This window comes from Cervus elaphus, chromosome 2 (assembly GCF_910594005.1).
Source record: "Cervus elaphus chromosome 2, mCerEla1.1, whole genome shotgun sequence".
NCBI lineage: Eukaryota > Metazoa > Chordata > Mammalia > Artiodactyla > Cervidae > Cervus > Cervus elaphus.
Genome location: NC_057816.1, coordinates 13941 through 150088, shown reverse-complemented (window position 1 = coordinate 150088; position 136148 = coordinate 13941). Strand labels below are relative to the sequence as shown.

Genomic DNA, 136148 nt, shown 5'->3' with positions numbered 1-136148 from the left:
GAGTCTGAGCAGGACAGTGGCCGGTGAGATCCTCCCCTCTTGGCACCTTTGTCTGCGTCCTCACACAGAGTCAGCCTCCCCAGGAGCCCCAGGGCTCACCCTCCCTTCCTCTCAGGGCCCTTCACCGGCCACTCACCCCCCAGGGGTCAGTGTCCTTTCAGCACCTCTCTTGTTTCTGGACCAGACTCGAGTTCTGAAGCTGAGTATGAAGGATGTGCCTTCCCTGATGAGGCTGGGAAGGAGGCCGTCTTGGGGAGCGAGAGACACAGACTCCCACCTCCACCCCATGTGCACCCAGGCAACCTCACCATGAGTCTCACTGGGAATGATCCCCCAAGCCACACTCACACACACACACCACACACACACGCAAAGAACATGCACATAGACCTTTACACACAGAGGCTCCCCAGTGCATGCGCCATCCGGGCAGGGTCCCCTCCAGGCTCCCAGACACTTCCTTGGAGACGCCCCCAGGTGCCCACCCACCTTCACAGAGTAGGCGAATGCCACGAAGCCCAGGCAGCACGAGTTCATGAAGATGGTGTTGAACAGGGACCACACGATGTGGTCGGGAACAGAGGTCTCGCTGGGGATGCTGATCACCGTGGTTGTCACAGGCGCCTGGCTCTGGGGTGCCCCCAGCATGGCCACCTCGTGCTCCTCCTTGATCATGGCTTGTGCAGGGGGATCGATGTGCTGATGGTAAAGGGAAAGTTTGAGAAATGAATTTCCTGTTATATAGTCTGAGATTCCAGTGGATTTTTAGTGGGCGGTCCCATTCTGGGGTAGTTTCTATTTCTCAGTACTTTCTATTTCCTGTTATTGCTGAATTGGTTGGTTGTCTGGGACCTTGTTGGGTGCCTGAGGCCTCAATGTGATTTTATGGTCCCAATTCTCCCCGGGTGGCACTGCTAGTCCCAAGGTCCTGCCAGCAGCCCTTCCGGCTAAACAGAGGCCTGGTTTCCAACCTGGGAAGAACACTTGAGCTAATCATTAATCAGATTATTGACACGAGACTTCGCCTTTTTGTTAATTGTGGTAAAACACACATCAAATTACCGTCTTAGCCATGTCTAAGAGCGCAGCTCACGGGCATTAAGCATATTCACACTGTGGTGCAACCACCAGCACCATCCAACTCCAGGACTTGCTCGCCCTCCCAAAAGGACACTCCATCCCCGGAAACACTCACTCCCCTCCCCTGACCTCCTGCAGCCCCTGCCCCACCGTCTACTTCCTGTGTCAGTGAATCTGACCCCTCCAGGGTCCTTGTGTGAGTGGAGTCAGACAGGATATGCTGTTTGGTGACTGGCTTATTCCACTGAGCATCATGTCCTCAAAGTCCAGCCACACTGTAGCATGAATTCCCTTCTTTCCGTAGGGTGAATACTACTCATTTATCTTATTTTAAAGATCCCTGTAGGTAAGTTTGGTAACAGTTGATTTTTACACTGTTCCTTCTCATTCCGAATAAACAGTATTTTAGGCAGCTTTTGGTGTTTAATATGTTTTATAGCTATTACTCCAATTTCATTTGATGTGAAGAATTCTTTAGTCTGAATGTCAGCCCAAGGGTGTGTGGCCAAAGAGGGAAGCTACATTTTGCCATAACTAAAGACTCACTTTCATCTTTCTGGCAGGGATGAAGCAAGAAAAAACATACTGCACACCATAATTCCATGTTTACAGTACTCTTTACAGACAGTGTTTTCCAGTTTTGTGTAGGTGCAGTTAATACATTACTTCACGGTTACATCCAGAATGAGATGGCATCGCTATGCCTAGAACCATTAGAGAAAATGTGGCAGAACAGTAAAACTTTCTTGTAGGACTTCAGAAAAGAGATTCTGACTGTATCTAGATATTCTGTTATTTTCCGTCTCTTTGATACGATTTCATTGTCATTTTACTGTCTCCCATCTGTCTTTCAGTAGAGTTGACAAGTGTGCCAATTCCAATGCTGGATAGGATTAGTTTGTGTTTGGAACATGAATATGATACATGGGAATAGGTTTAAATGTTTTGGGTCATATAGTTAGCCATCAAAGCCAAAGTCTCAGTCACTCAGTCACGTCCGACTCTTTGTGACACCATGGGCTGTAGCCCGCCAGGCTTCTCTGTCCATGGAATTCTCCAGGCAAGAATACTGCAGTGGGTTGCCATTATCTTCTTCAGGCGATCTTCCTGACCCAGGGATCGAACCCGGGTCTCCTTGAGCCATCTTGAGCCACCAGGGAAGCCCTATAATTAACCATGTTGTGTATGGAAAATCCGATCCCTTTTGATAAGGTAGAGTTTTCAAAACAAATTTCAGATTTGCTACCATTCTGGGGCTTCCTCTGTGGCTTGGTGGTAAAGAATCTGCCTGCCAATGCAGGAGACGCGAGTTTGATCCTGGTCGGGAAGACTCCCTGGAGGATGAAATGGCAACCCACTTCAGTTGGTTGAGCCACTGAGCATAAAAGCCTTTCTCTCCTTGGCTGCTCTGCCAGCCCTCTGCACAGCTGAGGTTCCCAAGGGTGGAGCATTTGGCCAGCAGGATCCTGGGGGAAGGAGCCTCCTGTCTGCTCTAGGTAAAAAGAGAGCATTCCCAGGTGGTGCTAGGTCCATAGGGTTGCACAGAGTCAGACACAACTAAAGTGACTTAGCACGCGTGTTGAATTCAATTGTTGACAGGTATTTTTGTTTAGTTCCTAAGTCATGTCCACCTCTCTGGGACCCCATGAACTGCAGCATGCCAGACTTCCCTGTCCTTCACTATCTCCCTCAAACTCATGGCTATTGAGTCAGTGATGCCATCCAACCATCTCATCCTCTATTGCCCCCTTCTCCTCCTGCGCTCTATCTTTCACAGCATCTGGGTCTTTTTCAATGAATTGGCTCTTCACATTAGGTGGCCAAAGTATTAGAGCTTCAGCTTCAGCATCAGTCCTTCCAACGAATATTCAGGTATAAACTGATTTTTAAAAGGGTGGGGACAGGGGCAGGGCCATAGCCCCAGGTGCAGGACCAGCAGTGGACAAGGGAGCTCGTGGGGTGCCCACCATGGGCAATAGCCTCTGCTATCCTGCATAAACTATAAAGTCATCTGGTGGCGGTCAGGTCTGCACACACAAGAACAATCAGCCCGATGGTCAGAAGGAGGCCCAGGCCCAGGCCCAGATGTCCAGGCTTGGCAGTGGAGTGTGGCCCTGGCCCCATTGGTGCTGCCCACCGTCTTCCAGTCCCTGGACTAAGGGAGAAGAGGTGGTGAGGGTCCAGGTGACATCCAGGGCCTGTGACTCAAGGGCCCCCCTGCTAGACCCCAGTGCCCATCCTTCCTGATGGTGACCCACCCCTGCCCATTCCCTGGGGCGTGAGCAGGCCAGTGCCTGGTTGGCCTCCCTGTCCTGGGGCCTCCCAGACTCTTCCTCCCAGACTCTCAGCCTCCCCAGGAGCCCCGGGGCTCACCCTCCCTCAGCTCTGGCCCCTTCGCTGGCCACTCACCCACCAGGGGGCAGTGTCCTTCCAGCACCTTTCTCTTTTCTGGACCAGACTCGAGATCTGAATTTATCTGAGTGTGAAGGATGTACCTTTTCTAATGAGGCTGGGAAGGAGGATGTATTGGGACAATGGAGACATAGACCCCCCCATGCCCACCCCTTGGGCACCCACAGCCTTGCCTTGATCTCTCACTGGGAGGGTCCCTCAAGCCACAGTTTTCACAGTTCCCTATTTTGGATGTAAAACCCCAGTCCCCCAAATCTGTCTCAGCACCTATGTGGGAACTGTGAGTTCCCAATGCGCAGTTTCCGGTCGGTGTGGAGCCCCCGGCTGCACTCTTCATGTGTGGAGTTCTGCTGGTCCAATCCTCTCCCAGCCCTCAGACTCCACGTTAGGAACTGTTGGTGTTTACCATCCGGAGTCGGGCTGGGTCTCATTTAAAAACTGAACTGGATCTCAAAATGAGCTACTTCCAGTTTAAGCTGGATTGGGTCTAGTGCAAATCCTACTGGGAATGCAGAACTTGCAAGTTAGAAAAACAAGCAGCAAAAACTGGTAGTGCAGATTAAGCATTTAAGAGCTGTTACACCACTTGCCTCCTGACCTAAGGACTCACATGTTAAGATAGGTTGATCATGGAATTGGTTGTATTGACTCCAGATCGCTCATCAAACCCAAGAAAATTGAGCAGCAAGGTACACCACGAATCACGCACAATCTGCATCGCAGAGGCAAGTCCCTTTGAGGTATTAGTTTGTCTCAGAGAGAACCCAAGGGTTAGATATAAGAAAGGAGCTCGCCACCTGCTGGCACAACTGTTCATTTTATATCTAAGAACTGCTGTCCCAGAAGCTGTATATATCACAAAAATGGCAAAGTCTTACTAAAACAACCTAGAATAGAATGGCCATTTATGAGGGATATTCCAAATAGATAAGATCACACAAGAGGTGGACCTGAAAGCAAAATTTCCTGAATCAAAGAAGTTGAATGGAACATGTGCTTTCTGCTCTAACAGGACCACTCTGGCTGCTCTAGAGAGAATGCAGAGGGGCTGCACTAATCCAGGAGAAGGAAGTTTGACTTGGTCTCAGTGGTGCTGAGAGTCTGCCCATTCTGGAATTGGGACCAAGTGGATTCGGTGTGAGGGGCAGAAGGGGCATGGGAATGGGTGGAGCTGGATGGGTGGAGTGGCCAGTGGCCACCTCCTGTGCCGGGGGCGGGGACTGAGCAGAGGGTACAGTGGACTGAATGCTTGTGTTCCCCCAAATTCCTACTGAAATCCTAAAGTGATGGTATTAGGAGGTTAGTAGGTCATGAGGGTGGATCCCTACCCCAGCTCCTTCCACCAGTGAGGAGCAGGGAGAAATAGGCTGTCTTCAACAAGGGCCCGTCCATGCTGGCACCCTCATCTTGGACCTTCAAGCCTTTAGAGAAGTGAGAGATACATTTCTATTATTTATGAGTCACTGGTCTGAGCACTAGCTATAGCAGTCCTAACTCAGACAGGAGGTTTGGGAGCCTGAGGTCTCCCTTAGAGGAGCAGGCTGGAGAGCCCAGGAGCCCTCTTCCACGGAGCGGGCACTCGGTTATTCGAATCTCAGTCAGTCAGTTTAGTCGCTCAGCCGTGTCCGACTCTGTGACCCCATGGACTGCATCACGCCAGGCTTTCCTGTCCATCATCAACTCCTGGAGCTTGCTCAAACTCACGTCCATCGAGTTGGTGATGCCATCCACCATCTCATCCTCTGTCGCCCCCTTCTCCTCCTGCCTTCAATCTTTCCCAGCATCGGGGTCTTTTCCAATGAGTCAGTTCCTCGCATCAGGTGGCCAAAGTATTGGAGTTTCAGCTTCAGCATCAGTCCTTCCAATGAATATTCAGGGATGATTTCCTTTAGGATGGACTGGCTGGATCTCCTTGCAGTGCAAGGGACTCGCAAGAGTCTTCTCCAACATCACAGTTCAAAAGTATCAATTCGCTGGTACTCAGCTTTCTTTATAGTCCAACTTTCACATCCAATCTGGCTCTTGACATACATGTGCTTCGCCGGCACACAGATGCTGCTGCGCCCTCTGGAGGGAGATGAGACCAGGCTTAAGACATAAAAAGCTCGGCCCCACAAACAGCTCTGGACTGGGGAGGAAGAAGCAGCCCGCCTGAGCGGCAGCTGCCATCCATGAGGGAGGAGGGCTCACTGCAGCCTCCAACAGCAGGGCCCGGTCACAGCCAGTCCCCCACCGTGCACACCCCGCTTTCTCTCTCCACACTGCGTTTTCTCCTTAGCACCCTCAAGTTCCACCTGGACGTGGCCTGCTTCCTCCCCCTGGCACTCACGGGAACTGTCATACCCCTAAGGCTGGACACGGGTGATCAGACGGTGATCTGGGCAGTGCTGAGGGCAGCAGAAGCCAAGGCAGCCACCCAGCCACAGCGGCCCTGACCCGGCGCCTCCACCTCCTTTGTCCGCGGGGGAAGGGGCTCTGGAGGGCAGACCGCAGCCACCGCGTGCCTCGGCCAGCCGCCTTGGATGGGGGCTTCCTAGCTGGACCCCAGGATAGGGGGGGCCCTGGCTGCTCCCCACCGCCCGCCAGCCTGTGGGGTAGCGTTTCCCGGTGAGGGGGTAGCTCTCTGAGGGGCGGGGCTCCCTGCGGGGCGGGCGGTGGGCTCGCGCGGGGGAGGCGGGCGGGGCGGCGGCGCTCGGCGGGCTGTCATTTGTCGTTATATTTAGCGGCGGGCCGGTCAGCCGGGCGGCGGCGGGGGCTATTAAGCGGCGGGGCGCCCACCCTTGAAGCAGGAGTCCGAGCGAGGAGACGGCGCTGGAACCCATGGACACGTCGTACCCCCGCGAGGACCCCCGGGCCCCGACGCCCCGCAAGGCCGACGGCAACACCCACACGGCCCTGACGCTGGGGGCGCCCCGACCCCCACCTCGAGACCACTTGATCTGGTCTGTGTTCAGCACCCTCTACCTGAACCTGTGCTGCCTCGGCTTCCTGGCGCTGGCCTACTCCATCAAGGTGGGCCTGGGGAGCTTCGTGGGGCCCAGGAGCATCTCATGGGGGCTGCTTATCAAGAGGGGGGTTGCAGGAGGACTCTGCTGGGTGCCCTCCAGCCTGACAGTGCAGGGGGGAAGTGGGGGCGGGGGCGGGGGGGCCTGCCTCCCAGAGGGCGTCTGAGTCTGTCTGCTGTTCATAAAAATGAAGGGGGGTGTCTAATCTTTCCCAAAGGACCCAGGGTAGATGGGGCCTTACCCAAGAAGCTCTCTTCTTTCAAATGGGGCTTTTCACACGCGGGGGCTCCTGTTAGCACAGCTCCCTAGCTTCAGCTCCTGTGGTGACGGCCTCCCAGCACCAATGAGGACTCCCTACCCTCGGGGGTCCTGGAAGGTAGATGCTGGCTTGGGATAGCCACTGGGTCCATTAACTGGAGTGTTAGGGTGCAGAGGCTGCCTTCAGCCCCACCTTAGGCTGAACCTTTTACCACCCAAGACCCCCCAGGGAAGGTCAAGCCCATGTGTCCAGCTGGGGACAGTGAAGGGAGTGAGTCCAGCTCAGACAGTATCCCCTCAGGCCTCACCCCTCCATCCAGGGTTTGGGTCCAGCATGGGTCCCCCAAGGTGTGGACCCAGTGGCTGCCTGGGGTGGGAGTGGCAGGGCCCCCAGTCCCTGTGAACGTGTAGCGACCTGGCCCTGCTGCTGGTCCACAGGCCCGAGACCAGAAGGTGGCTGGAGATCTGGAGGCAGCCCGGCGTCTCGGCTCCAAAGCCAAGTGCTACAACATCCTGGCCACGGTGTGGGCGCTGGTGCCGCCACTGCTGCTGCTGGCGCTGGTGGTGACCGGCGCCCTGCACCTGTCTCGGCTGGCCAAGGGCTCCGCCGCCTTCTTCAGCACCAAGTTCGATGACTCCGACTATGACTGACAGGCTGGGCCCTGTCCCTGTCCTGATCAGGGATCCCAACCCCAGGGCTCTACCCCAGCCCCCTGGAACCCTGACCATCTACAGGCTGAGGCCCACCCCCACCCTAGCCCGGGCACCTAACACTGACTCTGAAGGTCTTCTGCTCGGGCCTCAGGGGCTTCCCCTCAGCTCGATGCCCCCAGTTCCCTAACCCCCGGCCCTCAGGCCAGCTCCTCCCTTCCCACTCACCAGGCTCAGCTAGTCAATTAAAAGGACCTGGTTCCAGAAAGTGCCTTCTGGGACTGTTCCTGGCTGGGGCTGGGGAGGGTGTCTTCCTGAGGGGCGCTCCCCTGGGGACCACCACAGCCAAGTCCCCCTGGACTCCCCCAGCATCTGTGGTGGGCTGCCCTGGCCCGCTGGCTTGGCCCTGCCCTGACTGTCCCCTTTGCTCAGGCACCAGGCAGCCTGCGGCTTCTGGGCGGAGGCGCCTGAGTATTTTAGAATGAAGTTGGGGAACTTGGGCTTTTGATCTCTGCCATGCTGTGGTTTAGTGGCCTCTCTTCCAGAACATGTGTGGTGAGTCCCGAGTCCACGTGTGTGCCCATCCCCGAGTCAGCGCGTGCGCACGCGTGTTAAATGAGATCTCACTGGCCAGTGAGATCCGTCCTTGTCCTGCACATTCCTGTCTGTGGCTGGGCCTTTGCTGACCTCCTTCTTTGTGTCACTCTGTCCTCCTGACCTCACAGTCCTTTAATTCTGATTGATCGTCGTCCCAGCAGTGGGTTCCCTCCCTCCTGGATCAAGGGGGCTGGACACACAAGCAGACAGGCACGGTCACACCACCATCTCTGCACATGCCCATCACACACATGCACAGGAGCACCCCCCCACACACACACGATTGTACAGAGAGGAAGACACTTGGGGTGAGGACATTTCTAAGTGTCTTTGGCACATGTGCATGTTCTTGTATCATTTTACCTCCCCATGCAGCCCCCTACCAGACCCAGAGAAGGGGGCTGCTAAACACACATGCACACTCTGCGGCTGGGGCGAGGCCCTGGGGGCTGTGCTGTGGCCAGGCCAATGACAGGGCGGGCTAATTGCAGGGGCCTTAACCACAGGGTGGCTCAGGGCTTTGAGCACCCCACCCACGGTCCCCTCCCACCCGTCCTGGGCTGGGGGTGGAGGTCTCTGTGGAGCCGCTGGAGTGGCCGCCCTCCTGTGACAGCCGACAGTTGGCCGAGCTGTCTCCACCACGTGCCATCAGGGATGAGTCCCAGCTGCAGGCCGGCGGTGCCCCAGGCCCGTGCCGAGTGTGTGTTGCTCTGAGCCAGCCCGAGACAGAGGCTGTGCTGGAGGGTCCTGGGGTGGAGGCGGAGTTCTGCCCCTTCTTGGGCGCTGGTCCTACACTGGACCAAGAACAAGGCCAGTGCTCAGACTAGCACGGAGGCAGTGTTTCAACACTAAGCTCCAGGTCTGGCCCAGCAAGGGAACAGCCCATGCTGGACACAGGCTGGGAGCTGGGGTTACCCTATGTGTGGTCGAATACATGTCTCTAAGCAGGGGGTGGTCTGCTGGTCCCATTTGGTGAGGGGAGCAGAGTGTCCAGCCCATACCCAGGTGTGAGGACAGAGAATGTGCAGTCAAGCCAGGCACAGATGAAGGTCACCAGCAATGCTTCCTGCCCCAGGAAGGGACCTGGTCAAGTTTAGACAGTGGGCTGCCACAGACTGGATCAGCCAGGCAGCATACACGTGTTGCCACCCTGTTAAGGCCCCTCAAAGGGTTGCCCCTTCCCCTGCACAGGTGGGTGTGCATGCGCGCACACACACGTATGGCACACACGCCTGGGGAAATGTCAGGTTATGTCAGTCCTGTGGACAAAGGGCCACCTACTACCCCCACCTAATGCCTGTGCCCACATCTGGGTCCAGGGCTGCAAAGGAAAGTGTCTGCTTCATGGGGACCATCTGTGGCCTAAATCCTTGGCTTCAGCAGACCTCCTGGGCCTTTGCTGCACTGCTAGCAGCTGGATGAGAGCCTGTGGGCACCCGGGGGAGCCCCATCAAGCGCTGACTCCATTCTGAGGCCACGTGCACTCAGGAAGCTGCTCTGTAGCTCGGCCACGTTCCCTGCAGCCGCACGCAGGCAGGCCCTGGTGACCCCAGCTCCTCTGCCCACCCCCGTCCTCTCTTCCTCAGGAGCTTCAGTCTATCACAGTTTACCTGCTGGTATCTGCTTTTGGGAGAACTCAGGCTAATTCTCCACTGAGAACGGAGAGCAGTAGTTTGCCAGACGAAGGTGGCGGGGGGTGGGGGGGGTGGGGGGGAGTGGGGAGGGAGGCAGGTGCAGACGTGATGGGACCCACTTATTTGCTCCACATGAGCAAGGGAAGGGAAACCTGACCGTTGACGAGAGCCTCCCTTTCAGGAGGGTGCCCGTCGGCTCCTCAGCACAGACACAGCTTGCCCAGCACCAAGCTTTACTTCCCCAGCAGACACCGTCCCACCCTGGAAGACCCTAGAGCCCAAGTCAGCTGTGCCAGCTAGGGGGCTCAGGCCCAGAGCAGACAGTGGGCGGGGCCTTGGCCAAGGCTCTGTGCCCAGGCTGGGCAGGCCCAGCGCCACGGCCCCATCCTTCCAGCTGGTTGCGGGGAGAGGGCCCTGCTCCACACCCCACACCCCTTCCTTCCTCGAGGAAGGCATGTGACAGAGACCATCAGATGTGACCAAAGTGGCCCAGCAGCAAGAGAAGCCAAGGACTGAGGGTGCTGGGCCCTCCAGAGAGTCCAGGAGCACCTGGGCCCGCAGCACCTGGGCTCAGGTGTGTGACACACAGCTCTTTGTGGTGAAGCTGCGACCCAGGTCCTAAGTCCTCCCCATGCCCTGCACCCCGTGGTCCTCCCCAGCGAGGCCCACACCTGCCTCAGTCTTCTCTGCAGAACTGGCCCCTCGGGAAGGGCATGAAGGGGCTGAGCAGCAGGGAAGCAGCCTGTCCACAGGGGTCACTGGGGGCTCGGCTGGAGGCAGAGGCTTGAACTCAGGCCAGAGGGAGCCTGGCTGCCACATGGAAGCGGATGGGGGTCCAGGAGGGCATTGAGAAGGGACGGGTACAGCCACTCGGGGGCACCCACGGAGGGGCGTGGCTGGGGGGCAGCCCTGGCTGTCTTCGGGGAGGGGGCCTGGGGAGGGGCTCATGGAGCTTCAGGGCCCAAGGGTGTCCCACAGCAGGGCCTGTGGGCTCGGGGCAGCTGTTCAACATCTTCAGAAAGCCTCCCAGGAAGCTTGTGGGGCAGCGCTTGCGGCCTGTGCGGCCTACAGGCCTGACCTTTGTATCCGGCCCGCTGAGCAGGGAAAGCAGACTCTGTGTCCTGCAGAGAGAGGAGCATCGTGGGGCGAGGCACACACTGGGGCCACCTTGGGGGGGTCTGGGGGGGCCTACCTGGAGGCAGGGGCAGCCGAGTCCGCGACGGCCACAACTCGGCTTCCAGAGAGGGGGCCCAGCGTCCCGCCCGGGCCTTGACCTCGACTGTCACGAAGCCCGCAGAGAGGGAGAAGTTAAGCCTGCTCCCCTGGTAGGAGATGCCAGAGACACACACTCCAGAGACCCCCACCGGACACGTGGGGTCGAAGGTCAGACCAGCCGAGGTGATCCTTGGGGAAGGGAAGGCTCTGTGAGGAGGGCAGGGGGCAGCAGGTGATCACCCTCTGCTGCTGCTGCACTCACCTGAACCCTGTGACCCCAAACAGCACTGCCTGCAGGAAGCCCCCCATGCCTGTCAGGAAGTTCACAGCACCTGATCCGTCTGCATTCTCCGTCCACACCTGCAGGGGGCAAGGTGGTCAGGGCAGGGCTGGGCGTGGTGAACATGGAGGTCCAGGCTGGGGCCAGGCTGACCTTGAAGGGCTCTGTGACGTTGGCGAAGCTCTTCTCCAGGAGGGCCCATGCCCGCCCTGGGTCCTTCAGCTCCATCCAGCCCACCGCAAACATGCTCTGGGATTAGAGGACATGCTGGCATGAGGCCCACAGCAGGGGGAGGGGACACTGAGGCCAGTGGGACAGTGCCAAGGTGCTGTGAGGACCACCACCCCACGCCCCGCAGTCTCCTTACCCAGGTCATGGCGGGACCGTGGGGGGATGTCACAGCTTCATAAATCTCCAGGTTTTGCCTGCGAACATGGGGACTCAGGGGGAAGGGGACAGGGTACCCCAGGAGCACAACATCTGCCTGCTTCACTTCCTCTCCTGGAGGGGAGAGCGAGGTGCTGCTGAAGGGGTGGGGGCGGGGTGGGGACTGCTTTGTTGGGAAGGGGGCATCCAGGGTGGACACAAGTTCCTGCGGGAGGAGAGAAGGGCCTTGAAGGAGCTGCAAGTCCACTCACCAGGTTTGTACCCATCAAACTCAGGGTGAAAGTTCAGTTTCGAGTCAAAGGGCACCTTGATCTTATCAGCCACCACCAACCACTGGTTGGGGACAGGATGCCCCAGGTCCTGGGCCAGGGCAGCAGCAAAGCGCAGGCTAGGAGCAGAGGTGGCAGGGCAGGGGTGAGGCGGGGGAGGGGGCAGGGGAAAGTGGGTGGAGGGGTGGGGTGAGGCGGGGGAGGGGGCAGGGGTGGGGGAGGGAGCAGGGGGAGGCTCGGGGGAGGGGGCAGGGGGAAGTGGGCTGCAGCCGCCACACTCCTTCCCCTTCGCGGTGGAGGCGGGGTGGGGTCTGACCTGTTCTGGACCAAGACGTTGGTGTACACAGAGTTGTTGACCCCTGGGTGGTACTCATCGGGTGGCATGACTCCTGGGCACAGAAGGGCAAGACGGTACTTCATGGACGGGCTTAGGGACCTGCCCCGGCCCAGTCACCACTGTGGGGCTGGCAGTCACACGCGTCTGCCTGCCCCTCCACTCATGACCACCCATGCTCCACGTCCCTTCCCCGTCACCCACACTCCTTCTGCAACGGCCATGCTCTCACCCTTCAGGTGGTACTTCTCCTCCTCAGGGCTCCACTCTACACGGCTGCACCAAAACTCAGCCACGGCCCTGACCACGTCCCAGCCACCAGCCTCTCGGAAGAGCTCCAAGTCCTGAGGGGCAGGAGGGGGTATGTCAGAGGCCACGGCACCTGTGATTCTAGCTCCCACTGGTCACTGCATTTCTCGTCAAGGCCCACCCTTCTGAGCGCCCAGCAATGAAGGCTGGGCTCCGAGATGCTCCACAGGACTGGCCCAGACAGGCAGTCATGCGGTGAGGAGGGTCGCCCCGGTGGGCACAGGGACACCTCACCTGGGTGGTGTGGTAGTACTGCTGGAAGGCCAGCACCACGGCCCCGTTGACGTGGATCTCCTGGGTCCCGTAGATGGCTTCAGGGCAGACCTCCAGGCCAGAGCCCGCGCTCTCCCAGGCAAACTTGGCTCCCTGGGGGTTGGGGGATGGAGCAGATGACTCTGCTCCTGGGGGCCAGGGGGAGCCCGTCCCTTTCCCCTCGCTGCCAGCCTTCAGCCATGGAGGGCAGACAGAGGCAGGGGCCGTCGTGGGGCCCTGCTGGCTCTCAGTGCCCACTGGGTCCCTGCCGTGGGCCAGCTTGCTTCCGTCCGGCATCTACTGTGTCCCTGCCCTGGGGCAGGGCAGCGAGGGGAGCCCTGCCGGGCCCATCGGGCTGTTGTTCCCACTTGCGCAGTACAGGCTGGGGGAGGAATCCAGGACGGCCGGGTCCCACCCACAGCGGGGGCCTGGGGTGAGGGGTGAAGGCCTGAGAGGGGTGTGGGGACTCAGGCCCTTTGGGGGCCCCTTACCTGGTAGCCCAGGCTCCGGGCGTTGTCCAGGGCCCCGCTGAGCGTCCGGATGCGGTACTGCAGGAGAGCCTTGGCGGCCTCCGGGTGGAGCAGCAGGAGACCGGGGAGCACCCAGAGGTCCTGGAGCGCAGCCACGGGAGAGCCCCTGGTCTCTCCCTGAAGCCACATCCAGCTTCCTCCTACAGCGTGCCCTCGGGTCTGTCCCCGATGATGCTCTGCCCGCCAACCCCAAGGCCCCATCCCCCAAACCGAGACACTTCTCAGACCCGGTGGGCACTGCGTCTTCTGGGCTCAGGCTAGAGTCTGGGTGTGGCGAGTGGGTGGACGGCCCCACAGTCACCCGGTCCTGGCTGCCTCACCTTCCTCCACCCTCCCTCCCCTCAGCAGCCCCAGGGGTCTTTCCAGAGCACACTGCTGGCCATGTCCTTCCCCAGGTAGAGTCTCTGTGGCCTCCTCGGGCCTCTACAGTGACTCCTTCCCCAGAGGGGAGGGCAACCTTCGCCCCAGCCAGGAGTCCTGCAGTTGCATAGTTCTGGGCCTCTGCACCTTCTGGTCTGATCCCTCCTCCTTCAGCTGCAACTCTGCTGCTCCCAGTAGGCCTCCCCGGCTGCGTCCCTGTGCCTCCCCAGCCGCAGACCCACCCCGGGCAGAGCAGAGGCCCACAGAGGCCTGCAGAGCTCGAGGACTGGGGATGGCACTCACCTGGTCCCAGAAGACATGGCCCCAGTAGCATTCCCCACGGCTTCCATTGGAGAGGCCCCCGGGGCTGAGGCCATGGCAGACGTATCCTGGGGCCCCGGGCTGGGGCAGGGCGCTGAGCAAGTAGTAGAGGGCACCACGCAGGGCCTGGCGCAGGGCCAGCGGCCCTTCCACATCCAGGCCACAGTCCGCCCAGAGCTGGGCCCAGGCCTGGGCGTGGGCCGTGTAGAGAGCGTTCCTGGCCTGCAGCTGCAGGGCCTCTGCGAGGCAGACCTGGGCCTCAGCCTGGCTGCCACCCACCACCGTCAGGAACTCCCATGTCGCATCCTCCTGCCCTTCTCCAAGGGTCAAGGCAGGGGGCACTGGGGTCCACAGCACATGCACCTCCTGCTGTGCGCCCCCAGGCTGCTCAGGGGTGAGTGTGCGCCCATACAGGTACCTGCAAGAGGGCAGCTGTGTCTCAGGGACCAGCCTCTCCTCCGGCCCACCCAGCTGGCCACCTGCCCCTCCTCACCGGGCTCCCTGGAAGTCAGGACCCAGATGCAGGTCCAGGTCCGGACTTTCTGGGGAGAAGGCTGACTGCAGCCGCACTGTGATGGGCCAGCTCCCCTTGGCCAGGCGGGTGATGGACACACTGAAGGCCAGGACATGAGGCAGTGTGCGGTGGGCATAGATGCGCTGGGAGGCACGGAAGCTGGGGCCCTCCAGGGTGTGCAGGAAGGAGCCTGAGAAAGGGTGGAGAGGAAGATGGGGCAATTCTCATACCCGCCCTGGGGCCGCCCAGGACAGTTCCAAACCGCCGGCCTTTCTGGGCTGGGAATGAAGACCCCTCTCCCCTCAGTGAGGGAGCTACCTCCAAGCCCCAGCTGTCCTGTTAGGGAAGCAACAGCTACATGGGGGCCGCCGGGCTCCTGCTCGTTCAGGAGGCCCGGCTGGCTGAAGCCTCACAAAGCAGCCTCTCAGAGCCTCCTTTTGCCAGGCGCCGGCATCCTGAGTGAGGAGGTGCCAGGATGGGACCTCTGTCTTGTCTTCTGCTTGCTTGGAACAATGGCAGGGGGGTGGGGGCTGGGGTAAGGGGTGGGCGGAGGGCAGGCAGTGGCTACCTGTGTTAGTGTCCAGAACATAGGTCTTGGTTAACTGCTCTCCTGTCCCTGCAGGGGCCTCCAGCTGGACATTGAGGGGACTGGGCAGAATGGCCCGGTGGGTATCCCCCAAAGCCCCATTGTACACACCGCTCACATGCAGTGTCTCATGATACACGCGTGTGCCCAAGTATGCATTGGTCACGGTGGCCAAGAGCCGGGGGTCACTGGGCAGAGAATGGGCAGTGAATCTGGTGGCGTCCTTGCCAGCATCCTCCATGGAAAGGGTGACTCCGCGGAGGGGCCTGCAAAAGCGGGGGTCAGAGGTCCCACAATTGGCTGGGCCTCTGTTTTCTGTAACTCCCAAAGCTCTCCTTGGAACTTGACTGATGCCCCCAGAGGTGGAAGGAGGGGCCTGTGCCCACCTGGGTGGCCCCGATTTTCTCAGGACGTCCCAGGAAACACCCTCCGCCTGAAGATGCTCACCCCCACCCCCCACTATTGATCCAGGGACCCAACGGAGGCTCCAGCTCCCACCTCAGGGCCGTACCCCCACAAACCGGTCCTGTTGGCAGGAAGGGCGGAGTCTCAGCCCGCGGGCCTCAGCCTCCTGGAGGCCAGTCGGTACAGGGCGGGGTGCGGCCAGCAGCTGGGGAAGGGGACGGGCAGGCGGGCCAGAGGCCCCGTCTTTGGGTCCGCAGCCCTGCCGTCTTCCTCGGCTCCGGTGGGCGCTGCCCCTCAGGGGCCGGAGGAGAAACAGCCAGCGGCAACCCTGCCGCCGGAAGGCCCCGCGGTCCCCGCCCCAGGGCCGCGCGGGGCGGGCCGGACGCGCGTCCCCACCCCCGGGCGTGCGCGAGGAGGGGGCGAAGGACGGGCCGGGCCGCGTCCAGCTGCCCAGCCTGTGAGGCCGAGCGGAGAGAAGCCCAGCTCCAACTTTGCCCTGAGGCTTCTCCAGGGTGGATCTGCTGGGCTTTCGGCTTTCACCGGTCCCCTCTCCGGCCGGTTCCTTCCTCTCTCCCTGACCGCCCTCCCCCAGGAGAGGTGGGTCGGGGTCGGGGTTCTCCTCTGGAGCCCCGCCCTCCTTTGTCCCCGCCCCACTTGCTGGCTCTGCACCCCCTCCTCAGTCTCCATCTTCCGCTCCCCTGCCCACGGAAGCTCTGGGCCCTGGGCCTGTCTAGACCTTGTCTCTCTAACCCTGGCCTCACCCAAATGACTGTGCTGGGATCACTGGCCCAACCAGACACTCAGATTTAGCCTGTGCCTGAAACTTGGCCTTCCTACCTCTCCCCAGCACAAGCAATGGTGACCTCACTATCCCCCACCCAGGCCCCTCCATCCCCGCTCCCAGGGCCCCACCAGGCCTGCTCTGGCCTCACAGCTCTTGTGAACAGAGCCACAGCCACCCTGAGAGTGGTTAGGGTCTGCTCAAAGCCTGCAGCAGTGCCCACCTTACTGGCAGGAGGAGACACCCAGGCTCCTCCCCACTCAGCCCCACCCCCCAGCTGCTACCTGACTTCCCTGCTGCTTCTGCACCATCCCAAGCACGCTCCCTATTATGGACTCAGTGTGTCCCCCCCACATGCATCGGTTGACTTCTGATCCCCACTGTGATGGTGTTTGTAGGTGGGGCCTTTGGTACATAGTAAGGTCAAGAGCAGTCAAGAGTAAGATTAGTTCCTTTACAAAGAAGAGATTTTGAGTAAACTCCGGAAGTTGGCAATGGACAGGGAGGCCTGGCGTGTTGCAGTCCATGGGGTCTCAAAGAGTTGAACACAACTGAGCGCCTGCACTGAACTGAACTGAAGAAGAGGCCTTAGAGCTCACTCCTTTTACCCTGGAGGACACTGCTGGAAGACAGCCATCTGCACCAAGAAGGTCCTCATCAGACACCGAATTGACTGGCACCTTGACCTTGGACATCCCAGCCTCCAGAACTGTGAGAAATACACTTCTGTTGTAGATCAGCTAAAGGCTCTACAGTATTTTGTTAATAGCAGGCCGAGCCGCTGTGTGGCCTTTACACTTTCTGTCCCACTGCCTTTTCCTCAAGACATCCTTAGGTTGACCCCTCACTTCCTTCCATTTTCAAGTGCCGTGTCTTCCCTAGATTGTCCTAGACTCCTTACAGGTAAGAGAAAACCCTTGGCTCCATCCCCCCACCCACTTCTTTTCCTTCCTCCTCAGCATTTATCAGTTGCTTAGAATGCCAGCTCCAGGAGGGCAGGGATATTTTGTCTGCTTTGTGGAATGAATAACTGGATTTGAAAATGGGTTATAGAAGGAAGTTTGGGGGACATGAAGGGACCCAGAAGGCCCTTCTGACTAGGGCCACAGAAGCTGGCGGAGTCCAGCTGTGTTGAGCAGAGAAGACGGAAGGATTCGGGTTGTCTGCTGCTGGCCCTGCCCGTCAAGGTCAAGCCTCCCATCAGAACTTCCTGAATCCAGCTGTTCCCCCGAGCTCACTCAGGAAATGGGGGCTGCAGCTCTGCCCTGTTCAGATGGGCTGGGGAGCAAAGGCAAGGGCATGAGCACCCGTGAGGATGCCTGGCTGTGCAGCAGAGAATGACAGACCTGAATCCCAAGGAGAATTTATTATCAGCACACGGGGCTCACACCACCTGTGCCATCACAGCCCTGCTCAGAGCTCCACCTCCACTCCCCTTGGTCACTTAAGTCCTCAGAGAGCAACTGGACACCTCTGGGCGCCTTGGCCCCTGCTTGGTCCCCTGTGGCCAGAGCAGAGTGGTTGGGCTCTGGGTGCCTGTACTGAGTGGGGCAGGGTCCACAAATGGGTCATCTCACGCTGAGCTCAGCAGGTAGAAGCAACACATGGTCGGTGCTCAGTTCCTGGCGCTCTCAGCTTCACCCTGCAGTGGGAGGGCTGGAGGGTCCCAGGAGAGAAACCTGGGTAGGGCAGCGGTGAGGGTTAGGGGAGGGGGCCCTCTTCCCTGTAGGGAGGACAGAGACATAAGCTGTCCCCAGGGTGTGGGGGAAGGGACATGTCCTGGGCCTGCCCCCGGGGCAGGCGAGGGCCGTGTCTGTCTGAGTCTCCCACCTGCCTGTCCCGGGCCCCTCAGGCTCAAGGGTTGCCCAGAGCAGAGAGCACCATCCTCTCGTCCTTGAAATGGGGAGGTCTACTCTGTAGGGCTGACCAAATTCCTCCCTAGTTCTGGCCTTCAGGACCTCAAAGGGCACTAATGAACACTTTGGGGGGCTTGGGATGGACGTCCAGCGCTGAGTGTGTGATGAGTAGTCTCGGGTTTGCTGTCTCCACATCTTGAAGCTCCTGCAGGGACTGCTCGCTCAGTTCCACAGAGGTCAGCCTGTAGCCGTGTGCAGAGAATGGCAGTGGGCTTGGTGAGGGAGGGGGCCTGAGGGTGCAGTGACCGGGGAGCAGTGGCGGGGCGGTGCTGGGGCTGCTGACCTGGGTTGTGCCAAAGGCACACGGTGACAGGAGGTGGCCAGTCGGGGATTGTCAGAGGGTGGGGAATGGGGCAGGGACTAGGGTCCAGAGCCTTCAGGGGACTAAAGGGGATTTGGGGTCACTGGTCCATATTCTGGGCATGGGCACCTGACAACGGACAATTGGTCTAGCGGATGGTCCAGGCCCAGGGCCGGGGCCAGGGATTTAGAGGGTGGGGCTCCAGGGCCCGAGTTACAGCGGGGTTGCCTCAGGAGGGCCCTGGGAGAGATTCCTCTTTAAGGTTCGGGGGAAGCCCCGGCACCCACCCCAGCCCAGGGCTGAGAGGCTGCGTTCCCAGCACCCTTCCCAGCCCTGTCTCCACCTGAGGGTTTGCAGGCGGCATCCTGGGCACTTTAGGGTGGTGCACAAGCAGGTCACCGTAGGTCCTGACAGCTGGCAGCCGCTGAGATCCAGGGTGGTCAGTGCTGGGATCTGCTGGAGCTTGCCAACCATGTACTGGAGTGCTTCCTGCAGGCCTGGCTGCTGAACCCTAGGGGAGGGCTGACCTCAGGAGCTGCTGTGGGAGCCCCAGTCCCTCCCTTGGTCCCTCCCAGGCTGCTCCTCACCTGAGTGTCTGCACCCGGCACTGGGGCGAGGCCAGGCCCTCGCTCAGCACACGCAGGCCGGCCTCGCTGAGCCCGTTGTGGAAGAGGCCCAGCTCTGCCAGGGCCAGGGCCTCCCTCAGGGCCTCAGAGAGATCTCTGCAGACCGAGTCGGGGAGTTTGCAGTGGGACAACCTGTGGTCAAGAAGCACACGAGTCCCCAGTGTGTGAGCTGCCTGCTTCCGGGGGGCTGAGGTTCAGTCTGCAGACTTGTTGGCTCCACGCCTGCCTCCCTGGGCCCCACGGAGCTTCTGCTGCATGTCACCACCTGTGTCCACACCTCGTGTGCACCCACTGGACTACACTCCCCTTGTCTCTTAGGACATTCTCCACGAGCTTACTCTCAATGTGCCTAACTCCATATAACTATCCACCAAGTATAGGAGGACTGAGCTCATTTAGTTAGCTAGTCCTAACAGTTGGGCAATGCGTCACTTCTGCTTTTTTGCCATTATAAATAATGCTGTGATGAACATCTTTATGCAGTTAGTTTGGCAGCAGAATTGATGGGCTCCTGATGTTTATGCCCAGTTAAGTTACCATGTCAGCATTGACACATGACTGTGTCTAATTCACCATACCTAATCAGTACTCATTCCTATAATGTTTCTTACTCTCTGCTTACTTGGTGGTAGTGAAGAGTAATTGGAAAAGATTACATACTAAGTACTGCCTCAGTAATTCTCACATCAACCTTCTGAGGTAGAAGCTACAGGCTCCATTCCCCGGGAGAAGACTGAAGCTGAGACAGACTGGCCTGCCAAGGGCAAAGAGGCAGGCAGACTGGCCTCAGAGCCTGCGCCCTGAACACCTTCCACAACTACTTCTGAGACTCCAGAAGGACCACCCTTGGCTACAGCAGTGCCCAGTAGCCCTTGGCAGCCTTCCTGGGGAAGGGAAATGACAGTCTGGCCTTTATCCCTCTTCCAGAAGCTCAGCTGTACTCTGCTGCCCGCTCACACAGGGGCCAAAGCCTCTGTTCTAAGTAGCACCCAAGTGCTTCCCTCCTCTGTCCTGTGTGGGCAGAGCTGTTGATCCTGCCAAGGGACACCAGGGCCATAGGTTCTCAGCCTGTCTCAGCGGCCCCTCGGTCAGCCATCCCGACAGGGTTACACCTCTGCCCCTGCCCAGGGCATTCTGCTATGTCCTTTCCAGGGGAAGGGCTGGGATTTGTTCACTCACGTCAGGCTGTTCAGACCACACTGTTTGTCGGTCATGGCCTCACAGAGTGGGCGCAGGGGGGAGCCTGGGGGTTTTCTCGTGGTGGCTCGAGAGCTACGAAGAGAGAAAGGAAGGTGAAGGTCCCTGCCCTTTCCAGTCCCTCACTCCTGAGAAGGACTCCTTCCTACGGTTCCGAGACATTGGAGCTGCTTCTGCCCTTACCCTCAAGCTGGGCCAGGACCCTCTCCCTCTTCATCCCAAACCCAGAGTGAAACCACTTATCTGTGACCTCATCCATGCCCCACTGAAGCTGTCTGTGTGAGTCCCATGGGACAGGTGGGCCTGTCTTGCACGTGCACTGGGTGTCCCCAGCCCCAGCCCGTCAGCACCCTGACACTCGTTCTCCCAACAGATGCTGAGCAGCTGAGTCAGGTGCTGGGTTGGAATCAAGTGCACAGAAACAACTGCACGACCTTTGCCCAGGAGATGAAAGTCTGGTGGAGGAGATGGGTATGGGTAGATGTCATGGCCTACAGTAGTCAGTGGGGCACTTCTGAGGCCAAGATGGCTTCAGACTAGAGAGGAGAGTTTGGAGGGGCTTTGAGGACAGGCAGTGTTCTGGGCGGAAGGAGCAGCAGGAGCAAAGGCTCAGAGCACAGTGTGCATGGTTATTCCAGAAATCATTATGAGAAAGCCTCGTGTTGGTGGTGAGAAAGGGAGGTTTGCCTTGGACGTGGATGCTAGGGTGGGGAACATGGTGAAGGCACCTGGGGAAGATGGACATTGGGAGCTGCCTTGAGGAGGTAAGAAAGACCAGCCATGAAGTCGTGCCTCTCCTCTGGGGAGCAGGTGTCAGGTCTGGACACGCTCCCCAGGCCCAGATGGACATAAGATGCTCTGGCACACATGCCTACACAGAGGGCCCACAGAAGAGGGCAGCCCTGCCCTGGAGACTCACGAGCTGCCACCCAGGCTGCCCTGTAGACGCTTCATCAGGCTCTTCTTTTTCTTCTCCTGTGCAGTGGCCAGTCTGCAGCTGACCAGCCGCAGCGCCTGCCCTTCTGGGCAGCACCGCACACAGTAGCTCAGGACGGCCAGGTCCATTCTGCTGAAGTGCACGCGCTCTAGCACCAGCTCAGGGAGGCCACGGAGGGCCTGGTGCACAAATGTGTCCTCCTGTGTCTCGTACAGGCAGTAGAGCAGCTCCAGCGGGTAGTTGAGCTCCTCGCCCTCCTCCTCCTCTGAGTCCTCAGTGCCCTGGGGCACCAGGATCTCCTCTGTCCCCTCTGGCGCCACCCTAGGGCGGCCCTGTCCCTGGTCCTGCACCCACCTCAGGACATGCTGCTTCACGCGCTCTGAAACAGTGCAGCCGAAGTGGCGCTCGATCTCGCACATCCTCTCTGCGTTCAGTAGTCCAAAGAGGAAGCGTGTAGTGAGCTTGAGGTGGCTGCGCAGCTCCAGGTCCCCCTGCAGAAGTGCCTCTACACCGCCAGCAGGTGCCCTGGGAGCCCCTTCGTCCTCCAGCAGGTAGGACAAAGCAGCTAAGAATTCCTGGAAGCTCTGGTCGATGAACTGGTAGGTGACCTCTGTTTCCATCACGCCTGGCATCTCCTTCTTGCTGAGAAACTGCGTCTGGACCTTGGAGCCGCAGAGCTGCAGCCGTTCCAGGTCCTCCTCTGAGAACCGCGCCCTGCCCCCAAGGACGCCGTCACAGGCCAGGCGGCACAGCTTGCGCAGCTCTCTCTGCAGCTGGGCCCCATCGGCCGCGGGCGCCGATCTCAGGACGCTGGCCACGAAGAGCAAGTACACGGACGTGGTGGTCTTGGAAGTGCGCCACAGGTCCTGGCCGCGCTGGAGCTGCTGGCGCAGAACGGTGCACACGATCCAGCACACGGCAGGCACGAAGCACAGGGAGAAGAGCATCTCGTTCTCCTTCACAGAGCGGTAGGCGTGCTCCGCCTTCCACTCGTCCTGGAAAAACTTGTAGAAGTACTTCTTCCTGTCCTTGTCTGAGAAGCCACACACCTCGGCGCATTGCGGTGAGCACAGGCGGGCCTGCAGCCTCCCGGGGGCGGCGGATCGCCTGGTCACTAGCAGGCGTGCTGTGGGCAGCAGCTCCTTGCTCAGCAGGCTCCCCAGCACCCGCGCACCGCTGGTGGCCTCGTGGGGGTCTGTGCAGGGCATGGCCTCGGCCGGCTCTGGCGCCAGCATTTCGTCCACGCCGTCCAGGATGAACAGCAGCCTCTCGGACTGCTCCAGCATCTGCTGCAAGGGCGCCTTGCGGTCGGGGCACTGGTCTAGGATCAGGTCGGCTAGGCTGCACATGCCCGGTCGCTCCAGCAGCTCGCGGCAAGACAGGAAGAAGGCAAAGTCCACCTGACTGTGGTACAGCTTGCCCGCTGCCCAGTCATACAGGATTTTCCTGGCCGCCATGGTCTTGCCGATGCCCGCCGGGCCCTGCAGCGCCACGGTCAGCCGTCTCTCGCCGTCCTCGTCGCGGCCGAACAGGCGGTTGAAGGTGTGGGTGTCTGAGCGCCGGGCGCGCTCGGCCTCCGGCTCCTCGGCGATGAGCAGCTTGGTGAAGCGCTTGTTGATCTTCACTGAGCGAGCGTCCCGCTCCTTCACCTTAGCGTGCTGCCGCAGCACGTGCTCCCGGTACTTCTTCTTGTACTCTGCGGGTCAGGGGGGCGCCGGACAGAGGGCAGGGGAACAGGGTTCGAGGAGCGCTATGTCAGTGCCGCTCTGGGGCCCGTTGCCCTCCCCGGGGGGGCTCCGGCCTCAGTTTCCCCTATTGCCTCACAACCCCCTCTCTGCGCTCCTCCCCAGGGCCAGCTGTGCGGAACTTCTGAGTGACTCTGAGGACACCCGAAGTGTCCGGACAGCTCGGAGCCTGCGCTTCCCGCCGAGAGAGACCTACCTGAGACGGAGAGCAGCGCCGGGGAGCTGGGGCCGAGACCTGGAAGGGAGAGCTGCGCTGGGTCCCGCGGACTGGGCGGGGTGCGGAAGGGCGCGTCCGGGGTCGGGCCCCGGGGCGGGCGGGCGCTCTTTCGGGGAAGCCAAAGGAGGGAGGCCCGTGGCCAGGAACCTGCCCAGGCGGGAGAGGCCGAGGGGGGACCCAGGCGAAGCCCCACCTGGCACTCACTCTGCAGCCGACGCTCCTTGAGCTGCGCCGCCACGTCGCGCACGTCTGCCCTCTTCAGGGTTTTCTGGGCCACGTCCAGCGCGCGTTCTGGCCCGTAGAAATGGACCAGCAGCTTCACGAGGTCCAAGGTGTCCGCGCCCTCCAGCCGCCCCCACGGGATGCTGCGACCGTCCACCCGCTCGTCTCGCAGTTTGTGGCGGAAGCGCTTCAGCTGCTCTTGGCTCAGGTCTTCCAGTACGCCCAGGAGCAGCTCCCGGGCAGCGGTAGCGCGGGGCTCCATGCTGGGGGCGGGGACGCGGTCAGCAGGGTGCCGCGCCCCCCGTGACCCCGGCCTCTCGCCGCTGTGTCAACCCCAGCCCTCGGCTCCCACGAGCAGCAGGGGTTTTGACGCGCCCCCATCTATCCAGGTGACTCCAGGCCAACACTTGAAAGAGCGCTTTACTGGGAGGGTCGTCCTCTCCTCCCAGGACCGCGACAGGGGACTTTCCTCCAAGGCTTTCACGCCGCCGACTGCATGGCGGTCTGGTGGCGAAATGGAGTTACTCCCAGGCCGGCACTGGCCACCGCTGATCCCAGCGTTAGGGGGCACCTTCCTACCCCGCAACACCGCCCCCCGCCCCCCGTTCTGCTCGTTCCTTTTAGGCATCCATGTCAGATGTCCCAGCTAAGATGTGTCTGTGATGGCCTGTGTTCTCCCCTTCCTTGCTTCCCTCCCATTCTCTTCCCCAGGAGCCTGGAGCTGACTCACCACCTGGCCCTCATTGTGCTCCTGCATTCCCCAGGACACCCGTGGTCACTGCACCCTGTAGTGGGGACTAGCCTGAGAGCCTTGCACCAGTCGCTGAGACTGAGCTCCTGGTGGGGGACAGACCCTACAGGTACCCTCTGAGGGGATGGAGCCCCCAGCACCTGGAGCCTGGGGTGCAGTGGGGGAAGGATGTGTCTGCAGGGTGCCAGGCGGAGGACCCAGAGAGCTGAGGCCTAGTGACCTCTCAGAAAGCCGGCACTCACCTGGAGCAGGAGGCCTCTAGCTGGTCTGCAGAGTCGACCCCTAGGTCTAGCACTCAGGCGCAGAGATGGGGATCCGGGAGCCTATCTAGGGTCAAGTCCTAGGGGGATTTCCAGCCCTGTCCATACCCCAGACCAAAGTGTTCTGGCTCAGCCAACTCTTCGATGTCCGTCCAACAGTCACCAAGCTCCCAAACTCAGGGACTGTGGCACATACTTACAATCAGCCTTTAAGAGCTCTGCTTGGTGACCTTTGATTTTCTACTGTTCAGTTCACATGCTCTGAGAACCTGCGGGGTGTGGCAGCAAGGCAGGCTATGAGCAGGAAATGGCAGAGCAAGGTGGGCTGTGTGGAGGAGGCAGCTGGCTCAGAACAAGACCTTAAACTTTAAGGCCTCAAGATAGGCTAATTTCTGAAGGTGGGGATGAGCCGAGGCTTCCTAGGCAGAGGGGACAGAAGAGGGACTTGCATGGTTTTTTGGGGGGAAAGGAAGGCTGTCACCTGGGACCTATGAGATAATGGGACTGGGAAGAGCTCTGTGGCCTCCCAGACCTGGCTTGAGGAGGTTGACAGCAAGAGGTTTGAATGAGTGTGTGACCATGCGGGACCCATGAATGTGGGTTTCTACTGACAGTGTCTGCTTGTGTGAAACATGGGCACTAGGATCTGGTATCTTCGGGGACTACTATCTAGCCCACCACAGATACATTCACACAAACACAGTATGAAGATGGTCACACAGACAGACCCAGACAAACACACACACCCATGTTTCACACAAGCAAGTGGACAGAATCTGGCCCTACATAACTGTTGGGCATCTCGGGGCCCCTGGCCACAGCCCCAGTCCTGAAGACCCTATGTGGCCCCAACTGGTCCCCTTCCTGACCCCCTCCTTGAGCCCCTTCCTGACCCCCTCCTTGATTTCCTTTAGGAAGTCCATCCTAAAGGAAATCAGTCCTGAATATTCACTGGAAGGACTGATACTGAGGCTGAAGCTTCAATACTTTGGCCACCTGATGCGAAGAACTGACTCGTTGGAAAAGACCCTGATGCTGGGAGAGATTGCAGGCAGGAGAAGTGGGCGGCCGAGGATGAGACGGCTGGATGGCATCACTGACCTGATAGATGTGAGTTTGAGTAAGTTCTGGGAGTTGGTGATGGACAGGGAGGTCTGGCGTGCTGCAGTCCATTGGGTCACAAAGAGTCGGACACGACTGAGCGACTGAGCGGACCTGGGACTGACCCCCTCCTGGGATGCCTCATGAAGCTCTGAGCTGCTGCACAGACAGACGCCACACATGGGCCACGGCTGTTTCTTCTAACTGCACAGTCACTCTTTCCTCTTCACACTATGAATTCTCGAAAGCTAGTTCTCTGCAAATGAACCATCTCCCTTTCATTGTTTTAGACAGACTACCTGGGATCAAATCCCGGCCCCACAGTCCAGTAGCTGGATGACCTTGGACAAGTTACTTAACCTCTGGGCCTCCATCTCCTCTGCAGAATGGCATGGTGATGGCACTTCAGTATCGAGGGCTGAGAGGAGCCAAGCTGTAAGGGATGTGTCTGCCACATTCTAGGCATGTTATTATCATCACTTATGTTCTCTGGATGACCTCTCACCATGAAGTTATGTTTTTTGTGGTCATCAAGAATGTCCATATCTCTAAACTCCAGTTCTGATTCCTCTTCACCTCTCCCCAGCACTTAACACCTGAATATGAACTTTTCCTCAAAATGGCCTTTTCCTCTTGTCAAAGGCACAAAGATAGCCGTGGGGCCCAGGCAGCGTCTGTCTGGTGCGTTCTGCCACAGCCAGTCTGCGGGGGGCCCTGGGGCCTGTGCTGTGAGGGTGCCAAGGTCAGCCTATCTCCTGAGAGGGACTCTCCCTCAGTGGACTCTGTGCCCCCATAAACTCTCAGCACCTGCTGATAACAGCCCTGGAAAAGTGTTTGATAACAGGAACCAAGGTTTCTGGGAATCTTTGCCAGGATGTGAGATGTGGAAGGAGGGGTATGAGGAGGAGAAGGGGAGGAGAAGGGGATGACAGAGGATGAGATGGTTGGATGGCATCACCGACTTGATGGATATGAGTTTGAGCAAGCTCTGGGAGTTGGTGATGGACAGCGAGGCCTGGCGTGCTGCAGTCCATGGGGTTGCAAAGAGTCAGACACAACTAAGTGACTGAACTGAACAGAGGGAGGTTGGGTATTGTCACCCTGCTTATGTAACTTACTTGCAGAGCACATCATGAGAAATGCCAGGCTGGATGAGTTATAAGCTGGAATCAAGTTTGCTGGGAGAAAGACCAATAACCTTAGATATGTGGATGATACCACTCTAATGGCAGAAAGTGAAGAGGAACTAAAGAACCTCTTGATGACAGTGAAGGAGGAGAGTGAAAAAGCTGGCTTAAAACTCAACATTCAAAAAACTAAGATCATGGCATCAGACCAGGCGTTGCTCATGGGGCCACTCCCAGCTGGAGGAAATATGGGCCACATTTCCAGCCTAAAGTCCCATCACCAAAGATTGTTCTCCCAAGACCTGTGGTCTGACCACAGAAGTGCCCTGACCTTGAGAGTATTCCAGGGACCAACGTGGCTCAAGTCTAGCGAATTTGCATCGAAATCCAGCAGCTGGTGGTGCTGGTGCTGTCGTTCCTGGCTCAGGAGAGGATGGTTTCAGTTCAAGGTGCAGCAGACAATTGGATTTAGGTCTGAAGTCCCTACAGATCCCAACAGAACCCTCCTGAAGCCTCACGGCTCAGGCTCACAGCCACATCCAGAATCATCAGGGTGGTGCTGGGGGCCTCCAAACACAATGTCCCTCTGGGCTTCAGCTCCTCTGAGGGCCCCATCACAGCAGGATTTTCCTTGAAAAGACCTTTGGAGCCTCTCCCTCTGCCTGAAGTCCGGTGCTCAGGGCAGTGGCTGATGGTTCTGTCCCCCCCCCCCCCCCCCCGTGTCCCCCACCCACTGTCCGCACGTATCACTCCCTCTCTCCTCCCGCCCCCTGTGGTCCCCTAGCACTGTAACAGCCATGTCATTCCAGGGGTCACAGACGGACCAGAGGTGGTAGGCCCTGCCAGCTGCGGACCCAAGACCCATGCTGCCCTTCTCCCGCAACCTCGTGATTAGTTCAGTGTTGCCCTATAAAGTCTGATTGCCTGAGACAACCATGGGACAGCGTCTCGGCCAACAAGAGGGAAGGGGAAGCTGCCTGGTGAGCAACGGGGAGCCAAGTGCTGCTGGTGTGAGAGCAGGTGAGCTGGCCCAGCCTTCGGTCTTGCCCCCTCCCTGCCCCGTGTCCTGTGTGGCCGTGGGCACAGGGCCTGGAGGTCAGGAGTGATGCTCTTGCGAGGATGGAAACAGCTCTCTGAGGGCAGAGGACCAGGAGGAGCGAAGGAGACTGGCTGGGGGATGCCCAGCTCCTAGGCTGCCTCCTGAGCCCTTGCCGGGTGGAAATCCCACCCCTGTGGGCCTCTGTCCCACGTGGCCACAGGCAGCGTTCTTGATGCTCAGAGATCCATCTCCGAGGCAGTTCCTGCTCAGACTCCTTTCTGACGCCTGTGTCCCTAGCAAGCCCTCCGCTGCTTTGTCTCCTGTAAAGAGCAGACCCAGCCCTGCACCCTGGTACAGTGCCTGGGAATGCTCTCTTCTTTTCCCCTCGAACAGATGAGAGGCTCCTTCCCCCAGGATCCTACTGGCCAAATACTTCACCCTTGGGAACCTCAGCTATGCAGAGAAGCCAAGGAGAGGGGCTTACAGGGGTCTTTAAAATAAGATAAATGAGTAGTATTCACCCTTCAGAAGGGAGGGAATTCACGGTACAGTGTGGATAGACCTTGAGGACATGATGCTCAGTGGAATAAGCCAGTCACCAAACAGCGTATCCTGTCTGACTCCACTCACACAAGGACCCTGGAGGGGTCAGATTCACTGACACATGAAGTAGACGGTGGGGCAGGGGCTGCAAGAGGTCAGGGGAGGGGAGTGAGTGTTTCTGGGGATGGAGTGTCATTTTGGGAGGGTGAGCAAGTCCTGGAGTTGGATGGTGCTGGTGGTTGCACCATGGTGTGAATATGCTTAATGCCCGTGAGCTGCGCTCTTAGACATGGCTAAGATGGTAATTTGATGTGTGTTTTACCACAATTAAGAAAAAGACGAAGTCTCATGTCAATAATCTGATTAATGATTAGCTCAAGTGTTCTCCCCAGGTTGGAAACCAGGCCTCTGTTTAGCCGGAAGGGCTGCTGGCAGGACCTTGGGACTAGCAGTGCCACCCGGGGAGCACCAGGGCCATAAAGTCTGATCAGGCTTGGGGGGCTGCTGAGTGCCCGCCCCATGACCTCCTCCCTCTGAGAACCAGGCTTGTAAGATCACTGAGATCCCCTGGTTGTCTTGCTGCAGCTGTGAGGGCCTCCCACCATCACGGAGTCCAAGTCTTTGGCCACAGCCCCACTTGTGAGGAGGGAAGGGCAGCCCCTTCTCTGACAGACCCCCAGGTTCATGCTGGTCTCTGCTTGTGGGGGCGGGTGTCTTGCTCCTCAGCCCCTCCGTAGGTGGGGCTTGGTGGAGAGTCATGGATGAAGTTCTTCTTCCAAAGGTGGTCTGGATTCATCAGGGGGATGAGGGCACCATCCGGATCCTTGGGAGGCTCAGGGAGGACCAGATGGCTGGCAAGTGCCCTGAGCCAGGGGCCACAGAGACGGGCTGCCCTCTGCACGAAGCTTTTCTTTGGGAGGGAGTTGTTGAGAGTCTCTGTCTTCTTGCAGGGCTGGGGGGCTCTCCTGGCCGCAGAGGCCATGGAGGGACGGGAACAGGGAAGCCCCCGGGGCCTTGCTGCTGCAGTGGGGAGCCCCTCGCAGGCCCCAGCTCCTCTCACAGATCAGCAAGGGGCCTTTGAACCTGAAGCCCTGCCCCTGCCCGTGGCTCATGCTCTGCTGTGGCCTGTGGGCTCAGCCCCACCCGGCATACACCCCTGTGAGTGCCTCCTCTCCCTGGGCAAGGCCCACAGCACAGCTCTTGAGTGTGCACAGAGTGGGCGCGGCGCATCCCTCACTTCCTCCATCTTCTGCTCAGACGTCCCTCCCCGGAGGCCTCCAGCCACCTGCCTAAACAGCCTCCCTCCACTCTCATCCTCCCATCCTTGACCAGGTGTCCACAGGCGGTGAAGTCTGGGGGCGGGGGGGGGGGGGGCGGCGGTGGGGTCCTGTGCACAGCTTAATTACTAGTTCTGCAACTCACTGGCCACTATGTGACCCTAGAAACGCTCTTGACATTCCTGGGGTCAAGTTCCTTCATCTGAACTTCTTGGGATTGTGAGCTTAAAGGGAGGAAATACAAGTAAAAATAGTTTAAAGCCCCTAGCTCACATCACATACAGTAACTGACTCAAAATGGACCAAACAGCTAAATTTAAGAGTTAAAATTATAGAACTCTTGGAAAAGCATAGGAGAAAATCTTCATGATCTTGAATTTGGCAATGAGTTCTTAGATAATGACAGCAAAAACATGAGCAATGAAAAAAAATTTTTTTTACTTCATCAAAATTAAAAACTTTTGTGCACCAAAGGACACTATCAAGAGAGTGAAAAGACAGCCACAGAATGGGAGAAAATATTTGCAAATCACATATCTGATAATAGATTAATACCTAGGATATATAAAGAGTTCCTATTGCTCTTTAAATGAAAAAACCCAAAAAAGTCCAATTAAAAAATGGGCAAGGATTCGAATAAACATTTCTCCAAAGAAGGTGTACTAATGATCAATAATCACATAAAAGATGCCCCAAATCATTAGTCATTAGAAAAATGCAATTGAAAACCACAATTAGATATCACTTCACATCTACTAGGATGACTTCTAGTTTAAAAAAAAAAAGAAAATGGAAAAAACCTTAAGTGTTGTTGAAGATGTGAACAAAATTGAATCCTTGTGCATTGCTGGTAAGAATTTAAAATAGCGCAGCCACTGTGGAAAATGGTTTGGTTGTTTCTCCAAAGACTCAAAAGAGTTGAAAACAAGGACTTGGATGGATACTTGTACACAAATGTTCTTAACAGCATTATTCACAATTGCCAAAAGATAGAAACAAACCAAGTGCCCACCAATAGATGAATAGATATAAGTGTGATGTGTAATACAGTGGAATCTTATTGAGCCACACAGTGGAATGAAATTCTGACACAGGCTACGACGAGGATAAACCTTGAAAACATGCTCAGTGCATTAAGCCAGACACAAGAGGACAAATACGGTATGATTCCACTTACATGAAGTAAACAGAATAGGTAAATTCATAGACACAGCAAATAGACTAGAGAAGTTACAGGGACTGGGTGGGGGGAGGGAACGGGGATGGGTGATGAGCGGGTTTTGGAACAGTGGTGGCTGTAACACAATGTCGTGAATGTAATTAATGCCACTGAATCTTACACTTCACAGTGGTTAAAATGAAACATTTTGCATTAGGTATGTTTTACCGCAATAAACAGAAGCACCTACCCCACAGCCCCTGAACATGTAGTGTGGAATGATGGGAACAAAATCTCCTGCCTGGAAGGAGCATGCACCCTTGTTGGGGAGACAGAAAATAAACAGGATAAATCAGTAAACTACACACGAATTAAACAGTGCCAAGCCAGAGGGGAGCAGAGAGAGGAGACAGGAAGTGGGTGCACAGGTGGACGTGGGGGATGTCACAGGGCAGTGCGGAGGAGTACCCTGCCCCGGGGACAGCTGTGCTGAGGTCTGGCGGGAGCCAGCCTGTTTCGGACACAGGCGGCTGTGCGGGGAGAGGAGGTCTGAGGCCTGCAGCCAGGGCTGGGGGCCAGGAAGGCAGGGGGCACTTTCTGCACAGCTGACAGAGGCGCAGGGGTAGCGCCAAGGCGAGGAGAGGGCGGAGGTGGGGAGACCCCCTTAGCCCCCAGGAGGCCTCCCCTCCAGTTCACTCCCCTGGACTTCGCCCACCAGGACTGCCGAGCCTCGAATCCCAGTCTTCCAGCGTCCCTTGTCCCTTGTGTCTCCTGGCTCATATGCCACGGCAGCCGCAGTGGTCACTACGAACACCCTGGACTTCCTCTCTCCATGGTTCTCACTTGGATAAAGTCTAACCGATCCTGTCTGTTCTGTGCCACTGAGGGCAGCTGGAGGAAGACTGGAGCAGTCACTGTGCCCCTGCCAGCCCTGATGGCCAGACACTCACTGCCTCTCAGCTCCTGAAGCCACCCCTGGCTCTGCACCCACGGACCTGAACCCCCACCCCCGCCACGGGGTCCTACAGTGCTCCAGGCCCCATGCTCTCCCTGCCTCCTTTTCCTGTTGGCCATCTGTATGTCTCCTTACACTTAAAAAGTTTTATTGGCGTGTAGTTGTTTTACAATGTTGTGTTAGCTTCTGCTGTGTGTGCTCAGTTACTCAGCCGTGTCTGACTCTGCAACCACATGGACTGTAGGTAGCCCACCAAGCTCCTCTGTCCATGGGATTCTCCAGGCAAGAATACTGGAGCAGGTTGCCATTTTCTCCTCCAGGGGATCTTCCCAACCCAGAAATAGAACCTGAGTCTCTTGCATCTCCTGCATTGGCAGGCGGATTCTTTATCACTGTGCCACCTGGGAAGCACTGTACAGCTATGCATCAGCTATGCACAATCTGTATCTCTTCTTTGGGAGAATGTTTCTTCAGATCCTCTGACCATTTTTAATTGGATTATTTGTTTTTTCACTATTGAGTTGTATGAGTTCTTCATGTATTTTGGATATTAACCCCTTATCAGATGTATGATTTACGCATATTTTCTTTCATTCAGTAGGTTGCCTTTTCATTTTGTTGATGGTTTTCTTTGCTGTGCAAAAGCCCCCACTTGTTCATTTTTGCTTTTGTTGCCTTTGCTTTTGGTGTCAAATCCAAAAAAATCATCACCAGATGTCAAGGAGCTTACCGTGGTCTGTTTTCACTTCTAGGAGTTTTATGGCTTCAAGTGTTAACGTTCATGTCTTAAATACATTCTGGGTTAATTTTTGCAAATGGTGCAAGATAGTGGTTCAGTTTCACTTTTTTGCATGCATCTGTTCCGTTTTCCCAACACCTTTCATTGGAGAGACTGTCATCTTTCTTCATTGTATATTCTTGGCTCTTTTATCATAAATTAATTGACCATTTATGTGTGGGCTTTCTATTCTCATTGAAAATAGGCTGGATTTGACACACAGGCCACAGTTTGTCAATGCCTGAGACTGTGTTGTTTTGAGCCTGAGTTCTGTCACTCAGAGCAATGCATGTGAGACACTTCCATGTGGCTGTGTGTCGTGGTAGTTTGTTCCTTTTCATTGCTGAGTAGTATCTCACGTGTGGATATTATAGGACACTTTTTAACTGAATTTGTTCATTTAGTAACCGTTATGTTTTGGACGTCTTTTCATGTTAGTGTATGTAAATACATCTCATTCTTTGTACCTTCCTCATAGTTGCCTGCGGTAGTGTAACCAGGGCCCTGTTAATAAACACTGGGTTAGTCCACTTCCCCTGCTATAGACTGCTGATGCATGACGTGCAGGTCAGGAAGTTGTGTACGTCTCTTCCACTCAGAACTCAATCCTGACAGCAGGCAAGGGTGGGAAATGCAGTCTCGCCACGTGTCAGGAGGGCAGGAGCATGGCTAGCAGTCTCAGCTGCGCTGTTCAGCCCTGAATTCTGCTGAGCTGTCTCTCTACTACCACCCACAGGGGTTACATATAGATACATACACACACACACATATATATACATTCATATGTATACACTGCATATATAAATTATGTATGCATTTTGTACAGAATTACATAAACTTATGTATATAAACACATATAACCATACACTCATGCAGTCCCCCATGGGAAACCACGTTATGACCTGGAGGACAGAGCTTACTTATTAGCAGTTTCTTTTGCCTTTATTCTTACAGACTCCACTCATTTCTGGAGTTACTTAGATCACAACTTTCCCCAGAGATTCTTTTTTAAAAAGTTGATTTATTTTTAATTGGAGAATAATTACTTTATTGTGTTGGTTTCTTCCATACATCAACATGAATCAGCCACAGGGATACATATGTCCACTTCCTTAGGACCTCCCTCCCACCTGCCACTCCTTCCCCGAGATCTTTTCATACATCTGTGTTATGGTTAGAATCTTTTGTGACATACACTGTATTAGTCCTGGAATTCCCTGACATCTCGAGTGATACTTTTAATTTGCAGACATTAATGTTCACTCTTTGTGCTGTAAAGTTCTGTGAATTTTGACTGATGCGTAATATCACGTTCACCTGTTGCCCAGATCCTGGTTTCCAATGCCATTCACCAATAAAAGGATCAAGGTTCCTTAGTTTATTCTAGGACTGGGTCAGAACATATACAAGGTGAGGGTGGAGCATTTTATAGTGCAAGTAAGTAAGAAAATGTTCAAGACAAATTAAAAAATATGAGAAAACTCCATAATGAAAATGGTTTGCCAAGGGGGCACAGGAGTCAAAAGAAAGAACTCCCGACACCAAACCTGGAAACATTCAAGCAACAAAATGAAGTACAATAGTATTGATTAAAACCCAAAGTATAAGACAAATATGCATGAGACCATACTGATATGGACTGTGCACTTGATATGGTATGATAAGAAGGGCACTTTACCTCTGTAGTCATGCTCCCAAACCTCATAACCCCAGATGATCCTGAGAACAACAGGAGACAAATTCTAATAGAGGGTTTCCCGAAGACATACCCGAACAGTTCTCAAAACCTGTCCATTTCATCAAAGACAAGGAAAGTCTGAGACTGGTCACAGCCCAGAGAAGACTACAGAGACGAGAGGACTGTCATGTCGGGTCTTGGATGGGGCCCTGGGACATCAGAGAGAAAGTGAAGAAATATGAAGAAACTATGGAATTTGCTTAATAATGGTGTATCAATACTGGGACCTTGCAGGAGGCTCGTGGGTAAAGAGTCCACCTGCAGGCAGCACACTGGGTTTGATCCCTGGGTGGGAAGATCCCCTGGAGGGCACGGCAGCCCACTCCAGTCTTCCTGCCTGGAGAGTCCCATGGACAGAGGAGCCTGGCGGGCTACAGTCTATAGGGTCACAAAGAGTTTGACGCGACTGAAACAATTGAGTACATGTCAATATTGGTTCATTGATTGCGACAAAACATAGCATACAATTGTATTGGCTGAAATTCTCCAGAGAAACAGAACTAACAGGATATAGATATTGATGATTTATTATGAGGATTGGCTCATGTGATCATAGAGGCTGAGAAGTCCCAAGACCTGTAGCTGGCGAGCTGGACTCAGGACACCTGACAGTCAGCTCCGTCCTGAGAAACGCAGGCTTGAAACCCTGCAAGAGGCAAGAGCTAATGTCTCAGCTGAGTCTGAAGGCAAGAAGAGACCATGTCCCAGATGAAGCAGTCAGGCGGGAGGAGTCCTCTCACTCGAGGTAGGGCCAACTTTTTGTTCTATTCAGTAGTCTGATTGGGCGAGGCCCACCCACATTTTGGAGGGCAAACTGCTTTACCTAGTCCCCCTCTCTGAATGTTAATCTCCCCCAGAAACACCCTTACAGATGCACCCAGAACAAAGCTGGACCGAATATTGGGCTTCATGGCCCAGCTGAACTGAAACACAAGACTAACCACGAAACCAACAGAGCTGTGTACGTGCCCCATCGCCGGGCAGCAGCATTTGTCTGTGAGCACGTCCTGTGTGAAGACGGTAGAGGCTGAGCTCCAGAGGAGGGGTGTGCAAAGTGGCGGCTGGGGGCAGAAATCGAGCAGCAGGCCTCTCACAGAATCTCTGCCAGTGACCCTCAGTTTCAGTACATTTTGCTAACCGTAAAAAATACTTAGTGGAGGTGCATATTTGTAGGTTAAGGGAGTGGGGGGTGAGTTTTGCAACCTGGGTGAGATTTTTAACCTCTCTGGAAGTGCTCATTTAGTTTTCAGTGGTTATGAAGCATAAATGGCAACCCACTCCAGTTGTTCTTTGCCTGGAGAATCCCTGGGACGGGGGAGCCTGGTGGGCTGCTGTCTATGGGGTCACACAGAGTTGGACACAACTGAAGTGACTTAGCAGCATGAAGCATAAAGCTTTCATATGACATGAACATAGCTCTCAAAGTTGATTATACATCAGAAAACCTTGGGCGGGGGCTTCTTGTAACAGATGACTGGGACCATCCGGAGTGCCTGATAGTTCTGACAAGGTCCCAGGTGACACTCCTGCTGCTGGTCTAGAGAGCATACTTTGAGAAGCTATATTTTATGTGTTGAAAACAGATTCGCAATGCAATAAAAATAAGATGCAAATGTTTGCATCCGTGTGCATTTTGTCTGGGTCCTTGATGTCTAGAATGTCTGCTACAGAGTAGGGCTGTGCCCCACGGTCAGTGCCTCTCTTCAAGAGCTTCTGTGGTTCCGAGTGTGGACACAGGGTGGTGCCACGTGTCCGCAGAGTCTGCCCCAGACCTTCCGGGTGGGCCAGACCTTCCGGGTGGCCCTTGTGAAGGACGGTGTGCATGGTGGCTGATCTCCCTGCACTGGGGGGCAGTAGGGACAGGTCTAGGGCCCAGATCCAGCTCAGACCCGGATCTACAGACATATGCTGAGGGTGAAGAAGTGGTATCTCTGTCCACAGAGCCCTGAGAGGCTTTCCTGACGCCACCCTGCCCCGGACAGGCCAGAATGGGTCTGGCTGGCCCCAACCCTCAGCCGTGCTCCCTCTCTGTGGCTCAGTTTGTCCACTGTTGCAGGGGGTCCTTATCCCCACCCTGCATCCCTCAGGACCCTTTACTTCCTTGTTCAAAGTGACTCCCCACTTGGCCGCCACTGCTTTCCCCACAGGGCACATTGTTTTCTTTCCAGAAAAGGCAGACTGCAGTGGAGAAAGGGAGTCGAGGACTTAGGGCTGCACTGTGTGTCGGGGGCGGGGGCAGCTTGACCTCGGGCGATGGAGAGAGAGGCTGTGCTGGGCTCCCCACCTCCGGCAGCCTCAGTGTGGGTGGGGGAGCAAGGATTGGCACAGTTTGGTTTGAATGACTGGTTCTGGGGGCTGAATCCCGGTTCGGGTGCAGCCTGAAGCTGAGCCCCAGAAGCTGCGTGAACAGAGAGTGAGGAGGGCCGGTTTATGCTTGGAAAAGTTGGGAAGGTCAAAGGGCTGGGGAAGGTGGACACGCAGGCCGGAGTGTCCATCCAGGTTTGAGCACAGCCTTGGAATCTCTTTCCCCTGGAGGGTGGCCTCCAGGTCCCCTGTCCCGCTCCTCAATTGGGCTCCACCCATTCACGCTGGGCTGGCCAGGGTCTTTCTTGGGAGCCTGGGGCTGATGCCCCAGAGCACAATGGGCACTCTACTGCCCCCACCCCCACCCCCCACCTACACCTCAAGCCCCTTCAAGCCAGGATGGGCAGAGAAGGAGGCCTCCCTCAGAGCCAGGCCTGCACGATGTGGGCAGGAGGTCTTATCTGTGAGAAAAGAACCACCACAGGTCGTGTGACTGACCCTCTGATCCACAGCTTTATCCCCAACTGGACCCCAAAGCTATAATTAAAGGTTCAGGCGGAAGGGATTATTCTAGAGGAGGGGCAGCGCCCCCCACAGCCTGAGGCTGGAGATAATGTTCAGAACACACTTCCTCCTCTGGCCTCCCAGGACTTGGCTCCTTCCTGGGAAACCAGGTTACAGGAGGACGGTCAAGACTGGGGCCTGGGAGGGCGGGGCTGGGAGCCCAGAAGCAAGTCCCACATTTAGAACAGGTGTAGCCTCCAGGGAAGAACAAGGTAAGCTGATGTTCCTTGTGGAATGCAGTCACATCATCAGTCACCATCGGGGTGTAATCGTTTGTGAGGATGGAGACCAATGCTAAGTCTGGGGCTTAGGACCAACGTGGTGAGACGTCCTGCTGCTGCTTGGCCCCTGGGCTCACACCTACACTGACCTGGTGGAGACAGCTGAGGAACACACTCTGGGCTGTGGCCTTGATCACTGTCACTAGTAACATTTTAGTCATTCTGATGGTGGGTTGTGACCCCGCAGTTTCCTATCATCTCGGACTCTGCACTCCTCCAGCTTAACCCTCAGCGGTGCAGAACTGAGGCTCCGCCCAGCCTCCTAGCTGCCCAGTCATCCACCCATCCCTTCCTTCCCCACCCTCCATCCATCTAACATTGACTGAAAACCTGCTCTAGGCTCCAAAGTCTCCATGGTGAACGCACCAGACCCTGCCCTTGTGGGCCTGACCACCAGCTGCGTCTGAGGAGATGTAACTTGCTCAGGGCCTGCGTGTCCTGAAGACACATGAAAAGCTGAGGGGAAGGCCCCTAGACTGAGGCACCGGAGTGGGTCAGGGTGTGGCATGCCCAGGACAGACAGGAGGCCATTGCTGGGTGCAGGGGAGCAGCGAGGGCCAGGTGGCAGCGGTCAGACCACTCAGGCCTGGGGGCCCTGCTGGAGGGTTCTGGGCAGGGCTGTGCAGAGACCTGAGTATTCTGGAAGGCTCGTCCTGGCTGCTTTGGGGAGCACCTATGGAGGCTGGATGGGGAGGGCAGGCGTGGGTTCAGCAGGTTCAGCACTCAGAGCCCCAGGACAGAACAGATGACAACTTTGGCCTCTGGCAGAAGGGGATCTGAGGGCACAGGCTAACTGGGCCCCACAGATGGCTCTCTGCTCTCTGGAGGACACCTTCGGGTCAGGCAGTGGTCTCCTCTGGCCACTTCCATTCTCTCAGGGAAATTGGCACAGGGTTTTCATTGCAGGGGGTGAGGGGTTGTTGCACAGAAGGAATGTGGAAGACTCTCAGTGTGAAAACAAGCTCACTAACCAGCGTTTGGTGTGGGAGGGAATGAACAGCTCATCACCTGCATAAGTAAGAGAAAGAGGCTCGAGCTCACAGGCGGTGACCGGCAACGCTACAGCGACCTCCCGGGGCCCGCAGGTGGTGCTGACCCAGTGCATTCAGCCCTTGGTACCAGCCCTGCATGTGGGCCTGGAGGCAGATCCTCAAAGTGTCTTGTCTGCTGAACTTCTCCTCTGCTTCTCTGCAGCCCAGCCCCCGAGGAGCAGCGGCCTCTGGGCTAGCCCCGGGCTGTGCTCAGGGTGGAGCAGGATGACCAGTACGTTCCGGCAGAGGAGGCCTGACCATTCAGCCAGGAATTCCGGCGTCAGAGAACTTCACAGTAGCTCCACAGAGCTCTGCCTGCTGACTTCCTAGATATTTAGGGTTAACTCTTAAATTATGTCACTTTCCCCTCTTGCCGTCTCAAACCAACTTCTCTGGTCCTGCTCTTTTGTTGAGCTCCTTCCCCACAAAGAAGTGAATGTCCTTTCCAGAGAAGGCCAGTCCTCCCTGCAATGCAAGCAGCCTGAAGCCCCCTTGGGACCCATAGCAGGGGCTGGGCCTGGAGTTGCTGGTCTGAGGCCCTTTCTCTCCCAGTTCTAAGCAGGCTTCCTTCTGCCAAGCCCTGTGACAGGAGGGGACAGCTGCAGCTGCCTCCGTGAGCTATAAAAAGCTCCTGCAACCAAGTGAGCAGAGGGCATACGGCGTGCACACCCGGAACATCACTGGACTAAGGAGGAGCTCAGCCCTACAGCTATGCTGAGGTTGGCCCCCACCATCAGGCTGCTGCAAGCCCCGCTGGGGGGTTGGGTGGTCCCTAAGGCACACATCACTGCCAAGCCAGCCAAAACACCCACTTCTCCAAAGGTAGGTCCCACCAAGGCAGTGGGGAGTAGGGGGTGAGGGGTGGGGGGCCCCTACCCCAGGTAGGGCGAGTGGGTGGTCCTGAGATGTTTTCAGGATGAGGTGGGTTTGGGGCAGGATGCAGAGGGGAGAGGGGCTTCCTTCAGGCCTGCTTACAGAGGGGACCCTGGTGATGAGTCTCAGACCCTGGGCTGGAACAGGGCTGCTTCACCACCCACTAAAAGGAAAGAGTGGGCTGCTTTGAGGGTCTGTGAGAGCCCAGGTGAAAATGCAAATCTGTGACCCTGGGGCTCCAGGACAGTCAACAACGTATCTCTATTTTAAGCATAAATAAGCCAAGGTCACTGCCCAAGGTCATAGGACTAGATCTGAACCCAGCCTTCAGTCCCTATTCTAGGCCAACGTTGCTTAAATCTCAGGGAGTGAAAAGTCAATAAGGAAGGACTGGTCTCCAACCTGGTGTCCTGATCCACTCTGGGGAGAGGTGGGGCAACTGGTCTGGGCTGTTTCAGGAGGAAACAGTGAAGGTGAAATATAGCTGGTGCTTCGGAACTGGGCTCCAAGGGTACAGCCACTGGGAACACAGGGTGCCAGGTGGCGTGGCCTCTACATGTGTCTGCATGCGTGTGTGTGTGTGCGCGCGCACACACACACACACACAGACACACACAAATGTACAGGGAACCCCGCCCAGGCTTCGGAACAGGACCGCCACTCACAGAAAGGGCCCTGGACTTGTTCCAAGCCACCTGACACCACACCTGACATGCACAAGTCCGCAGGTAACCAGAAGGGAGTGTGCACATCCTGCTCAGTGGGAAGGAGCTCAAGGTCAAGGAACAGGCCCGGCTCTCAGGCAGAGGGTGGGGCTGTGATAAAAGGCCCCACCCAGAGAACAGAGTCCAATAGGCTGTCCTCCCTTACAACGGCAGTGGTCACTGCTCACACCTTGCAGATAAGGCTATCTGGGGCAGATGGAGTGAACACTGCTGGGCCAAGGGTCCAGCGGGAGCCAAGGGGGCAGGGCTGTGCGTCTAGCTCTTTGCCCTCCTCTGGTTAAGTCCCAGGGACAGAGGCAGTCGGCCTGGGCTGAGGGGACCCATATGCATCTTCTCGCCCCAGGAGCAGGCCATCGGGCTCTCGGTGACGTTCCTCAGCTTCCTGCTTCCTGCCGGCTGGGTCCTGTACCACCTGGATAACTACAAGAAGAGCTCAGCAGCATGAAGGCTCTGCGGTCACCACACCAGGCACAGACAGAAAGAAGGGATTAAAGCCCTCTTTCCTCACGTCTCTGGTGATTCTCTGTATGTGCATCATGCATCTCCCCCACGCCCCCTGGAGGCCCAGGACTGGGCTGTTGGAAAGTTGGTTCCTGTCAGCATCGGGGTACTCGGGCCACAGAAGCTGCTGGCTTGGTGGCAATGGGTAGATACATGTTAGAAGGAAACAAACACCACGTCTCCCTGAGCAACAACACAGGCAGGACTTGCTTCCTTGGCCGCTGTGCCCGCCACCCTCTGCTCTGGCTCTGCCCCGTGGCTGGTGTGGTCAGGGATGCCTTCTCCTCAGAGTAGACGGTGAGAACCATGGCCAAATAGCCACCAGGTCCCATCTCCTGCTTTTTAACCACTTCAGGCATAGGCTTAACCTGGGAGCTAAGGCTAAGGAAATAGAACCACAAAAAAGACAGAGCAAGGCATTTATTACAGAAACATCCTTAAGCTGCACTGGAGAAGCCATTCACACATGTGGGTGCAGTGGAGGCAAATGCTGGAATGGGTGCCCTCCACCTATAAGGGGTTTTCTTCCCCATTCCTGGAGGTACCCACACATTCCTGCTGCCTCACCTGAGCCCCAGCGACCCCTCTCCACTGCAGGGTACAGCGCCATCCAGAAATGGGGCTTTTGCCTATGGCTGGCCCCCTCATTAATGACAGTCCTCTGTGACAATCTGCACAGTAAGAACAGTCCCTAATCCAAACTGAATCCCACTCCCACCCCCAATTAAACACAGGTCTTCTCAGCTGCCTGGACCACGAGCCACCAAACACCTCCGCAGACAGGCCGAGGCCGGGAGCCTAGGTGAGGATGTCATGGGCCTGGTGCTCCACCAGCATCTCCATGCTCTTCACGTCGGTGCACCAGAACTCCAGGCGGTCCTTCATCCCCTTGATCTGCGTGCAAGCCAGGACACACGTGTGTTAAGGCGCTTGGGAATCACGGCAGCTGATGGGCCAGTCCTAAATGTCCAGCTAATTCTCTAGGGCTGCATTATTAAAAAGGACATCAGAGCTGGGGGAGCTGGGTGTGTGAGATGGGATTGTCCCAGTCAATTCTTACCAGAAGGACATTAAGAAAAACTTGCATGAAAGAAAACAGGCAAGAATGGAGGAAATCCAGAGGATTAAATTTCCAGAAAATATAAGTACGATAGATTTTGGCTCCAATCACAGATCCAGAAGAATATTTAATCAGAGTACCAATTTTAAGATTAAAAGCCATCATCAAGCACAACCAGCACTGTTATCACAATAAGCTTTAAACGCAGGGTTCAAATCTCAAGCTTGCATTAAATTAGGTTCTTTGAAAAGCCCTTAGTCCATAGAGCAGTAATTCATTCACTGAAATCTCTTGTCTAACAATGCTTTCTTCCTAAATGGCTTCCATCCAAATGAAACTAAGACAGCACAGATACAACCCCAAACACCCAGAAAGGTGAACTCTGTATTTCAAGCACATTACCTGTTGCAAATCCAACACGCGGGGCTGCACCCAGGTCATGTGAACCCGCTTATCCACCTCGTCAATACTGCCTTTCACCAGCCCCACTGAGAGGGCCTTCATCACCAGCAACTCCACCTGTGCATAGAGCGGGCTTGTGTAAGGCACTCTGGCGCCAACACGCACATCCCTGTGGACCCTGCCAGCTGTGAAACATGAGGGGAGCAAGGCTCAGTGTCCTTGTGACCTGAGTCTAGGGGCGGTGAGCTCACAGAGGAGTCCGGAGCCTGGGAAGCAGCTCTGCTGCTGCAACATCCTGAGTCTAAGAACGACATACCTCGTTCACGGTGATTTTAGCACTTTTGGCAATTTCTTCAAAAGTGAGTTGCCTATGATTGGCAGGTCGTGTAAAAGTCATCTGAAAAAAATTTTTTTAAGTCAGAGAACTGATAAAGATATTTTTGTCAATACTTGCTCTGAAAACACAGACCTTATCAGTACCCTACATACTAAAATTTTCTTAGTATTAGTCACATATCTTACTCAGACTAAGCTTCCCATTCCTAGACAAGAAGGTGAAATAGACTTTGTGGTCGTTTTCTAGAACAGTCATTACTCATCTCCTGGATGAGTACTTGAGGCTGCCACGTGCCAGGGCTGTATGTGGAGCTGGCAACACTGCGAGGGAGCAGAAGCACAAAGTGCCTGTGGCCACGAAGCTCACGTTCCAGTGCAGGACAGAGGAGCAGGCAGATGAAGAGAGGCAGGTGACGTTCTCTCAGCACAGATGGACGGGGAAGCACTCCCTGAGGAGGGGGCACTGAAGCTAAGGCTCAAATACAAACTGAAAAAAGCAAGTGGTGGCAAAGGAAGAGCAGAGCTGGTTGGGGGTGGGGGGCAGGAGAACCACCACCACCACAGCTTAAGCTGCAACCCGAGGGCCTTCAGAGTTTGCAGGGCCCCATGGCTCTCGGCAGGGTCTTAGATCACCAAGTAGGTCCTGGGTCTTGCTTACCTCCATGAGGCACAATAACTGAATTTTCCTCAGAAGTTGGGCTTCGTTGGCTGCTAAATCAGGCTGTAAAGCAATACAACATCAGTTACCTAACCTGGGTTTTGAAATTCTTTCTACAATAGTCAATAGAACAAAAAGAAACTGGGCAGGTCCAAACATTTTCCACTCTAGATCACTGAGGCTCATTATTAGCTTCAAGTGATTCGAACTTCATTCTTCTCAGGAAATCATTAGAAGAGTGCTTAGCTGAAGACCTAGGATTTTCCAAGACAAAGAATTTACAAAGTAAGATTTGTGCCACTGTCACGAACACCAGGGGGCAGGACCACAAGGTGTATGTTGGGACCCTTGGCACAGGGAAAGGCAAGAAGGGTTAGGGTTAGAGAGAAAAGTGACCCCAGGGCCTGGCACATGTAAGGAAGGTGCTCAATAAACCAACAGACACATGGTGAACGAGCTCCACAGGCGCACAGCCAATCCCACGGGACTGACCTGCTGGCCCCAGGCGGTCTTCAGAGTCTGGAATCGCTCTACATTGCCACTGTTAAAGGCATAGAGGGTGTCAATCAGCCATTGCCGGTCCGTGTCCCTCAGAGACTCCAGCACAGGGTGCATGAGCTGTGAGGACAGACATGGTCAGCTGACAGAAGCTCAGCCTCCCCGGGCTCAGGAATCTGTGCCCCTAGTTCACTTACCAGCTCACCAAAGTTGAAAACTCCCTCGCCAAGAAGTCCTGCCAGTCCTAGTGTGAAAGCTCTCTCCTGCTGCTCAGACACTATGGCAACAACACACCTCCAGTTACACTCCAGGCACAAGAATCAGTTCTGTTTTGCTTTAGAAATTTCCAATAAAAAATAAACTGTTTTCTGTAATGGTTATATTACAAAGTCCTAACATCAGTTACCTCGTTTCAAGTACTGGATTGACTCAGACTGTACCTGGAACCATATATAGAGTTTTGGTAGGAAAGGCATTCATTACTTATTTTTACCTAACTACGTGAATCTCCTGCCTGGTGGGGTGTGTTCCTCACACCCCTGCCTGCTGAGGGAAGCAGCACCATTTCTTATCCAGCTTAGAGCCACCACGTTTAGCCTCTTTTGACTAGAATTAACCTACATTTTGTCCCTTTATTCTCTTGACCGTATTAGTTGCTTTTTCCAACATAGTTTTCTTGAAATGTAGCAATTAAAACTGCACTAACAATTTTAGGAGTTGCTGATCTCCTTAGCTTCAACAGTATACTGTGAAACATCTAAATTATGTTAAAATAGGGTAAAATTTCTTTTGTAAACACATATTTCTTGCACTATCCCCAAAAGTCACTGGTCACTTTTCTTCCACCCCCAAATCCTTGGAAGATTTTCGTAATTTACTGCCCTGGGTATAGCACTTCAGTTTCATGACAAGAGTCCCAGGTTCAGGGATGTCACGGTGCCTTGCAGGGGGTCAAGGCATTCACATCACTCTACCTCTCACTCTGACTCAGACCACAGAAAGTAGTAGTTCCGGAGCAGGAACAGTAAAGGGGCTATGAGGGTCAGCTTCACTTTCAATGACTTAAAAGCCGAAAACAAATACAATGCGAAAACTAAGGCTTAAACAACTCTTCCTACCACGTGGGCTTTCTTCTAAAAGAAATAAACACATTTGGGTAATTTCTGAGGTCAGGTGCCTCAGGCATGTCACAACTACTACGTCATGTGAGTGAGCACCTCATGTGACATAGATCTTTTGGTCATGTTACCTGGCAGATCCTTGATGTCAACACAGCCCAGAAATCGCAGAGCATCTTTGTAGTAGGATGCATGGTTTCCAATTGTTTGATAGTATTTACTGGAGAGGTCGTAGAAACGACTGTGAACGGATGTCACCCCAGGGAGGTTGTTGAGCATTTCTTCAACATCTTCGATAGTTTCCTATATACAGGAAGCAAGAATACTTTCTAACTTAAAACGTTTTTCAAGTAACATATGACAAGGTGAAAAGCATAAGCCACAAAGACTGATAAATTTGACTACTTTAAAATGGAAAACTTCAGTTCATTCTGTGTGGTCTCCTGCTGGATGTACGTGCTCACAAGGGAGAGAACTCTGTTTAAGGGGAACAGGCATCACATCAGGGAGAAATGGAGAGTTTTCTGTGCTATTTTTGCAACTTTCCTGTAATTTAAAATTATTTAACAGTAAACAAAGAGGAAAATTAGGATTTTTTTCTCCTTACAGTTCTAAACACTGTTAAGTCTGTACCGTGGCGGTCTCACCTTCGTCACTTGCAGGTCACCGATATTCAGCTTCAGAGCGCCAATCGCGGTTTTGCACAGGATCACGGCCTCATCACTGCTTTTCACCTGAAGACATCAGAGATGAGGGGGCTCAGAAGTGTGGGCAATGCAGGAACGACGAAGGCATCTGTCACTGACTTAACCTGCATGACTACAGACACACTGGTCTCCAGAGTTGTGAACAGTGGGCACAGACACAAACTGTAATTCACATAGCTTTTAAAAGATCTGGCTCAAACTTCATGTTTACCTTCTCACGAGTCTTTTCCAGAAAACTAAGAGCCACATTAGGATCTAGAAAAGAAAGACCAAAGTCAGAAGCATCGCCCACAGAGTATCCTGTTGTACCTGTAAAGTATCCATCTTTACAGGTGGGATAATCTTTAGGCTTAGACCATAAAATACAAAACTCAGAATTTTATATTGTCTATTGAAATCCAAAAGCTCAATTAACTTACACTTTGACATCATTTTAATTACCATCAGGATCTGCTCCTTTATGAAAGAAAGTGACACTCACCAGTCATCTGTCTAACTACATGTAGAATGATTTCTACCAGGGACAAAGGATTCACCCTGAAATAAAAACCCAGTCTTTGAACATCAACAAATCAACGTATTCATTTTCAAAAACAAAAACAAACAAAAGAATTTTACCTGTGTTCAAATTCACTGATGAAGTTTTCATAAAGCTGTGGAACCAAAACACGGAGAGTAATTATAAGACATCTTTAATTCTGCAAAATCAAGACTTCAGACACTAGCATGATACCCATCAGACAGCAGGCGCTGCATAAGTCTGTGCTGAATAATAGGGCCCAAATTGGGCCTTATTAAGCTCACATAAATGATCACCCCTAGGGACTGCCCTAGTGGTTGAGGCATTAAGAATCCACCTTGCGAGGCAGGGGTTACGGGTTCAACCTCTGGTTGGGGAGCTAAGATCCCATATGCAGAAGAGCAACGAAGCCCATGTGTTGCAATAACTGAGCTTGTGCCACAACTAGAGAGTCTGTGTTCCTCAACAGAGATTCTTCATGACTCTAGAAAGATTCTGAGTGCCACAACTAAGACCCAACGCAGCCAAACAGATAAATAATTTTAAAAACGATCACCAATAAACTATTGAAAAAAGCTAGAGTTGTTTTTTTTGTCCGCCTAACTTTTAGAATTAGAACCTTGCCCCATGAGACTCTACCAAGGACCAACTCATCTATCTGTTCTCCAAAGTACTCTGAATAAAACATACTATCTGTTTGAAAGGCTCACTAACTAAACAGAGGTCAGAAGGTTGCAGGCTAATTATGTCCCATTATCAAATATCACAGTCATTCAGCAAACACTTGAGCACTTACTGAGACTGTTTACTAAGTACTACAACACAGAATGTGTAAGACAAAAACTGAACTTCTGAGGAGCTTCTGGCCTAGTGGAGAAGCCAGACTTGCTAACAAATAAACGACCACACTTTGAGTTAAAAAGCAAGGAAAAAAGCACACAGCTGGATTAGCCGATGAGAGAGACTGCAAACATTATCTCAGAAACTGATAGTTGAGCTTTAAGGAATGAAGAGCAGTAAGAGGTGGACAAATCTGATGTGGTAGAGGGGGCAGTTGGGAAACCATTCCAGACAGGAATAAACATACACAAAAGTACCAAAGAAATAACTGCATTATGTTTTAGAAGTACTTCTGAAGGACACAGAGAATGGGCCTTGGTCTCTATCCTAAAGTTAAAGCTATACCAGTGGACATATACAGCCACATTTGTATTTTATACACATGGCTGGATGCAAAGAAGACGGAAAGGAAAAGGATTGAAGAAGACAGAACAGTTGAGGCCATGAGAGGTAATGACAGAAGAGAGAGGAGCAAAGGCAGTGAGGATGACAGTCTGAGAAATCTTCAAGTGAACGGAACCAGACCTGCTCAGTGTGGGCAGGTCCCACAGAGGGGAGGTGATGACAACCTCTGAGCTCACAGCTGGGCAACAGGGTGGTACAGGGAGTGCCCATATGGGCAGGGCTGGGAGAGGGACCCTTCAGACAAGTCAGCTTTGGATAAAGAGAGTTTAAAGTTCCTCTGGGTATGAAGACTGAAAGATGGAAACGTCTCTGTGAAACAAAATGTGGCGAATATATATACACAGTGGGATATCACTCAGCCTAAAAAATGAAAATCCTGCCATCTGTGACAATGCAAATGAACTTTGAGGGCATTATGTGAAGTGAAATAAGTCAGAGAAAGACAAGTACTATTTAACCTCACTTATACGTGAAACCTAAAAAACTAACTTATACAGAGAATAGAATGGTGGCTGCCAGAAGCAGGGGTGAACGTGGTCAACAGGTCAATGTACAAACTCCTATTTATAAGATAACTAAGTCCTGGGGAATGCAGTGTACAGCATGGTGACGACAGCTAACCACACCGCACAGTATACCTGAAAGTTGCTAGGAGAGTAGATCTTAAAAGTTTTCATCGTAAGAAAAACAAATCAGTAACAATGTGATGTGATATGCTAATTAGATTCACTGTGGTGATCATTTTGCATACATATGTACATCAGATCATTACACTGGACACCTTAAACTAAAACAATGTTAGATGTCAATTATTTCTCAATAAAACTTGGAGGGAAAAATGAACCTGTAGCAGCCAGTTAGATATTTATATCAGGCACCTGGCAAAGAGTCAATGTAATAAAATGGATTTTTCATTACAGACTATTTGAAAGATACCTTTATCATTAAGAGGGAGTGTTTCAACTTCTCTGATATGTTATGATTTATGAAATTACCTAAAAAAAAAAAAAGCTCTCTAAGGCAAAAAGTTCACTAAGTCTAGAAAGTCAAAGCTATTTCTGGTGACTGAAAATTCATGAATACTATTGATAAAATAAATTTATATTAAACACTAAAATATATAAACTTAAAACTGAATAAAGTATATTAATACAAACAATTTATATTTTCAAGTAGGACAAGAAAAATTACACATGAATTTCTTTCTCTGAGCCTCCCCCCTCATCCCTCATCTGCACTGTGCATCTGCACTAGGGTGCCTGCTCCACTGTAAACATCAATTTTTTCCTTTCTTTGGACAATGTAACTTCTTAAATGAGGGGCGTTTTTTTCCAGCTCTGCAGTGGTCAAGGTGACTTGCTGCTCTCTTTGTATGACCTTACCTGGCCATGCATCCTTGATGGACTGTACGTAAAATATCAGTTTGTCATTCTGATGTACTACCCTCTGTCTCAAATATGTATGACTGTGTGTTTGACCGGGGCTTGGTTTCTATCCTAACATGTTGCATAGTTCTCTGAGCTTTCTGAGAGTCTGTCTCCCAGGTTATAATCCTCAATTTGGCTCAAATAAAATCCCCCCTATTCCTTTTTGATTATTAATTTGCATTTTTGTCAACACTATCTATCTGAGAATGATGAGGGCTGGGCCCCGACAATTTTTAAAGGATTATTTTGTCCAAGGAAATAGTAAACAAATCTACAGACCTAAATATGATGTCACTTTCCCAAGAGGCTGAGCAAATATTCTGCTATGAGGTGAAAGTGATTTGAAGACAAGAAACCAAAGAATAGAAATGAGCACTTATGAGTTATCCACCACTATGACATAGAACCTTAGGGAATAAATATCGAGACAGCTCTAATTTATCATGTTTTCACATAATCCAGAAGATAGCATGGCCAGCAAAATCTCCAGGCTTACAGAAGATTACAAGTTCCTTTGAGTAGTAAAATGTCAAACCGATAGATATAAACCACAAGAAAACCTTAGAAGCCCAGATGATGGAGTATCAAAGTGGTAAGCTTCACTATAAGCACAATTAAAGCAAATAACTGAAGCTGTCATTACAAACTAGCTTTCAGTTCCAATGCATTTATACACCTCTGATTCATTCAGAATCCAAGAGAAAGGCATCAAGGAGAAAGATATCAGGGAAGATTTCAAAGAGTAGTCTCAGATCAGTTCAGTCGCTCAGTCATGTCCAACTCTTTGTGACCCCATGGACTGCAGTAGGTCAGGCTTCCCTGTCCTTCACCAACTCCCGAAGTTTGCTCAAACTCATGTCCATCCAGACAATAGTCTACCAGTAAACAAATCTGGGCAGAGGGAGGGGTTTATGGGGTGGGAAGCAGGGGATCTGGGAAAGGCTTGGGCAGAGTATGTTTTTCTGTTGACAAAATTCTACAAGGCTCTATTAGAGGCAGCATGATACTAAGCAGCATTCCATGATACTAAGCCTCCCACTCCCAAGTGAAGCACATCTTCCATACTGCCCAGGACAAAGTGTTGGGGGAAACAAGCAGAGTCAGTGGGGGAGAGGGGAAGAGGAGAGATGGCAGTTATAACAACTGCTGACAAGTACAGGGTTGGGATTTTAGAAGAAGCTAGAATGTCTATGTTTGAATCCTCTTCTGTCACTTATCAGCTGGGATCTATGGCCAGTCACTTAAGCTCTTGCTGTCTGTCTCTACATAAGAAAAACAGAATAGCAGTAGTACTAATCTACCAATGTTGTTATGAGGAGTAGATGAATAAATGTGTAAAGCACTCAAAATGGTACCTGAGTAGACGTATATATATACATACATACACACACACATATATATATACACACACACACACACACACACACACATATATATATATACACACACACACACACATATATATATATATATGGGGGGGGAGAAGTCCATCTTTTATTTTTAAAAAGTACTTGAGCATATTTAAATACTGTGACATAGCATGGCAAATTATTTACCTTAATGAGACCATCTCCTTGGGCAAAGCAGGGGTCCTGTACAAAATCAAGCACTTGAAGAGTCAGCTGATGCCACAACCTGAAAAACACAAGGCTCTTAAGACCTATAACCTAGCATCAGTCAGACACCTTCACCTTTGATGGTCCTATCAAATAAGAAACACTCATCAGTCTCTAATGTTTAACACAAGAATACTAAAGCAGATGCTTTTTAAAGCTTAGTTCTTTCCCTGTCTCTGCCACCCAATGGTTATGTCACCGAGAGATCACTCTAAGATTGTTTTCTCAGCTATAAATGGAGAACATCTTTCTAGACCACCTCATAGGGTTACTGCAAGGCTTGACTGGAAACTAGAATTTTGGAATCATATGTATGGAATTTGAAATTCTGGCTCTTCTACCCATTAGCTGACTACCTCAGGGAAGGAACTTAAACTAAGCTTCAGTTTCTTCATCTATGAACAGGATGAAGGACTGAATGAGCTAATACAGAAAACCTCTAGAACAATGACATAGAGCATTTGAAACCAAAGGCTAATTCTTAAGAATGCAAGTAAAATGCATGAAAAGTACAAGGGGCTACACAAGCACTTATTTGCCAAAAACTAATATTTTTTTTCCTCAAAATCTGCTAACAGCAGAAGGCTGCTATCATCAATGGCACCCCACTCCAGTACTCCTGCCTGGAAAACCCCATGGATGGAGGAGCCTGGTGGGCTGCAGTCCACGGGGTCGCACAGACTCGGACACGACTGAAGCGACTTAGCAGCAGCAGCAACTACCATCAAAACACATACTGAATATCCATGCAAAAGGCACAACGCTAAAGGCTAAGGTTGTTAACAGGGGAGTATTACAAGAGCTGTGTTTTCCTGTGAAAAATAACTAACCCACTGCTAACACTTTATTCTATTCATTTAAAAAGAGGTTGTTGTTTAGCAACTGATAAACTTAATTATTCTGAAATTCATCCTGTTTCTAAAAAACCCATACTCTAAGATCTTCCGGGTGCACAAAGCCCAATATGAAATGCAATGGAAAGCAGGGGCCGTGGCACGCGGAGAAGTGGTTGCACGCCAGCAACCACTAGTAACTAGTGGCAGAATCAACAGCGGAAAAAAATGTACTGGTCTCTGGTTTGTCTACTCCAGACTGCTGAGAAAAATAACTGTAGGTACAATCACACTATGACAAGGCTAAATATAAGACATCGGTATCTGTTCAGTCACAGTCCCTGGGTCCAGAAGGCAGTGAACGCTAGATCCCAAAACCCAGTCTGTGGCTCTCCTCCTCAGTCCTGTGGGATGTCACCCCTTTCCCTCCTCGGTCCTGCCTTCCGGGTCCCTCAACACACCTTCTCTGTCTAGCCTGTCCCCACTCACTCCACACGGGTCCGAGCACCCTCAGTCCACCAAGATCCAGGTCCAACCCCCGTCCCCCCGTCGCTCTCCTATCCCAGGAGGCCCACGGCCCTTCGGATCGGCGCTCACTTCTTGGTGTAGAGCTCCTCCAAACGGTGCCACACGGCGGCCTGGCCGGGCCCGGAGCTCTGACTCTCCTGTAAGAAGCCGGGTACGTCCTTCATGACGGCAGGTACAACCAGGGAAAGCAGTACGGCGGAGATGCCAGGAAGCGGGGGAGGCCGCCGGAAGTGCTCACTCACTTCCGGCGCCGCGTCACGCGGGGAAGGCTGGGAGCACTATGCTCAGCTTTAGGCGCCGGCTGGTTGTCATAGTAACCGCGCCTCTTGGCTTTGGACCCAGTTCTTTCCAGGGTTGGTAACGGATTTCCCCTCGAAGCTGGCCGTGCTACTGAGGCTTTGAAGAGTACGGGCGCCTAGGTCGAGCTGGCTTTGTGACCTTTGTGACCCAATGTTCTCGATTCAAGTGGGGTTAACAATACCATCTTCCTAGTAGTGGCTTGCGAGGACTAAGTATAAATATGATGCCTGACCACAGAAAGCGCTCCCAAAAGTGTTAGTTATCATCTCCATCTCAACAGAAAAAAGGTGAGAGCGAGGGTAGGGAAATGCAGGTTCCAGGTTTGGTCTTGGGAACCAGAGGTGGGAACTCAACAGAATAGGAAACCACCCCCACCTGACGTCCACCTCCACCTGGGATGCTGGGACGGGGAAAGAGAATGTGAGGCTAGGGTAAGGGCTCGCAAAGACCTGGCGAAGGTGCGCTTGGAGGGGCGGGACGAGCTGAGCTGGATGGCCAGGAAGGACGCGCAGGAAAGACGCGCAGGGGCGGGGAAAGAGCGTGAGGCTAAGGTTAAGGGCGCGCTGGCGGGGGGCGGGGCGCGCACGCGATCCCTGAGCACCTGACACTGCGCGCTGCGGAGGAATATGGCGCTGTTTCCTTGTTCAGCTCTTCCAGCCCTCAGGTTCTGGGGCCTGCGAGGTGCGCGGGTGCGGACCCGCTGGCCTCGGTTCGTTCCGGGAGGGGGCGGCTGCGGTACCGGGCGGGGCCCAGGGAGGAGACCGACCCCCTCAGGCGAGCAGGGATGTCAGGCTTCCCCCTGCGTGGTCAGGGGGAGGATTGGAGAACCTGAAAATGGCAAGTCACTGCTCAGGCGGCTCTGAAGGGCGTTCTGGAGCCCCGGATAGCAACGGTTTCTCGTTTCTTCCCAAGGGTATTTTGGACGTGTGTAAACAACACTTAATGTTCATTCTTGACATCTGGCCCCCGTTTTAGTTAGATTATGTTCTGTACCTCTCCTTTTTTTTCCCCCCACTTAACGTGTCTTGGAGTTACTTCTATTCTAAACTTAAATGCTTTCTCAGTCTTTTATGTTAATCTGTAGAATTCCATTCTTTGGACGTTTCATACTTAATTTAACCAGTCTCGTGTTGAAAATGTTTCTAATCTTTAATTATTACAAATAGTGCTGTGTTGAATAACCTTGTTCGTATTCCACCTTTTGGATAAATCTCTAGTAGTGGAACTCCTGTCTCTACATTTTATTGCCCCAGGTAAACGTCCTGCAATTAATACTCCCACCAGCGTATGTTCATACCCTTAGTCAGGTTCATACACAGTAATTGCCCATTTTGAATCCTTGTCTAGAAATCGGACCTACAAGTGGAAGAATCTTAAGATCATAGTTGTTAATCACAGTTGTTAGGAAACTAACTTAATGCCCAATAATGGACAAATATTTAAGTAAATAATGGTACATTCACTTAATGCCTTCTTACACAACAACCAAAAATACTGAAGAGTTTAATAAAGAGATACCAAGGAGGAGTCTTTCTTTCATCCAGGAGACTTTTGTTGGACTTACCATCTACCAGACTGTTCCAGGTGCAGTGATGGAGCAGGGGTCAAATTGTTGCCTCCATGGAGCTTATTTCAGTTTCAGAATCTGCAGGCAGTTATGTGGGTGGGGTATGGCTAAATAGTGACCGTATCAATCAGTAAATCCTTGCTACCGCTTCCTGCCCAAACTGGAGGCATGAAGGTACCTGTGAAGAGCAGTTTGCTTGCATAGGCTGTCTACAATTTGGAATTTCTGCCTTTCGAGCTTGTATCTTAGGGGCTCCTGTTTGAAAGTGTCCTTTGTCTCCATTTCCCAAGCAGCAGCTATGCTTGCTCCTCAGCTTACCCCTACTCTCAGTAAATCTCATTCCATGTAGCATTTACTTTAAGTCATACACCTTCAGTATTTTCTAGATGTTCGGTAAAATTCAGTCTGTGTGTTTTTCAGTGACAGACATTTTACTTGTGTAAATGAGAAGTACATATTAAGTACCCTGAGTGATACCTTGCACTCGAGTAGGCACTCAACAATGGGTTTTATTTCAATACCAGTGAGCAACTTTTCAGTTTTCCACAGACACCAACTGGATGTCAACTATAACTGACTTCTGACTGTGTCAGCCTGGAGACAGCACTAGATTCCGCAGGCTACGGGCTTAGTCCCGCAGGACTGACCTCACTTCAGCCACTGGTCCCGGTCCACCTGTGCTTCTGAGCAACTGACCACAGAGCGGAGCTTCCCGTGACCCCCTCCTCTGATGGGATTAATTTACTAGAGCCGCTCACAGAGTTCAGGAAACCAGTTTACTTAGTAGATTGCTAGTTTATTATAAAGGATATTAAAAAGTATGAATGAACAACCAGATAAAGAGATACCCAGGGTGAGGTTTGGGAGAGTTCCAAATGCAGGAGCTTCTGTCCCTGTGCAGTTTGGGGCCTGGCATGTGGAAGCTTTCTGAACCTCTTGCTTTTGGGTTTTCATGGAGATTCCAACCCTCTAATTGTGGTTGGTTTCCCTGGCAACCATACCCCATCTTTAGGGGATTTCCAATAATCACCTCATTAACATAAACTCAGTGTAGTTGTAAGAGGCTTGTTATGAGTAACAGGACACCCATTTCACTTCATAGCTCTGAAGGGATTTTGGGACCTGAGGCCAAAAGACCAAATACTGTAGTAAAAGGTGTTCCCATTGCTCTTAGGAAATTCTAACGGTTCTGGGACTAAGACCGAAATATATATAATTCAGTTCAGTTGCTCAGTCGTGTCTGACTCTTTGCGACCCCATGAATCGCAGCACGCCAGGCCTCCCTGTCCATCACCAACTCCCGGAGTTTACTCAAACTCATGTCCACCGAGTTGGTGATGCCATCCAATCATCTCATCCTCTGTCGTCCCCTTCTCCTTCTGCCCCTAATCCGTCCCAGCATCAGGGTCTTTTCCAATGAGTTAATTCTTCGCATGAGGTGGCCAAAGTATTGGAGTTTCAGCTTCAGCATCAGTCCTTCCAATGAACACCCAGGACTGATCTCTTTGCAGTCCAAGGGACTCTCAAGAGTCCTCTCCAACACCACAGTTCAAAAGCATCAATTCTTTGGCGCTCAGCTTTCTTCACAGTCCAACTCTCACATCCATACATGACCACTGGAAAAACCATAGCCTTGACTAGATGGACCTTTGTTGGCAAAGTAATGTCTCTGCTTTTTAAGGTGCTATCTAGGTTGGTCATAACTTTCCTTCCAAGAAGTAAGCGTCTTTTAATTTCATGGCTCCAATCACCATCTGCAGTGATTTTGGAACCCCCAAAAATCAAGTCTGACACTATTTCCACTGTTTCCCCATCTATTTCCCATGAAGTGATGGGACCAGATGCCATGATCTTAGTTTTCTGAATGTTGAGCTTTAAGCCAACTTTTTCACTCTCCCCTTTCACTTTCATCAAGAGGCTTTTTAGTTCCTCTTCACTTTCTGCCATAAGGGTGGTGTCATCTGCATATCTGAGGTTATTGATATTTCTCCCGGCAACCTTGATTCCAGCTTGTGCTTCTTCCAGCCCAGCATTTCTCATGTGCTCTGCATATAAGTTAAATAAGCAGGGAGACAATATACAGCCTAGATGTACGCCTTTTCCTATTTGGAACCAGTCTGTTGTTCCATGTCCAGTTCTAACTGTTGCTTCCTGACCTGCATACAGGTTTCTCAAAAGGCAGGTCAGGTGGTCTGGTATTCCCATCTCCTTCAGAATTTTCCACAGTTTATTGTGATCCACACAGTCACAGGCTTTGGCATAGTCAATAAAGCAGAAATAGATGTTTTTCTGGAACTCTCTTGCTTTTTCGATGATCCAGCAGATGTTGGCAATTTGATCTCTGGTTCCTTTGCCTTTTCTAAAACCAGCTTGAACATCTGGAAATTCATGGTTCATGTACTGTTAAAGCCTGGCTTGGAGAATTTTGAGCATTACTTTACTAGCATGTGAGATGAGTGCATTTGGGCAGTAGTTTGAGCGTTCTTTGGCATTGCCTTTCTTTGGGATTGGAATGAAAACTGGCCACTGCTGAGTTTTCCAAATTTGCTGGCATATTGAGTGCAGCACTTTCACAGCATCATCTTTGAGGATTTGAAATAGCTCAACTGGAATTCCATCACCTCCACTAGCTTTGTTTGTAGTGATGCTTTCTAAGACCCACTTGACTTCACATTCTGGGATGTCTAGCTCTAGGTGAGTGATCATACCATCGTGATTATCTGGGTTGTGAAGATCTTTTTTGTACAGTTCTTCTGTGTATTCTTGCCATTTCTTCTTAATATCTTCTGCTTCTGTTAGGTCCATGCCATTTCTGTCATTTGTCGAACCCATCTTTGCCTGAAATGTTCCCTTGGTATCTCTAATTTTCTTGAAGAGATCTCTAGTCTTTCCCTTTCTGTTGTTTTCGTCTATTTCTTTGCATTGATCGCAGAGGAAGGCTTTCTTATCTCTCCTTGCTATTCTTTGGAACTCTGCATTCAAATGGGAATATCTTTCCTTTTCGCTTCTCTTTTCACAGCTATTTGTAAGGCCTCCTCAGACAACCATTTTGCCTTTTTACATTTCTTTTCCATGGGGATGGTCTTGAACCCTGTCTCTTGTACAATGTCACGAACCTCCGTCCATAGTTCATCAGGCACTCTATCAGATCTAGTCCCTTAAATATATTTCTCACTTCCACTGTATAGTCATAAGGGATTTGATTTAGGTCATACCTGAATGGTCCAGTGGTTTTCCCTACTTTCTTCAATTTAAGTCTGAATTTGGCCATAAGGAGTTCATGATCTGAGCCACAGTCAGCTCCCAGTCTTGTTTTTGCTAACTGTATAGAGCTTCTCCATTTTTGGCTGCAAAGAATATAATCAATCTGATTTTGGTGTTGACCATCTGGTGATGTCCATGTGTAGAGTCTTCTCTTGTGTTGTTGGAAGAGGGTGTTTGCTATGACCAGTGTATTCTCTTGGCAGAACTCTCTTAGCCTTTGCCCTGCTTTATTCTGGACTCCAAGGCCAAATTTGCCTGTTACTCCAGGTGTTTCTTGACTTCCTACTTTTGCATTCCAGTACCCTATAATGAGAAGGACATCTTTTTTGGGTGTTAGTTCTAGAAGATCTTGTAGTTCATCATAGCACCATTCAACTTCAGCTTCTTCATCATTACTGGTTGGGGCGTAGACTTGGATTACCATGATATTGAATGGTTTGCCTTGGAAATGAACAGAGATCATTCTGTCATTTTTAAGATTTCATCCAAGTACTGCATTTTGGACTCTCTTGTTGACCATAATGACTACTCCATTTCTTCTAAGGGATTCCTGCCCACAGTAGTAGATATAATGGTCATCTGAGTTAAATTCACCCATTCCAGCCCATTTTAGTTTGCTAATTCCTAGAATGTTGACATTCACTCTTGCCATCTCCTGTTTGACTGCTTCCAATTTGCCTTGATTCATGGCCCTAACATTCCAGGTTCCTATGCAATATTGCTCTTCACAGCATCAGATCTTGCTTCTATCACCAGTCACATCCACAACTGGGTATTGTTTTTGCTTTGGCTCCATCCCTTCATTCTTTCTGGAGTTATTTCTCCAATGATCTCCAGTAGCATATTGGGCACCTACTGGCCTGGGGAGTTCCTCTTTCAGTATCGTATCATTTTGCCTTTTCATACTGTTCATGGGGTTCTCAAGGCAAGAATACTGAAGTGGTTTGCCATTCCCTTCTCCAGTGGACCACTTTCTGTCAGACGTCTCCACCATGACCCGACCGTCTTGAGTGGCCCCACACGGCATGGCTTAGTTTCATTGAGTTAGACAAGGCTGTGGTCCGTGTGATCAGATTGGCTAGTTTTCTGTGATTATGGTTTCAGTGTGTCTGCCCTTTGATGCCCTCTCGCAACACCTACCATCTTACTTGGGCTTCTCTTACCTTGGATGTGGGGTATCTCTTTATGGCTGCTCCAGCAAAGTGCAGCCACTGCTGCTTACCTTGCGGGAGGGGCATCTTCTCACGGCCGCCCCTCCTGACCTTGAACATGCAGTAGCTCTTCTTGGCCCTCCTGCACCCACGCAGCCACCGCTCCTTGGATGTGGGGTAGCTCCTGTAATATATTGTTAGATATAGTCAAAGCTATGGTTTTTCCAGTAGTCATATATGGATGTGAGAGTTGGACTATAAAGAAAGCTGAGCGCCAAAGAATTGATGCTTTTGAACTGTTTTGGAGAAGATTCTTGAGTGTCCCTTGAACTGCAAGGAGATCCAAAGAGTCAATCCTGAAGGAAGTCAGTCCTGAATACTCATTGGAAGGACTGATGCTGAAGCTGAAACTCTAGTACTTTGGCCACCTGATGTGAAGAACTGACTCACTGAAAAAGACTGATGCTGGGAAATATTGAAGGCAGGAGTAGAAGGGGTAGACAGAGGATGAGATGGTTGGATGGCGTCACTGACCGATGGACATGAGTTTAAGCAAGCCCTGGGAGTTGGTGATGAACAGGGAAGCCTGGTGTGCTGCAGTCCATGGGGTTGTAAAGAGTCAGACACGACTGAGCGACTGAACTGAACTGAATATATATATAATTCTAAATCACAATATCACAACTCCCTCTCATTCCTTTTGTATTTCTCATAATTTGCATTTAGAAGGAGCACAGAAATGTTTGGTTGAGGACCTTAGGTGAACAGATGTCCTTGATGCTATGTGAAGTGGACATTTAATAGCTGTGTTTGTAGCCAGAGCCATCTTTTTCCTTCCTAACTGTATGGTTTTCACTGGAAAAGCCCCTTTGGTGATTTCATTGATGTGCACTCAGGAGAGCTGCCTTGTCTGGTGCTTTTATGGAAGACTTGGGTGGAGGAGAACTTTATTCGGAATCTGTAGGCATCTCTGGGAGAGCATGGGGAGGAGTGGAAAGCATTGTCTCCCTGCTGTATGTCCTGTACTTTCTGCTGGGTGGTTTACAGCTGTGGGTTTTTTCAAAAGACTGTTGGAATCATCTCTGGCTCCCTTGCTTTTGGCTTTGGCAGCCAAGGCTCAGGATGGTTGAGTGACTTAATGAGACAATGGTGACTATGGCTCTGACTCCCCTTTTGGTGCCCTCAGCCCTACCTTCCCTTGCCAGTTCCTCTTTCTCATTACATAGTTTTCTGAGGCCTGTTCTTTGGAAAACCAAGATGATGGTTTGTCAGGAGAGGCATCACAAGTGGACTGAGTGGCCAGTGAGCTCCTGAGTTGCACTGTCATTGACCTCAGTGTGGACTGTGAGAGGCAGCTGTGCAGTGTTAGGAGGGAAGGGGTGACAGGCCCCTGAAGTGAAGAATGGGAGCCAGGACTGTCACCCTTCAGAGGAGTGTGAAGGTGACTTCTTACTGGGTTGGGCAGTGGCTTCATGAAGGAGGTGGCCTTGACTCTGGGAGACTCTAGACATGCTGAGGGGTAAAAAGGTCTTTTCGGGTAAAGGAGCTGGGTTTAGAGTGAGTACAGGAACCAGGAAAGGAGAGGTCTATGAGAGGGAGTAATGGGCCTGAAACTGTCACTGGGGTGGGGTGTGTTATGCTGTGCTAAGATGCTCTGGTGCTATGGGGTCCGAGGGCATCAGGGAGAACCTCAGCAGCATGGTGTAAGCAGGTGAGTGTGCAGATTGTGCAGGAGCAAAAGGAAAACCAGAGACAGTGGGCAAACAAAGTGAGCTAGGACCACACTTCTGAAAGATAAGCTCTGGATTGTCCTTACCTGTATCTGAAGATGTGCTTTTAGGGTGCTTATTTCTTACCTGTATCAGAAATTAGTGAAATAAATATTCTGTTTCCTCTTTTTGTGTCTGTATTCACTTTAGATTTATCAATCATTTGGGGTGGGTTTTCATTTCAGTTTGTTTAATTTCTTCCTGTCAGGGTGGAGGGGTCTATACCTAGGGCCGAAGTCCTAGCTGTGGGTCATCGGGGCCTTCTGGAAGATGGGCGTGGTGGCTCCCAGCCTTGGGGTGAGAGGCAGATGCTCTGTGCAGTGGGGCTGGCTGTCTTGAACTCTGGACAGATTGCCAACATGCTACCAGCAGGTGATGAAGTTATGTAGCTCACGTAGATGCCAGATGAGCCCCTGAGAGCAGATCAGGAAGTCCAGAGGCCTTCAGGCCCACACTGGGCTCTGCCTATGTGCCCTGTGGCTGCAGACTTGCTTCAGGTGGACGTATTCAGGTGCTGCTCCTGTTGTGCAGTTTGTGTCATCTTTGTCTTCTTTCTGGTGCTTCCTGGTTGTGGAGCCTCTTACTGAGTCCTGATGCCTCTCTGAAGCTTGTGGCATCTTTATTGTGTGTCTTACTCTTTTCTTCTTGTGGAAGACCATCTCTTACTCCAAACAGTTAGTATTGTGAATGTCTCAGCTCCTGGCTTCTGCAGATGACCTGAGACTCCTGGAGTTTTGCAGGGTGACCCCCAGCTCCAGTTGGCTCCTGCCTTGCCTGGGTTGTATCATATGTTTGGCTGCTATATAAAATGAGCAGCCTCCTGAATGGCTGCGAACATAGAAGATGGAGTCTCTGCAGCAGTTTGAATCCCTCGGTGTCAGGATATGAGTGTTTCTTTTTGGAATGGTCTCTTGAACCTACTTAATTAACATCCTGTTAATATTTGGTAAAGATGGGTACAATAAAGGACAGAAATGGTGTGGACCTAACAAACAGAAAATATTAAGAAGAGGTGGCAAGAATACACAGAAGAACTATACAAAAAAGATCTTCATGACCCAGATAACCACGATGGTGTGATCACTCACCTAGACCCAGACATCCCAGAATGTGAAGTCAAGTGGGCCTTAGGAAGCATCACTACTAACAAAGCTAGTGGTAGGCGATGGAATTCCAGTTGAACTATTTCAAATCCTCAAAGATGATGCTGTGAAAGTGCTGCACTCAATATGCCAGCAAATTTGGCAAACTCAGCAGTGGCCACAGGACTGGAAAAGGTCAGTTTTCATTCCAATCCCAAAGAAAGGCAATGCCAAAGAATGCTCAAACTACTGCACAAATGCACTCATCTCACACGCTAGCAAAGGAATGCTCAAAATTCTCCAAGCCAGGCTTCAACAGTACATGAAATGTGAACTTCCAGATGTTCAAGCTGGATTTAGAAAAGGCAGAGGAACCAGAGATCAAATTGGTTTGATCATCATTGAAAAAGCAAGAGAATTCCAGAAAAACATTTACTTCTACTTTATTGACTATGCCAAAGCCTTTGACTATGTGGATCACAACAAACTTGTAAAAATTCTGAAAGAGATGGAAGTACCAGACCACCTTACCTGCCTCCTGAGAAATCTGTATGCAGGTCAAAAAGCAACAGTTAGAACTGGACATGGAACAACAGACTGGTTCCAAATTGGGAAAGGAGTACAACAAGGCTGTATATTGTCACCTGCTTATTTAACTTATGTGCAGAGTACATCATGTGAATTGCCAGGGCTGGATGAAGCACAAGCTGGAATCAAGATTGCCAGGAGAAATATTAATAACCTCAGATATGCAGATGATACCACCTTTATGGCAGAAAGGGAAGAAGAAATAAAGAGCCTCTTGATGAAAGTGAAAGGTGAGAGTGAAAAAGTTGACTTAAAGCTCAAGATTCAGAAAACTAAGATCATGGCATCTGGTCCCATCACCTCATCGGAAATAGATGGGGACACAATGGAAACAGAGACTTTATCATTTTTGGGTCTCCAAAATCACGTCAGATGGTGACCTCAGCCATGAAATTAAAAGACATATGTTCCTTGGAAGAAAAGCTATGACCAACCTAGATAGCATATTAAAAAGCAGAGATGTTACTTTGCTGACAAAGGTCTGTCTAGTCAAAGCTATGGTTTTTCCCATAGTCATGTTTGGATGTGAGAGTTGAACTATAAAGAAAGCTGAGTGCCAAAGAATTGATGCTTTTGAACTGTGGTGTTGGAGAAGACTCTTGAGAGTCCCTTGGACTGCACAGAGATCCAGCCAGCTCAATCCTAAAGGAAATCAGTCCTGAATATTCATTGGATGGACTGATGGTGAAGCTGAAACTCCAATACTTTGGCCACCTGATGCGAAGAACTGACTCATTTGAAAAGACCCTGATGCTGGGAAAGATTGAAGGCGGGAGGGGAAGAGGAGGATGAGATGGTTGAATGGCATCACCGACTCAATGAACATGAGTTTGAGCAAGCTCCAGGAGTTGGTGATGGACAGGGAGGCCTGGTGTGCTGCAGTCAATGGGGTTGCAAAAAGTCGGATGCAACTAAGTGACTAAACTGAAGTGAATATTTGGCATAAAGTCTGAGATGTTTAATTTGCTTTAAATGTCACTGAGTATTTGTCACATGCTTTCTATGTTAGGGTGTATGGCTCTGCAGAGAGCGTCCCCAGATGCTCTTGCCTCTAGCTTGAGCCTTCACTAGCTTTTGATAACAGGAATTGTGAAATGATACTTTCCTGAATTGCACAGTTCCCATTAACCTGAAATTTTTGCTCCCAAATACATCTTGATTTCAGAGTTTCTGTTTTATCCCATGATAAGAAAAATAGTCGTTTGTGGGGCGGGAAGGAAGTGTAGTCATTTTTAGTGGTGGGATTGGTGGAAGGCAGACATCGCTTTCTTGCCGGCATCAGCTCGATTATCATCGGTTACCTGGCTGCTCTCCTTTTCTATCAGGATTACAGGTGGAGGATGGCCCATATCTTGTTCCGCTGGTGGCTCAAGTGACACTGGAGGTGGAGGCCACAGTGAGAAGAAGTTTCTCCTGCAGGACATCGCTGAGCTGATTAAGACCAGAGCCTGCCAGAGGGTGGTGGTCATGGTGGGGGCTGGCATCAGCACACCCAGCGGCATCCCAGACTTCAGGTGCCTTGCACTCCCAGAGCACCTCCCACAGCTCCCTCCACTCCCTGCTGTCTCTTGAAGGGCTCAGAGCCTCTTGCTTCTCTCTGCAGGTCTCCAGGGGTCGGCTACTACAGCATCCTCCAGCAGTACAAGCTCCCCTACCCTGAGGCCATTTTTGAGCTCTCATTTTTCTTTCATGACCCCAAGCCATTTTTCACTTTTGCCAAGAAGCTGTACCCTGGGAACTATAGGCCTAATGCCACTCACTACTTCCTCCGATTGCTACATGAGAAGGGGCTGCTTCTGCGGCTGTACACACAGAACATCGACGGGCTTGAGAGAGGTGAGCCTTAGTCCTGTTTCACACCTTTCCACTCATGCATGGAAGGCTCAGGTGCCTGTTAGTGCTGAGGCCTAGTGCTGATTCCCCATCCTTGTGGCTGATTTTGATCCGAGAAGTTTTGCCATCATCTCCAGCGAAAATGTCCTCTTTCTGTTTTAAATATCACTGTTAGGACCTCATTGGTGGACCCATTTTCTAGGTTGTGAGTTTGGGATAGACCTAAAGTTGACATTGGGAGCTTCTGGTTTTGCTGATCTGATGGTTTTCTTTTTTCAAGTTTTCATTATGGAATTTTTTGAGCACATAGTGAGAGGAATGTGATGAACCCTCATGTCCTCATTATCTCATCATGGCCAGTCCTGTTTAACCTGTGTCCTACCCCCACCTTCTCTCACCCCTGAGTATTTTGAAGCAGATCCCTCTCATCATAAATTTAATCTATAAATCCAGCAATGGATATCTTTAGAAGGTAAAGACTTCTAAAACACAACTGTGATATCATTATCACAGAAAGAAATCACTAACAGTTCCTTAATATCAAATTCAGTGTGGTGATTTCTTGACTGTACCTAGATGGTGGCCATGTGCAGTGACTCGTGGGTCCTGCTGACCTCTGCCCGTGCACTCTGGAGAAGCAGTTGCTGGGCCTTTTCTCTTCTGCAGGTGCTGACAGGCAGCTCTCAGCAAGCCAGCAGCAGCTCAGCCAGGCTACAGATGTCTTGTGAATTGAAAAAAGCTGTCTCAACTCCAGGAAAATGTTTACTTGCTAGAAGGACTCTACAAGTTGGAGCCCCATAGGCAGTAGTGAATGCCCCATAGGGACGGTCTCTTTCCTGGGAGTACGGCAGAGCAGCCGTGTGGGGAGTGGGGGGTGTGGCTGTGGCGTTTACATGTGTACAGTGAGGACCGGGCGGGGGGGGGGGGGGGGGGGGGGGGGGCGGGGAACAGGGCAGCAAGGACCGGGTCTTCATACCTGTGGCCTTCCAAAGCTCACGGTGGTAACAGAACTTACATGATAAGTAACCTTTTGTTTGTTTTTCCACAGGTTTTTGGAAATGTATTTATATTAGCAGTATTTTCTTACTCTTGGTGTCTGTAGCATAGAAAATGTTTTTCTTGGTATTGGGTATACTTTGATCTAGACTAATGTCAAATGTTTTTTCTACTGTGTGTTTTCACAGGCTTTGTTTTTTTTTTTTTCTTTTGCTATTCTTTAATTAAAAAAATTTCCATACATTAACATGAATCAGTTCAGTTCAGTCGCTCAGTCGTGTCTGACTCTTTGCGACCCCATGAATCGCAGCACACGAGGCCTCCCTGTCCATCACCAACTCCCGGAGTTTACTCAAACTCATGCCCATCGAGTCGGTGATGCCATCCAGCCATCTCATTCTCTGTCAGCTGTAGGTATATATGTGTCTCCTTCCTCTTGAACCTCCCTCCCACCTCCTACCCCTGTAGGTTGTCACAGAGAATTCTCGCTGGCTACCTATTTCACGTTAGTAGTGTATATGTGTCCCTGCTCCTCTCTCCATTCGTCCCATCCTCTCCTCCTCCTCACCCTGTGTCCATAACCCTGTTGTTTATGTCTGCATCTCCACTGCTGCCCTGCAAATAGGTTCATCAGTACCATCTTTCTGGATTCCATATACATGAATTAATATATGATATTTGTTTTTCTGATTTAGTTCACTCTGTATAATAGGCTCTAGGTTCATCCACCTCATTAGCACTGACTCAAATGCACTCCTTTTTTATAGCTAATATTCCACTGTATATATGTACCACAACTGCTTTATCCATTCATCTGTCAATGGACATCTGGGTTGCTTCCATGTCCTAGCTATTTGTAAATAGTGGTGCAGTGAACATTGAGGTACTTGTGTCTTTTTCAGTTATAGTTTTCTCAGAGTTTATGCCCAGTAGTGGAACTGTTGGGTCATATGGTAGTTTTAGTCATAGTGTTTTTTTTTTAAGGAATCTCCATATTGTTTTCCATAGTGGCTGTATCAATGTACATTTCCACCAACTGTGTAAGAGGGTTCCCTTTCCCTCACACCCTCTCCCGCATTTATTGTTTGTAGATTTTTTGATGATAGCCATTCTGACTGGTGTGAGGTGGTATCTTATTGTAGTTTTGGTTTGCATTTTTTTAGTAATGAGCAATGCTGAGTATCTTTTCATGGGTTTCCCTGGTGGCTCAGATGGTGAAGAATCTGCCTGCCATGCAGGAGACTGGGTTTGATCCTGGAGTCGGGACAGTCTGCTGGAGAAGGGAATAGCAACCCACTCCAGTATTCTTGCCTGGGAAATCCAATGGACAGAGGCGCCTGGTGGCCTGTAGTCCATAGGGTTGCAAAAAGTGCCAGACACAACTGAGCAACACACACACACACAGTTATGAGCTATGCTGATAATTTTTTCCATGTGCTATTACACAGGCTTTGTTGTAACTGTGATTTGGCTCCTTGTCAGAGCCTCATCACTGAACTTATTCTGATCAGTGGGGTTTTGTCTGTGGGTTATAGAGGCAAGGCTTCCATGGAGGGCTGCGGCTCCTCCTGGGGGCCTGCCATGCCCAGAAGTAACACTGAGGGGCTTGTGTGCCCACCCCAGAGGCAGCAGCACTTAGCTTCGGTTTGAATTTCAGCATCTGGCATCCCTGCCTCAAAGCTTGTTGAAGCTCATGGATCCCTTGCCTCTGCCACCTGCACCATCTGCCGAAGACCCTATCCAGGGGAGGACTTCTGGGTAAGTTGTCACAGAGAGTTCTTTTCCTCTGCACTTCTCACTGGGAGTAATCCGAAGAAGTGGTATTGTATAAGCATTGTGTTGGAAGGACAACAGAACAGTAATACTATGAAAATGATTTTCTTTAATTTTAAAATAAAAAATTAATATTTGCTTGTCAAAATTAAGGCAGTACAGACAACAAGGATCTACTGTACAGCACAGGGAACTATATTCAGTATCTTTAATAACCTATAAGGGAAAAGAATAAAAAAAGAATATATACACATATATATGTATAGCCGAATCACTTTGCTATACGCATGAAACTAACACAATATTGTAAATCAGCTGTACTTCAGTTTTTTTAAATGTGCAAGTCCTAACTCCCAGTATCTATAAATATAAACTTATTGGGCCATAGGATATTTGCAGATTAAAAAAAATTAAGGAAATACAAAATATGTAGGGAAAAATGAATCTGCCTTCTGCCAGTTCCTATAGCCCATTTGATATGTGTATGTATATATAAACATACATGCACATTTCTATGTACCTACTGTTGGGGTCCTTTAATGGACCGGAACCTTGTGGTGCGGAGTCGACGATAAGAAAGTGAAAGAGAGAAAGAGAGAGAGAGAAAGAGAGAGAGAGAGAGACAAAAAGACCCGGGGACCTAAGCTCTGATGGAGCAAAGGTGCTTTAATGATTTTTCTATGAGTATATATAGGCTGCAGTACAAGAAACTTCTTTCGGGAATGATAGAGATCAGAAAACCAAATGTACAGCAACTGTTACCACAAGGTCAGGAGACAATCCATATCTCAAGAAAGGGGAAGGAGATTAAGCTGTTTTGTCCTAAGGAGAATGTTTACTAAAGGAGACTGATGCTTGCCTCACACAATGACGTCAGTCCCTGGGAGCAGCGTGCTGTTCCGCATGAAGAGGGACAAAGGACTCCTGAGAGATAGCATGTAGGAATCCTCCCGTCAAACATTCCCTGACAATTCCCCCTTATTTATTTATAATATTTGTAAGAAGAGTTCTGACCATCAGAGTTTGTTTAGTTTTGACAATCTTTGCATGAAGGCAACGGTAGACAACAAATATAATTGTTAAGACAATCACCAAAATTATGGTTCCAGATCCAGTGCTATGAGTAAGACTTTGAAACCATCCACGTGGGTCTAGCCCAGAGAATTGATCAGCTAATTGTTTAGCTAAAGTTTCCATATCAGTGGAAGAGGGCAGATTATTAGAAAAGGTTTCAAATATTTCTTTTTGTAATAACTGTACATTCAGAGAGGCATTATCATGTATGTTTTGTAAATGATACTTGATTTGTTCCCAGTTGTAGGCACTATTATTAAAATGAACAGGAGTAACACAAAATTGAGTAGAATTCTAGTCACATTTTAGCATCACCTGTTTTTGTACATCTGTTAATTGATCTCCAACCCATTTGATGGCTGTTTTCAGTTCCTGTATTTCTTCTTGAATTTCCTCATCTATCTGAGTCTGAGTGGGCCATATAGTATGGGCATCTTTAGTCCAATTTTGGATAAAATTATGTGTTTGAATTGAGGTTTGTAAAGTAACGCTAGTGATGACAGCAATGGTGCAAATAGTTATTAATCTTATAATGCCAAAAATCAGCCATCCAATGAATCGTTTACATCGCTAGAGCAATTTAGTAAGCAACCAGGAAGCAAGTCCAGCCATGGGACCTTCTTCCCAGGGCCGTTGGAGATTTATTGGTAACCATAGACTACGTCGAGATCGAAGAATTAAAAGAGAATCATATCTTAAGGAAATAGAGGAGTTAAGACAAGTACATAATCTGCAATTTATGCAAGTTACAGAACGTATAGTCTTATTGAATTGTAAGTTTCCTATAGCTGTAACAAAAGGAAATGGAACACAGGCTTGTATAAAATATGATTGATTATAGCGAAAGAAATAATTGTTATAGCTATGATTGGTCCCTGTGGAATGTCTGGTCCAAGTCCTAAGTTCTTCGGTGTTTACAGCAAGTTTCCAGATGTCCCATTGTTTAGGCCCAATCTGTTTATCAAAGATGATTCGAGGACGAGGTGGGGGCCATTCCATCATCAAGCTAGCCAAGAAGTCCTCTGTCATGGTAATGTTCCATTGTAGTATTAGTAACCTTCCATGTTACTTGAGTAATATAATCATACGTAGTATTGTTAATATCATCTGAGCAGTTCAATAACCACATACTATGGGTTCCCCAATTGACAATTGTATGATTAGCTATAAACATTAATTTTCCTGGTTTGGCCTGACATTTGTCCCAATGATCAGGAATATATTTAAAGTTCTTATTAGTAAACCCTTGGCATGCTGTTCTTTGTTCTTTCCCTAATTCTTTCCCTAAAGTTTCAGTAGTATAAACATGGTTTACTGACAAAGAAAGGGCAGTAAATAATCCAAGTAGTGTCCGAAAATCCTTTTCTGGAGGCAGGACGAAAGCCCAAGTTTGTCGACTAACGTTTATACATAATTCTGGGGCCCATACATAAAGGAAGGACTTCATAACCTAGAACGATATTAATTAGTTTTTCTTTTTCTTCAGGATGAGAGGGCCCCTCCAGTTCCAAGGAGGGGGCATATGTGTTGACTCATTAGTGGATGTGATTGGTTCTATATCTGTCCATTTTACAACCTACAATAAAAAAGGGGGGTTAGGTATATAAGCCCAGTAAGTGTGATCAATCAGGTCAGCCTGAGCGGGGGAAGCAAAAGCAAGCAAAGCAAGCATAGCGAAGAAAAATATTTTTAGGATTCTGAGGCATTCCCTGTTGATAAATCAGGTTTTCAGTTTAATTAGTAAGGGTTTTTATCTGTCCCCAAGTAGGGCGATCATAAGGTCGATGACGTCGAGTGCGGCGTTTTTTGGAAATTTTTAATGTCGCCATGGCTTATATTGGAATTCTTTCTTCCTGGGTTTTTTGCTGTTTCATCTCTAGTCTGAATGCTGGGGGCCCCCTTAGGTTGAATCTTCTGAAGAGGAAGTCATGTGAGCTCTTTGGATCTATCTGGAGAAATAGAAGCATATCCTTTCCCTGTAAGATTAGTTTCTTAGATTTCTGTTGATTAGTTAACCCGTCTTGATATCAAATGGGCAAAGGAAAGGAGGTGTCCTATAATGTTTAAAAACTTCTTTTTTTGTTTGTTTGTTTTTTGCTTTTGTCAAAACATCTCTTTGTGGTAAGTTTAAAAACTTTAAAACAAATAAGGCTATATTAACAATAGTTATAAAAAGAGAGGAAAGCGATAATGATGAAAACATTCTTAGGAAATATTTCAGTCTAAAAGAGAAAAAAAAAATCATTCAGAAATCTGTTTGGGACTGGTATTTGGCTGTGGTTTGTGTTATTTGGGGCAAAGGATTAGGAGTAACCATTCAAATATTTTTTCCTAAGTGAAATTATTGAAAAGGTGATGCAGAACAGCTTGACAAATGAAATGTTGCTCACATCCAAATATATTTGACCTTGTCCTTGAAAAAGAAATGCAGCTTAGCAAATGTTGAATCTCACTGTTTAGTGTGTTAAAGAGGATGATTACACTTCCAAGACAGACCTGAAAAGAAGGCAAACATTCCACATTTCTGATATTCTTAGGAATAAATAATCCATTCGGGAAATGGTGTCTTTTTTTTTTTTTTTTTTAATGCCGTTTTTGCCCTGCTTTAAGAATCTTACAGATTGGGAACAGAAATAAAGTCACACCAACAATAGTTATAGGCTTAAAGACTACACTACACCAGAATCTAGTAAAGTTTGCTCTGGACAAGGAAGACAAAAGTGTTCCTGTGTATTTTCTCTTATTTAATTTTTTATTTGCAGCTACAGTGTGTAATGTGTTTGTCCAATCATGTCTTGTGTTTGTGGACTATAAGGAATGTCTGCAATCTGTTTAATAGAGAATGAATGTAAAAATTGTTTGAACTGCTTAGAAATATAGGCAGAGTCATTGTCTGTTTTTATAGAATTAGGTGTTCTCATTATCGTGAAGTAAGTTGATAGGTGGGTTATAACATGTTGTGTAGTCTTACCTTAGAGAGGTGTTGCCCCTAGAAAAGAAGAATTTGTATTGATCGAGACATGTAAGAAGGAAGAGGAAGAAAGTTCAGGACAATGAGTTACATCAGTTTGCCATAAAATTTTCCTTCATTTGTTATAAGCCTTTTTAAAATTTTAGCACTAAATATCTTTAAAAGTTAAAAGGCCAAAACAAAGTATGATAGCATAATAAACAAATGTAATGTTTATTTCAAATAAACATACCATACTTTGTGGTTTTCATTGTGATCCACCCAAGCATTTCAGCTGTATTTTTTAATATATTTGTAGTCTGAATGTATCTGTTGACCAAAGTTAATTTTGTTAAATATTGTTTTCTCAGAATTTTTCTCTTGTTTTTAATTTGGTTTAATTTGGAAAAAGAACATTTGCTGTAGCTAGAACGACAATGAAAAACTAGTCTAGTAAAGCTTATGTAAATACCACTTTATTTTATAATGTTTATAATGTTATAATGTTTCAACAATTAGAAAAATATTTTTGTATTCATCATTTTATTTGCCATTTCTTATATCTTTCTATTAAAAGCATATATTTTACTTTTCTATAGCAACCATGAAATGTCTTGTATGTTAGCATTTTATAGACCGTTGAACATATTTCTCAAATCATATTATATTATATATATATCCATTCATATATAAATATATATTCATTAACAGCTCAAAATCTCTTCAGCTCTTCTGCAAGAAAAACCCCTTTTAAGAGTAAGCCAGTGTTCAGCAATTAACGCTTCAAAATCCTACTTCATTTGGAAATGACCCAGCCATTCAACAAACTTCTACTACTTAGTTCAGCACAACTCTAGAAACCTAAGTTACTCCAATCCCAAGAGACGGCTCCAGATTATAGATAATAGATCATTCTATCAAAAATACAATTATTTCTAAGAGCTTATCTAAAAGTTTTTATCTCATCTATATATTTGTATATATATATATATATATATATATATATAAAGAGTTACCTTTTTGTTGACAAACTTAGTTTACCTTAAACCAAGGCATAATAAAAGTATTATATAATGTTGATGACTCAAGACATGTCCAAACTAGATTAACAAATAGTTATATTTAAATCACATTAACATTTAAATAAACATCATACCCAACATTGAACACCCTTTAGTTCATGTAAAGCTGAATCCAAATAGAGCTCATTAATTCCACACTATCCAAAAACAAAGACATACATTGAGACATAGATAATTTTAGATACATAGGCATAGTTCTCTGTTTGAAATTTAAAATATCCTTTTGTTTTATTTATTTTGAGCTCCACCAATTTGTTAATGGCTGGAGTCCTAGATAGAGTGGGCTGTGTATCCCAAGGACATGAGAAGAGTTAACTTAAGGTTTTTTCTTAGGCCTATTTTTGTTTCCCAGGCAGAACTGGAGCTCAAAAAAAAAAATATTTTAACAAGTTAACCTTTTCTTAACTGCACGTGCAAGAAGAACCGGTTTTGCAATTTCAAAAAAGATTTTATTTTCATCAGGTTTCTCCGGAGTCTAAAGAACATCATGGCCATTCAGTGTCAAAAATATCATTTCTCCTTTTTGTAGCTGTAGTATATTATTAATGATATATGCATGAGGGAATTGTTTTCACATAGGAAGTAAAGCCTTTGCTACAAAATTCTGACAAATACTAGGACTGTTATGGAGACGGCAATGGCACCCTATTTCAGTACTCTTGTCTGGAGAATCCTAGGGACGGGGGAGCCTGGCGGGCTGACATCCATGGGGTCGCATGGAGTAGGACACGACCGAAGTGACTCAGCAGCAGCAGTAGCAGGACTTTTAAGCATACCTTGAGGTAACATAGTCTATTGAGATCTTTTATGAGGCCCAATAGGATTAGGATAAGGGAGAGAGAAAGTGAATCTCTGCCGGTCTAAAGGGTGTAAAGGTATATTTAAAAGGCAATCTTGTGAATCAGTAATAATAATGTGCCAATTTTGAGGAATAGTAATAGGTGATGGGATCTCTGGTTGCAATGTACCCATAGGTTTCATAAAAGAATTAACTTTTCTAAACTCTGTTAAGAGACACCATTTGTTATGTTTCCTTTTTATAACAAAAATAGAGTTCCAAAAAGAGCAAGATTTTTCAATATGTTTCAATTTTAATTGTGTGTTTATAAGGTTTTTAGTAGCTTGTAATTCTTCTTTCGTAAGGGGCCATTGCTTTGTCTAAATAGGCTCATAATTTTTTTTAAGTTATTTTAATAATTGTTTTGTTTGTTAAATGAGCAGTGGCCCCTAGGAAAAATGTGGAATGTATATCTGAGTTTGCCATTGTATAAGTAAGTTCCTTCCTATTAGATTAAAGGGTACATTTATCACATAAGGTTTTAATGTTGAAGGTTAGCCTTCTGGTCCCTCACATGAGTATATTTGAACACTTTGATAAACTTCTTGTACTTTAGTTTGAGAAATTCTTGCAATTTGGCAAGAGACCTTTTGTACAGGCCAGGATTTGGGCCATAAATGTTTGGAAATAATAGTGATATCAGATCCAGTGTCAAGGAGACCAGAAAATCTTTTACCATTAATTTTGATATTTATATTTGGTCGGGCATACTCAGATACTAATGATGTCCACAAAGATTGTTTTTGATCTGTACTTTCAAACCCATCTGTCCGTACATTATTAGAGGAATTAATAGAAATGTAAGGTAAAAGAAGTAATTGAGCAATTTTGTCCCCCTTTTTGAATTGCCATAGAATCTGAGATGACATCAGAATTTGAATCTCTCCTTTATAATCCGAATCAATTATTCCAGGGTGAACAGCAATTCCTTTAGAAGTCAGACTAGATCGGCCAAGCAAAAGACCAAAAGTTTGTGGGGGCAGGGGTCCAAAAAGTCTGGTAGGCACTCTAGTAGGGACTGCTTGAGGGTAAAGGAAAAAATCATTTAGGGCTGGTATATCGACGGCAGTACTGCTGGATGTTGAGGGTTTGAGGGAAAAGATAGAATTTGCTCCTGTTTGGAGTTCCCTGGAATAGGTTTTCCATCAATATCAAATTTAAATTTACAACTTTTGGCCCAGTGCATTCTTCTATGGCAGCGAGGGCAAATTTTTTGGTATTTTATTAGCCTTCTTAGGGCAGTCCCTTTTTAAATGATTTTCATCTCCACAATTAAAGCATCCTTCATTTCCTTTTCTAAAGGTAGCAGCCATTGCCTCAACCAGCATTTGCATCTTTTGAGTTTCTGATCCTAGATTGCAACAAGCTTTCAAATAATCAGTAATAATTTTGGTCTCACAAATTGCAGCTATAGCTCTTTGACATTTCTGATTTGCATTCTCATAAGCAAGTAATTTCTCTAGCTGTTTTTTGGTTTCTTCTCCGATTACAGCATGGGAAATAGCAGCTTCTAATCTAGTTTAAAAATTAGCATAACTTTTCATTAGGTTCCAACAAATGAGAGACTTGGAGTTGCGACTGTTGGCAGAGAAGAAGCATTTGGAGCAGCCGGGGCAGGGCTAATAAGAAAATTTTGAGATATTTTGTATTGTTTTAATTGGGCCTTTTGTAAAGTTTAATCATTTAATTTATATTTATGTAATAAGTGTTCTGTCGCTGAATATTGGAAGGGCTAGAATGTACCTTGAAATGGCAGAATTACAGCTTTAATAAGAGCCCATAGGGGCTAGAGATCAATTGGAATATTTTTTCCTTGTTTGGCTGCTCATTTAACATTTTCTTTGACCTGGAGCCAAATTTCTAAATCAAAACTGCATTTATCAGGAAACTAAGGATTATGTTCAACTACTGTTTAAAGGCAAGCCTCTATTCATTGCCGTGAAGCCAGAAGTCCCTGAAATTTAAACAAATGGTGAAGTAAAGTAGAAAAATAATGGGGCTGGCCAGCCGTTTAACCCTTGCCTTAGTACTTACCGACCTCAATAGGTCCCTGAGTCACTCCGCCCGATATGCCACGTATACCAGTGTCCCTGTTCGGGCGCCATTTGTTGGGGTCCTTTAATGGACCGGAACCTTGTGGTGCGGAGTCGACGATAAGAAAGTGAAAGAGAGAGAGAGAGAGAAAGAGAGAGAGAGAGAGACAAAAAGACCCGGGGACCTAAGCTCTGATGGAGCAAAGGTGCTTTAATGATTTTTCTATGAGTATATATAGGCTGCAGTACAAGAAACTTCTTTCGGGAATGATAGAGATCAGAAAACCAAATGTACAGCAACTGTTACCACAAGGTCAGGAGACAATCCATATCTCAAGAAAGGGGAAGGAGATTAAGCTGTTTTGTCCTAAGGAGAATGTTTACTAAAGGAGACTGATGCTTGCCTCACACAATGACCTCAGTCCCTGGGAGCAGCGTGCTGTTCCGCTTGAAGAGGGACAAAGGACTCCTGAGAGATAGCATGTAGGAATCCTCCCGTCAAACATTCCCTGACACCTACACCACACACAATTAGTTTTTTTCATTAATGGGATAACTAATATTCACATTGCTTTGTCCCTGAGCAAAATTTCATAGATATCTTGTGTCAGTAACTATAGCTCTGCTTACTGTTTTTAGGTAACTATAGAGCATTGCTCTTGTTCATTTGCTATGTCGTGTCTGACTCTGTGAAACGGTGGACTGCAGCATGCCAGGATTCCCTGTCCTTCACTATCTCCCAGAGTTTGCTCAAACTCGTGTCCCTTGAGTCGGTGATGCCATCCAACCATCTCATCCTCTGTTGCCCCTTCTCCTGCCATCAATCTTTCCCAGCCTCAGGGTCTTTTCCAGTGAATCAGTTCTTCAAATCAGGTGGCCAAAGTATTAGAGTTTCAGCTTAGCATCAGTCCTTCCAATGAGTATTCAGGGTTGAGTTCCTTTAGGATTGACTGGTTTATCTCCTTGCTGTCCAAGGGACGCTCAAGAGTCTTCTCTAGCAGCACAGTTTGAAAGCATCTGTTCCTCAGAACTCAGCCTTCTTTATATGGTCCAACTCTCACATCTGTACATGACTACTGGAAAAACCATAGCTTTGACTATATGGACTTCTGTTGGCAAAGTGATGTCTCTGCTTTTTAATATGCTGTTTAGGTTTTTCATAGCTTTTCTTCCAAGGAGCAAGTGTCTTTTAATTTCATGGCTGCAGTCACCATCCACAGTGATGTTTGAGCTCAAGAAAATAAAGTTTGTCACTGTTCCATTTTGTTCCCCATCTATTTGCCCTGAAGTAATGGGACTAGATGCTATGATCTTAGTTTTCTGAATGTTGAGTTTAAGCCAGCTTTTTCACAATACACAGCCTTGATGTACTCCTTTCCCAATTTTGAACCAGTCCATTGTTCCATGTATGGTTCAAACTGTTGCTTCTTGACATGCATACAGGTTCCTCAGGAGGCAAGTAAGGTGGTCTGATATCCTCATCTCTTTAAGAATTTTCCACAGTTTGTTGTGATCCACACAGTCAAAGGCTTTAGTGTGGTCAATTAAACAGAAGTAGATGTTTTTCTGGAATTACCTTGATTTCTCTGTGATCCAACAGATGTTGGCAGTTTGATCTCTGGTTCCTTTGCCTTTTCTAAATCCAGCTTATACATCTGGAATTTCTCGGTTCACATGTTATTGCAGCCTAACTTGAAGGATTTTGAGCATTACTTTGCTGGCATGTGAAATGAGCGCAATTGTATGATAATTTGAGCATTCTTTGGCAAAGCATTTCTTTGGGATTGGAATGAAAACTTATCTTTTCCAGTCCTGTGGCCACTGCTGAATTTTCCAAATCTTCTGGCATACTGAGTCTGGCTAACGGTTTGTCAATTTTGTTTATCTTCTCAAAGAGCCAGCTTTTAGTTTTATTAATCTTTACTATTTTTTCTTTCATTTCTTTTTCATTTATATGATTTATTTCCTTGTACTAATTTTTTTTGTTGTTCTTCTTTTTCCCGTTGTTTTCGGTGTAAAGTTAGGTTGTCTATTCAATGTTTTTCTTGTTTCTTAGAGGTAGGATTGTATTGCTATAAACTTTCCTCTTAGAACTGCTTTTGTTGCATCCCATAGGTTTTGAGTTGTCGTGTTTTCATTGTCATTTGTTTCCAGAAATTTTTTTATTTCCATTTTGATTTCTTCAGTAACCTGTTGGTTATTTAGAGACGTGTTGTTTAATCTCCATGTGTTTGTGTTTCTTACAGTTTTTTTCTTGTAATTGATATCTAGTCTCATAGCATTGTGGTCGGAGAAGATGCTTGATATGATTTCAATTTTCTTAAATTTACTGAGGTTTGATTTGTGACCCAAGATATGGTCTGTCCTGGGGAATGTTCCATGTGCATTTGAGAAGAAGGTATATTCTTCTGCATTTGGATGGAGTGTTTTGAAGATATCAATGAGATCCATCTCATCTAATGTATCCTTTAAGACCTGTGTTTCCTTATTAATTTTCTGTTGTGATGATCTGTCCACTGGTGTGAGTGGGGTGTTAAAGTCTCCTACTATTATTCTGTTACTGTCAGTTTCTGCTTTTATGTCTGTTAGTGTTTGTCTTACGTATTGAGGTGCTCCTATGTTGGGTGCATAGATATTTACAATTGTTATGTCTCCCTCTTGGATTGATCCCTTGATCATTATGTAGTGTCTTTCCTTATCTCTTGTAATATTATTTTATGGCCTGTTTTGTCTAATAGGAGGATTGCTACTCCAGCTTTCTTTTGCTTCTCATTTGCATGGAATATATTTTTCCATCCTCTCACTTTCAGTCTGTATGTGTCTTTAGGTCTGAAGTGGGTTTCTTGTAGACAGCATATGTATGGGTCATGTTTTTGTACCCATTCAGCCAGTCTGTGTCTTTTGGTTGGAGCATTTAATCCATTTTCATTTATATATATGTTCCTATTGCCATTTTCTTAATTGTTTGGGGTTGATTTTGTAGATCTTTTTTCTTCTCTTATATTTCTTGACTATATAAATCCTTTTAACATTTGTTGTAAAGCTGGTTTGGTGGTACTGAATTCACTTAACTTTTGCTTGTCTGAAAAGCTTTTTATTTCTCCATCAATTTTGAATGAGAGCCTCGCCGGGTACCGTAATCTTGGTTGTTGATTTTTCCCTTTCAGTACTTTAAATATATCCTGCCATTCCCTTCTGGCCTGCAGAGTTTCTGCTGAAAGATCAGCTCTTAAATGTATGGGGTTTCCCTTGTATGTTACTTGTTGCTTCTCCCTTGCTGCTTTTAATATTCTTTCTTTGTGTTTAGTCTTTGTGAGTTTGATTAGTATGTGTCTTGGTGTGTTTCTCCTTTTGTTTATCCTGTATGGGACTCTTTGTGCCTCTTGGACTTCATTGATTATTTCCTTTTCCATGTTGGGGAAGTTCTCAACTATAACCTCTTCAAAAATTTTCTCATATCCTTTCTTTTTCTCTTCTTCTTCTGGGACCCCTATAATTTGAATGTTGGTGCATTTGATATTGTCCCAGAGGTCTCTAAGACTATCCTCAGTTCTTTTTATTCTTTTTAGTTTATTCTGCTCTTCAGAAGTTATTTCCACCATTTTATCTTCCAGCTCACTGATTCATTCTTCTGCCTCAGATATTCTGCTATTGATTCCTTCCAGAGTATGTTTAATTTCAGTAATTGTGTTGTTTGTTCCTGTATGTTTATTCTCTAATTCTTCTAGGTCTTTGTTAATTGATTCTTGCATTTTCTCCATTTTGTTTTCAAGGTTTTTGATCATCTTTGCTATAATTATTCTGAATTCTTTTTCAGGTAGTTTGCCTATTTCCTCTTCATTTATTTGGACTTCTGTGTTTCTAATTTGTTCCTTCATCTGTGTAGTATTTCTCTGACTTTTCATTATTTTCTTTTAACTTATCGTGTTTGAAGTCTCTTTTTCTCAGGCTTCAATGTTGAATTCTTTCTTCCTTTTGGTTTCTGCCCTCCTAAGGTTGGTCCAGTGGTTTGTATAAGCTTCGTATAGGGTGAGATATGTGCTGAGTTTTTTTCTTTTTGTTTTTTTTTTTGTTTTTCCTCTGATGGGCAAGGCTGAGTGAGGTGGTAATCCTGTCTGCTGATGATTTGGTTTGTATTTTTGTTTTGTTTGTTGTTTAGATGAGGCGTCCTGCATAGGGTGCTTGCTACTGGTGGTTGGGTGATGCCAAGTCTTATATTCAAGTGGTTTCCTTTGTGTGAGTTCTCACTCTTTGAAACTCCCTAGGGTTAGTTCTCTGTTAGTCTAGGGTCTTGGAGTCAGTGCTCCCACTCCAGAGGCTCAGGGCTTGGTCTTCAGTGCCATCTCAGAGATGGCCTGGATGGAGGAGGACTGGCAGGCCAAAGCCCAGGGACTTGTAACACACAGTCTGGGGAGAGTTCCCACACGGATGCTGGAGGACCTCACACAGTGGCCTGGGCTAAAGGCAGGCAAACACCGTGTCTCCTCTCCTCTAGACAGTGGTTCATCCAAGTGTGATCGCCAGGCCTGCAGCCTTGGGCTCCTGTGAGCACGTGTTTTGGAAGTAACTTCTGGCATCCCTGTGTCGTATTTTAGATTCCACATACAAGTGATATCATATGGTATTTGTTTTTCTCTGTCTGACTTTGCTTAGTATTATAATCTCTAGGTCCATCCATGTTGCTGCAAATGGCATTATTTAATTCTTTTTAATGGCTGAGTAATATACTATCATGTATATATATATATATATTATATATATATATATATATATACATATATACACCATATCTTTTTAATCTTAGAATGGCTTTTTTTTTTTTAAGTAGAGTAAGGTAGAGTGGAAAATCTTAAATAAAGGTGAAATTGAAATAATAACATGGCACAGAATCCTGTATTTGTTAAATTGAGGTGAATTCACATAACATAAAATTAACCATTTTAAAGTGTACACTTTATTGGTATTTAGTATTTTTACTGTATTGTGCAACCACCACCTCTATCTAATTCCAGAGTATTTTCATCACCCCACAGGAAAACCCTGTATCCAGTAATCAGTCAACCTTAATTCCCTCCCTGACCCCAAACCCTTAGCAACCACAGATCTTTATTATTATTATTTTATTGAAGTATAGTCAAACCAGTCAATCCTAAAGGAAATCAACCCTAAATAGTCATTGGAAGTACCGATGCTGACGCTTGCAACTGCTTTGGCCACCTGATGCATGAAGAGCCAACTCATTGGAAAAGACCCTGATGCTGGGAAAGATTGGGGGCAGGAGGACAAGGGGGTGCCAGGATGAGATGGTTGGATGGCATCACCAACTCAATGAACATGAGTTTGTGCAAACTCCAGGAGACAGCGAGGGACAGGGAAGCCTGGTGTGCTGTAGTCCATGGGGTTGCAAAGAGTTGGACACAACTTAGTGACTGAACAACAAACAACAATAGTTGATTTACAGTGTTGCATTAGTTTCAAGTGTACAGCAGAGTGATTCAGTTATACACATACATCCTTTTTCAGATTCTTTTCCCATATCGGTTATTACAGATTATTGAGTTGAGTTCCCTGTGCTATATAGTAGGTCCTTGTTGGTTATCTGTTTTATGTTTTATATTTAGTAGTGTGTATATGTTAAATTCCTGATTTATTCCTCCCTACCACAGTTCCCCTTTGGTAACCATAAATTTGTTTTTCAAATCTGTGAATCTTTTTTTGTTTTGTAAGTAAGTTCATTTGTATCTTATAAAAAATTAGATTCCATATATGAGTGATACTGTATGATATTTGTCTGTGTCTGACTTAGTGTGATATCTCTAGGTGCATCTGTGTTGCTGCAAATATCATTACTTTGTTTTTTAATGGCTGAGTTATATTCCATCTGTGTGCACGTACCACATCTTCTTTATCCATTCCTCTGTCCTTGTGTCAGTATTTCATTTAGGTTGGCAATCAGAATTTTGCCTTTTCCAGAGCATCATAGAGTTGGAATAATATAGTATGCAGCCTTTCTCATTGACTTCTTTCACTTAGTATTATGTATTTAAGGTTCCTCCATGTCTTTTCATGGCCTGATAGCTTTTTTTTTTTTTTTTTTTTTTGAGGCGGAGTAACATTCCATTGTTTGGATGTAACACAGTTTGTTTATCCATTCACCTACTAAAGGACACCTTGGTTGCTTCCAGGTTTTGGTAATTATGAGTAAAGTTGTTACAAACATCCATATGCAGGTTTTTATGTGGATATGTTTTCAACTCCTTTGGGTAAATACCAAGGAATGTGATGCTGATCAGTTTGTGTCTTCCAAAGTAGCTGCCCCATTTTGCATTTCTAGTCACAGTGAATGTGAGTTCCTGTTGCTCTGCATCAACAACACTTGGTGTTGATTTTGGCCATTCTTGTAGGTGGGTAGTGATATCTCATTGTTTTAATTTGCAGTTTCCTAGTGACATATAATGTGGAACTTGTTTCTTATACTCATTTGCCATCTGTATCTTCTTTGGTGAGGTCTTGGGCCCAATTTTAAATTGAGTTGCCTATTTTCTTATTGCTGAGCTTTAAGAATTCTTTGTATTATCAGATTTGTCTTTTGCAAGTATTCTCTCCTAGTCTGTGACTTCTCTCATCCTCTTGACATTGTCTTTCACAGAGGAGAAGTTTTTTGTTTTAATGAAGTCTGATTTACCATATTTTTCTTTCAGTGATCATCTTTTTCCATATCATATTGGCTAGTCTGAGTCTTTTGCTTTCTATATAAACTTTAGAATCACTTTTTTTTTTTTTTTTGCCATTTTCTGATAGTTTAAAAACTTCTCTTTGTCTTTAGAGTTTTGCACTTTACTGTGCTTTGTCTCCATATTGTTGTGGTTCAGTCCCTCAGTTGTGTCTGACTCTTTGTGACCCTATGGACTTTTGTAGAGCTTTCTGAATCTGTAGTTTGATATCTTTTTCATTTTTGCTAAAGAAAACCCCAAACCTTCAGTCATGGTAATTCCTCTGGACAGTGACTGCCCCACCCATGTGGACCTTGTAATTCTTCTTTGGACCTTGGGTTAAACACCTCTGATATTGGCTCACGCTCTGCCCAGAACCCTTGGCCACTCTTCTCTGCATCCTGTCTTGTTCCCCTGGGTGCTGCATTCTGAGTCTTCCTCCTGATCTACTTTCCAGTTTGTCGACACACTGTTCTTCCACAGAGGATAAAGCCCCTCCACTGAGCTTTAATTTTCAGTACTCTACTTTTTATTCAAGTCCTATCTGGTTCCTTTCCAAATCCACTGCAATACTTTGTATAGCTTTTTATCTCCAACAAGTATTTCAAACCTGTCCTTTAAAAAATTGAAGCATAATACAGTTTTTATCTGGATCTGCTAATATCTAAAGTCTTTGAATAGTCCATTTCTTTTGTCTGTTGTTTCTGCTGCTCCTTACTGGGTTCAGCCTGCAAAAACAAATTTGCATTAGCTGTAAAGATTTACCTTAGAAGGCAAGTGTTTTTTCCCTTAGTTTCCTCTTCTGATGTCCAGCCCAAGCATGAACAAGTGTGGCAGGATACGATGACTCACATCTGCTTCACCTTGGCCTGCAAGTAGGGGGTCTCTGGGTAGTGTTGTGAGTCATAACTCCAGCCAGTGAGTTCAAGCTGACCTGAATGTCTTCAGGGCTAAGGTCACGTCAGGATCGCTTCAGCTAAAATCAGGGACAAAGTTATACTGTCATTTTCATTCAGTAACACCTATTGTAAGCCAGATGCCTACAGAGTACTGCTGAGGATTATCTAATTAGTACAGTTGACTTTGAACATGGGTTTGAACTGTGTGGGTCCACTCATAACATGGATTTTTAAGAAAATAACTGTGAATTCTGGGACTATATGATCCACAGCTGGTTGAATCACAGATGCAGAACCACAGATATGGAGGAACCATGTGTACAGAGGGCTTAGCCTGAATTTTGTGCAGATTTTCAATTGTGCAAAGGATTGCTGCGCCTGACCCCTGTGTTGCTTGAGGGTCAGCTGGGCTTCCTCACCCCCTGAGTCTCTGAGAAGCACTCCTGGTGCAGAGCACAGTGTTCAGTATGTCAGATGTCATGTAGTGTCCAAGATCTCCTTTCAAATACTGCAACCTCAAAAAAAAATATTGCCATCTCCCCAGATTCTGCGGGCTATACGAAATAAAGCTGGCAGAGTGTTAGTAGCTGCTGAAGCTGGGTTCCTTATACACAGGGGCTTCACTGTACTACTGTCTCCGCTGTTGGGAATGTTTGACACTTTCTCAGTAAGAAGTTGGTTTTGCCTTTTCAAGTGTGCCGTATGGCTTCCTTGGAGCACTTTCTCCCTGTGTCACCCCAGGCCGACGTGATGGTGGACAGGGTTCCCCGCTGCCCGGTCTGCTCTGGCGTCACGAAGCCTGACATCGTGTTCTTTGGGGAGCCGCTGCCCGAGAGGTTCCTGCTACATCTGGCTGACTTCCCCATGGCAGACCTGCTGCTCATCCTTGGGACCTCCCTGGAGGTGTGTCAGCAGGCCTAGTGGTTCACAGATGTGTGGGGAGGCGACCAGTGAGACAAGGCGGAGGAAGTGAGGGCTGGTGGGAACCCCCCCTGCCTCTAGACTATGAGTGGACTCAACATGTGAGGAAGCAGCGGCATTCCAGGCCGAGACAGCAGCAGTCTGCGTGGGAGGACGGGGGGAAGGAAGGTGTCTAGAGTGTGGGTGGGCACGACATGTGAGGGCGAAGGAGATGTCGGGCAGGAGCAGGCTTCCAAGGTCGCATTTATCACAGAGACCGATTTTCTGTAGAAGCAGTGAAACCAGGGGTGTATCTGGTCATCCTTGAGATCAGAGAGATCTGGGAACAGGATGAATTGAGCACACATCCAGGAGGCTGAGCATAGTCAGACTTGGGGACCGTGAGAGATGGCAGAGGGGAGGAGGGCTGGACTTAAGAGCCTGGCGTCTCTTCGAGGACTGAAGAGGGAGGTGTCTCTCTCTCCTTGGGAGGTCAGGGCCTTTGCTTAGGAGTCTGGATTGGGGTTGCTGAATTCAGTTCTGCACACGTGTTTGAGGTGCTTGGGAGATGCATCTAGACCTGACGTTCGGGAAGCTTCTAAATGCTTTGATGAGACCCTGAAGGCACTATGCCTGACTGGATTCAGGCACCACAGGGGCAGACGGGCCAGAAAGACCTGTGCCCAGGCCTCCAACCAGCCAGGGACCCAGAGCTGTGTGTGTTTTCCCCCAGTTTGCCAGGCCCTGTTGTAGCGGGTGCATCGGGAACCCCTCAGTGGTGGTCCCTCTGAGGGATCGGGCACTTGCCCTCAGGGAGCAGGAACAGATAGATGAGCGGTCACGTCACTGGTGAGCCGGGAGAAGACAGTGCGTGGATGGGGAGAGCAGGTGAGATGGTGTGGATGAACTTCAGCAGGGAGACCTGCAGGAGCCAGGAGAGGCAGAAGAGAAAGGGGCGTGGATGAGAGGGAGGCTCGGGGGAGGGGGACGCAGGGTATTTGAGACCAAGCAGCAGGAGCACTACCGCAGAACTGAAGCGGGTGCTGGGTTTTCTCCATATCCAAGGTCTCACCTTGGTCACCTCCAGGGCTTCAAGGGCTGTCGCACCAAGGTCCTGAGGGCCTGGGAAAGTGAGCACCCTGCTCCTCACATTTGGGCAATTTTTCAGGTGGAACCTTTTGCCAGCTTGTCTGATGCCGTGCGGAGCTCGGTTCCCCGACTGCTCATCAACCGGGACTTGGTGGGGTCCTTGGCTAGGAATCCTCGGGGCAGGGACGTGGTCCAGCTGGGGGATGTGGTCCATGGTGTGAAAAGGCTGGTGGAGCTTCTTGGCTGGACGGATGACATCCAGGACCTCATCCAGAGGGAAACTGGAAAGGTATGGCCTGCCGCACAGTCACAGGAGAGGTCTCTTCTGCTCCAGGGTCTGGTCGACCTGGAGCAGAGCCCTGTTTGGCTAACACTGTAACAGTAACAGATAATACTGCTGTTAACTCTGCACCAGGCACTGTCTGGGCCGTCTGTGTGCTTATTAATGGGGTGCTGTGATTCTTATTCCCTCCATTTAGACATGAAGAAACTGCCACCTTGTGCCTGCTCTGAGTGGCAGATGAGGGTCCAGGCACATGGGGCTGTCGTTCTACAATCACACTTCAGCTCTTTGTACCCTAAACTGAAGGAGCACCACACAGCTTCAGGCTAAGATGTGGTTCTCAAGTTCTCTGAACCAGTATGGGATGATGCTTTTAGGAGTGTGAGAGCCACTGACTTATCCACTGGCGGTAGAAAGCCAGAGCCTTCATTGCTCTAGATGTCAAACCTCCTACAAGTGAAGTTTCCCACAAGAATCAGTTAGCATGTATAGCCTTCATGAGAGGGGTTATTTTCTATAGGGGGCAGCATTAAATGTTTGAAGTCTGTCTCTCAAGAGGGTTGTTTATGATTACAGCCAGGTGTAACACTGCCCAAAGTGGACTTCACCAGAATGCTTATGTTCTTATCTTGGGAAACCTCCCTACCTTTGGCGTGCCTGCCTTAGGGATTTAGCACCATGGGTGAGCCCTTTCCTTTCATCTCCACTGGCAAAACCCCTAGCCTCTGGCTATAGGCTATTTTCTTACCAATTTGGACCAAAGTGAGAATATGAGGCTTTTTAAGGCTATGAGAACTTGCAGTTATATTGTTTTCATGGAGTTAGACATCAGTGCCCTTCAATCCAGAGTTTGGCTCTTAGGGATAAGCTAAAGGATGGTGTCATTTCTCAACTCATTGGAGGAAATGAAGACCATCAGGTGTGTCACATTGCTGTATCACCTAATGGAAGGCCAGCTAACACGATGCTTTCACTTTGCATCTCCAGAGGAAGAGTAGCAGATGCCTCACTCATAGAGGAGTAGAGGTCTTGGTCATATCCACTTGGCAGCTTACACAGGAGCCTTTCTTTACCTAAGGACTGACTTCCTGCTTTCATATAATCACGTCAAGTAGCCACTATGGGCTTTTGGAATTAGTCCTACAGGATTTGACCTTAGCCATTTTCTAGTTCCAGAGAAATTTGTGTAGTGTGTTACGATTTTAGGGGTTTGTTTATTTTAAAAGAGTTGCCGCCCAAGAGTAAACACTAAGGGGTGAATGGAAGTGAAAGTTGGATCACTTTTCCAAATAGTGAATGTTCTTGAGCACGTGAGCCTCAGTATGTCTATATTGGTTACTTAAGCAAAGCCCTTTTAGCCGCCCAGTTTTGCCCAGCCCTGCTTGGCATCGTCTTAACTTGGTTGAATAGCATTTGCAGACAGAAAAGCTTCCATTTTATGAAAGTTTGATTCCAGGCCCTCACATGTGCCCAGTGTGTTTTCAGTAACCGATTTCCTCTTTGTGTTCCAGTTTGATGGCTGGGACAGATTGTGAGGGATGCCTCTCACACCAGAGGTTACTTGGGAGTCACTACCCATTTCTGATGAAGACCTGCCTGAAGAACAGCTGGGGCATGTTTACAAATTTTGGCTGAACCACAACACGCAACTTGAGGCTGCCCCTGGAGTGTCTTCCTGGGTTGTAAACCCTGTGCAGTCAGGGTCACTCGTCAGAGATGTGAAGGCGCTGCCTGGGCTGACTTTGCTGTTTAACTCTTCACTCTGCTGAGGCTCTTAATGTCAAAAGCTTTCTTCGGACGGTGAATCTCTTGAACTCAGACTGCCTAGAACCCCAAGTTGGAGTCCATCTGAAGGGCAGGATCAACATCTGTCCACCTGGGGTGAGCAGCCCAAGCCACCTCCCAGGAGTGGGTCTGGGTCCCAGGTAATGCACTAGAGTCTTCTAGCACCCTGGCCTCTTTAGTAGGCTTATTTTTAGTCTGTTCTTCTTTTCTGGCATGAAATAAATTTTAATATAGGAACTGGGCATCCCTTCATTTTTGTCACCTAAAAGGGACAGGAATGTGGAAACTTGGGGGTGTGGGTGTTTCTCCTCTACTACGGAGGACTGAGAACATTTGTCCCTGAATTCATCCACAGGCCCTCAGAGCACCCAACACACCCTTGTCCCTGATGCCTTTCACATCAACCCCAGAAACTCATCTGTTTCAGACCATTCTAGCAGCCTCCCCCCACCCCCCCAAACCAGGCCTTCTTCCATTAATGCTGCTTGAATTAACCTCTAAGACAGAAGGCACCGCTCCCTTGTTAACAGCCACACTGCTGTTTGGGCAGAACCTACTGTGATCTTCCTGCTTTGGTATAGGCCCTGTCTGGGGCTGCCCCCAGGCCCAGCTCCTGCCCCTCAGGGCTCCCTCCTTCTTGGAGTCTTATCTCCGCATTGGATCCCTGGGCTAGAGCCCCCTGGAGCAGATTTCACTGACAAACTGCTCAGGAGACCTGGTGGCCTAATACATGAGTGGTCATCCAGGAAAAGTGCTGGATTTTAAGAAAGACATAATTCTACTTCTACTTAACGTGCCTTTACTTGATATTCTGCACATATATTCACACACACGCATGCGTGCGCACACATTCTTGCCTGGAACTCTATTTCAAAAAGATGTTTTCATGAAGCTCTGTGGTGCACAACCGAAATCTAGATTTACGGTTTCAGGAGAGACATTTTCCTTCATATATTTAATGATCAAAGCCACCAGGAAGGATTGAGATTATCAGAGCCACTGATAACTTGGGCACTGAGCCAGGACCGAAAATAAAAGAGGCTACCAACTCTGCACTCAGTGGGGACAAAAGCAGCAGATAAGAAGTGTGTTTCTGGCATTAGCATATGAGTTCCAACAGGTTTCTCGCCCTGTGAAATGCGGCACCTGCTCAGCACCAGCTCCGGGCCAGCATGCCGGCTGTGCCCGTGCTGTCTGCCTGTTCCCACGCTCAGCCCCACCCTCCCAAATGCATGTACAGTTCTGCCTTCAGTCAAGCCCTGCCCTCAGGCACACACAAAAGAAACCACTTCATTTACAGAAACAAAGACTGGGTTCCCAGAGTTCTAGCAGGACGAGAGCCTCACAGTCCTACAGAGAAGAAAATGGACCAAAGGCAAATCATGAATAGAACTTTGGAAGTAAAGAGAAAGGGACCTCCAAGCTGGAGGGAGGGGCGTAGCTTCCCCACGTCCTGGCCCCAAGGACACCTCTGGAAGCAGCACCGGTTCTGAAGGGGAGCAGAAGAGCGGCCATTCTCAGTCAGGGTCCGAGTCAGGGTCCGAGGAAAGTTGCCCCTCCATGGTCTCACACATGGCGTCCTGCAGGGATGTGAGCTGACCCCGAGGACTCATCCCCATGGGCTGGATGACCCTGTGCCTGTGGGAAGAAGGCATAGTAGGGGATGGGAAAGGGGCCTGGCAGGTGGAGCAGGGGTCCTGCTCACCCCTCGCTGTGACCTGCTGCTCCACCAAGCTGCTCCTGTTTACTGGGGAAACCTGGATGGGAACTGTCTCAATCAGGCCTAAATCCTAACTGCTACCTAAACTTTGAGATGTTAAGCAGTCTCTTACTGTCTCTGGGCCTCAGTTTTCATCAGTTGAAAAATGGACATAATACTTACCTCAGCCCTAGCTTTTTGCTAGAGAACTTTCTCCAAGACAGAGGATTTCCAACATTAGTAACCCAGTCTTGCCAGAACCTAAATCCCACTCTGATCCCACCTCCTTGGCTTGCACGACGGGGCATGGGTTGTCCTCCTCTGTCCCAGCTCTGGGCCCTCCTTGCCATGCCATGTACCTGGAAAGCTTGTCAAACATGTTCACCAGCTTCATGGCCTCATGCTCCTTCTGCTCCTCTGTCATGCCTTCCATGGGGTTGGGTGGCTTTTCCTCTACCCTTCCAGTCACTGGGTTTATGCTGTTTCATGAAAGAGAGGTGTGGGGAATGCATTAGTGACTCCAGGACGGGAGGGCTGCGTGGGTTGGGTGAAGTTCCCATCTTCCTGCCTGGGCCTGGAATGGCAAGAAATTCACTCTCTTGGGTGCAGGGAAGGCAAGGCAACTGCAGAAGGACTCCCTCCAGGAGCAGCAGGTAACCAGCTCCTGCTACCTGGCCTGCCTGGTCCCCCACAGTGGTCAGATCCCTTCAGCCTGTGTTCTCAATGGAACACCGTGGTGTCAGAATACGTGTCCCTTAGAACAGAGGCCTGATTCTGTAAGGTTTTACCCATCTGTCACCCTTATCCCATCCACCCTGCAGGTTCAAATGGGTGTGGTAAAAGGGGTGGGGGGTTGAGTAAGAGTCTCAGCACACACCTGGCCTTGGCTTCCTTGTACTCGTCCGTGTCTGTGTCCTCGTCCTCCGAGTACTGGCCCTCAGGCCGGCCCCCTGCCATGAGGCCCCTAGCAGCCAGGAGGCCGGCGGCATTTCCATAGCCTGTGTACTTGATGAAGCGGGGCACTGAAGGGCAGGACAGAAGTCAGTGTGGAAACGTGACCGGGGCGGGGCAGGCGGGGCAGGCCCCCACTCACCACTCACCGCTCTCAGAGCACAGCACAAACAGGAACTCGGCCGCCACCCTCTTCACGTCGGTGTCCAGGTGCGTCATGAGGCGAACCAGTTTGTTCCGCAACAGCTCCCCCACCTCAGGCCGGGTCCTCACGTCCCGCAGTGGGGGCAGCACCTGAGGGGGCAGCTGTCTCTCAGCCTGGGCCTGGAAGGACCAGGGTCTCCAACCAGGGCCCGGCCATAGCCCGTCTGCCCCATACCTGGGCCTTTAGGAACTTCCTGGCGGGGCGGTGCATGCGGGCACACTCCGTCAGCACGCTCAGCACAGGGGCCACGCTTTCCTTCAGCCTGTGTGTCTGCAGAGGAGCCTTGGTCACGGACTGGGCCCCCCCTTACTCAAGGCCAGGGGGCCAGGCACCTGCCCCAGATGATCCTGGCAGGAGGCACTTGGGAAGTGGCCCCAGCTGAGGGACCAAGAGTGAGCCGTGGGTGTCTGTATGAGCTTCAAAAAGAACAGGCACAGACCCTAACTCAGAAGGCCATTCGTATGTTGGGGCAAATCATTTAACTACTTTCCCCACCTTTAAATGAGAGGGGGCAGAAAACTGTATGTTTAAAATCATCAGCACCAACAGCACACAAGACAGCTCACAAAGTGCTGAATCTTAAGTCTGTCACAGTCTAGCCTGCACGATGCCTGCAAACTCCCAGAGAAGCTGGTTAGAGTGTTGGCCAGTCAGTGTCCCGTGGTGCAGCTGCAGGAATCAGGGAGCCGCTGGCTCTTAAGGTCCTGTGGGTCCTCTTGAGGGAAGCCAAGGCACAGCTGATGCTCATCTCTGAGGGCTGCTCATGCACAGTGACACTCTGAGTCTAGGGTCACAAGGAAGGATGGGGAGTGTGGTGGCGCTTCAAGGGGGTAGGGATGGGGGGCTTCTCAGGACCCCTCAAGAGGATTCACAAAGAGATCTAAAAAACGAGTACTTTGCCAGATTCTGAAAAGTTTTTTCCACATACTTCTCAGGGAGGAAGGTCTGGCTTGACCATGAAGTTGGAGGCATTGCCTGAATCACACTGGGGAGTTGATCTCCCCTCACCAGTGTGGACAGCAAAAACACAGTGACCACAGTAGCTTGGAAAACCTGGGCCAGAGCCACAGTAGTCCCCCCGCCCACCTGATGAAGACGCTTCTCCATGAAGCTGAGGAGGACACGAATCACATCCATGTTCACTCCTAGGAACTCCAAGGAACCTTCGTGTGGCTCCAGGGTGAGAAGAACATCCAGACATTTGAGAGGCAAGTTCCCCAGGAGGTTCACTGCATGGCTGGGGACAGATAAAAGGGGTACTTGGTAAATACAATCCCCTGCTGCCACCTGCTGGGGCCATAAATGCCATGAACCAGTGTCTGGGGGCCCAAACAGCAGAACCAGATACCAGAGCTAAGGGTACTACTTCCTGCAAATGCCCAGCCTATCACATATCTAGGTTGAGGCAACACAGCTAAAACTGAGAACCCGCCTAGGCATAGGCCACCAAGAATGAAAGTGAAGAAGCATACTACCCTATCAATACCACAGTGTCCGCTGCCCCTACCCAAGGCCCCCTGGCACCTTCCTGCCTTGGACTCACAGCTCCGATCTTAGACCGTTAAATGCTGGAGCTCCCCAGAAACACACTTTTGTCTGGTCCCACCCAGATGGATGAAGACTCTCTAAGACTGGGAACCACCACAGAGACCTGTGAGCAGACCACCCCCATTCCTCCCCACCACCCCACATGACAGGCACCCCCCTCACCCGTGGAACTCCTCTGTGCGGTCTCCAGCAGCAGCAACCATCACACAGTGCCGCAGAAGGGTCCCCAAGTGCCGGTATAGGGCAGTGTCTTCCTGACCAAACAGACATGAGTTCCTGTGAGAGAGAGCCCCACTGGCCCCCACTGCTGCCAACTGAGATTCTACCTTCTGGACGCCCCTGCAAGACCACATGCATTAACAATGCTTCTCTACTGTACATCCTGGTGCTTGTTCTCTCCCACAAGACCTCAAGAGAACTCTCTTGGTTAAGAATATCAATGGATCCCCTTGGGACACAGCTGCTCTATGCTTTAGCCCCACACTCAGTCTCACCGTGAAGAATCTCATAGCCTCCCCTGCACACCACACAGCCCTCCAGCCAGGCTGCAAGAGCCAGTTATGCTCTCCAACTCAGAAAACTTCTGTGAGACCCTTCCAAGATGGGTGCTCCCTGCTTCTCTCGACTGGCTAAGCATGCCTAATCCAGAAACTTGAAGGAAAAAGGAAAGGAAAGAAAAGTTGCTCAGTCGTGTCCGACTCTTTGCGACCCCTGGGCTGGAGCCTACCAGGCTCCTCCATCCATGGAATTTTCCTAGCAAGAGTACTGGAGTGGGTTGCCATTTCCTTCTCCAGAGGATCTTCCCAACCCAGGGATCGAATCCAGATCTCCCGCATTGCAGGCAGACGCTTTACCGTCTGAGCCAACCCAGCAAAGAAGCACGTGCAGGAAATGTCCAAGCTGTTAAAACTCCGCCCACAGGTTGAGGTCAGCCCTCACCTCATCCACCTCCCTCTTGATGGAGTCGAAGGTGATGTTGAAGAGCACTTTGAGGATCTCCATGGCTCGCTCAGTCTCCTGGGGAGGCAGGAGCTCAGGGCGCCTCTCGCCCTCAGTCATTCCCAACGTCAGCTCCAGCGCCCTGGTCAGCAGGCGCACTCCCTGCAGCTCCTGAAACAGCTGCTGGCGCACGTCGGTGCGGAGTGCAGTCAGCAAGAAGAGAAGACGCAAGTCAAAGAACTGGACGTCGTGCGGGAAGCTGCTCTGGCGGTACAGTCCTACGCGCTCTGCAAGCCTCACCACTAGCCCCGCCTCTGCTGCCAGCACCTGTGCCACGGGGCTGCTTAACACGAGATTGCACAGGCACTTAAGGGACTCGAGTACAACATCCATGTTCAGCGGCTCAGGGACCGACCCCTGGGAGGCGGAGATGCCAGCATAGCAGGCAAGAGCCTGCAGGCTCCGGCGACTGGTGAAGGAGTCCAGGCAGCTGCGGTCCCTAGACAGGATGCGGATGCTCTGCAGCCAGATGACGCGGCGGGAGGGTGGCAGGCCCTGCTCCAGGACTGAGACAAGCAGCTTCGCCAGTCTCTGTGGGCAGGGAGAAGAGCCGTTCCACCAGGTCCTTCTATCTGGGCCACCCAATCATGCCCCTCTACCTCAGTGAGCACCCACCTTCCTATCCTCCTGTTGCGCATCATCAAACGTGAAACTCTGGGAGTTCTGCAAAGAAACCCAGAGGCTCAGAAGGCACAGGCCCACCGCGGCAGAACCCAGGTTCCGCGGATGGGGGCCTGAGGCCGAAGGCACCTTTATGAACAAATGGCGCCCCAGCCCCACACACCAGCACCCTAGCAACTCCTCAATGAGTCGATGCTCCTCCCGATCGCTCTCCCTTCCACCCTCAGCCCCTTGCCACGCTCACCACTCTCGCCGCCCCTCCTGCCGGCCACGCGCGCGGGCCCCACCCGGCCCCACCTCCTCTCTGCACGTCCCAAATCTACAACTCCCGCTCACCTCCCGGTTGTACGCGCGCAAAGCCTCCATAACTATGTCCTCCTCCCCCGTCTCCACGGCATCCGCAACTGCCCGGGGCTCCATGGCACCTCCAGGACCCGATGCCAGGACCACCACAGGTTCCTAGCTTCCCGATTCCGGCCCAGCGTCTGCCCGCCCCTCCCAGGCTCGGCGCGCGGGGGAGGCCGGGACGGGGCGTGCGCGGCGCCGAGGGGCGGGGCCTGGGCTGTGCGCAGGGGAGGCCGGGACGGGGCGTGCGCGGCGCCGCAGGTTGTGTCACGGGCTGAGCGCGGGGGAAGCCGGGACACGGCGGGCGCCAAGCTCTATGGGCTGTGCGGCGCCTTAAAGGGGCGAGGCCTGGAACAGCTGGATAGAACTTGAAGACTTTGCTGCCGAGTCAGCTTTGGCCTTAAGCTCTGGGTCGGTGATCGTCCGACCTATGGGCCGGAATCGCCCTGAACCCAGCGGTGAGCCTCACTCCTTGGGCCAGGATTCCTAACCGGAGAGGGCCTCAGCCCCGCACCCCTCCATCACACGCACACCAACACCGCTCTTGATGCACAGAAAGAATGAAATATCCAAGGAAAAGTCGAGGTGGAAAGGACTTTACAACCTCCGGACCACTTGGTTTCTAAACAGACGTTGGAGTGCCTACTGCATGCGAGGAGCCGGGAAGGGGGGGGGGGGCGGAATAGAACCCACAGGTCCCTGCCTTCTTGGGGCTTATGTGCCAGACTAAAACGGGCAAACAAGACGACGTTAGGCAGCTATCGTGCTGTGATTGAATAAGAAAAGGGCCTTGATGGGCTGCAAGGAGATCTGAAGAAGTGCCATTTTTGCTGAGACCGGAACCTAAGGAGTGAGCCAGGAAAGGCTCTGAAGGAAGGTTATGCAAGGCAGGAGTGGCCAATGCAAGGGTGGGAATGGCCGTGGTGGGAGAGAGAAACATCATTGTTGGGGCTGAGAGAAAAGGGAGACTGGGGAGGAGAGGTCAGGATGAAGACAGAGTCTGATTGTGTGCGGTGACTTTCTTGCTGTGTAAGCAGGTACACCTGCTGGTCTGCTCGGACTGTTCCCTTTTTCGAAAAGCGGGGATGATAAAAGTTCCCATTTCAGTGGATTGTCACAGCAGTTGCTCCATTACGATGGGTGGGTAACTTATAATCCATCCACCGGGCAAGAAGGCTTTGTTGAGCATCTACTTTGTGTCAGACCCCTTGTCAGCACCGCGTGGAAGGTCAAAAAGCACTGGCTCCTACCATACCCACTTCCCTCACGCTCCCACCCCTCTTCCTGCTTTCTTGTTTTCTTCGGAGGGCTTCACTCCTGCGACTTCCGCACCGCTCTCTCGTTCCAGGCACTGATCTCCAGTTTGTCCTGCAGGCAGTAACTGGAACCGGGCTTCCCACCGAGTTCGCTCCTTAACTGAACCGCAGCCGGGCGGGCCGGGCCTCAACCCCGGCGGAGTCGCGGCGAGGAGCCTCTTTGACCTGGGAAAGGCCCGTGTGCTTTTCCCAGTTAGGACGCCGACTCCGCCTTAGGCGGGAATGGCTGCTGCAGTGTCTGTCCGCACCATACTTGCCTCTAAAAACACAAACCATCCAGGGGTCCCGAGAGCAAACGCCAGCCCCATCCCCAAGTCAAATGACGGAAGAAACGTCAGATCCTTCCAGTTCTCACAGCCGAGGCTAGATCTCGGCCGGAAGTGGGGGGCCTGAGGCGGAAGGGGTGGGGCCGGGAGCCCCTTCCGGCGACTGCGCCACGTCCGAGGAGGCTGTAGGCGAGCGGTGACAGATCGCCGGGTCGGAGCTGGACGCGATGGCGGACTGGGCTCGGGGTGAGCACGGAAGGGCGGAGGCGGGTGGCTACAGGGCTCGACGGGGCCGACTCCGCTGCCCTTTGGAACCGCCTTCGCCTTTCTCCGCGCCACTAGGTGGCGTCGTTGGGAAGACCCTACGGGCGGACGTAGTTTGGGCAGGGCGGGCAGGGTGCAGCCCGCCGCGCTGTGGATGAGTCGCTGGGTCCCTGTGGGCGCTCCTGCCCAGCTGCTGCGTGAAACTGCGGGGTCCGGATGCCCACAGTCCCCACCCGTTCCGTCCCTGCGAGATGGCTCTGCACGGGACCTTGGCCGGGTCTCCTGGTCGACGGGTCCCGGAGGCTAGACCCCCTCGGAGTAGGAGCTGCGCGTGATAGGAGGGCCCAAGCATGCCTAGTACTCACTGGGGTCGGGGTACCCCACTTGCCCTCTGGGAGTCTCTCTTTTCACCTGCCAAGTGGGATGCTGATGCTTGTTTCGCTGGGCTGTTGTGACTTTTAAGGAATTAATGTTACAATCGGTTGGTAGGACCCTAACACCTCTTATTTTGGGGTTTATAAACATCCATGGTTCCTAGGGCTGTGCCCCTTTTTGATGAGTCTCCTTGAGGCATCTGGCCCGAGGCAAATATGCACCCCGAATTTTGTGGGAAACAGTTCTCACCAGCCTGATAGATGGTAATTCTGAATCACCAGACCCATCGCCAGTCACGGGCCAGGTCTCAGCAGGTACCAGGCTTTGGGTGACACACAAGACCCTGTGTGGGATCAGTCTCAAGCCCTGTTAGTAAGTCTTTTGAAAGTCTTTACCAGAGCTCATTGGGGTTTTTTTTGAGAACAGGTTCTGCGTACGTTGCTAGTGACATCTGCGGAGGGATGGTAAAAGTTCTGTCACAGAATGTCAGAAAGTACTGGTTAAACTGAGCCCTTTGGAGGTGTCCGCCCACCCATCCCAGCCTGGATACATGCACAAGACCTGTGTTCACACACACTGTTGTTTATACAGTCTTATCTCATGTGTGAAGTGTTGGATCCTGGGTGAGGGTAGGACCTGCTCAGCAGACACACAAAATCCCAGTTCCCTTAGACACCTGACTGGGCCAGATGGGATTGGAGTCAGAGTCTGGAGGCCATAAAGGGCTGAGGTACAGGGGTAAAGGGGATGTTCATGGGCGGATTTATGCCCTCAGCCTCTCTCTCTCCTCACAGCTCAGAGCCCTGGTGCTGTGGAAGAGATTCTAGACCGAGAGAACAAGCGGATGGCTGACAGCTTGGCCTCCAAGGTCACCAGGCTCAAATCGGTCAGTGATGGTCCTCTCCTTTTGCCTCCACCTGGCACCCTGGAGGGGGGATCAGAGGGCGGTAAAGACCTGGATGGGTTTCAGGTAGTTCCATTCTCTTTGTCCCATCCACGGCACACTCATCTGTGTGAGGCCCAGGTGGCATTTGGATCTCCTGATCTCTTGTTGATCTTGTTGGGGGTCAGGTGCTGTTCATGTGTTTGTCCTGGTCTGACCCTACCCCCTCTGTGTCCTGACCAGCTGGCTCTGGACATTGATAGGGATGCGGAGGACCAGAACCGGTACCTGGACGGCATGGTAAGGGTCTGCGGTTTGCAAGTGTCACGGTCAGCTCAGCTCCCCACCACCTGCTTTGTGGCCCCCCATCTGTGTATGTTTGTTGTGGAGTCCCTATCGCTTTGTGACAATGTTCGAATTTCTCCCCCAGGACTCAGATTTCACAAGTATGACGGGCCTACTCACAGGGAGTGTGAAGCGGTTTTCCACAATGGCGCGATCTGGGCGAGACAACCGGAAGCTTCTTTGTGGTATGGCTGTGGGCCTGATTGTGGCCTTCTTCATCCTCTCCTACCTCCTGTCGAGGGCAAGGACGTGAGCCAGTGGGAGCTGGCTTCAGTGGCTGCCTGGGGAAACCAGGATCTTCCTCTGTCTGGTGTTTTGGGCTCCAGAGAACTTGTTTACAAAATACTCCTTTGAAATGATGATCATGGCTTAGGAATCTTCTTCCTGCGTGGTTGGGAGCCTCTAACCCAGTGAGCCCATGTTAGCTGGTTCTATGTGTGCAAGGGCCCTATCCCTATGGGGTAGCCAAGGCCCAGCTCCCTCTGCCACCTTGGGCTCTAGAAGCCCCAGCAGTGTTGAGTCCAAGCAGAGCATCTGGGAATCCTGGACACGGCCACCTGTGAGCAGCAGTCCTTTCCTCGGCCCTCAAGGTTCTGAACATCTCAAGGCTCCTCTACGCTGTCTTGGTCTGGATGAGGCTGTGTCTGATATTTGAGTTGCCTGGAGCTGACACAGGAAGGGGGTGTGGCTGTGAAGCTCAAATCATTGCTGTCACCTCCAACTGAGTGTCCTCAGCCCGGAGATTGCAGTTTCTCTAGCCAGGGCTGCTGGTCATCCGTGACCCAGTGAGATTCAAAGGTCCTGCTGAACGTCCTCTTCCTGCCCTCCAATCCCACGACTGAAACCAGACCCTCAGGGATGGGCAGGGGGATGTGGATGGAGGAAGGATCTGTAGCCTTGGCTGAAGACTTGGGATCCAGATCCTGGCAATTTCCCAGCCATGTATCTAGGAGCAGAAGCTAATGTTTTCATGGGATTCAGGATCTACCCAGCACCAGAGATCTGTTTCCAGGAGGCTAGATCTCTAGAAACAGGTCCATCTGATGCTTAAGTCAGGCAAGGTGTGAAGCAGGGCTTTTACGGGTGTAGGCAGGAGGTTTCTGGATAATGACTTTTTTTTAGGACCTATAGGTCACTTTTTTTTTTTAATTCATTTATTTTTGGCCAAGCTGCATGGCGTGTGGGATCTTAGTTCCCTGGCCAGGGATCGAACCTGTACCCCCTGCAGTGGAAGTGTGGAGTCTTAACCACTGGACCTCCAGGGAAGTCCCTATAGGTCACTTTTTGAGGGTTCGTGGGCAGTTTCCACTAAGCTAACCCTAACCCAGCAGTGTCTGCCCACCTCTCCTTGGGCCCTCAGTGTCCACTTGGTCAGTCCCCTGCTCATATGAACTGAACTAACAGGCCCAGCCAAACCAGTGGCTTCTTTGTACCAAACCAGTGGCTTCTTTGTACCTCACTGTGAGTCCCCAGTATCCTTGTCTTTCCATAAAAAACACTTGTAAGAAACAAGTCATTGGCTCTGTGTCTTTCCTGGTTCCTGCTCCCATCCTCTTAGTTACGCACCTGACTCTCTGAGGGCTGTTGGCTCACTGTGCAGCTACCCGCACACTCATGCCATGTGTGGTGCATCAGCTCTGCTCGCCCACCTTGTTCTCTTCTCTGGCCATGTGGACCTCGCCTTCTGGCCCTGCCACTCCTGCTCCTTTTCCTCCTGCTCTCCCTTGTTCTCTGCCTAGCAGGTCTGGCCTCTCCTGACACTTGCCATGGAGCCCTTTTCTCCACTGCAGTTGGCTGGGCCCTTGGCTTCCTGAGTGGTCTGCTTGACTGTTCCCCTCCCTCCGGTGTGTGCTTCTCAGCCAGTAAGGTTGGCTACTTGCCTCTGTGTCCCTGGGGCTTGGGTGTTTCTCTGTCCTCCTTGACATTCCTTCACAGGCCCCTGTGGTCATGCCTTGATCCCCGTTCTTCTGTATACCACAGCTTTGGCTTTGCTCTCTGCCCATCTCACAGTGAACCTAGTCATAGGGACATGTCCACTGGTCACCATGCTCAAAGCTACTACCCATATATATCTGGTCACTGCAGGAGCAGCAGATACCCCCAGACCTGAACTCCGTGGCCCCTGCCTTTTCTGGGTCTGCTAACCTTGCTTCCTGAGAAAGTGGCTCAGCCAGGGCAGCCTTCCTGCCTCTGGCCTGCTCCAAAGCAGACCAGGAATTTGGAGTTCGTGTTTCAGGGTGGTCTTTTCTGAGGAAAGTGAAAGTTGCTCAGTCGTGTCTGACTCTTTGTGACTCCATGTACTGTAGTTCATGGAATTCTCCGAACAATACTGGAGTGGGTAGCCTTTCCCTTCTCCAGGGAATCTTCCCATCCCATCCCAGGACTCCTGCATTGCAGGCAGATTCTTTACCAACTGAGCTGTCAGTGAAGTCCCTTCTGTGAGGATGACTTGGCCATCTCTGAGACCTTCACTTGCTGTGTTTTTTTCCCTCAGGTTGCCCCCTGTGCCTCCCTGCTTCTCCATCTCTATGACTCTTTGTAGCCTTTCCAGCTATTTGGGGGTTTGGGTATTTGTTTCTCATTGTGTTAGATGAATTCTTGAAGTGGGCATGGAGCTCTGCTGTGCTGTCAGCAGGGTTTCCTGTGGGCCTTCACCCTCTCCTCCTCAGCCCTGTACACTGAGCACCTAATCCCGTGGATCAGTGGGGTTGCTGACAGTGATCTCTGAGACTATGAAACAGAGACGGACTTGAGGACTTTCGGTGTCAGGTGTGGACAAACAGCCAGGTTCTATCCCTTAAGTCAAAGACAAGGCATTTAGCAATAAAAACTTGAAATAAACAGTATCGTGATAAAGTAAACATGGCCTTTGGTGTTTTCGTTTCCGAGGGGGCTTCAGAAAGTTTTGTCTGGAACTGACCCTGGTCCCCAGACTGTCCACAGGCACTGGTGGTCTTGACTCTGATGCTATTTTTCTGGGCCCTGCTGTGCTCCTCAGTCATCCCCCTGGGCAGGCAGATGTGGGGTTGACAATTCCTGCTCCTGGACCTTTCTTTGCCCAGGTTTCTGTGACTGTGATGGGAAGGTGATAGCATTACTGCTTCAGGTTTAAGGGAATATATGTGAGTACTTAGAACAAGTAGCCTGACATGGTCACAGCTCAGTGAGGGTCAGCAGTTGTCATGTGCTTTGTAAGCTGCAGACACAGGTGCAACAGGGCTACCTGCTCAGGACTGGGGTGAAGATTAGATTCATTCCTCAAGGTTGGCCTTGGACTCCAGGGTACCCTCTTGAAACACCCCTTTTCATCCCAGCTCAGACACCCGCTTCCCTGTCCACATCCTCCTATGCTTCCTGTATTTGGTGTGTAACAGATCACCTTCAGGTGTAGTTGCAGTGGTTTATGTCTCATGGGGACTATTTGTGTTTGAGACAGAGACGGTTCTCTCTGCTCTAGGATGTTAGTTACAGCCTTTTGGAGACACAGGCTGGCACTACCACCCGCTGAAAGCTCAACACAAATCTGCAGGTGGTCGCAGATGTGAGCTGAGGGCCCAACTGGCTTCACTGCCTTGCTGTGTGTTGAGCTTACTCACAACATGGTGGCTGATGGGAGGATGAGCAAAGAGAAGGAGGGTGTCCAGACAGAAACCCTTTGTATATTGTGTGGCTTGGCTTCAGAAGTCAAGTAACAACAGCATGATTATTCAGGATGGTCACAGGGTCTATCCTAGATTCTAGGGAAGGGGCACAGACTCCATATCTCAGCAGGGAAGAGTCAGTCTCACAGAGAGAAACTGTCTGGAGGATACAATAGAATGCGGAGGGCAGGGATGGAGGCGGAATGAGGCCTCCTCTCAGCTCAGACCCCAGGCCCTAGAACCCGACATGGGATGGCATGATCGCCTATGGGGGCCTCTTTCTGGAAAAGCTGGATCCTCCCCCACGAGAGACCATCGCTAGTAGAATCCATGATTTTATTATATATCTGGGCATAGCAAGAAACAAGGTTAGCAAATGGGAACGCATAGAAAAAATAACAATTTTTTCTATGTCCAAGCAATTGTCCAAACAAGCATGCTCTGCCCTCCAGGGCCAGGTTGGCTGCAGCCCAGCCGGAGGAGGAGGCGCCCACAGCCCTCAACTCAGGGAGTCTGTTAGTGGGGGGATGTGACATGCAGAGGCTTCCAGCGACGGGGGTGGGCAGGGCTGGGCTACTCTACATCCACAACCAGGGGCGTCATGTAGTCAGAGTGTTTGATGCCAAAGGAGACGACAGGGGCGCAGGGCTTGGTCATCGTCACCTGGGGGAGGAACGGCTGTGAGGAGCCGGCACTGCTGCCCCCACCCCGCAGGCTCTGCCCTCACGGGCCGGGGCTTCTGACGGCGGTTTTGCTGTACCCCTGAAGCCCTGGGCCAAGGTGACCAGCAGGAAGTCCGCTCTGCCAGGCTTGACTGCAGAGCCTGGGTGTGGTGAGCGCTTGGCAGCACTCACCATCCTGTGTCTGGGGGTCTGGGAACATAAAGCCCACCAGCGGGGGAGAGGGCTGGTGGTGGAACGCGTGTCCTGAGGGTACCCGGCCACCATGACCCTTGCAGGCTTGCACGCCCTTCCCCGCGCCACCCCCTGGGCCATGTCACCCCTCCTGCCCCCACCCCACCCATCTGGGCTGTGCTCTTGCCAGACCTTCTCAGGGCTGTGGGCTCCTGGTCCTGGCTTTAGGGTCTTGTCCCCTGGGGGCTCCACCCGGGCAGCCATGGTATACTGTGGAGCCTTGAACTTAGTCACCTGGACATCAGTCTGGCGGTAGGCCGCGGGACCTGGGGTCTGCAGGGTGAAAGAGGCTCAGACAGGCTCAGCCTGCCAGAGTGCGGGGCCTCCGAGGGCTGGCATCAGACAGTGTGTTTCAGGCCCCAAGTCACTGTGTGTCTGTGTGTCGGGGGCCTCTTCTGTCTCCAAACAATGACCATACCGTGGGACAACACTCCAGTGCTCTGGACCCTTCTCTGTGTGGACGTCACCTTCTCTTCAGCCTCACCGTGGCAATGACACCCCAGTCTGTGCCAGCCCCAGATTTTCCATGAGTGTGTGTGAAAGAGGCCCCTTCCCGACTAGGGACTCAAGGGCCACGGGCTGGGCTGGTGAGATTGGCAGTGCTGTGATGCCAGCCTCGCCAGGCTCCCAGGCACACAAGCATCTCAGTGCCTTTACGTTGGCTATTTCTGAAGCCAGAGCCCTCCTCCCCCAAATACGTCACAACCCATTTTTCTCCTCTGCTCAGCATCTTCCTGCGTGCTGCGCTGTCTCAGACTCTCCTCGCCTCTCAGGCAGCACCCACACACCTGTCGCTTTCATCACTCCTCAGCACTGTCAGCCTCCTGGCCGAGTCTTAACCTCTTTCATCCTTGTCCACCGTCTGCCCCTCCTCACCTCTGGAATGTAGCCCAGTGAGGGTGGGGCCAGATAGGTGGCAGGCTCCCAGAGGAGGAAGAGCTTCGGAGCTTCTGGAGGATGGGGGTCAGGCTGGTAGGCCCTGGGGTCTGGGGGAAGGGACCAGATGGGCCATCTCTCTAGGGGGTAAGCAGTGCTGTGCCCCAGCCAGGTGACCCTTGCCTTGTGCAGGTCGTCGCTGAAGCTGCCCAGCTTGCTGCGGCCCTTGATGGAGAAGGAGGGCTGGGAGGCCTTGCCGACCGTGTGGGGGCCCATCACCATGGGCAGCATGTAGGCTGCGGGGCCTGCAGGTGCACCAGTGTCGAGTCTCAGGCTGGACAGAGCCCTGTGCCCGAGTCTCCACTGGCTTCTTCCCTGGGCTCTCCACCTCCAGGAGACCAGCTATCAGGGTGGCCCCCCTCACCCACCCTACACAGGGTCCCCAGCCCAGTCAGCCATGGGTCATTGAGACTGCTGCAGACCTGGGGTGCTGTCCACTCGGAAGGTCTTGGTTCGGGCAGAAATGGAGTGGCTGGGCGCCGAGTCGAACACATGCTTGGTAGATTTCTCTGGAAAGTAGTCGCCTGGGATGGGTTGGGGGGGAGAATGTGGGTGCTGGAGGGTAAGAATAATCCTACAGATCAAAACAGATGCCTAGCCCTGGTCAACTCAAGGAGGACCCCCGACGTGGCAGGTGTGGGGCCTCTGGGCCCCAGTGAGAGGCAACCGTGGTTTTGCAAGGGGTGTCCGGGATGAAAACTCTGGTTGCAGGAGTTAGAGAGACAGGGGCCTGGAGAGCGAGTCTGATGTGGGCCTGGTGCGGTGATCAATCAGACAAGGAAGGCCCTCAATCAGAGTTGGACACCAGTCTCAGAGGCTGCACTGGGTCCCAGCTCCCCACCAGGCCCAACGTTGCTCTGTTGTGAGGAGAAGGTGGGTTGGGAGGGTGAGGATGGCTGTACCCTTCACATGCTCATGCCCCTAGGTTTGCAGAGGCTTGGGCAGGGCTGGGGCTGAGCCAGGGGCCCTCACCAGGGCCAGGGGTCAGTGTGGTCTTTGTGTGGTAGCGCCCCAGGATGGAGTAGGCGGGGCCAAGATCCTTGCCAGTCCTCAGTATCTTGGGGTTCACGCTGTAGCGGGGCCCTGGGGAGCAGTTCTCTGCCAGGAGCATGGGAGCCCCGCGGAAGCTGTAGGCCGGTGCACGCAGCTTGGTGGGCGTGTGCTTCACAAAGCCTGCGGGGCGGGGATTCTGAGCTGCCTGGAACCAGACCGTGCCCTTCCCCCCAACCCCCATTGACCCTAGAGGAGTTGATGGTCTGGGAGTGACAGATGAGCCCAGGCCCACCCCAGACCTGGCTTTTGCTTCCCCTGCTCCGCCCTCCCAGAGTCCCAAGGGCTTACCCGTGGTGGGTGGAATCAGGTACTTGGGTCCAGGGCTGCTGTAGAGGGCCATGATGGGCCCCCGGGGACGATGGGGCCTCCAGGTGCCCACCCATACCTCCTCCGCCATGACTGGTTCTGTCCATGGATGGGAGGGTGACCGAGTGCTGGAAGGCCTGGGCCCTCCACCCCCATCACTGCTCTTGCCCGCACTGACAGGCAGAACTGCAGGCACTGCGCCTCGATCACTGGGAGCCTCTGCTTAGAGCAGTGGGTTGGCTCTGCTGCACCCACCCCCAAGAGGAGGAGCATCAGAGCCTCACGGACAAGCCCATGAAGCTGTCTTAGTGCTTGTGGACCTGCCCACAGTGGCTCTGAGGGGGTCTGGGCAGGTTCCTCGTGCTCAGAGGACTCTGAGTGTGACAGGGTAAGGAGCAGTGGACAAAGATGGGGAACTTCTTTGTGCTCTGGAGTGGGGAGGGGGCCGCTCTGGAGGGGCCCTCACCTCTTTGGTCTGGGAGCAGCACTCAGAGTGACCTATGGACTGAGCCTTCTCAGAGGTGGTCCCGTCACACCAGCCTTGGTGCCAGGGTGTTCCAGAAAAGGAGTATGGAGAGGAAGGCCTCTCCTCTCCCTCTGGGGGCGTCAAGAATTGGGGAGGTGTCCCCGCTTCTGAGCTCTAGAATGTGGCTCTGTGGGATGGTGGATTCTAGATCACTGTCTATGTGATGGAGACAATGGCCTCAGCGCGCGGGACCTCCACCCACACCATGCCTGGCTCAGGGCCGAGACTTTGCTTTGCTCCTCTTTGCAGGGATCAGGGTAGAGTGCAGAGGACAGGCAGGGACTGCTAGGGCTGGGACCAGCACAGTGAGGCAAGGAGTAAGGTCGTTAGGGGCAGAGCTGAACCTGCTCAATCCTGCCCCCAGTTAAGACTACTGAGCTGGGGAAACTGAGGCACAGGAAGGCTGTTGGGGGTCCAGGGATCCAGGAAAGGGCAGGCCTGCCCTGGTTTGGGGGCAGGTGTTGGTGTGGGGAGCTGCTGAGGCGCCTTCCTCTGACACTGCTCTCCTCCCACCATGCGAGCTGCGCCCACCGTTGGACCCTGAGTGTCCTCACTAGCAGAATCCTCCTGGGGCTCCAGCTGGGACTTTGTGTCTTTCCTTGAGGGACTTCTCAACCCCTGGACCCATGTCATGTGTACATTGTGCACATTTATTGTCTCAAAATGATAACCTTCAGACGTAGAGCCCCCCCACCCGGCCTGTACCCTCAGCCCTGGGGTTGAGGCAGCCTGTACCCACTGCCTCTCTCTCGGGCTCTCTGCTGCTCCTAGCTCTGAGCCCCTGCCCCTGCCTCTGCCTCTGCCTCTGCAGACCTTTTTGTGTCCAATGCCTCCCTGCATCTACATGTCTGCCTACACACTGTCTTGCTTTGTCTACTTCCTTACAAGGGTGTCTGCCTGGATTTTTGTTGGCGGGTCTGCCCTCTATGTGGAGTTACTTACACATGTGTGCTCCACTCACATGACCCTGGGTATGGGAGTCTGTAGTGTCCCTGAGGGTGGGGAGAGACAGGAGCCAGAGCCTGAGCTACAGGAGGCTTTATTGATTGGATGACTTGAGGATAAATTCATGCATAGGGAAGTGGTAGGGGTGTTGTCGTCATGGCTGCTTGTGTAGCTGGTCCTATGGCTGCTTGGAGCCACGTCTGGGGTCCACTAGGCATCGTCCTGACTGCCCAGCACCTGCACCTGGAAGGCAGACACGTGTGGGCCAAGGGGCCTGGCGGTTCCATGCCCATTGATCAGTAACTGGAAAGCCACAGCTCCATCAGGCAAACAGGCCCAAGCCAGCCTCTGCGCATTGCAGCCAGTCACCTCCCAGCAGCTGGGGAAGCAGGGTGTGTTCATGTGTTTGCATGTGTGTGTATGCATGTGTGTGCAGAGGTGAGCATGTGCATATGCATGTATGTGCATGTAGGGGGAGGCTGAAGGCTGCTGTGGGCAGTGAGGTCTGGGATGTCCACCTCTGCTGGCAGAGGTAGGTGAAGGTGTCTGTGGGAAGGTGCGGCATGGGTTGTTATACTGGGTGGGCAATGAGGTGCTATGGCATTTTCAAGGGCCTAAGGAATAGGGCTGTGGGTCCCGCCGGGGTTGCAGGCTTTTAGGGAATGGTTGCCCCCCGACCACAATACCAGCAGCTTGACCAGCTCCGCCTTGTGCATGGGCTGCAGGCTGTCTATGCAGGACTTGAGCTCGGCTATTGCTGCCTTGGCATCTGCATTGATGTTGTACTTGCTGAGGGGCCCTTCATAGAGGTCCTCTATGGACCCCACCAGCAGCGTTTGCAGGAAGTCCATGAAAAGCTCTTCGCTGTCCTCCCCTGTGGCCAGCCCTGTATTGTGGGGGTGAGATGATGCCAGGACAGGACTCTTTCCAACCCCAGCCCCAGATCCCCCACCTCCAGCCTCAGTGGTTCTCCAGACTCTCCCCATCAATGCCCACCCCACCTGCCCCATATTTTCCTCTGCAACATCCCCCAACTCCACTTGCCCTCAGATCCCTCCTGTCACCCTAACCTCAGCTGCCTCTTTTCACCCTGGGCTCCCTGGCATCACTGAGGAAGGAAAGCCAAGCCTCTGATGTAGTGGGACTTTCCCCTTCCTGTGAGGTTGGCTTACCTGGAGCTTGGATTGGGGTCAGGGTCAGCCTGAGTTGGGCTGAGTTGGTGACCTTGGGCTTGGTGGTGACACAGGGGCTGAGACAGAGGTTGAAGCTGGGCTGGGGTTGGGGCCATTTGGGCTTAGTCTATGATTGGGGTAGGGTTGCCTGGGGACTGGGGTCAGCAAGGGCACCAGGGTCATTGCCCATGTTCATGTTCTGTGATGGAAGTGGGTCGGGGTGCCTGGAAAGATGGGCATCAATCACTGCAGGGTCAGTGCCTGGATTTCTAGTTTCCGAGGTTCCCACCTGTTCCTCTGGCCCCAGCCTCCCGAATGTGCTGGAAGCCCCTGTCAGTGCAGACTTACCGCAGGTGCAGAGCACAGTGAGAGCCGCTAGCAGGAGGGCGCTGCTTCTCTTCATGGTGGACAGCGGCGGTGACTCATGAGCTGCCTCGCTGGCTTTATGCCTCACAGGCCAGTCTGGGGGGCGGGTCCAACCTGCTCATCAAGGCCTGGCCAGTGAGAGCACAAGAAGGGCAGCTGGGGGTGTGTCCTCACCCCTTGCCCTGAGTGGGTGCCAAGCAGCAAGGGGCCCAGGGTGCTCTGTGAGGGCTGGTTGGCAAGCTGTTTGGGGTGCATGGACATACATAAGGGGGCAAGGTGAGCCTGGTCAGTGAGGAAGGAAGCGATGCTGAGGGCCTCTAGCCTTGCTTTGCTTGTGGTTGAGAGTGGCAGGCTCTTGGGCTGGGCCCGGGCCCAGGCCTTTCTTTTGGGGTGGAAAACCCCCTCCACTCAACGTGCTTCATGGCCCAGTACTGAGCTCTGAGCCCTGAGATAGCCTGAAGGTCTCCACTGGGGCAGGAGTGGGTGAAGAGGGGTGGGGCACTTCCTGAGGGCTTCCTGGGTCCTGCAGATTGAGTGCTGGGAGATGGGCCCAGGGCCACAGGAAGCCTGAAGTGGGCAGCAGCCTCCAGGGAACAGAGGGTGGGCCTGAGAGTGACCGAGTGGCGAGGAGCTGGGCTGTCTCTGAGGCCTGGTGGGATGACCATATCGCTGCAGGAAGCAAGGAGGGGACTGCACTGACTTAGCTTCCTTCGGTGGTCCTCCAGCCTGGTGAAGTCTAGGGTCTGGGGGAGACAGTCCAGTGCTGTGATGGAGACGCGGGGCTGGGCCGCCTGGGCTCCTGACCTGATCTCCCACGAGCAGTGCTGCCGTCCTGGCCCTCCTGCCCTGGGCCTGGCCCTTCTTCTCCTGTCCCATGCTGCCACCTGGCGGCCCATGGCATCTGGCAGGACAGGCCCACTCTCCTGCAGGGTCCCTGCAAGGATCCAGGGCTTCTGCCCTGCCTGACGCCGGGGGACTCCTTGTTCAGCATCGACTCGCACCTTCAGCAAACCTCCGGAGCAGCTCCGTCCGGGTCGGCTACCCAGCCCTGTTTGACACCCTGCCTCTCACGCGCCTCTAGCTGCTCCTGAGTCTGTCACAGATCCCATACCTTTGTCCTGTGTCCTCTGAGCACTTAGAGTTTCTCATCCATTTGGGCGTCTGTTTGTCACAAGCAGTCTGTAATCCCCTTAGCAAGGGGATGAAATGAAACCCATAGATGATATAACCTACTTGTACACATAGTTCCAAGAATTTAGGAGAAATAACCTGCAGTGAAGTCATCTGTAACAGAACAATGTGGCTGTTTGGGTGAGACTGCAGTCAGCAAATGTGAGCCCCGCCCTGTCCCCAAAGGCTGGAGGGGTTCTAGTCAGTGAGACAGCCCTTGCTCTGTTTGCGCTCCGCTGGACCCATCACCTTCTTTAACTTCATGGCCCTTGGGCTGCTTGCTAGGTCACCTGGAGGGATGTTTAAAAGTGCTGTCCCTAGGCTTCGACATGGTGCAGACCCATGGAAGCAGGGTCCCTGGGGTGGGGCTGGGATTCCTGTCCTTCTGCATCCCTCCGGCCCTAGCAGAGACCACCTCGCCCAGCATCATTCCCCTTCCTCCACTTCCTCCCAGTCTCCAGAGTGCTGTGTGTTGGTTTGATATGATTTCAAATGCACTTTTTATGATGGAAGTGAAGTTGTTTTAATCTACTTCTTTATGACAAAGGCCAAAAGAGGTTGTTTTGCAAGTAAAGTTGTTTTGATTTAAGAATGAAGCGAGCTGTGTCAGGATCGTTCCCTAGCAGCTCCTGGCTGGCTCCTGATTCTCTGGAGATCCTCTTAGAGAAGCTACACCTTAAGTGATAAATAACTTCAACTGAATTTGGACTTTATTCCTGTCATCTCCCCTTCTGTGGCACAACAGTGTAATTAATTTATCATTTGTTTGGATTATGTTATTTCTTTATTGGTTTATTATAAGAAAACATTATCCTGCATGTTACTGGCTTATGCAATTATTATAATTCTGTGTTAAATAAACTATGGGCAAAGACAGTCTCAGTCTGTCTCTCCAGACTGTATGCTTTCACTGAGTGATATGCACGTGAGATTTAACCATGCTTTTCAAGGTTTGGTGGTTCATTTCTTACTGCTGATGAGTAATACTCCATTGCCTTTGTATGGAAGGGAGAAAAATTTTCACTCTGCCCTTCCATAATAAAAGACAAATTGCAGGAGAAAAAACAGAAGCATACCTCCTCTATGCTTCCCTGGTGGCTTTGTGGTAAAGAATCTGCCTGTAATACAGGAGACTTGGGTTTGACCCCTGGGTTGGGAAGATCCCCTGGAGAAGGAAATGGCAACCCACTCCAGTATCCTTGCCTGGGGAATCCCATGGACAGAGGAGCCTGGTGGGCTATAGTCCATGGGGTCACAAAGAGGCGAACACGACTCAGTGACTAAAACAACAAATAGCTTCTGTATACAGGGGAGCTGCCAAAGAAACTCCCTGAAACGTCCATCTTCAGCTAAACACAGAAGACCCCGAAGAGTGGGAGAAGCCCATTATGGAAGGTAATTACACAAAACACAGTAAGGAAGGGTATGATTGTTTATAGATTTAAGTCGGGACCTCTGCATTGATGTTACTTGAGTTTTAATTATCCTGTATTTCTGGTGCAAACAGGGACAACCCTCAAATGCAGAGATTTCTCTGTTGTAAATGTCAATCACAAAATGGCAGTTGCTGCATAGTTTCCGGAGAGCCCTCTTTTTTTTTTTTTTTTCATGGAAGTGGACTTAAGCAATCCTCACAGCAGAGAGGCATATTATGGGGTGGCATGTTTTACTTGCTTTGAGATGGCTATATCCCAATTTGATTATTCATTCATCTATTGAAAGATACCCTGATTACTTCAAGCTTTTAACTATTATGGATAGTGCTGCTGTGCCTAAGTTCATTTTTGTTTGCACTTGGGCCTGGGTTTTTCAAAGCAGTTTCCTAAATACTGGAAGTACGATTGTTGGATCCCAAGGTGAGGTTTGTTTAGCTTTGGAGAAAACTGCCCAACTGTGTTACAAGGTGGCTATGTGTGCATCCCACCAGCAGTGAGGGAGCGTTCCTGCTGTTCCTCAGCCTCTGGCAATTGGTATTGTCATATATTTAGAGTTTAGCAGCCCTAATATGTGTAGTGTGATAGCCCGTGACTTTAATTTGTAATTCCCCAATGGAGATCCAGCCAGTCCATCCTAAAGGAGATCAGTCCTGGGTGTTCACTGGAAGGACAGATGCTGAAGCTGAAACTCCAATACTTTGGCCACCTCATGCGAAGAATTGACTCATTGGAAAAGACCCTGATGCTGGGAGGGATTGGGGGCAGGAGGAGAAGGGGATGACAGAGGATGAGATGGCTGGATGGCATCACTGACTTGATGAACATGAATCTGAGTAAACTCTGGGAGTTGGTGATGGACAGGGAGGCCTGGCGTGCTGCGATTCATGGGGTCGCAAAGTGTCAGACACGACTGAGCGACTGAACTGAACTGAACTGAACTGAATGGTGTATGATGTTGAGCGTGTTTCTGTTTTGTACTATCTGTATAACTTTTTTGGCTGGGTGTCTGTTCAGATCTTTACTTATTGTTTATAGGGTTGTTCAAGAGGTCTTTGTCTATTTTGTGTCTAAATCCTGTATCAGATATGAATTTTGAAAATATTTTTCTCCCAGTTTGTGGCTTTTATTTTGATTTTCTGAATGAGGTCTTTCAGAATAGACATCTTTATTTCTATAAAGTCCACAATATTTTTCTTTTGTGGACTGACAGCTTGTGTGTTAAAACTCAAAGCTCATGATATACAGGCCAAACCCAGGTTCATGTAGATTTTCTATGTTTATGTCCACAATTTTGATAGTTTCAAAATTTAAATGTCTGTTAATAAATTTGAGTGAATTTGGTGACTACATTTCATTCTATACAGTTTCAAGTTAATTATTCCTTAACTGTTTTGGAGAAGTTTTGGATATTGGTAATATTTCAGTTTGAATTTCCATAATTGAATAGACCTAGCAGAACTGCCCTGAGGGGCGGAGTCTCCACTTGGCTGTGCCTGCGCGAGTGAGGGAGGCTTGACCTGCAGTTCTCATTGGCTGGCAGGGAGCGAGGAGCCCGCCTCCCTGACCCACCCCCACCCCAAGCGGAAATCCCGCTCTGACTGAGCACCTGCGTGTGGCTGCTGACAGGAGGCTGGTCTCCTCAGGACCCACTGGGGTTTCAGCTTTGGGACGTTGTGAGATTCAGTTCAGGAAGACAGGGCGTCTGGTCTCCTCAGGACCTGCTCAGGTTTTGGCTTTAGGGCATTGTGGGGTTCACTTCAGGCTGTGCCGGGGTCCAGCGGCAGGATCCAGGGGGTACCCTCGGGATGAATGGCGTCGGCGAGAGAAGACACGTGAGACCAGCCTTGATAGGGTCAAGTCTGCGAGGGAAAGAGAGAGAGAGAGAGAGAGAGAGAGAGAGACCAGACGGGGGGTGCAGCAGAGTCTGGCAGGGTCTGGCAATGTTTTATTTTTTACCGTAGCTTTTATACCCTAAGTTAGTACATTTCTAAGGGGAAGATAGTTTAACATTACATCAGCTTGTTCTTCACGAAACCAGGGTGTTTTCTGCATACTTCTTTGTTTATGAGGGGCTTGTACATTATATTCTGGCCTTGGGGCCTATTAATATTTTATGCAAGTCAGGTGAATGTAAACCTATTTTCTGTTTCTATGGTGACCATAACTGAAAGGTAGCAGTCTCATAGGGCAACAGTACAGAGCAGAAGTATAACCTTGTTAACACAAAAATTAATCCTTCTGCAGAAGTTGTCAGTTGAGTTTATCTAAGAAGTTTACCCCACACTGACTCTGCGACTTTGGTGAGGCAGCCCCTGCCTAGCACTCCTGGCTGACAATTAACAACCATCTCATTGGTACCACACTAGGGCTAAGCTCTTATTTTTCTAGATCTATAACTATATTAACAATGGTTTCTATAACACAACCTTAGCACATTAAAAGCAAAAACACAGCAAGCAAAACATAGCAAGCGAATGTCAACCCAATAACCACCTTTAGAATAATTTTTCTTATGATTTCTAATAGGACTCCTTCACCCCTCAAAAAGGCTCTATGTCTATTAGGGCTTTTATATAATCAGGTTCTCTATGCTATTTTATGATTAGGGTATTATAAGCAATCATGCATATTAGTATCAACGGCGTAAACACATTTGCCAAACAAACTAAAATGCCAGCAAAGTAGTTTAAATTAAAACACTCCTTTCACCCTGGATAATCTCATAAAATACCACCACCCAGGAAACTTATTGATTAAAGTTCTAAATTGATTCTTATTTGGGAAGAGATCGGGGAAGGCCTTCTGCCTGTGTCACAGAAATTAGGGAGTAGTCTATTGAAGCAAGCATCAGAAAGGCAGATATCATCTTTAAGGTGAGCGCTGGGGGCAGCTTTTCGGAATCCCTGAAAACCCGATTTGCCTTGCCTGTCAGGTTTTCTCCTCGTGACCTTGTCATGGGTGGGATCTCATGTGCTGGCTCCCGGCAAGGCTGACAGGAGATGGGTCTCCTCAGGACCCACTGGTGTTCCGGCTTTGGGACATTGTGGGGTTAGTTCAGGCTGAATGGGTGTCTGGTCTCCTCAGGACCTGCTGGTGCTTCAGCTTTGGGACTTTTTGGAGTTCAGTTCAGGGATATGGGAATCTGGCCATTGAGGATCCACTGGGGCTTCGGCTTTGGGACATTGTGGTGTTCAGTTCAAGCTGATGGGAGTCTGGTCTCCTCAGGACCCACTGGGGTTTCAGATTTGATACATTTTGGGGTTCAATCCAGGGTGATGGGAGTCTGGCCCCTCAGGACCAATTATGACTTTGGCTTTGGGACATTGTGGGGTTAGTTCAGGCTGATGGGAGTCTGGTCTTTTCAGGACCCACTGGAATTTCAGCTTTGGGACATTGTGGGGTTCAGTTCAGGGAGATGGGAGTCTGGCCACTGGGGCTTCAGCTTTGGGACGTTGTGGGGTTCATCTTAAGCTGATGGGAGTCTGGTCTTCTTGGGACCCACTGGGTTTTCAGCTTTGATACATTCTGGGGTTCAATCCAGGGTGATGGGAATCTGGCCCCTCAGGACCCATTAGGGCTTTGGCTTTGGGACATTGTGGGGTTCAGTCGAGTCTGACAGGAGCCTGGTTTCCTCAGGACCTGCAGGGAAGTGGTGCCGCTGAAGGAAAAGGTGAGGAGAATTGGGAAGAAACTTTCTGTGTGTGGCTGTTGCTGAGTGTCTGTCTTCAGAGGACCCAGGACAGTTAGGGCTTGATGTGGAAAGTTGTGGGTTTTTAGTCAGTTTTTGTCTGCAGTATAGAATGCTGTCCAGTCTTGTTCCTTGGTGTGTGGTGTCTGTTTTTCCCAGCATGGTTTATTGAGCGGACTGTCCTTTCCTGGGTGTGTGTTCTTAGCTCCTTTCTTGTAAATTGATTACCGTGAACCTGTAGATTTATTTCTGGGCTCTCTGGTATCTCTGCCTGTTTCTGATACAGTTCCACATGTCTTGTGGTGCCTTTAGGTGTGTAATGTAGATTGAAGTCAGGGATGGAGATGCTGCCAGCCTGTTCTCCTTTCTCGGGGTCACTGTGGCTCTTCTGGGCCCTTTGTGGTTCCACATGGATGTTAACATTGTTTATGTTTCTGTGAAAAATGTTAATGAGATGTTGGCAGTGATTGCATGAATGTGTATGTTACTTTGGTTAGAATGGAGATTTTAACGATATTGTCACCCATGAGCATGGGATATCTTTTCATATCTGTTCAGTTTAATTGAGTACTGTGTCTTGCAGTTTTTAGCTTGCAGCTCTTTCAAGTCTTTGGTTAAATTTCTAGTTTTGGGGGGATGCAATTGTACAGGGGATTATTTTCTTAATTTCTCTTTCTGATAGTTCATTGTTAGTGTAGAGAATCACACATGATCTTGCAGTTCTACTGATTTATTTTTTGGCCATGCAACTCAGCATGTTGGATCTTAATTCCCTGACTGAGGGTCAAACCCGGACCCCTTGCAGTGGATGTGCAGAATCTTCACCACTGGACTGCCAGGGAAGTCCCTGAATTCACTTTATAGTTCTGACAGTTGCTTTGGTGTAGTGTTACATGGAAAACTAGAATTCAGACATCTTACAGTTTCAGTTCCGTCAGGGCCATCCTCAGCACCCAAGGCATGGTGGCTACTCTTCCTACAGTGACTTTTGATACCATGTGGACTACTACGAGGCAATTAGCATCACTACTTTAGTTGAATTTGGTCTGGTTAAGTCTTGGACCCTATTGCAATGTTTGATGCCATCTCTGATTTTCTGGCATGTGACTTACTGAAACTTTCTAGTAAAATTTCAAAAGCTTCAAGTTTAAATAGTGGTACAAAGTTTTCTATATTTACACCGAAAAATGCAATGTGTTTTACCCAAAACAGGGTCACTTTCTCAGGGAACCAGCCCATAACCCCCAAATGGGGGGTAGTTATGGTGTCCACATTTCAATCCTATCCATAGGACCACTTCAACTTGCATCAGCTGCCCAAACTTTGTGCAAATGTCTTTCTCCACTCTAATGCAGTTTTCTTTTTCTGGGACCACCACTGGGGCTTTCCCTCAGGTCAAAAACTTTCATGGATTTAAAGTGACAAGATGACTATGATCTGCATGGCTTTTTCTGTGTGACTTCTTTCACTGAGGATGTTTTCAGTGCTTTCCCATGTTGTAACCTGTATCACTTTTTAATTGTGATTACAAACATATAATATTTATCATTTGAGTCATTTTAAGTATGCACTTCTTTTTTTTTTTTCTTTTCTCTTTTTTTCTTTTTTTTTTTTTTAAAATATGGAACGCTTCACGAATTTGCGTGTCATCCTTGCGCAGGGGCCATGCTAATCTTCTCTGTATCGTTCCAATTTTAGTATATGTGCTGCCGAAGCGAGCACTAAGTATGCACTTCTATAGCATACTGCACCCATGTTGTAAAAATATCCTCACCATTTATCTCCAGAATCTTTTCCTTTTCCCTAAGTGACACTGTAACCATTAAACATTCACCACCCTCAATCCCTGGCTACCTTATTCTACTTGGAATTTGTCTTATATGGATATCTTGACTGGAATCATAGAACATTTTTCCATTTGTGTCGGCCTTGTTTCAACTTCACATAATGACTTGAAGGTTCATTCACATTAGAGCATGTGTGAGAGTTATCTTGTTTTTAAAGGTTGAATCATATTCCATTGTGCATATACTACACTGTGCTTATCCATTCATCTGTTGAATGCTTGTGTTGCTTCCACCTTTTGGCTACTGTGAATAATGCTGCTATGAATATGGGATACGAATATCTGTTCCAGTTCTTGGTTTTAAATATTTTGGGTGTATTACTGGACCAGAATGGATGGATTCTATGTTAACTCTGTGTTTGGTTTTGAGGTGCCCCCTACTGTTTTCTGCAGCTGTGGCTCTATTTTACTATATTCCTTTATATGGCAGAGTAATGCATCTTATGGATGGATCTACCTTATTTTGCTTATTCATTCATCTGTTGGTGGACATTTTCATTGTCTTTACCTTGGGCTGTTGAGAACAGTGCTGCTATGAATATTGGTATGCAACTTTATATTTGAACAACTGTTTTAAATTCTTTTTAAATTCTATGTATATCTAGGAGTGGAGCTTCCAAAACATATGATAATTATATTTCTATATTTTTGAGAAAATGCTGAAGTTTTACACACACTGATTGCACTGTTTTACATCTCCACAAATAAAGTTGGAGTTCCAATTTCTGTACATTTTTGCCAACATTTTTTATTTGTCTTTATTGTTGATTTTCCCCATGTCCATCCTGTGTGCCTTATTAAGGAGGAAATCATAATGCAGGATCCACACTTGAGGAGAGGGGAGTTAGCTTCACATACTTGATGGACAGATGAGTGTCTGTATCAATTGTTTAGAGTCTTTCTGCATAGAGGTTTTTATTCAGCACTACTCATAAAATCTATGTAACTTTTTTAAAAACCAGTTTGGACACATGAGAATTATTTTACACTTTTGGTTATAATCCAGCACTATGTTATTACACTGCTTAGTTTATTCTTGCTTTGGCTATTGAGAGCTTTTCCCATGCTCTCCTGTTTTTATTTTACATAATTCAGCTTTCATGGGTTTTTTTTGGTACTTCTTCTCATATTTTAAGATCATCTTGCTTTACATATTTACGGTCCCAGTCCTAGTATCAGCCACATATTTAAAGAGCACTTATATAAAAAAAGAACACTTATCCCTTTTTATTAGAGAATGGTAATAAAAACTTGCATATGAGAAGTTACTATTCTTAGCAGACAATGCATGAAAACACATATGCATGTATCCCAGACTATGCATACACACAATTATGAAGATTTTCACAGGGACCTATGTGTTTCTGTATTAGGCTAAAGATAGTTTATAATTATGACTCCAATCTGATCTGTTTTGACACAGGTATTGTAACCTTCTCCCTTTGTCTGCCTGTAACTTCCCACTCCAGTGGTAAGAAACCTGGCTTCCACTACTTGTCATTTATCAAATTCAGTGCTTGTTCCATTTGATGACTGATACAGTAGTTTCAGTCCTGTTAGCTGCAACATCCCATAGGAAAGAACTTACAGAGCCCATTGTTTATGCATGGTACATTTTGCCTTTGGCCTGCAGATTCCATTCATTTCCACAGTGAACTTAGGTCAGCTCATTTTGTCCTACCACTAAGAGTGGGTTTTTTTCTTTTTATTCCTTTTTTAAAAAAAAAAATCTCTTGGCTGTGACATATGGCATGTGGGATTTTAGGTCCCTGAGCAGGAATTAAACCCACCTTTCCTGCATTGGCAATATGAAGTCTTAACCACTGGACCACCAGGGTAAGTCCTGAAGTTTTACATACATTTCTCAATTAGTTCGATTCTTTGTTAAATTCTGCATTCCAGTCTTTGACTGGAATAAATAAATAAATGTGAATAGGTAATAATTTACTTGTTGGGTTCTAAAAACAAAAATCTATGTGCTTAGACAAATGCACAGTGGCAGGTATTCATCATTACAATACCATGTGAAATATTTCAGCCACATATTCCATAAACTGTTTATCGTGTCTGTTTTGCCTTTTCTAGAATGTCTTATAAGTTTGTACAGTGTGTAGCACTTGAGGCTGGATTGCTTCACTTAGTAATGTAAGTGTTAGATTCATGCTTTTTTTTTTTTTATAAATGGGTTGGTGGTTCATTCCTTTGTATCTCTAAATACTACTGTGTTGCATTATATGAAAGGAAAGATAAGTTTCCCTCTACCCTTTGATGTTCTTTATTGAGATCCTCATAATGAAAGGGAGATGAACTGGAGAAAAACAATCGGAGGTTTAATATATGCCATACATTGGTGTATACTTGAAAGATACCTGGGAAAACTGAGTCACTTCCTGAAATGGTGCAAGTTCAGTTCAGTTCAATCACTCAGTCGAGACCAACTGTTTACAACTCCATGGACTACAGCACACCAGGTTTCCCTGTCCATCACCAACTCTCAGAGCTGGCTCAAACTAATGTCCACTGAGTCAGTGATGCCATCCAACCATCTCATCCTCTATCATCCCCTTCTCCTACCATCAATCTTTCCCAGCATCAGGGTTTTTTCAAATGAGTCAGTTCTTCACATCAGGTGGCCAATGTGTTAGAGTTTCAGCTTTAGCATCTGTCCTTCCAATGAATACTCAGGACTGATTTCCTTTAGGATGGACTGGTTTGGTCTCCTTGCAGTCCAAGGGACTCTCAAGAGTCTTCTCCAACATTACTGTTCAAAAGAATCAATTCTTCAGCACTCAGCTTTCTTTATAGTCCAACTCTCACATCCATACATGACTACTGGAAAAACCATAGCTTTGACTATATGGACCTTTGTTGGCAAAGTAATGTCTCTGCTTTTTAATATGCTGTCTAGGTTGGTCATAGCTTTTCTTCCAAGGAGCAAGCATCTTTGAATTTCATGGCTGCAATCACCATGTGCAGTGATTTTGGAGCCTCCCCAAAATAAAGTCTCTCACTGTTTCTATTGTTTCCCCATCTATTTGTCGTGAAGTGATGGGACCAGATGACATGCTCTTAGTTTTTTGAATATTGAGTTTTAAGCCTTTTTCACTCTTCTCTTTCACTTTCATCAAGAGGCTCTTCAGTTCGTCTTCACTTTCTGCCATAAGGGTTGTGTCATCTGTGTATCTGAGGTTATTGATATTTCTCCCAGCAATCTTAATTCCAGCTTATCTTTCATCAGGCCCAGTATTTCACATGATGTACTCTGCATATTAGTTAAATAAACAGGGTAGCAATATACAGTCTTGATGTACTCCTTTCCCAATTTGGAACCAGTCCCTTGTTCCTTGTCTGATTCTAACTGTTGCTTCTTGACCTCCATATAGATTTCTCAGGAGGCAGGTCAGGTGGTCTGGTATTCCCACCTGTTTAAGAATTTTCCATAGTTTGTTGTGATCTACACAGTCAAAGGCTTTGGCATAATCAATAAAGCAGAAGTAGATGTTTTTCTGGAATTCTGTTATTTTTCCTATGATCCAGCAGATGTTGGCAACTAGATCTCTGGTTTCTCTTCCTTTTCTAAATCCAGCTTCAACCTCTGTACATTCATGGTTCACGTACTGTATAAGCCTGGCTTAGAGAATTTTGAGCATTACTTTGCTAGTGTGTGAGATGAGTGTAATTGTGTGGTAGTTTGAACATTCTTTGGCATTGCCCTTCTTTGGGATTGGAATGAAAACTGACCTTTTTTAGTCCTGTGGCCACTGCTGACTTTTCCAAATTTGCTGGCATATAGAGTGCAGCACTTTCACAGCATCATCTTTTAGGATTTGAAAAAGCTCAATTGGAATTGCATCACCTCCAGTAGGTTTGTTTGTAGTTATGCTTCCTAAGGCCCCCTTGACTTCACATTCCAGGATGTCTGGCTCTAGGTGAGTGATCACACCGTTGTGGTTACCTGGGTCACGAAGATCTTTTTTGTATAGTTCTTCTGTGTATTTTTGCCACCTATTCTTAATATCTTCTGCTTCTGTTAGGTCCATACTATTTCTGTCCTTTATTGTGCTCATCTTTGCATGCAATGTTCCCTTGCTATCTCTTATTTCTTGAAGAGGTCTCTAGTCTTTCCCATTCTATTGTTTTCCTCTATTTCTTTGCATTGATCACTGAGGAAGGCTTTCTTATCTTTCTTTGCTGTTCTTTGGAACTATGCATTCAAATGCATATATCTTTCCTTTCTCCTTTGCCTTTAGCTTGTCTGCTTTCCTCAACTATTTTTAAGGCCTCCTCAGACAACCATTTTGCCTTTTTCCATTTCTTCTTGATCACTGCCTCCTGTACAATATCATGAACCTCCATTCATATTTCTTCAGGCATTCTGTCTATCAGATCTAATGCCTTAAATCTATTTGTCACTTCCACTGGATAATTGTAAGGGATTTGATTTAGGACATACCTGAATGGTCTAGTGATTTTTCCCTACTTTCTTCAATCTAAGTCTGAATTTTGAAGTTAGGAGTTCATGATCTGGGCTCCACTCAGCTCCCATTCTTGTTTTTGCTGACTGTTCAGAGCTTCTCCATCTTTGGCTGCAAAGAATATAATCAATCTGATTTCGGTGTTGACCATCTGGAGATGTCCATATGTAGAGTCTTCTCTTGTGTTGTTGCAAGAGGGTGTTTGCTATGACCAGTGCATTCTCTTGGCAAAACTCTGTTAGCCTTTGTCCTGCTTCATTTTGTACTCCAAGGCCAAGTTTGCCTGTTACTCCTGGTATCTCTTGACTTAAGCATTCCAAGACTGGTCCAAGACTTTACCTTAAGCACTATCATCAATGAAAGAAGGAGGTTAGGGAATGGAAGAAGACATTTAAGGGAATTTATTAGGTGAATCACAGTAAATAAGGGTATGGTGGTTTTGCAGATTAACATCCAGCTTAGACAAGCTTTTCTTGATATTTATAATCATCCAGTTCCTGTTCCAGAGAGGGACACACCCTTACAGATGGAGGTATCTTTAATAAGTGTAAATCTGCTTCATAAAATGGCATTTCTACTTGGTTTTCCAAGATTCTCCTGGTGCTGCTGTTTTTTTTTTTTTTTAATTAATCAGTCCAAAATAATCCTTTTGTCAAATGTGCATATTTTGGGTGTGCTGTATTGTGCTCCCCTTGACATGTCTGTGTCCTAATTTACTTAAGAATGCATCTGTGGAAGGACATCCTGATATCTTTAAGTTTTTAACTATTATGGATAGAGCTCTTGCACATTACTTGATGCTAGTTTTTATTTCACAGTTTTGCAAAGCAGTTGTCTAAATACAAGAGATACACTTCTTGGATCCTGAGGTGAGACTGTTTAGATTTGGAGAAAAGTGCCAAACTGTCTTCCAAAGTTGACTGTACATGCATTCCACCAGCATCTTGAGTGTACTCTTATATGCTTATTTACTATCTATCTTCTTTGGCCAGGTGCGTATTTCAATCTTTACCAAATTTTAAAGAGGTGGTTTGGTATAATTTGAGTCAGATCCTTTTTCAGATATGTGTTTTGGAAACGGCACTAGTGGTAAAGAACCCACTTGCAAATACAGGAGACATAGGAGATGCGGGTTTGACCCCTTGGCTGGGAGGATCCCCTGGAGGAGGGTGTGGCAACCCCCTCCAGTATTCTTGCCTGGAGAATCCCATGGACAGAGGAGCCTGGCAGGTTACAGTCCATAGAGTCACAAAGAGTCAGACATGACTGAAGTAACTGAGCATACATACAGTATGTGCTTTGTCTTTTGGTTTTCTGAATAAGGTCTTCCATAGAGCAGAAACTTTTATAAAGTCCACATTATTTTTTCTTTTGATGATAGACTTTTATTAAAAGTTATTTTTTGTTTTATTTTTATTTTTGGCCACACTGGGTCTTTGTTGTGCATGGGCTTTTTCTAGTTGTGGTCCTGGGGCTACTCCTATTTACAGTATGTGGGTTTCCCTTGGAAGTGGCCTTCCTTGCTGTGGAGCATGGGCTTCTAGGCTCTTGGGCTCAGTAGAAAATATTTTAAAAATATTTTTCCTGATGCATGAGTATAGGGTATATATATATATTTTCTGTTTTCAATATCTTTATCAATGCCCTATAGTATTCTGATTATAGGTCTTTTATGTCGTTGGCTAAATTTATTCCTAGTTTTTTTTTCCCCTTGAATTGTGACTGGGGTTGTTTTTTTAAAATTCTTTTTGATGGCTTGTTATTCATGTATAGAAACAAAATTGATTTGTGTGTATTCCTTTTTTTTTTTTTTTTTGCTGAATTTATCTTTTAACATATTTTTTGAAATAATGTGAAAGATTGTGAAGCTAAAATCTCACCGTTTCTCCTGCAATCCAGATCATCTATAGGACCCACGACTTAGTGGCTACTAACACCCTCTTCTCACGATGCCTTTTAATACTAATAACATATGGACTCCTACAAGGGAAATAAGTGTCACAACTTCGGTTGAACTTGGTCTGGTAAGTCTTGGTCTCTATAACAAAGTCTGATGCCTGTCTCACCTGATTTCTTGAATGGTATTGTCATGGTTGTTTTGAAATTTAACTCATTTTCCACTAATTTAAAATGTACAGAAAGCTTTTAATAATGGTAAAAAGTACTCATATTTGCCAATTCACACAAAATGTTCAGTGTGTTTTACCCAAAACAGTGACACTCTCCTGAGGAACCAACACCTAGCCCCCCATGAGGAAATCATGACTTCTGTGTAATAGTTTAATACACAGGCCCACTTCCACTTTCACCTGCTGCCCCAACTGTGTGAAGATACCTTTTTCGATTCTGATCCGGTTTTCTTTTCCTGGAGTCATTCCTGAGTTTCCCCTCATTTGGACGGCCTTGAAGGATTTAAAGCAGACAAGATGAATATGGGATCTGGGTGACCTTTTATGGTATGGCTTTTCTCACTAAGGATGTTGTTAATATTCATTTATGTTGTAACAATTACGACCACTACACTTTTTTCTCATTAAAAATACAAAACGTGGCATTAACCATTTAATTCATTTTAAGTATGCAGTTTTGTGATACTAATTCCTTTTACATAGTTGCACAAATAAGTTAAATAATGTGTGTACCTCCTGTGTGCATGGCAGATACTCATATATATATATATATATATGAAGTGAAGTGAAGTGAAGCCGCTCAGTCATGTCCGACTCTTTGCAACCCCATGGACTGTGTGTGTGTACACACACACACACACATACACACATGTTTATCCATTCATCAGTTGTTGGACAGGTAGGTTGCTTTCACATCTTTGCTGTTGTGAATAGTGCTGCTATGAACATAGTGCAGATGGTGACTGCAGCCATGAAATTAAAAGACACTCCTTAGAAGGAAAGTTATGACCAGCCTAGATAGCATATTAAAAAGCAGAGACATTACTTTGCCAACAAAGGTCCATCTAGTCAAGGCTATGGTTTTTCCAGCGGTCGTGTATGGATGTGAGAGTTGGAATGTGAAGAAAGCTGAGTGCCGAAGAATTGATGCTTTTGAACTGTGGTGTTAGAGAAGACTCTTGAGAGTCCCTTGGACTGCAAGGAGATCCAACCAGTCCATCCTAAAGGAGATCAGTCCTGGGTGTTCATTGGAAGGACTGATGCTGAAGCTGAAACTCCAATACTTTGGCCACCTCATGCGAAGAGTTGACTCATTGGAAAAGACCCTGATGCTGGGAGGGATAGGGGGCAGGAGGAGGAGGGGACGAGAGAGGATGAGATGGCTGGATGGCATCACTGACTCGATGGGCATGAGTTTGAGTAAACTCTGGGAGTTGGTGATGGACAGGGAGGCCTGGAGTGCTGCGATTCATGGGGTTGCAAAGAGTTGGGCACGACTGAGCGACTGAACTGAACTGAACTGACTGACTGAGCGACTGAACTGAACTGAACTGACTGACTGACTGAGCGACTGAACTGAACTGAACTGAACTGAACATAGTGGTGAATGTATCTTTTCAAATTATAGCTTTGTCTGGATATATGCCCAGGAGTGGATTGCTAATTCATATGACAACTTTTTAGTTTTTTGAGGATCCTCCATACTGTTTTCCACAGTGGCTGCATCAATTCCCACCAACAGTGTAGGAGATTTCTTTTTCTCCACCCCCTCACCAGCATTTGTTATTTGTAGACATTTTATCGATGCCATTCTGATGACTGTGAGGTGATACCTCATTGTGGTTTTGATTTGCATTACTTTAATAATTAGCAGTGTGAAGTGTCTTTTCATGTGCCTGTTGATCATCTGTATGTTTTCTTTGGAGAAATGTCTATTTAGACCTGCCCATTTTTAATTAATCTATTTTTTTGAGATGCATGTGCTGTTTGTGTATTTTGGAAATTAGACCTTTTTGGTGGCATCATTTGCAAATATTTTCCCCAACAATTAGTACAGGTGCTGGGACAACCAGATCCCACATGCAAAAGAACAACGTTGGATCCCTGTTTCCCTCACTATTCAAAATCAACTCAAAATGGATCAAAGGCCTAGATGTAAGAACCAAAATTATACACCCCATATAAGAAAACATGAGAGAAAAACTTCATGACTTTGGATTTGGCCATAATTTCTTAGATCTGCTACCAAAACCACAAACGACAAAAGACAAAAGAGATGAATTAGACTTTTTCAAAACAAAAGTTGTTGTGCACAAAAGGAATAAGGAAAAAGATCTGCCATCCAAAATGGCATGAGATGTTTGCAGATCATGCACCTGATAAAGGTGTGTAGCCTATAAGCTGAGACCCCACTGGCCCAGTGGGGTGTCCGTGGGGCCCCTCCTGTCCCAGATGATAAGGGGGTTTCAAGCCCACAACACCCTTGGGCTGGACACTGGTCATCCTCAGCACCCTCAAGGAGTGAGTGCTGGATGGTTTTGAGCACAGTTCCTTCTCATCACTGCCCTCAAAGACTGGAGGCTTCAACATGTCTCCAGAACAACACAGAATCTTTGTACATCTTTGAGAACCAAGGGATCATCCTTCAGTTTCTTGAAAAGTGCATCTTACTTCCTAGCAGTAACCTTTTCCAATATGGCTCCTGTGGTGTTCTCCTACTTTCTTTATTTCTCTGAAAGTGGCCAGGGCAATTTGGGTGGCTCCAGTCCCCACAGCAGGTGACAAGGCCAGTGGGGCCAGGTCGTGGTGGTCCTTCCTTTCACTGGATACTAATTCAGACTCTCAGGATGACTTTGAATGTGGATGCCCCTGATTCTCTATCAAGAATTCTCATCTCCTCACCTTTTCTTTTCCTTTTGCTTTTCAGTCTCAGATTTACCTGACATCACCACTCACAGTTCCTGAAGAGCCCAGAGATTTCTCCTGAAGGAAAGGTTCTGAAAGATTCAGAGGGATAAATAAAGAATGCAGATGATTCCTATCTCATGCCTAGAGGGTGATGAGAGAGTGTTTTCTCATGAGAACTGTAAAATTCTCCAAGTAGTAGATCATTGGGGGGCATCCTTTCTCTTTCTGCTCATTCTAATAATATTGTTCCTGAATTTTAAATCAGTAAAAATTTATCTTATAAATATGCCAAGGGGGAGATCCATTTAGAATGTTACTGAAGTAACTCCAAGGTTTTTACAACAAATAGCGACACTGAACCTGAGGTCAAACACTGGCTGAGAGATTCCCACCCTGAGCCACTGTCCCTTGGAGGGTGGGATGGTCATGACCGTCCTCCGGCAGGTAAGCCTCCTCAGGCACACCCTGTGTGGGACCACCGCATCACAGAATCTCAGAATGGCCGTGACTGTCCTCCAGCTGGTAAGCCTCCTTAGGCACACCCTGTGTGGGACCACCGCATCACAGAATCTCAGAATGGCCGTGACCATCCTCCGGCAAGTAAGCCTCCTCAGGCACACCCTATGCGGGACCACCGCATCACAGAATCTCAGAATGGCCGTGACTGTCCTCCGGCAGGTAAGCCTCCTCAGGCACACCCTATGTGTGACCACCGCATCACAGAATCTCAGAATGGCCGTGACCGTCCTCCGGCAGGTTAGCCTCCTCAGGCACACCCTATGCGGGACCACCGCATCACAGAATCTCAGAATGGCCATGACCATCCTCCGGCAGGTTAGCCTCCTCAGGCGCACCCTATGTGTGACCACCGCATCACAGAATCTCAGAATGGCCTTGACCGTCCTCCAGCAGGTAAGCCTCCTTAGGCACACCTTTGTGGGACCACCGCATCACAGAATCTCAGAATGGCCGTGACCGTCCTGCGGCAGGTAAGCCTCCTCAGGCATACCCTATGTGGGACCACCACATCACAGAATGTTTTAATGGCCGTGACCGTCCTCTGTCAGGTAAGCCTCCTTAGGCACACCTTTGTGGGACCACCGCATCACAGAATCTCAGAATGGCCATGACCGTCCTCCAGCAGGTAAGCCGCCTCAGGCACACCCTATGTGTGACCACTGCATCACAGAATCTCACAATGGCCGTGACTGTCCTCTGGCAGGTAAGCCTCCTCAGGCACACCCTATGTGGGGCCACCACATCACAGAATGTCTTAATGGCCGTGACCGTCCTCCAGCAGGTGGGCCTCCTTAGGCACATCCTATGTGGGACCACCACATCAAAGAATGTCTTAATGGCTGTGACCGTCCTCCGGCAGGTAAGCCTCCTCAGGCACACCCTATATGGGACCACCGCATCACAGAATCTCAGAATGGCCATGGCCGTCCTCCGGTAGGTTATCCTCAGGCATACCCTATGTGGGACCACCGCATCAAAGAATCTCAGAATGGCCAATGGCCGGCAGCTGGCGAGAGATGAGGAAAACATTTGTCCCAGCAGCTTGGGTCAACTCCTGGGCAAGGACTTAGTAAGGGTCAGCGTCAGGTCGTTAGAGCCAGCATCAGGGCCTTAGAGACAGTGTCAGGACCTCAGAGATAACTTGATGGTCTTAGCATGAGTCAGTTAAGGCTGTTCATTAGGACACTTCGGAGACTTTATTAGGGACATATTCAGGGCCTTGGTTATGGACAGAATCAGAGGGATATTTAGTGACAGCATAGACTATAAGGGACAGCATCAAGGCCTACGCCAGGGACAGTGTCAAGGCTTCAGGTAAGGTTGTTCCTTAGGGATATCTCAGGGGTTTCAATAGGACCAGCATCAGGGCTATAGTTAGAACCAGTGTCAGGGCAATAGTTAGTGACAAAATCAGGGTGTTACTTAGGGAAAAAGTCAGGTCATTATTATTGACAGTGTCAGGGCCTTTGTGAGGAAGAGGTTCTTGAGCTTACCAAGGAACAGGATCAGAGAAATAGGACCATTGTCAGGTCATGAGTTAGGGCCACAATTAGGGTGTTACATACGGAAAGAGTTAGGTTGTTAATGACAGTGTATGGGCCTTAGGTAGAGTCATCATCAAGACCTTAGTTAGGAAGAGCTTCAGTTCAGTTCAGTCTCTCAGTTGTGTCCAACACTTTGTGACCCCATGGACTGCAGCATGCCAGGCTTCCCTGTCCATCACCAACTCCCAGAGCTTGCTCAAACTCATGTCCATTGAGTCAGTGATGCCATCCAACCATCTCATCCTCTATCATCCCCTTCTCCTCCTGCCTTCAATCTTTCCCAGCATCAGGGTCTTTCAAATGAGTCAGTTGTTTGCAATAGGTGGCCAAAATATTGGAACTTCAGCTTCAGCATCTGTCCTTCCAGTGACTATTCAGGACTTATTTCCTTTAGGATGGACTGGTTGGATCTCCTTGCAGTCCAAGGGACTCTTAAGAGTCTTCTCCAACACCACAGATCAAAAGCATCAATTCTTCAGTGCTCAGTTTTCTTTATAGTCCAACTCTCACATCCATACATGACTACTGGAAAAACCATAGCTTTGACTAGATGGACCTTGGTCAGCAAAGTAATGTCTCTGCTTTTTAATATGCTGTCTAGGTTGGTCATAACTTTCCTTCCAAGGAGTAAGCATCTTTTAATTTCATGGCTGCAGTCACCATCTGCAGTGATTTTGGAGCCCCCAAAAATAAAGGCTGACACTGTTTCCACTGTCTCCCCATCTATTTCCCATGAGGTGATGGGACCAGATGCCATGATCTTAGTTTTCTGAATGTTGAGCTTTAAGCCAACTTTTCACTCTCCTCTTTCATTTTCATCAAGAGGCTTTTTAGTTCCTTTTCATTCTCTGCCATAAGGGTGGTGTCATCTGCATATCTGAGGTTATTGATATTTCTCCCGGCAATCTTGATTCCAGCTTGTGCTTCATCCAGCCCAGTGTTTCTCATGATGTACTCTGCATATAAGTTAAATAAGCAGGGTGATGGTATGCAGCCTTGACATACTCCTTCCCTGATTTGGAACCCGTCTGTTGTTCCATGTCCAGTTCTAACTGTTGATTCTTGACCTGCATACAGATTTCTCAGGAAGCAGGTCAGGTGGTCTGGTATTCCCATCTGTTTAAGAATTTTCCACAGTTTGTTGTGATCCACACAGTCAAAGGCTTTGGTGTAGTCAATAAAGCAGAAGTAGATACTTTTCTGGAACTCTGTTGCTTTTTTGATGATCCAACAGATGTTGGCAATTTGATCTCTGGTTCCTCAACCTTTTCCAAATTCAACTTGAACATCTGGACATTCATGGGTCATGTACTGTTGAAGCCTGGCTTAGAGAATTTTGAGCATTACTTTGTTAGCATGTGAAATGAGTGCAATTGTTATGGGATTCCAGTTGAGCTATTTCAAATCCTAAAAGATGATGCTGTGAACGTGCTGCACTCAATATGTCAGCAAATTTGGAAAACTCAGCAGGGGCCACAGGACTGGAAAAGTTCAGTTTTCATTCCAATCCCAAAGAAAGGCAATGCCAAAGAATGCTTAAACTACCGCAAAGAGTCGGATATGACTGAGCGACTGCACTGAACTGAACTTGAACATTCTTTGGCATTTCCTAACACCCTGGGCGCCCACCTGGAGCCCGGGCCTAGGGACCCCAACTGGCATTTTTCGCCCGGGGAGCCCTGACGTGGGGCGGCCCAGCACCTGTTTCCAAAGGCCTCCCGTGGCTGTTTGCTTCTTCTGGCAGGGCTAGCTTTGCTCCCCGCTCCGGCACTGGGCACGCCAGGGGCCGGCCCACCACGCCTCGCTGGGGGCCCATGGGAGGTGCCAGGTGTCCTCGGCCAGGTGACCCCGGCATGGCACTCGCCCCCTCAGATGCACTCATGCTGCCTCCTTCCCCGTGGGCAGGACTGCACTGACCTAGGAAGGTGTTTGCTAGGTTCGCAGAGTGCAGGCAGACACCTGGCCTGACTTGGGATTTGAGGCCTTGGGAGCAGGCCCGGAGGCCTGGTGTCTGATGATCCACACACTGGATGTGCGATAGAGGCCTGAAAACCCACTCTCTGGGGCTGCCTCTCCTGCCTCCAAGGACGATAGTGTTCCCAGCCGCCTGCAGGCTGAGAGTCACCCTCGGCTGGGAAGCGCTGGCTGGGAGGTCAGTTGGCAGTGGCAATGGCCCCTGGGGCACCGCGCCTGGGGAGGGCTCCCACACTCCCAGGGAACGTCCAGGCAACCCCCACACGGCTGTTCCGTCACGTTTGCTCTGCAGGAGAGAGCTCGCAAGCCTAGGCCTTTCTGTACCACGCTCGTCTACTGCCGGCAGAACACCTTGGGCGCCCACCTGGAGCCCGGACCTAGGGGCCCCAATTGGCATTTTTCGCCCAGGGAGCCCTAACGTGGAGCGGCCCAGTATCTGCTTCCAAAGGCCTCCCGTGGCTGTTTGCTTCTTCTGCCAGAGCTAGCTTTGTTCCCCACTCCAGCATTGGGCATGCCAGGGGCTGGCCCGCCACCACTCGCCGGGGACACATGGGAGGTGCCAGGTGGCTAGGCCAGGTGACCCCAGCATGGCACCTGGCCACCTCAGACACACTCCCACAGCCTCATTCCCCATCGGCAGGACCACGCTGACCTAGGAATGTGTTTGCAAGGCTTGCAGACTGCAGGCAGACACCCAGGCCTGACTCAGGAATTGAGGCCCTGGAGCAGGCCCGGAGGTCTGGTGTCTGAGGAGCCACAGACTGGCTGCGTGACAGAGGCCTGAAAACCAACTCTCTGGGGCTGCCTTTCCTGCCTCCCAGGAAGATAGCATCCCCAGCTGCCTGCAGGCTGAGTCACCCCTGGCTAGGAAGCCCTGACTGGGAGGTCATTTTGCAGTGGCATTGGCCCCTGGGGCCCCGCGCCCAGGGAGGGCTCCCACCCTCCCAGGGAATGTCCAGCCAACCTCCACATGGCTGTTCTGTCACGTTTGCTCTGCAGGAGAGAGCTCTCGAGCCTAGGCCGATCTGCACTGTGCTCAGCTTCTGCGGGCAGAACACCCTGGGCGCCGACCTGGAGCCTGGACCTGGGGCCCAATCTGGCTTTTTTTTGCCAGGGGAGCCCTAATGCAGGGCGGCCCAGCAACTGCTTGCAAAGGCCTCCCATGGCTGTTTGCTTCCTTCTGCCAGAGTTAACTTTGCTACCTGCTTCGGTTTTTCGCAAGGTTGGTGCCAGGCCACCACCCTTTGCTGGGGTCCCATTGGAGGTGCCAGGTGCCCTCGGCCGTGTGACCCCAGCATGGCACCCGGCCCCCTCAGACACACTCCCACAGGCTCCTTCCCCATGGGCAGTACTGCGTTGACCTAGAAATGCGTTTGCAAGGCTGGGAATGTGCAGGGTGACACACGGCCCTTACTTGGGAATTGAGGCCCTCGGAGCAGGCTTGGAGGTCCGACCTCTGAGGAGCGAAACCCCTGAAAACACATTCTGTCTCCTGCCTTTCCTTCCTTCAAGACATAGCTTTCCCAGCCTCTTGCGTGCTGAGAGTCACAGAGGGCTGGAACAGGCTTGCTTTAACGTCATTATTCAGTGGCAATAGCCCCTGAAGCCATGCGCCTAGGTTGGGCTCCCACACTCACAGGGGAATCAAAGTGACATTCAAATGAGTCAGCTCTTCGCATCAAGTGGCCAAAGTATTGGAGTTTCAGGTTCATATTAGTCCTTCCAATGTATATTCAGGCCTGATTTCCTTTAGGATGGAGTGGTTGGGTCTCCTTGTAGTCTAAGCGACCTTCGAGCGTGTTCTCCAACACCACAGTTCAAAGGCATCAAATCTTTGGTGGTCAGCTTTCTTTATAGTCCAACTTTCACATCCATACATGACACATGGATAAACCATAGCCTTAACTAGATGGATCTTTGTTGGCACAGTAATGTCTCTGCTTTTAAATATGCTGTCTAGTTTGGTCATCACTTTCTTTCCAAGTCGTAAGCATCTTTTCGGAGAAAGCAATGCCGACCCACTCCAGTACTCTTGCCAGGAAAATCCCATGGATGGAGGAGCCTGGTAGGCTGCAGTCAATGGGGTCGCTAAGAGTCAGACCAAACTGAGCGACTTCACTTTCACTTTTCACTTTCATGCGTTGGAGAAGGAAATGGCAACCCACTCCAGTGTTCTTGCCTGGAGAATCCCAGGGACGGCATGTGACTTAGTGACTGAAGTGACTTAGCAGCAGCAGTAGCAAGCATCTTTTAATTTCATGGCTGCAGTCACCATCTGCAGTGATTTCTGAGCCCCCTAAAATAAAGTTTGGTGCTGTTTCCACTGTTTTCCCATCTATTTGCCATGAAGTGATGAGGCCAGATGCAATGATCTTAGTTTTCTGAATGTTGAGCTTTATGGTAGCTTTTACACTGTCCTCTTTCACTTTCATCAAGAGGCTCTTTAGTTCTTCTTCCCTTTCTGCCATAAGGGTGGTACCATCTGTATATCTGAGGTTATTGATATTTCTCCCGGCAATCTTGATTCCAGCTTGGGCTTCATCCAGCCCAGTGTTTCTCACGATGTACTCTGCATAAAAGTTAAATAAGCAGGGTGACAATATACAGCCTTGACATATTCTTTTTCCTATTTGGAACCAGTCTGTTGTTCCATGTCCTGCGACCCCATGGACCACAGGGTGCCAGGCTCCCCTGCCCATCACCAACTCCCAGGGCTTGCTCAAACTCATGTCCATTGAGTCAGTGATGCCATCCAACCATCTTATCCTCGTCCCCTTCTCCTCTGCCTTCAATTGAGACTATTATAGACAGATATATATATATTTCCCATTTATTTTTATTAGTTGGAGGCTAATTACTTTACAATATTGTAGTGGTTTTTGCCATACATTGACATGAATCAGCCATGGATTTACATGTATTCCCCATCCCGATCCCCCCTCCTACCTCCCTCTCCATCCCATCCCTCTGGGTCTTCCCAGTGCGACTATTATAGACAGATATTTTAAAGTATAATTATTTTTAATAATTTATCTAAAAGCTCATATTGCATTTACATTTTTTAAGGAGTTTTTTGTTTGTATTTAGAGGTACTTTCTTTTTTGACAAGCTTGTGACAGATATAACAATATAGCAATATTTAACTTATAATAAACCTAGGCACTATGAAAATTTTATGCTTAATGTTAATGACTCTTAGACATGTCTATATTAGAGTTGTGGAAAAAAAAATACTAGATATTTAATATTGACTATTTCCCAGTTCACATGAATCTAAAAATCACTCAGGTCAATTTTTTCTTGTAGTTAGAACTGTTTGATTTGTAAGGGCTTCCTTTTCTTTAGATTATTTAAATAAGAACTCACAACTTCAGCAATATTATAAAAAAACAGAAGACTCACACTGAGACATACATAAATCCACACAGACAGACAGAGATCTTCTAGTTTTCCGCCTCAGATTTAAAGTATCTCTTTGACCTCCTTTTTTTAGGGCGGGGGTGGGGGGTGGCTTGAAGTTCTCATTTGCCCAAGGCTGAGGTCTCAGGCAAAGTGGGCAGTGTATTTCAAGGAAAGGGTTAACTTCAAGCTTTGCCCTAGGCAGGCCTTTTTAACAAGCTAATTGTTTTTAATTGCATATGCAAAAGAACCAGCTTTACAGTTTCCAAGAAAAAAAATTTTTTTTTATTTTAACCAATTTTCTCTGGTTCTATAGAATATCATGGCCATCCTCGGTCAGGTCATCTTTCCTTTCTGTAGTCATACTTTTATCCCTGAATTATAGACAGATCAGCTGACAAGGTTTCCGTAGTTGAACCTGCGGAAGGATCTTTAACGTGGTCTGCTCAGAGAGCTGCACGGTGGCCTCGCCTCGCCCTGCCCGGCTCGTGAGCATCTCCTCCACCCTTGCGGCGCGAGATGGTAAGGAAGGGAGGGAAGGACGTCTGGAAGGCGGCGCGCCCGGAGCGGGCGGTCGGGTCCGGTGGCCTTTCCGGAGGTAGGGGATGAGGGGCAGCGCGAGAAGGTGTGGGGCGGCGTGCAGAGTGGGGGTCGGGTGGGAAAGACGGCTCTCCTCCGCCTTCCCGCCCGCCCCGCCGGCCCCTCCGCGCCGCCTCCATCCCCGGCGGGGCGCCCAGCCACTATTGCCCCGTGCCCGGTGGTGTAGTCTCTGGTGTCCCTCTTCCGCTCGACCTCCCCGTCACGTTCCCTCGAGGTTGGGTCCGAGGGTTGGGGTGGGGGGGGGGTGTGCTCAGCGCGCCCCCACCCTACCCCACGCACCTTTGCCCATGGCGCCAGCCACGACTGCCTTAACCCCGGCCACCGACCGCACGGCGCGGATCCTCGGGTCGCGTCTCGAGGGCTGTGCGGCCTGACGGGTGGCGGCTCCCCGCCGCGGGGTCGCGTGCCTGTCCGTCGCCTCCCGCCGCTGGCCCTGGACCGGTCTGCCTCGGCCGGCCGGTCGTCGGTCGTCCGCTGCGCTGGGCCTGCCGCGCGGTCGCCAGGCGCCTCCCCACGCCCTCCGAGCCTCGGGGCTTGCTCCCAATCCCCCCCTCTCCACGCCTCCCGCGGCTGTCTTGTCCGGTTCTCTCGCCCTCTCACCTCTGTCGTGTCCCCTGCCCGCTTGGCGCCACGCTTCAGGTCGGAGCCCCTCTCTCTGCCCTTGGTGGGGGGAGAAGGGTGCCTGGGACGTGGGCGGGGGTAGAGGTCCTGGTGGTTGAGGGGAGAGGACGGGGTCCCCGGGGTGGGGGGCGGCCGTACGGGTGTGCGAGGTGGTGGGGGAGGGCTCTGCCCCATTACAGGGGGATGTGGGGATGGTCGTCTGGCGTCGGCGGGGACCTCCGGGCGGCGGTCGACCGGCACAGGGTGGGGCCCGCATGCGTCACGGGCTGGCAGCACCGAAGCCTGTGGGCGGCCGCGGGCGGGGACGCGGTGGTGGTCGAAGTTGGGGCGGTGGCCCGTGGGGCGCGCCGTGCGCCTCGCCCGCCTCCCTTTTTCCAGGTACCTAGTGTGGGGCTTCCCTGGTGGCTCAGATGGTAAAGCGTCTGCCTGCAATGCGGGAGATCCGGGTTCGATCCCTGGGTTGGGAAGTTCCCTTAGAGAAGGAAATGGCAACCCACGCCAGTGCTCTTGCCTGGAAAATTCCATGTTTGGAGGAGCCTGGTAGGCTATAGTCCATGGAGTCACGAAGAATCGGACACGACTGAGTGACTTCACTTCACAGCTGATAAAAAGCTTGGTTGTCTCGGTGGGGTGGATTTGCTCCTGGATGGATTTCACCTGGCAGCAGTAGCGAGGCCCGCGGGCCTGTCCTGGAAGTGGGCGTATGGGCGGAGCACACCTGGCCCGCGTTGGGAGCGGAGCGCGCCTCCTCTGAGCTCCTAGGCAGTGGGTCTCAGGTCTCAGGGGTCTCCATTGCAACAGGGAACGCCCATTTCGTGGGCTCCTGGGTCCCCATCGATGGGCATCCAGTGAGCGGAGCGGAGGGGTGCGGACCACAGGTAAGGGAACTGGGGCTCGGTGGCGCAGGGTGGAGCGGGGAACCATGTATTCCGCCCTCTCTGTTGGCACAGTCTCGGAGCCGCCTAACCTGGCCGTCGCAGAAAGGCCTCACCATTGGGGTCAAGGCCTTTACCACTTTACCCCTTTGCATAAAGTTCAGACCCGCGCGGTTTTTCCAAGCAGCCTAATTCCTGCAGCGAGGTCCCCAGGAAGTCCAAGGGATTTATCCTGCCTGGTGATTTCACCTGCTGGGACTCCACAACCCTTAGTCTGGCCGGCTGGCCCAGACCTGCTTCTGGCACTTTGCAGGCCTGTGGGCCCTTGACCACCTGCTGGGATGGGAACGGGAAGGGTCCATGAATTGCACCCTAGAAACTTAGTAGGGTGCATGGGTTTAAAAACCTGGTGGCCACCCAGGCAGAAAAGAAAGGAGGAGGGCACCTTGCTGCCCTTTCGTGGTGAAATCTGTGGCAGTCCTGCTGAGAGAGGGTCTTTCCATGGGGACCCTGTGCAATAAGTGTGGTGTTTTGGAACTGAATAATTAGAACGTGTAAAAATTTTAAATTATGTGGTGCTTTAATTAACAGAGTTCCAAAGTTTTTGCAAATTGAGGTCTAAAAACTGAAGGCCTATTTTCCTTCCACTGTGGCAGTCTATGAAGAAATGTGTGTGTGTGTGTGTTTTTAAAGAAAAGAGTCAGAAAAGTGAGGGAAACAGAAAATTCAGAGGAGCCCCTGTAGTTTGGTGAAGGTCTTAGGAGGTCACTTGTAAATGCTGCTGGCTGTCAGGAGGCAGTCTCTTCCTGTGGCTGATGGGCACAGAGCTCTGCAGGCTTGTCCTTTGCATGGATGTTCTTGTTTGTGGAAATCCAGCTCGGAGCCATCTCCTGATGTGTAAGAATTTCCCAGACTAGACCCCTAGGCAAATCCCGCAGGGCCAGGGACTCCTCCTTTCATTATATTTGTCTGTTTGACTGAAAAGCAGCAATGACATATTTTTCTTTAAATCTGGTCTATCATCCAGGCCTTGGAGTAGTATTTCCCTCACCCTCAATAGGCTTGGGTTCCAGGGATGAATTATCGTCAGTTGTTCATGATTTTACAGATGAGGAAACTGAGACCTAGAGAGGGTGGAGGACTGTCCAAGGGAGAATGGGATATCCTTCCAGGAGCCCTGGCTCCTGGGTTTTTAATGAGCTTCCTACTCAGTGTGGTCATTAATTGGCAAGTGTTGACATTGAGAATAAACTATTGGTGGAAGTGTAAAAGGCTTTTTTAAAGAAAGTGCCTACCAGCTGTGCATCTTATGGAGTATTTTCATTGTACTCCCCAACCCTTGGAAAGTGCTGGGCACAGGGCAGATGCTTCATCATTTTTATTGAGTTAAGTTCAATTTCACACAGTTATGTCCATAGTGTCAGCAACACTATGAGGTATATTAGAACAGTGATCATCACAGTTGGTACTTCACGGATCAGTAAAGAAAGAAAACTTTTTCTTGGGAAGACTGTAAAAGAATTGCTAAATAATAAGTTTATCCCACAAGGATATTTTCAAAAAATGAAACAAATCTCTCCGATCATCACTAAGGCTATTGGAGGTCTGTTGAGGACCCCACGCAAGGGAGGGTCTACCTCTTAGAACACCCCTGCTTCAGCATCTCCCTAAGCCAGCAACCTGGGACAGCTGAGTACACTTGAAGTTCTTTCCTTGACCTTGGGAGTTTTTTTGGAAGACAGTTTTTTGACAGACAGGGGTGGGGGAAGGTTTTGGGATGTTTCAAGTGCAGTCCATTTATTGTGCACTCTATTTCTCTTTCTGTTCCCTGGTAGCTCAGTTGGTAAAGAGTCTGCCTGCAATGTGGGAGACCCGGGTACAATCCCTGGGTCTGGAAGGTCTCCTGGAGAAGGAAATGACAGCCCACTCCAGTATTCTTGCCTGAAGAATTCAATGAAGTGAGGAGTGTTGTGGGCTACAGTCCATAGGGTCACAAAGGGTTGGACACAGTTGAGTGACTAAACACTTATTTCTATTATTATTTCATCAGCTCCAACTCTGATCACCAGGCATTAGATCCTAGAGGTTGGGGGCCCCTGATTTAGTTCCCTCTTTCGTTTTCTACACAGCTCCAGCCTGCTTCCTCCTCCTCTTCCACCTGCAGAACTACCTGCTGGGCTTCTCTGAATGAGACTAAGAATCTCCTTCCTTCACTTCCTTTTCTCTGAGTCCCTTCCTCTAACTGGGTTTCCCTGTTCTCCATTTAGACACTTTTGCCCCAGGTGGTGCTAGTGGTAAAGAACCTACTTGCCAATGCAGGAATTCGATCCCTGGATTGGGAAGATCCCCTGGAGGAGGGCATGGCAACCCACTCCAGTATTCTTGCCTGGAAAATTCCCATGGACAGAGGAGCCTGATGGGCTCTGACAGTCAGATGTGACTCAAGTGACTTAGTGCAGCATACCAGAGGACCTTTGAGCTGCAGACTCGTGATTGTTTTGGCTCTTTGAAGTCCCTTGTCATTCCTTGTATATGTTAGGGTCAGCTTGTGTATTGCTTCCTAAAGGCCTCCAGAGGGTAATAGGCAGGAAGGCCAGGGGTCTCCGGACAGAGAAAATAGGCTGCAAGTGTCAGACGTTTTTTTAATCTCTCTCTTAAGAGGCAGGAGGAAACAAACTAGTGTTACATTTTTTTTCCCCTTCTCAATGCAAATTTAAAAGGAGCTTTCTCTTAAAATTGTGTGTTGCCATGATGACTCCTGGCTCCACCTGAATTTAACTTTTCTTAAACTTGAGCTAAACAATGCATTTTTTCTTATGGAAATGTTTGTCTTAAGCTATGTTAATGTACTATGTATTTACCCTAGATTCTGTCTTCAAGTCGATTCCTCCTAAAGGCTCAGAACCAACTTGACACACCAGTATGTTTTACTCATACCTTGTTCTCCTAATCTATGTTAATGAAACTATATATTTGCTTGGAAATCTGCCTGTTTTCAAGATTCATGTCAATCATTTTATGGCCTGGGATGACTCACCTGCCACCAATGTTATCTCAATGCATGTTTTGGGTGAGGGGCCTAGTGCCATTCTCTGAGACATTGCCTTTCTTTAATTAGCAGACTGCTAGTGGCTGTATAACATCTGGCTAAAGACCAGCAGGGCAGCTTTCTCTATCTCTTTTATACTTTAATAAAACTTTCTGACACAAAAGCTCTGAGTGATCAAGCATCGTCACTGGCCCTGGATTGAATTCTTCTCCTCTGGAGGTCAAGAATCCTGGCATCTTTTGTGGTTTAGCATCAACCTTTCAGCCTTTTGTAATTCACATTGAATCTTCATTTCAGATTGAGGATGCATTCCATGGTGTTGCCATCTTAAGTCTTTCCATCGCTATGGAATATCTGTACATGTGTTTAGGATATTTTTCAGCAATCATGTAGAATTTCCAGTGTGCCTGTCTTGTCATCCTCATTACATCCATGGCAAAGTATTTTATTAATGCTGATAATATTGAAAGGGAATTGTTTTTTTTAATTCCTTTTCAGATTGTTATTTGCTAGTGTATACAGATAAAACTGTGCAATCATTCATTTTTATCAGTTTGGACAGCTTGATAGTTGTCTTTACTTTCTTATAATTTAAGATTACCCTGGCTTATGTATTTACTGTCTCACCCCTAGTCTCAGTCATTTCTTCAAAGAACTTGTGTCCGTTTTTTTTTTTAAACATTGAATTATTTTTGACTATGCTGAGTCTTTGTTGCTAGATGTCTGGTTGTAGTGAGCAGAGGCTACCCTCTAGCTGACGTGCCATGGCTTCTCATTGCAGCGCTTTCTTTGGTTGCAGAACTTGGGCTCTGGAGAATGCAAGCTTCAATATTTGTACAGGGGCTTAGTTGCCCCTGGGCATGTGGAATCTTCTAGGACCAGAGATTGAACCTGTGTTCCTTGCATTGGTAGGTAGATTCTTTACCACTGGGCCACCAGGGACATTTCCTGTTCTCTTTTATTAGAGAATGATATTTAAAACATACATGTAGGAGCTAAATATGCTCAGCTGACAATACATGGAAATATATACATGTATTCCAGCTTACCTTTGAACATATTCAGTTAAAGGTAATTTGTGATGATGTCTCCATAGATACTGTAACCTTTCCTTTTGTTTATCTGTAACTTCCCATTCCAATGGTAAGATACCTGGCTTCCACCACTTGTCATGTATAGAATTCAGTGCATGTC

At 49.6% G+C, this 136148-nt stretch overlaps 10 protein-coding genes and 1 non-coding gene across 22 annotated transcripts in view; 3 read left to right on the top strand and 8 right to left on the bottom strand.

Annotated features, from left to right (window-relative positions):
- LOC122706729 (interferon-induced transmembrane protein 1-like) overlaps window positions 1–5221 on the bottom strand; it is a 5668-nt gene extending 447 nt beyond the window's left edge. The window contains exons 1-2 of the mRNA XM_043922146.1: window positions 5197–5221; window positions 490–699 (exon numbers count right to left, since the gene is read on the bottom strand). Coding sequence (XP_043778081.1) covers window positions 490–699; window positions 5197–5202 — 216 coding nt within the window. The 5' untranslated portion in view covers window positions 5203–5221. The remainder of the gene's footprint in view (window positions 1–489; window positions 700–5196) is intronic.
- Window positions 5222–5921: 700 nt separating this feature from the next.
- IFITM5 (interferon induced transmembrane protein 5) lies at window positions 5922–7674 on the top strand. The gene is made up of 3 exons (XM_043922133.1): window positions 5922–6099; window positions 6216–6504; window positions 7194–7674. Exons 2-3 carry the CDS (start codon window positions 6313–6315, stop codon window positions 7404–7406), a joined length of 405 nt encoding a protein of 134 aa, XP_043778068.1. The 5' UTR covers window positions 5922–6099; window positions 6216–6312; the 3' UTR covers window positions 7407–7674.
- Window positions 7675–7828: 154 nt separating this feature from the next.
- Window positions 7829–15648, bottom strand: PGGHG (protein-glucosylgalactosylhydroxylysine glucosidase). Of its 5 annotated transcripts, none has more exons than XM_043922116.1 (14): window positions 15506–15646; window positions 14977–15260; window positions 14388–14598; window positions 13877–14312; window positions 13175–13294; window positions 12666–12797; window positions 12355–12466; window positions 12105–12177; window positions 11771–11907; window positions 11500–11633; window positions 11286–11381; window positions 11115–11212; window positions 10830–11059; window positions 7829–8797 (listed from the first exon to the last, which is right to left on the bottom strand). In XM_043922116.1, the coding sequence occupies exons 2-14, from the start codon at window positions 15233–15235 to the stop codon at window positions 8793–8795; spliced, it is 2043 nt and encodes a 680-aa protein (XP_043778051.1). In that variant the 5' UTR covers window positions 15236–15260; window positions 15506–15646; the 3' UTR covers window positions 7829–8792. The 5 variants fall into 5 exon arrangements, with proteins under 5 accessions (XP_043778051.1, XP_043778034.1, XP_043778027.1 ...); XM_043922099.1 differs by lacking the exon at window positions 7829–8797 and adding an exon at window positions 9854–10758 and having other exon boundaries at window positions 15516–15648; XM_043922092.1 differs by lacking the exon at window positions 7829–8797 and adding an exon at window positions 9854–10758.
- Window positions 15649–17534: 1886 nt separating this feature from the next.
- Window positions 17535–24472, bottom strand: NLRP6 (NLR family pyrin domain containing 6). Its single transcript, XM_043922079.1, has 8 exons — window positions 24335–24472; window positions 23324–23604; window positions 23099–23137; window positions 21140–22853; window positions 20203–20295; window positions 18985–19155; window positions 18741–18908; window positions 17535–18278 (listed from the first exon to the last, which is right to left on the bottom strand). The coding sequence occupies exons 2-8, from the start codon at window positions 23601–23603 to the stop codon at window positions 18140–18142; spliced, it is 2604 nt and encodes an 867-aa protein (XP_043778014.1). The 5' UTR covers window position 23604; window positions 24335–24472; the 3' UTR covers window positions 17535–18139.
- Window positions 24473–40753: 16281 nt separating this feature from the next.
- Window positions 40754–51559, bottom strand: PSMD13 (proteasome 26S subunit, non-ATPase 13). Of its 2 annotated transcripts, XM_043921982.1 has the most exons (13): window positions 51366–51552; window positions 49876–49954; window positions 45746–45780; window positions 45609–45664; window positions 45339–45382; window positions 45068–45154; window positions 44552–44723; window positions 43500–43579; window positions 43297–43422; window positions 42805–42867; window positions 42127–42207; window positions 41811–41927; window positions 40754–41242 (listed from the first exon to the last, which is right to left on the bottom strand). In XM_043921982.1, the coding sequence occupies exons 1-13, from the start codon at window positions 51458–51460 to the stop codon at window positions 41147–41149; spliced, it is 1131 nt and encodes a 376-aa protein (XP_043777917.1). In that variant the 5' UTR covers window positions 51461–51552; the 3' UTR covers window positions 40754–41146. The 2 variants fall into 2 exon arrangements, with proteins under 2 accessions (XP_043777917.1, XP_043777926.1); XM_043921991.1 differs by lacking the exon at window positions 42127–42207 and having other exon boundaries at window positions 51366–51559.
- Window positions 51560–52153: 594 nt separating this feature from the next.
- Window positions 52154–85499, top strand: SIRT3 (sirtuin 3). 2 transcript variants are annotated; one of them, XM_043922002.1, is made up of 7 exons: window positions 52154–52305; window positions 62343–62531; window positions 62621–62853; window positions 65504–65604; window positions 81950–82111; window positions 83277–83486; window positions 84992–85499. In XM_043922002.1, the coding sequence occupies exons 1-7, from the start codon at window positions 52223–52225 to the stop codon at window positions 85013–85015; spliced, it is 1002 nt and encodes a 333-aa protein (XP_043777937.1). In that variant the 5' UTR covers window positions 52154–52222; the 3' UTR covers window positions 85016–85499. The 2 variants fall into 2 exon arrangements, with proteins under 2 accessions (XP_043777937.1, XP_043777943.1); XM_043922008.1 differs by having other exon boundaries at window positions 52173–52277.
- Window positions 85500–86047: 548 nt separating this feature from the next.
- Window positions 86048–91839, bottom strand: RIC8A (RIC8 guanine nucleotide exchange factor A). The gene is made up of 10 exons (XM_043921970.1): window positions 91625–91839; window positions 91283–91330; window positions 90608–91198; window positions 89831–89922; window positions 89207–89357; window positions 88295–88390; window positions 88065–88209; window positions 87842–87986; window positions 87324–87443; window positions 86048–86903 (listed from the first exon to the last, which is right to left on the bottom strand). Exons 1-10 carry the CDS (start codon window positions 91706–91708, stop codon window positions 86783–86785), a joined length of 1593 nt encoding a protein of 530 aa, XP_043777905.1. The 5' UTR covers window positions 91709–91839; the 3' UTR covers window positions 86048–86782.
- Window positions 91840–91887: 48 nt separating this feature from the next.
- On the top strand, window positions 91888–97943 carry BET1L (Bet1 golgi vesicular membrane trafficking protein like). 5 transcript variants are annotated; one of them, XM_043922056.1, is made up of 6 exons: window positions 91912–92091; window positions 92982–93461; window positions 94649–94740; window positions 94981–95037; window positions 95168–96213; window positions 96359–97943. In XM_043922056.1, the coding sequence occupies exons 2-5, from the start codon at window positions 93443–93445 to the stop codon at window positions 95333–95335; spliced, it is 336 nt and encodes a 111-aa protein (XP_043777991.1). In that variant the 5' UTR covers window positions 91912–92091; window positions 92982–93442; the 3' UTR covers window positions 95336–96213; window positions 96359–97943. The 5 variants fall into 5 exon arrangements, with proteins under 5 accessions (XP_043777997.1, XP_043777978.1, XP_043777991.1 ...); XM_043922043.1 differs by lacking the exon at window positions 92982–93461 and having other exon boundaries at window positions 91898–92091; XM_043922049.1 differs by lacking the exons at window positions 91912–92091; window positions 92982–93461 and adding an exon at window positions 93475–93854.
- Window positions 97944–99245: 1302 nt separating this feature from the next.
- Window positions 99246–102080, bottom strand: ODF3 (outer dense fiber of sperm tails 3). Of its 2 annotated transcripts, XM_043922021.1 has the most exons (6): window positions 101915–102080; window positions 101546–101746; window positions 100996–101097; window positions 100697–100818; window positions 99770–99910; window positions 99246–99386 (listed from the first exon to the last, which is right to left on the bottom strand). In XM_043922021.1, exons 1-6 carry the CDS (start codon window positions 102021–102023, stop codon window positions 99297–99299), a joined length of 765 nt encoding a protein of 254 aa, XP_043777956.1. In that variant the 5' UTR covers window positions 102024–102080; the 3' UTR covers window positions 99246–99296. The 2 variants fall into 2 exon arrangements, with proteins under 2 accessions (XP_043777956.1, XP_043777966.1); XM_043922031.1 differs by lacking the exon at window positions 99770–99910 and having other exon boundaries at window positions 99297–99386.
- Window positions 102081–103480: 1400 nt separating this feature from the next.
- On the bottom strand, window positions 103481–105069 carry SCGB1C1 (secretoglobin family 1C member 1). The gene is made up of 3 exons (XM_043919305.1): window positions 104924–105069; window positions 104090–104289; window positions 103481–103646 (listed from the first exon to the last, which is right to left on the bottom strand). The coding sequence occupies exons 1-3, from the start codon at window positions 104976–104978 to the stop codon at window positions 103614–103616; spliced, it is 288 nt and encodes a 95-aa protein (XP_043775240.1). The 5' UTR covers window positions 104979–105069; the 3' UTR covers window positions 103481–103613.
- A 7781-nt stretch (window positions 105070–112850) lies between these two features.
- LOC122677568 lies at window positions 112851–112957 on the bottom strand. The gene has a single exon (XR_006335837.1). It is a non-coding gene; the product is annotated as a U6 spliceosomal RNA (small nuclear RNA).
- Between the last annotated feature and the right edge of the window lie 23191 nt (window positions 112958–136148).

Excerpts from the sequence above, each read along its gene's own strand:
- IFITM5 (XM_043922133.1), top strand. The coding sequence starts at position 6,313 with ATGGACACGTCGTACCCCCGCGAGGACCCCCGGGCCCCGACGCCCCGC. Across the intron at positions 6,505-7,193 it reads CGCTGGCCTACTCCATCAAG|GCCCGAGACCAGAAGGTGGC; the intron begins GTGGGCCTGGGG and ends GCTGGTCCACAG.
- PGGHG (XM_043922099.1), bottom strand. The coding sequence starts at position 15,235 with ATGGAGGATGCTGGCAAGGACGCCACCAGATTCACTGCCCATTCTCTG. Across the intron at positions 12,178-12,354 it reads GGAGAAGTACCACCTGAAGG|GAGTCATGCCACCCGATGAG; the intron begins GTGAGAGCATGG and ends TTCTGTGCCCAG. Across the intron at positions 11,382-11,499 it reads ACGGTCCCGCCATGACCTGG|AGCATGTTTGCGGTGGGCTG; the intron begins GTAAGGAGACTG and ends CTCTAATCCCAG.
- NLRP6 (XM_043922079.1), bottom strand. The coding sequence starts at position 23,603 with ATGGAGCCCCGCGCTACCGCTGCCCGGGAGCTGCTCCTGGGCGTACTG. Across the intron at positions 23,138-23,323 it reads CAAGGAGCGTCGGCTGCAGA|GTCTCGGCCCCAGCTCCCCG; the intron begins GTGAGTGCCAGG and ends TCTCCCTTCCAG. Across the intron at positions 19,156-20,202 it reads TGTGGTCTGAACAGCCTGAC|GTTGTCCCACTGCAAACTCC; the intron begins GTGAGTGAACAA and ends TCTTGACCACAG.
- PSMD13 (XM_043921982.1), bottom strand. The coding sequence starts at position 51,460 with ATGAAGGACGTACCCGGCTTCTTACAGGAGAGTCAGAGCTCCGGGCCC. Across the intron at positions 49,955-51,365 it reads GAGGAGCTCTACACCAAGAA|GTTGTGGCATCAGCTGACTC; the intron begins GTGAGCGCCGAT and ends TGTGTTTTTCAG. Across the intron at positions 42,208-42,804 it reads AGTTATTGTGCCTCATGGAG|ATGACTTTTACACGACCTGC; the intron begins GTAAGCAAGACC and ends AATTTTTTTCAG.
- SIRT3 (XM_043922002.1), top strand. The coding sequence starts at position 52,223 with ATGGCGCTGTTTCCTTGTTCAGCTCTTCCAGCCCTCAGGTTCTGGGGC. Across the intron at positions 62,854-65,503 it reads CATCGACGGGCTTGAGAGAG|CATCTGGCATCCCTGCCTCA; the intron begins GTGAGCCTTAGT and ends TTTGAATTTCAG. Across the intron at positions 82,112-83,276 it reads TCCTTGGGACCTCCCTGGAG|GTGGAACCTTTTGCCAGCTT; the intron begins GTGTGTCAGCAG and ends GCAATTTTTCAG.
- RIC8A (XM_043921970.1), bottom strand. The coding sequence starts at position 91,708 with ATGGAGCCCCGGGCAGTTGCGGATGCCGTGGAGACGGGGGAGGAGGAC. Across the intron at positions 89,358-89,830 it reads CGCACAGAGGAGTTCCACGG|CCATGCAGTGAACCTCCTGG; the intron begins GTGAGGGGGGTG and ends ATCTGTCCCCAG. Across the intron at positions 88,391-89,206 it reads TGGAGAAGCGTCTTCATCAG|ACACACAGGCTGAAGGAAAG; the intron begins GTGGGCGGGGGG and ends GCTCCTCTGCAG.
- BET1L (XM_043922043.1), top strand. The coding sequence starts at position 92,064 with ATGGGCCGGAATCGCCCTGAACCCAGCG. Across the intron at positions 92,092-94,648 it reads GAATCGCCCTGAACCCAGCG|CTCAGAGCCCTGGTGCTGTG; the intron begins GTGAGCCTCACT and ends CTCTCCTCACAG. Across the intron at positions 94,741-94,980 it reads AGGTCACCAGGCTCAAATCG|CTGGCTCTGGACATTGATAG; the intron begins GTCAGTGATGGT and ends TGTCCTGACCAG.
- ODF3 (XM_043922021.1), bottom strand. The coding sequence starts at position 102,023 with ATGGCGGAGGAGGTATGGGTGGGCACCTGGAGGCCCCATCGTCCCCGG. Across the intron at positions 100,819-100,995 it reads CCGAGTGGACAGCACCCCAG|GCCCCGCAGCCTACATGCTG; the intron begins GTCTGCAGCAGT and ends GTGCACCTGCAG. Across the intron at positions 99,387-99,769 it reads GAGCCCACAGCCCTGAGAAG|GTGACGATGACCAAGCCCTG; the intron begins GTCTGGCAAGAG and ends TTCCTCCCCCAG.
- SCGB1C1 (XM_043919305.1), bottom strand. The coding sequence starts at position 104,978 with ATGAAGAGAAGCAGCGCCCTCCTGCTAGCGGCTCTCACTGTGCTCTGC. Across the intron at positions 104,290-104,923 it reads CACTGTGCTCTGCACCTGCG|GGCTGGCCACAGGGGAGGAC; the intron begins GTAAGTCTGCAC and ends CCCACAATACAG. Across the intron at positions 103,647-104,089 it reads CGGAGCTGGTCAAGCTGCTG|GTGCAGGTGCTGGGCAGTCA; the intron begins GTATTGTGGTCG and ends TCTGCCTTCCAG.